General features: G+C 45.1%; 4 protein-coding genes across 4 annotated transcripts; 1 reads left to right on the top strand and 3 right to left on the bottom strand.

The window, feature by feature from the left end:
- Nucleotides 1-36,349: 36,349 nt before the first annotated feature.
- Nucleotides 36,350-85,647, bottom strand: LOC119173888 (uncharacterized). The gene is made up of 18 exons (XM_075894495.1): nucleotides 85,213-85,647; nucleotides 84,352-84,559; nucleotides 82,699-82,810; nucleotides 76,706-76,856; nucleotides 74,771-74,863; nucleotides 74,136-74,294; nucleotides 71,922-71,993; nucleotides 68,673-68,741; nucleotides 67,409-67,688; nucleotides 47,112-47,284; nucleotides 45,710-45,917; nucleotides 44,602-44,713; nucleotides 43,337-43,487; nucleotides 42,206-42,295; nucleotides 41,619-41,771; nucleotides 37,405-37,476; nucleotides 37,139-37,207; nucleotides 36,350-36,595 (listed from the first exon to the last, which is right to left on the bottom strand). The coding sequence occupies exons 1-18, from the start codon at nucleotides 85,315-85,317 to the stop codon at nucleotides 36,350-36,352; spliced, it is 2,523 nt and encodes an 840-aa protein (XP_075750610.1). The 5' UTR covers nucleotides 85,318-85,647.
- On the bottom strand, nucleotides 49,616-65,887 carry LOC119173889 (lipase member K-like). The gene is made up of 9 exons (XM_075895324.1): nucleotides 65,605-65,887; nucleotides 64,629-64,836; nucleotides 63,254-63,365; nucleotides 59,137-59,287; nucleotides 57,831-57,923; nucleotides 55,504-55,662; nucleotides 52,678-52,749; nucleotides 51,320-51,388; nucleotides 49,616-49,878 (listed from the first exon to the last, which is right to left on the bottom strand). The coding sequence occupies exons 1-9, from the start codon at nucleotides 65,728-65,730 to the stop codon at nucleotides 49,633-49,635; spliced, it is 1,236 nt and encodes a 411-aa protein (XP_075751439.1). The 5' UTR covers nucleotides 65,731-65,887; the 3' UTR covers nucleotides 49,616-49,632.
- A 3,342-nt stretch (nucleotides 85,648-88,989) lies between the features above and the next one.
- Nucleotides 88,990-98,414, bottom strand: LOC119173891 (palmitoyltransferase ZDHHC20-B). Its single transcript, XM_037424674.2, has 3 exons — nucleotides 98,170-98,414; nucleotides 95,724-95,963; nucleotides 88,990-89,603 (listed from the first exon to the last, which is right to left on the bottom strand). The coding sequence occupies exons 1-3, from the start codon at nucleotides 98,412-98,414 to the stop codon at nucleotides 89,057-89,059; spliced, it is 1,032 nt and encodes a 343-aa protein (XP_037280571.2). The 3' UTR covers nucleotides 88,990-89,056.
- LOC119173892 (palmitoyltransferase ZDHHC15) lies at nucleotides 95,711-109,661 on the top strand. The gene is made up of 5 exons (XM_037424675.2): nucleotides 95,711-95,956; nucleotides 100,209-100,482; nucleotides 101,469-101,695; nucleotides 102,280-102,640; nucleotides 109,052-109,661. Exons 1-5 carry the CDS (start codon nucleotides 95,934-95,936, stop codon nucleotides 109,511-109,513), a joined length of 1,347 nt encoding a protein of 448 aa, XP_037280572.2. The 5' UTR covers nucleotides 95,711-95,933; the 3' UTR covers nucleotides 109,514-109,661.
- The last annotated feature ends 34,518 nt before the right edge of the window (nucleotides 109,662-144,179 follow it).

The following is a 144,179-nucleotide window of genomic DNA, read 5'->3' as shown; positions in this document are numbered from 1 at the left end:
CTGAGACAAAGCTGCAGGCCGCCCGCGTGGCTGCTGTCCGAAGCTTATTTCTCGACTCGCCTCGTATGTCTCCGCGCCGTGGGCGGTGGGGGAGCGAGAGCCCGTTTCGAGGAACCCACGCCGAGGACGCATAGTGTGGAGCGACACAGCTCGCACAACTCCTCTGCCGCGCATCATAGCATCTGTGCGAGAAGGTGGCCTTCGTGGGGGAACAGAGCAACACCTTTGTCACCACAGTTGTCACGCTGGTGCACTTGAGTGCAGCATGGCCGTGGCGTGCACCATCGCAATAGCTGAGAGGAACACGGAGTTCTCGGTGGAGCTTTTTAAATGCGTGATGGTCTTGTCCGTATGGGAGGACTTATAACTAAGGGCAAAAACTGGGAGCCTCTCGAGGCGATCAAGAAAAATCTGCAATGAGGAAGCTCCATACGTGCTGTTACTTATCCAAGTGATCCGGAAGAGGATGGGTGTGCTTGCTGTTTCAGTTTCCGGAATCGTGCAATTAACCAGGATAATCAGCTGTTCGAGGCAGGTTCACACTGGCCCTCATGCGAAGTAGTTAATATAGCAAACACGCAAACGAGAAAGTAGATAAAGATGAAAGATTGCATATTTAAGGTGCAAATATGCAATATTACCTATTTAAAGCAATACTGAGCAGCGCATTTTATGCCACATCGTTCAATAAGTAGGGTGTCAAAAAATTATCATGGTTTCCGCGTGTCATCAGACTTGAACAATCACGGACCTGCCGTGAAACGCCCAGCTTCACTGCCACAAAAATGTGCTCGTGCATACTAAAGCACTATCTATCTATCTATCTATCTATCTATCTATCTATCTATCTATCTATCTATCTATCTATCTATCTATCTATCTATCTATCTATCTATCTATCTATCTATCTATCTATCTATCTATCTATCTATCTATCTATCTATCTATCTATCTATCTATCTAAATAATGGACTGGTGGTCTAGTTACTCGTTACGTGCCCTTCCTATTCTCTATTTAGAGCTCAGTCTATATATTTGTATAAAGTTAGGATTAATCTCAACCTCATGAAGATGCTGTGTAGCCACACACATGTTCCAGAATCCCAAATTCCTTTCCTAACAAACTTTTTCTTTATGCTTCCGTACATGACTTAGTTGTCTGTTTCCTTCCCTTTGCGTCTCTCATAATCATATTGTGGTTTTAGGACGTTAAACCCTACATATCAATCAACTCTTGATTGATATATGGGGTTTAACGTCCCAAAACCACCACATGATTATGAGAGACGCCGTAGGGGAGGGCTCCGGAAATTTCGACCACCTGGCGTCCTTTAACGGGCACATATCAATCATTCAATCCTTCTCTGTTGTTTATCATCATTTTTTATCTCAACAAAATTCTGTGCAATCGGAAGAAAAAATTTACAGCGGTTAGACTCAGCTATGACAGGATATACGTAGCGTCAGCTACGGACGGACGGGTGGACATAGAGACACACCAACAGACGGATGAGCACGTGAATAGTCACGCGGACGGATGGATGGACGAAGAGACAGATGGTAGGATAGATGGACGGACGGATGGACGGTTGGACTAACGAGCACGCTCGCTCAAGTAAAGCACCAGCCCACTAGTGACACGTCACTTCCAGGAGCTTCCGTGCCTTCTTCGCTCTCCAGCAGTGAGCCGTGTGACGTCAGCGCTCCTCGAGCATGCGTAGCACGGCTCTTGATAAGCCACGCGAAACTGCTCAACCTCGGTCAGTGTAGCTTTCGCTACAAAAACAACCAGAATGCGGCATGGAAGGTGGAAAGGAAGCGACGGCGACGAACCACTGGTGGTGAGCCTTTTCGTCAACGTTAAACATCGCCTTTGAACATAAGGTTTTCTACACAGCTGCCTAGTCCGAATGTGTGATGCGCTGCATCGAAGTTTTAGGCACACCAGCGGCATCAACTCTGAATAAGGGGGACTCCACACACAGTGCCGGCGCGTCGAAAGTGGGCACATTCCGTCAGCAAGAGCCTTGAAGACCACGGCAGCGCCGGCGTTCTTTATTTTTCGAGGCGACGTCGAAAAGACGGGAGATAGAGAGAGAGGGAGCGTGGCTCCACGCATGTTTTTTGCTGCACTGTCGAGGCCGAGATCACCGCATGCAAAAAAGGATGCGGCCGCTTTGTTAGCCTTGGCTTCTCTGTCAGCGCTCGAGCCCCGCTATTTCGGTTGACAGCGTCCTCCGCCACGCAAAGGGACGCAAGGACTCCCCCGCGTTGCATAGCGGTATCACCAGCGACGGGCGCGCGCTTTCGAGCACGTACGCATTGTGTAGAGTCGGTGCCTTGTTAGTTAACTCCAAAAGTGCGACGACCTGGAACAATGAGCGCAGAATGAAGAGAGTCAGAGGCCGTGGTTACCTGCGCATTGCTGTCCACTGAGCCAGGAACTTGGTGCCGTATTCTCTATACAGGGTTGCGATACGTTAGCTGCGGCTAATGCAAAAGCGGGGTAAAGCCAGGTCAGGTGATATGTTGAGACCAATGTATAAATCGCTAAGGTGCAGTGGTGTAGCCAGATTTTTTTTTTCGATGGTGGTATGGATGGGACAGGGTTTTAACGATACTTTATGTATGTCCATGCGCACTTTTGTATGTGGGCCTGTATATGCACGCGTGCAAAACTGAAATTTCTTAACGCCACCTCCCCTGCCCGGTTAGACCAGAGCCAGGTCCGAAGCCAGGGGGAGGGGGCTAGCTAAAGCTAAAAATAATAAACATAGGTGTTTTTCAAGCACTTCAACAAGTGCCCTTCCCCCCAGCCCCCTCAGAAAAAAATATTTTGACTACGGACCTGGTATGAGCATCGAGTGACAACTTTTCTTTCTTTTTCTTCTTTTGTGTGCCACTGAAATCGTCATCAGCCCAGCGGTTCATTCTGAAACACGGCCACAACCACGCCCTCTGCTTAACGGAGAGCCAGAAGCAAACAACAGCCTCAGAAGTACTGCTCGCCGCCGCTACACAGGCTCTCTGTTCTTCCGCCTTGATTAAGTTGTGCTTTTCCAGCACTCCGCGGGGGGCCTGTCTGCACTATCAATCCCTTGTGTAGCTAAACTGCTACACAGTTGCAGAGAGAGCTTCGACAACGTCGGCATCTCCCACAAGGACTACGAAGGCATGCAAACAAGGACATAAAGACAAGTACGGCTGCATTTTTCATTGCTTCGCTCATTCGAGCTTGTCAAAGAGAAAGGGCGTAACAAACGACCTTTCGGCGCGAACTATAACACCTACACACACACGCCCACTTCGCCTCTCTCACTTTCGCTTGAGGTTATCTATGATCGAGGAAAACAGAGATCAGCCGGCGTAGTTGAAGGAGGAACGCGCAGTCAGCTGGAACGGCCGCACCAATCACAGCGAGCGCCAGCGCTTATAGACATGGCGTTCCTGGCAAACCTCGTTACATCGAAACAGCCGTTCGCAGGCGATGACCATCTGTAGAAGCGCGCAGCGAGTCTTTTTCGAAGTCGATTGGCCACCGTATACGCCATTCATCACCTGACGAAGCTTCGATACGTGGAACCACACGTGGGCGCGCGCTAAATGGCCGTTGTCCTTTTTTGCTTCACTACCGCTGCGGAAGTTCAACGCCACGCATGCATTAGGGACGGCCATACGCTTACAGTAAACACGAAGTTAAGTCGGCTTCCGTAGTAAAGATTCTCACGTACCTTACAATTTCGTATTTGCGGTAGGTTGTTCGGATTAAGTTGTTTCTGTTAGGGTGACCAGTAGAAAGGCTCTTGATTCAGTAAACAATTGTATCGGGCCAGTTTGATTCAGGTTCGCTACCTTACAGTGGCAAACAAAATCACGAAAAACACTAAAAAAAACATGAACGGTTCCCCTACATTGGGATCAGTATAACACGAAAGTAAAACATGTCTTCACAGAGGTAGTTGAGCGTTTATTGTGCATTGCTTCAGCAACACTAACAAATTGCCAAGCCGCATTAAGAATGGCAAGCAACTCGGGACTTGCAGCGCACACCTCAAGCAGAAACAACGCATGAAATTACCATACACAGGATCACTGTGGACTAACAACTGTCACATCTCACCACTTCAAGCACGCTGTTCAAACAGAAGGAAAGGCGCACGAAACGAGCGCACAAGTATACAAAAGACAAGCGTGAAGAACTGTCAGCATTCTTCCTGCGTCGTGTGTCAGCAGCGCGCACCTGTCATCAACGCGCCCGCGGCAGCGAGTGAAGTGACCTTCTTCCTTTCCCGATTTACGAGTCTTATAAGCGCGCGTGCCAGAGAGACCCCGCTCCGTGGAGGCGGTGCTTCGTGGAGGCGATGACCTTTATAACGCGCCCAACGCGAGCCCGTCATGCCATCTCACCACTGATAATAAAAACGCGTGAAAGTTTCGAAGCTCTGAGGACCGCCGGACGGTGTATGGTGTACGTATAATATATGACTTACGGTTAATGCTCTTGCTACAGATCCAGAGGTTGCTGTTCCAATTTCGTGCAACAGATGTTTGCCTCGTCGTTTTAGATGCGGAGCATCTAATACTCGAGGCTTGTAGTGCGGCGCCGTCCGCAAGCTTCCTCCTCCTTCTTCCACCATCTGTGCATCCCTTCCTCCTCTACACACCGCGCGCACTTTACTCCTCCACCATCTGTGCATCCTTCCTCCTCTACACACCGCGTGCGCTTCTCCTCTTCACGAACATTCGCTAGCTGTATAATGTAGCGCGCATGCGCCGTCACGCTTCGAGAACATCGGCAGCTGACGCGCGCGCATGCGCCGTCGCGCTTCGAGAACATCGGCAGCTGACGCGCGTGCATGCGCCGTTGCGCTTCTCCCCCTTTTCGAACATTCGACAGCTGACAGTGCATGCGCCGTCGCGCTGTATATATACTCAAGGTCGGCGCTCGCTCGCTCAGTTGCCGCTCGTCGGTTGGTTTGTACGGCGCGTCGACGTCCAAGGTCGCGGTGAAATGAATTCCAACGAATCCACAAACACAATGATCGACGTCCCTTCGACCAGCGCCGCCCTTTCGCATACGTGTGTACGTGTTCACTCATTTAACACCCCCTCCTACAACCACGTTAACCGATTTAGCCATCGACCCAAGTAAGTCGCAATTTAACACCCCATTTCACAACCACGTTAACCAATTTAGCCATCGACCCAAGTAAGTCGCACTTTAACACCCCGTTAACCAATTATATGCTCCGCATCCTCCTCAGTGTTCCCCCGAAGGAAGCTGCGGGCATTTTTTTTTTCTTCTTCGCGCTCTGTTTTTACGTATTTTATAACGTCATATCCGTGACGAAAATGCGTCAGCGAAACATGGTGGACTTCGGCATATGACGCTTTCGTGTTAAAATAAAAAAAAACGAATACGGAAACACTCGAAGGGCGAGATAGACACCTCGAATAGAAATGTTCAAGTAATTTATTGAAGAGGCTTCTAAAACCAGGCTTGTACATTTGTTCTCCATACGGCTGTAACATAGTCCTTCGCTATCTCTTTAAGGTAGGCAGTTTCGCAGAATTCGACTGTCACCGGCTAACGGCCCGAATATTCTTTAGTGGCCCGGAAGCACCTCCAAATAAGCACCCCGAACTGTCAATGTGAACAAGATACACATAAGGCGTTTGCGTTTTCTTTATACTACTTTTTAAGCGTATCTCATGAATTTATTTCTTTTACAGTCCGGGAAGTGCAATTAGATCTGAACGCTTCTTGTTCTGGTAAGCAATGAAATCCCGCCTTCAGTTCCTGTGCGCGCGGGTGGGCGCACACACAAACTCACGCACACACGCGCAACACACACGCGTGGCTAGATAGATAGATAGATAGATAGATAGATAGATAGATAGATAGATAGATAGATAGATAGATAGATAGATAGATAGATAGATAGATAGATAGATAGATAGATAGATAGATAGATAGATAGATTTTTCACGCTTTTAAATATCACCTGTACAAGCTGCAATTTCCCTCATTCACTTCAATCCAAGAAATTGAGTTGTTTCCAGAGCTGTAATGAAGCGATGCAGTTCAAATTGACGGCCGCAAAAAAATATGGTCGTCTACGGCTGCGTTTCCACACGCAAATGACCATTAGTCATTACTTGTCGAATCACCTACACAAAAGCGCAGTAGACCAATCCCCCCTCCTACCGCCACCCTCCTACCGCCACCCCAATACACCCCGCCTTGTCGCCTTCATCTTTTTTTTTACGGGGCCACCGCTTCGCACTCCCTTCCGGTCTACTTATTTTCCCTTCTGTGTGTTTGACTTCTTCGAGATCATTTGTTTGTGTCAGCGAAGCGCGATTGAGAAGTTTAGGAAAACGGGAAGCCGCTATGAAGTCTACTAAACTTGCAGAAGAACTGTCTTTTGAGCAAGAGAAATTGCTCCGCCGTGACAGTCAATGCCAGCTCACCACAGAAGAGCTGGAGCTTTTTCATAACGAAGCGGAAGATTTATGGTTCAGGTATCAACTTCCTCAACAACTTCCGTTCTTTGAGAGGCGAAGCGGAAAGTGTTCCAGCGAAATAAACAGCTGCCCATATACTTTCAAGACAAGACGATGGTAATAGCGCGAGAACACAACGACGATGAAAAGACAAGAAGGACGTCGTTCTCTTCTCGTGCTATAACTATCTTCCTGTCATACCAACTAGCCCAAACTGCCACACTTTGAAGACAAGTTGCGTTTTGCTGCGAACTGTTAGATAGATGAAATTTTCCACTTTACGGGTGGTAACCCATTGATACGAATTTCGCAATAGTGGAGAAGATGGCAAGATGTTCCGAATTGGCGCCAAACACTTCATCATCATCATCATCATCATCATCATCATCATCATCATCATCATCATCATCATCATCATCATCATCATCATCTTCATCAGTCTTAGCACGTTCACTGCAGGACAAAGGCTTCTCTTAAGTTCAGCCAGTCAACTCGGTCCTGTGCTTCATGCTGCCATTTTACACCCAGCAAACTTCTTAATCTCATCTGCCCACCTATAGCTTTTTGTCTTTCCATAACCCACTTGCCTTCTCTGGAAATCCCGTCAATTACCCTTAATTACCAGTGGTTATCCTACCTACGCGCTACACGTCCGACCAATGCCCATTTCCTCTTCTTTATTTCAACTGTGAAACCCCGGTTTGTTTCCTGATCCCCTCTGCTGTCTTCTTGTCTCTTAAGGTTACACCTATCATTTTTCTTTCCATCCCTCGATGTGTCGTCCTCAATTTAAGATGAACACTCTTTGTAAGTCTCCAGGTTTCTGCTCCATGACCAAGAACCGGCAATATGCAGATGTTATATACCTTCCTCTTGAGGGACGTATAGTGGCAATCTACCTGTCATAATGTGAGAGTGCTTGCCAGATGTGCTCCACCCCATTCTTGTTCTTCTAGTTACTTCAATCTCGTGGTTTGACTTCGCGGTTATTACCTGTCACAAATAGACATAGTTTTTTAAAACTTCAAATGCAATATTACCTATCTCGAAGCTCTGTTCTCTTCCACAGCCACCCGGAGGCTGGAGCCCACTGCTGCGGCATCTTGCATGTTTCACTGCTAAAGTTTATTGCATTAAGCGTCATAACAATCAGGGAGACTTCGTGTAAGTTATGCGAAGCTTTGCGTATGCGCAATCACCTCGGGCTGCCGTTAAATGCGCATGCGCCACACGCGAACGCCTTTCATTTAGCACGTATCTAAGCAGCCCAGAATTAGAAAACCCTCTACTATCGCAATCATCTTTTTACGTACTCCACTACTTTGTACTCGCTGTGGCCATAGGTTAGGTTAGGTTAGGTTAGGTTAGGTTAGGTTAGGTTAGGTTAGGTTAGGTTAGGCCCTTCATACCCCGTGCAAGGTTGCAAAACGAGAAGTGGGAAGATAATATGGTCAACTGTCAAGGCTTCTCATCTCGTTTCTGAGTGCTCTGCAAATCTTTACATTTCTCTAAAAAAAAAAGCTGATGTAGCTTGGAACTGTTTAATTAACTAGTGAATCTTTATTTGTACACCAGCCTTCTCCCACACTTCTTTTCTTCTATATGGGAGACAGCCACGCGTCACCCATACAGAAGTTCGGTAAAGTTTATTGTGATTCCCCGTGAAACTTTCATGCCCCTTAGCACAACTTTCTCTTTTCTTTTTCTGAGCGATTACGCTGCGAAAAATGGAAAGATCGTAACTGCGAATTAAAGGCGAGCCGTAGCTCTCGCCGTCCGTCGGCTTATCGGGAAGCCATCGAGCAGCGTCGCGGAAGGGAAAACCCGACGGGCAGTTTTCGCAGTCAGTCCGCGCCTCGTGAGGCCGAACAAGTACCATCGTCTTGTTCGTTTCCTCCTGCCTCTTGTTCTTACCCCGCTCTACTTAACTGCAGCTGCGGGAAGAGTTGAGACAATGAAACGAAATAAAGAAAAAGAAAAGTTGCTGCAATTGAGCAGCCCCAATGTTCAAGTTTGCAAGAGAGAAGCGAGAGCAGAGGGAAAAAAACTGCTGGGATCAAAGCGGCAGGTGCATTTCACAAACGCTCCATACTTGCTGCCTCTTCCCTCTCCATCAATTGCCAGTTGTGCGGCCGCTGGATATTTTTTTTTCTTTTATTCAGCAGCCGTACCAGTTGCAACAACTAATTGAACCGCAGCAGTGGCTGCATGCTTAGAGCGACCGCTTCCTATGCGGAAGGTGCCGGGTTCGATTCCCACTGCCAACCGGGAAACCCCTGGTTTTTCCCAATAGATAGAGGATTGCACCGACTTGGCGCTCGGTTGTGTCGTGGTGCTCATCGCGAAAGGTAGCCCCACAAAGTTCTGCGAAGGCCCCTGAGCGTTCCTTAACCCAACACAGCCTTGGTGAAATAGTTGAGCATCCGCCGCGGCGGTGGGAGGCAGAGAAGTGTTGCCGTCAAGTACCTACTGGGTGAAATAGGTACAAGCGCACTTCCGGCCTGGTTTTCGGTAGAACGAAGTTGTAGTCGCTTGGTAGGGCACCTACCTCGTGAGGAAATGGTGGCATGGGACCACCACACCTAAAATTAAGGTGATCGTTTTTTTTCTTTTTTTTTCTGCAGCAAGGTGTCCCAGAAGATCCCTGCATTGACTGCCACTTCCCATGCAAGGCTATAGCGAGTTCATGAGTGCGCCGCCATGCGATTAGCACTTAAGGCCTTCTTCGCGAGCGTCTTCATAGCGCACTGCAGCGTGGTATTATGCGACAGTCCAAACGATCGTTAATTCAGCGTGCTCTGATTGGCTGTATCTCGGACAGCCAGCGGACCAGCGCCAATCACGACCGCTGATTCAAATCTCTAACCAATCAGCGCACGCTGAAACGACACGTTACTTACCACGCTCTAATAGAATGATTCCAGTGATGAGCATTGCCTAACCGTGAAAATACGTTAACAGTAGCGAAGAGAAAGCATGATACACTGTGGTTCCCAAAAGACAACCAGAAACTTGGTAACTGTTGTTCAAATCCCATCGTTGTCGTGAGCCCTACCTACTCACTTTCAGCATTATCATCAGCCTTATTTGTATTCACGTTTACGTGCGCGTCTACTCGCACGTATTCGAATGCGCTATCGTTCTTACAACACTTCGTTATTTATCTATAAGAGGCGTGAGTTACGTAGGGCGATGCCTTAGATAAACTCTGCCAACTCTTCTAAGGAAGTTGTTGATTAATATAACTTACTGTGTCAACCCTTCAAAGAATAATGTCCTTACTCGTTTGGAATCACTCATAACTCGTATTACAATGTACTATATCAAAAGGAGCCAGGCATAGCACATATCACGTGAGATATTGGTGTTAAAGAGGATTGACACCATGGTCCAAAAAAAACTAAGTCTAGGCTAACGGACTCGTGAGACGACTTACTCGGACTCACTCAGACTCAGATCAAGCCGTGAGTCTGAGTCTGAGTGAGTTCAGGTGAGTAATGTTTTAGTGAGTTTGTGTCCGAATGAGTCCGGCTGAAGAAAATATTTCTGAAAGTGAGTCAGTCTTGCTTAGGAAGCTTTTTGTGAGTCTGAGTCCGAGTGAGTCCAAACCACAAATATTTTTTGGGTGAGCCTGAGTGAGTTTCGTTTTTTTTTTTTGTCGTGGTCTTAAGCTCGCGTGAAGAAAATGTCGTAGCCCTTTCGCATTGTTATTCCTTAGCTCTAGTGAGGCTACTGTGTAATGTTAGCAGACTAAGCATGGCACGGGCACGTGCCCCCCTTCCCCTTATATAGCTAGAAGTGCTTATGGTCCGTACACTACTCTTCGTTAATCACGGTTATGGGCCAGTCACCAGCTGTATGACGTCAATGTGTGGGCGCCGATAGCTCCGAGGAGAGTGAGGATGGACCTCCGTTTGAGAATATAGGACGCCCGAGAAAAAGACAACTTGGCGCTCTGCTTGTGAGCTTTCCATTCCGCGCAAGACTGCAAGATTTAGCTGAGCTGCCCATAGCAGTGCCTGCTTACCGCCCGGACTTGTTTTTTCACCGATCCCGATTGGTGGTGCATGACGCCTTTAAGAAACACTCTGCAAGTGAAGTCAACACTGAGCCACAACAGGTGGCTCGCAGATTCAAACCGAGCGAAGATTATTGTAGGACATGTATGTAAACATGCTCTAACTGACTTAAAATATCTGCTGAACGAGAGCCAAAGGAAATAGCACTTCACCCTGTTCACCTTTAACTCTGCCTAAAGCTAAACGGTTAGCAACTAATCTTTGTTTGATCTTGGGTATTTGGTATTTTGAGACAACACTCGTATGTTATCGAAAAGTGCTTGCTCTGTTCTTTCTCCTTCCTGCACTCGCTCTGTATTCCCTTTCTCTGTAACATATATTTCTGAATTCGCTTTTCGCATAGTGACAATACTAGAAGAACACGTCTTTACGAATACAAAAAACGCATTCTTGCGCATAAAGTCGAAGCGGAACGAAGACTACAGATTTTATTTATATAAATGAAGGTCATCAGAGTAAAAATGCAAGTTGTTTTGCCCTTCCACGTTTTCTATAAAAAGAACGGCGGGGCATTCTTTAAACGCATTCGCTATACTCCAACTGTGGACCAATTTATAGGGCACCGTATGCTGCATTTCAATCTCACCTGTACAGGCAATGCTTTCACACAATTGTAACATGCAAGGGCATGCATTTAGGCTGCACAGTTCATGATTTTCATCTTGGAAAAAGCGCACAGAAGACGGGTCGAGTAAAGGGCTCAAACCATTGCGCAGGTTACCGAATGTGTTGTATTCTTTCAGTCAGCACATATACGCTCCCCACCAGCTCAACGAACTGTGGTTGATTGAGATAGTGGCGATTGATAAGCGTATATGTGTTGGCTGAAAGATTAAGACACATCTGGTTGTTAATCAGCTCAGCGGTTTGTGCACTATTCTGCAGCCTGTTTAGCCTCCCTGTCTTTCCTTTTATTTTCTCGTTCTCTTTTCTACACCGCTGTCGCAATGATTCACTACTATAATTGAGATAGTGGTGGAGTATATATATATTCTGATGCAAGAACAAAACGTATTTGGTCACAGTTGGCCCCGTAGCTTGTGCCATTTCGTCATCCTTCGTTCTTGCGCTGTTTTCCTAGTGCATGGTAGGGCGTCTTACCCTGCGCCATGGCAGTTCTTGTTCTAGAACAGCTAAAGAAAGTGGGTGCGCCTTCAGGTTCTTTTTTTTCTTACGTACTTCTTCTCTCACAGCATTCCGCGGAGACAGCGAGTGATGAGGTTGGGAGAACGCGTTGCGTCAAACCGCCTGGAGCCTGATGCAAGAAAACGTTGGCTTTTCGCAATTAGTTGCTCCGAGCTCACTCGCAACTTCTGCTCGCACATCTCTTTTCGACCGGCTGACGTAAATGGAGTCCCGGCCGCGTCCGCCGACGAGTCGGCTGTCGGGTAGAGCGAGCTTCAATTGCCGCCGATGGCCATTCTGTACATGCACAGGTGGTAAAATGCCGGACTAACGCAAGATCTGTTGCGACACGCTTGTAAAAGCGGGCAGAGGAAATGGAGGTTGCTTTTCGACAAACCTGCTTCTATAATGTGTTGTTGCCCAAGATGTTAGTGTCTTGATAGTTAAGCTACTGGTACAATAACACCTACAGCCACACCAGTCTTGCATAAACATGCACTGTTTCGTTCATGAGTGGACGAAGCCATAGGCGTGAGTGCAGAGAGTCGAAGGGGGGGGGGGGGGGTCGTTTTTTCTTCAAATCATGAAAAGGGGTGCCACTTCAGCCCAATATTTTTACTAAGAGGCACTATTGCGCATTGTCATGGTGCACAAAGAGCCCTGACGTTGTATTCCAAGAATGGTTTCCGTCCCATATTAATGCCGGTAAAGCCGGTGACCGAAGGCAGGTCGTTGTAAGCAGCATGTCCCTTCTTCACTTTCACATCTGCGTCCATTGGGAAGCGTGTTTTTTGATGAATTCGTCCAATGGGGTAAGAGGGGGGGGGGGGGGAGGTTTACGGTGAAATCTCCTGCCTCCAGTGTGGAGCCTATGGATGAAGCAACGGCGTCCATGGCTCCAGATGAAGTGTTGCACTGGCAGCTCATTCTTCTCTCCATATATAGAGCGAATTTCAGGTGGACTTGAGGTCTATACAAACACAAAAGCTCTAGTTGGGGGGAATTCATCATGAAAGAAGGTAAGGTGAGGAAATGATGACACGCCGATTGTTCTTCTGTTTTTAGAACAGCGCTAGGACGGGACACCAAATAGCAGCCACAAATGTCCCATCCTAGTGCTCTTTTTGAATATCGGTAGGAACAAACAAGCCGGTGTCAATACATTTGTTATCTTCCCTTGTGTTCGCACGTTTTACTTTCTTTCACCATGAGCCTAGCCTGCTTGGTCATCTCATTGAGGGTAATGTGAGTGAGTTAGTGAGTGAGTGAGTGTATTATTACTCGAGCGGCGAACGAGTCCTGCTCAACTCCGCTCTAAGGGCTTCTCACCGCGTCGCACAAAGCAACGTCCCCACCCCTTTTTCTACGTCATTCGTTATCGCGAGGTAACCGTCAAGGGGCACGTAACATGCAGAAAACGTGCCGTGTGGAGGAAACGCCTACGATGGCCAAACTTGTGCCCGCTCAGCGATGCCGTTGTGTCGCACGTGCAGAGCTGATAACTTTGTCTCTGCTATCAGCGCGCCCCGAGTGGAGCATGGAAACTAGATCGTAGCTGGGGCGAACTCTTTGTGTGCACTTTTTCCCGATCTCGGTGTGTGGAGATAAGAAGCGACCTGGTAACGTCGCTAAAGCGTGGCTTCCAGGAAAGACCGCCTCATGTCAAAGCACTGAAACTTCTGATGGCTGATGATACACAATTAAGAATAAAAAAAGTCACGTTTCGCGCACACCGCATATCACTACCAGGGTTGGCTAAAGTTAGTTCGCAGGTCGAGAGCGAAGTCAATAAGAAAAAGCAATCAAATAGTGTAATCATTTCATCTCACGTGGAGAAACCACAATACAAGTATAAGGAACGCCGTGGCGGGAAATTCCGCATTAGATTTTGACTAATGAAGATCTATAATGACTCTTTAAGTATACGGTCTCCTCTAAAGCTGACCGTTTTCGCATTTCACGCTTGTAAAAATTCAGCGATAGCTTTCTATCTCCAACGCACCGTTCAGACAGACTTGGTTCTACAGAACGATCCTTCTGTTTTATAACTGTATATACTTACGAACCTTCAGGCAACATGCCCTGGCTAGTCAATCAATTTTTTTCTCTTAAAGAATGCCTATCGTCCAATACACTTAGAAGCTGTGCAACAACACATTCGTGTATTTATCACGCCTTTGTGAGTTTTTTTTTTTCACGTCTCTCACAAAGCAGCTTTACGAGACTACGTTCTCACGTGAATTGTTTACCCACATTTATTTAATCTTAGACGAATAACACACCAAGAGAGAGAGAGAGAGAACTCTTTATTGAAAAGCAGATAATTTAGGCGGCATATATAAATCGCTGACTTGCTACTCCACGTGGGGAAGGGGATTGAGGATTGAAAGTACGAATAGGGAGAGAGAGAAAAAAGACAAAATGTAAAGATAGAAGATGCAATAAAAAAGGAAAAGGCCACGTCTCACCATGGAATAAGGACCCGCGTTAATAGTTTTTCCGTGGTGTCAAGCTAAAGCTAAAGTTTGTCTAGCTGACCGATGCTGTCCAAGCACGCGAAGAAAAGTTTCAGAGCACGCCTCTGTAAAGTGGGGCAGGCTATAACACACCGAAACTTTTTAGTGACACCGTTCGCATGTTAATTATTTTTTCTCTCCTCAATAAAATGTGTTTACTAACGCGCTCTGTCTACGTTATCCCCCTCCCCCCCCCCCCCCCCCCAAAAAAAATCATCACTCACGACAACACAATCCCAGATTGCTTATTCAGCAGGATATCACTTGTTTGTTTATTTAGTTATTTTGCTATACGTACCGTTCAAGTGGATGTCACTGAAGCGGTACGCTGGGCCGGTATTCTCATGCGGTGACTTTCTACGATATTTTCATTTGCGCGAAATTTCCCGTGAACACAGCACAGCACCAGATGTTTGGCATTCACATACCAAGGCCGACGGTTATGATTCACCGTCTTGTCACAGTTGGCAAAGTGCCCGACCTACGTGGGAAGTAGGCGATGCATGAGTCTGACACTATCCTCGAGAAAGGGAAGGCATACAGTGAATACTCTGGGGCTCTTTCTATCAACGGTTCATATAGTGGACATTGAATGATTTGAATCCGTCATTTACTGACGCAAGAGCGATTTCAGCAAATCATGCGAGGGCAGGCGGAATTTGGTCGCTGCCCGAATTTTATGAGATAGCAAGGCTATGAATTTGTCGAACTCGGCTGTGATGTCAAAATATTTTTAAATGTGGCATTTTGAATCAAAGAGAGAGGCTGTAGCCACCCTGTGAGCATATCTGAGCCGACAGTACCGTGATTTGGACGAAGTAGTGGTTGTTAATAGTATTATTGGAGGCTTAACGTCCCGCAACCACCATATGACTATGAGAGATGTCGTATAGTGGAGGGCTCCGGTAATTTCGACCACCTGGGGTTCTTTAACCTGCACCCAAATCTGAGCACACGGGCCTACAGAATTTTCACCTCCATCGGAAGTGCAGCAGCCACAGCCGGGATTCCATACCGTGACCTCTGGGTCAGCATCCGAGTGCCTTAGCCAATAGATCATCGTGGCGGGGTAAAAGTGGTTGTTGTTACGAACGCAGCATCGGCCATCGCAAGCTAGATGACCAAGGTCCACTAAGCCAAGTGGGGCCAACGTAGGGACCTGGAAAACATAAAACACACATAGAAAGCCCGTGTACACCAAGTTGGCGAACAAGATTGCGACAGTTCATCAACAATCAGCAAGCGACGTCGTCTTTCTCTTTCATGCAGCAAGGCTGTGCCGGCTGTTGTGTGTCAATATTGTTGATTTAGGGGTAAACATTGCCATACAGTGCGGTGCACTGTCAGACAGAACAGCGACTTCATTAAAGAAGACTTCATTTTTTAACCCCAATCAGTGAAAATCATCTGGTTTGTACTATCAGAATGACTCTTACACATTCAGTGTTTGGCCTCACATCCTTGCTCCATATATGAACGGTAATTGATGACAAAAACAAAACAAGGCATTTACTTTAACAGTAGTCAGGACAGAACCGTATACATATAGCAGATTTTAAAGTACACTGTTTATGGCATTCGGAAGACAGTGACCTTATACGCATAGTAAGGCTACTTTACAAGGCAGTGGAGTAGCCAGAGGGTCGGGTTGGGAAGCCCCCTCCCCAACGAACTTTTTTTTTATGTTTTGAATTGCTAGATACACGAACACATACAAACACACGTGCGAACATGCATAAGGACAGTAATAGCAACGTTAAAAGCTTTCTATGCCGCCGCAAAACGGAAACAAACCTTTTGTTCGAAGTTAGCTCAGTGTTTCGTCATGTGTCTCCCTCCCTGAGCCCTCATTCATTGCTGCACTATCACAAAGAGATAATGATACACCAAAAGTCTCACATACCCTTACCGATTACGTAAGGGGAGCCGGACTAACTTCCTTTTTCGCACGCCTGACCCACGAGAAAGATATTTAGATACACCCCTGCAGTAAGGCACTATTATCGTGTGCTCATTGTATGAGTGTATCGCCTTTAGCGCACTTCTCTGCGGACGTCCGCGTAGGAACTGGAGCTTTCAATCGGTGCCGGCAAAGACAAGGCTTCCGGTCGTCGACGTGCCCCGCCGTACACATCTGACGCGCATGGACCTTGAAGGCAAGCCGAAACGCTCGACGCCGTCGGAGGATCGAGTGCCTCGATTTTTTTTTCCATTTCCGAGAACACGAGAGCATGCCGACGACACTGTGTAAGGCAACGCTGGAAAAGTACCGCGCGACCGTGGTAGTACAGAGAGTGGCGGCAGCAGCATGGCTGCCGATTGCAGTCCGCTGCCGTCATGCAGCTGCTAATGATCCAGCCCGAACGTGCGTCTTGCCCCACAAGTGCTGGCAGCGATGCGCTACGCGTACAACTATACTCGGCGACAACATTTTCTAGACGGCACAGGGGGAACTACAGAACCGAAACGCATGTCTTTGGACTGCGCCCAAATTTGATATTTTGAGTTTACCGATAGTTTGGACGTTTTGCCTTGCTGGAATAAATGCTGCTTTATTTATTACGATACTCGGACACGGATGGTTGTGTCATCGTACGTAAAATACAGTTCCTGTTAGATTTGCGAGATTACCTTTCTTTTCTGTCCATTTCTTAGCCGGCACCACCTTTTAAGCCCACCCATTTTCAGAACATGGCGTCCATGACGTAGTGGCCAACGGTTATAGAACCCGTTCTATTTATACGTTGATAGTAGGTCAGTTTGCGGCCGCGAACGCACTCTTTAGTTCTCCCGGAAAATTATACTCGTGATATGGCACTAAATGCACGCCAACCCAACCAAATTTTCCTCCCACTGACAATCTCGTGCACATACTTTCTGGACACGTGAACTATTGGAGTGAGCGAAACCAAAATCAGCCTCAAGCTGCCGTACTACTTGCGTAACAAGCCCCGTCGTGGTGTTCTAGTGGCTGAGGTACTCGGCTGCTGACCCGCACGTCACGGAATCGAATCCAGGCTGCAGCGGCTGCATTTCCGATGAAGGCGTGAATGTTGTAGGCCCGTGTGCTCAGATTCGTGTGCACGTTAAAGAACACCAGGTGGTCGAAACTTCCGGAGCCCTCCACTACGGCGTTTCTCATAATCATATGGTGGTTTTCGGCCGTTAAACCCCCAAAATCAATCGATCAATCAATCAATCGATCGATCAATCAATCAATCAATCAATCAATAAATCAATCAATCAATTACTTGGGTAACAACGCGAATGTATGGAAGCCCTGTCACTGTTGCCTCCGCTGCAATGTCAATTGATAAGTTGTCGCCGAATATACCCAGAGCTGCCAGACGCGGCCAATCAAACGAGCAATTATCCCTCAATAATCCTAAATTAAGCGGCGTGACTCTTACGAAGAGACTCAAAACATTCGGAAGTTCAAGTTTTCTTAGTCTTGAAACCATGTTTTAAAATAATAATCGAAAAGCAGCTCAAACACATTATAAAACTGATGAAATGTGAACGAGCGTAAATATTTACTTTCTAACAGTCTACAAGATCACATATTTTATCACTGCAGCTACAGAGCATCTTCTAAAACGCGCTATCAGCGAACTGAAGTAACTACAATGAAATAGAAACGCGTGCAAGCCCCCAAAACACAGCAAGCGACTGGATGATAAAGGAAGACACGATCCGCCTAATATAGGCAGAACTGGCCAAAACACCACCGTGAAGGCGCTTAAATTACGAAGTGATGTGAAGTGCCCGACACTTTGAAATTCCCAGAAGCGATATAAAGAGCCCGAAACTGAAGTACCCGGATGTGCCCGGCTAAGATTTGAAGCGCCCGGAAATTTTAGCATAGAACAAGGATGGAGGATTAGGTTACAAGTTTCGAATGGCCCGAACCAAATAAGTGGGTTTATTGGAAGGCTCTTCGGAATTAACTCGTTTCTTTGTTCAGAGGGGGTGATAGTGGAGACTTCGAGGCGCTGCCTTTCACGTTGTTCACGGGTGGTGTGAAAAGAAAGGACGAAAGCGTGCCTTTTCTGGTTGCGAAAGCGTTGACAGTGTTGCGATTTTCTTTAGTTGCGTGAAACTTCTGAGCTGGGAGATAATTATCGGAAGGCGATTCCAAAACTTTTAGCTTTAGGATTGGATTAGTCCGTATTGTTAGTGTAGCTGTTACAGTCCTCGGCTGCCGACCCAAAGGGTGTCTGTGTCTGCACACTGCACGTGAAATGACATCAAACCTTAGTTGGATCCAAGTCAACGTCAGTATGTGTGTTATACCCTCGTCCGTTCATGTTTTGCCCGCGCTGTCACAATTTTTTATGAGATATTCCTGGTGATAAACGCTTTTTTTTTGCGCAGTATAGATAACTTTTCTCACAACTCTAAATGTTCTCCCTCCTTGCTCCGAAATCGTTAATCTACCTCTTTCCCTTCCATTTCTCTTAGCTGCTCTTCTAGCGTCGGTGCTCCTTGCGCATGCGCGCGGAAATCCGGGACAATGGCTGCAGCAACAAGGACAAGAGCATTGAAGACTATGACGGTGATAGCAAAGTAAAAAAAAATGGCTAACTTTGTACCGCGCAGTATTGTGCGTTAATAAGGGTTCACTAATGAGCCAGCAATGCATTCTATATACACGTTACCTTCTTTTCCGGGACCAAAAAACAATACCCGAAGAAAGATCTTCCACGTGTACAACACCAGCTTTGCATTATGTGCAGGTCAGCATAGCGGGATGAAGACGAATTTGGCGTAGAGTTACTCGATGCCGAAGCGTCGTGGCGGTCAGATTATGCAGTGCTGATGATTAAAGTGACTTTGAATGCACTCGGTATATTAGCGTGGTTGTAACACGAAGAAAACGCGCAAATAGCATGATCGAGTAGATCAGTACTTGTAAAAAACAGGTTGTAATAGCCAAAAGGACATGAACCTACAGGTAACAACCGATGAATAAAACGGCGCGTCATTGCGGAGCGCACATCTCTGAGCGTCCCACTTCGTATATGTAATAAACATATAGTTCCACACTATAGTTCTACGCCTGATTCAAGCGTAGTGTTTCATTTCTACCGATAACGCCTGACCCTTTGCGCAGAATGCCACGGTTCTGACCTACAAAGTGCCCTAACTCGACTGTGCTCACGGAGCGTCATCGCTTGTAGACTTGGCTATCATTCATGTCAAGACCGTATTACTTATCTCAGTGCATTGATCATCAACACACAGTTAGAAGTTGTGCATGTAAGACCACATGTTTTTCTTTCTTTTTTTTCAAAATCATTCATATCTCATTCATCACGCGTGATTGCCGTGCCCTTCCGGCTGATTTTGTTACCATTATTAGCGAGAACTTTCGTAAAGCATTACACAATATTGTACAGAAGCAAGCGCTTGTATATGAACCAATGTCATGTGACCTATTTGATGGCAGAATATTAATGCTGCGTCTGTCAATCTCATCATTCCGTCTTATTTGAACCTGCAGTTTTTGTTCCATCACTGTATTTCGCATACCCATCTAAGACTGCATAAGCAAAAATTCACGCATTTTATCATTATTTGTGTCCTCGTTGTAAGCGATATTTGTCATACTCAGCCAATAATGTATGATTAGCGAACTTGGTACTATTTGTGAAGTATGTTATCTTTGGTATTTATTGCTGTTGTCTGTTTGTTTCTCCTGTAACCCACTTCCCCCTGTAATGTCGAAAGGCCCTGAGGTTAAATAAATAAATAAATAAATAAATAAATAAATAAATAAATAAATAAATAAATAAATAAATAAATAAATAAATAAATAAATAAATAAATAAGGGTGCACGTTAAAGAACCCCAGGTGGTCAAAATTTCCGGAGCCCTCTACTACGGCGTCTCTCATAATCATATGGTGGTTTTGGGACGTTAAACCCCACAAATCAATCAAATAAATAAATGAATGAATAAATAAATAAATAAATAAATAAATAAATAAATGCAGTACGGTGCTGCCTTTCTTTCCTGATGCGGTTTTTTTTTGTGTGTGCTCGCCTAACTTTACTTTGTGTGCTTGGCGTCTGGTTCTCTCTTTTTTTCTCATTTTGCTTTTTCGATAGTAAGTTTATTTTTGTAATTGTTGGTTTGCTGGCTTGTCTATGTAGTGTATGTCTGCTATTGTTTACTAGTTGATCTGGTTTACTTGTTTCCTTGTTAGAGTTTTTATTTCTTTGTTCTTATGAATGTTTCGTTCTTGCTGTGGAATTATGTAACGAAGCATGTTTTTATCAGACGTGAAGACGCAGTATATATGTCACTTGCATGAGCTAACGTTACAAATCAATGCGATGTCGATCCACTTGGCTAACGCGACATCCTTCGTTCTTGCTTTCTCCGAATTGGGCAGTGCATCCGTCAAAATCATTGACCCTCGAAACCATTACCCTTCTCACTGTAGATATTACATGTAGCGTTCACCACATCTATGAGCTGTTCGAGAACATTTTCCGTAACAGCAACGTTTTCGAGAGGAACTTACACATCGTAAGAATAAAAAGAGAGCAGACGGCGGCGGTCAGGTCCCCGCCGCGTTACGAGTGGCTAAAATGTGACGCCATAACTTTCGTGGCGAGGTCGCCTATACAGCCGCGGGACGACCGACTGGATCATTAGCAGGTACTGGACGCGCGCGTTTAATGAGCGAGGCCGAGCGAGGGGTTAAGAGGTCGTACATTCGCCCTCTTGCACCCCTCACCGCTTCCCCCTTTTTTTTCTTCCGCTAACAGACTACTTTTCACTCTTTTTATTTCTTTTTTTCTGATACATTTTCCTTTTACTGCGCACAGGTCCTTCCAACCAGCATACACCTTGAACTCGTTCTTTTCTATGGGCGCACTGCGCCAGTTTGCACTTGTTTACCTCTCTTTCGGTACATGTTTCTTTCGTTTGTTTTCGGCAAGAGCATCGCGCAACAATTTTTCACACTCCTTATTTCATTGCACAGCCTAGAAGTTTTGGTCCTTTATTAGTGGTCTTTTATGAGTTCCAGAAAGTCTTGACATCCGTGCACGTAGCGCTCTTCTTTCGAAAGTGGTGCACAAAACTAAGGATTAGCACTACGGGAAAGTAGACGCAGAACACTATATGCTCGCTTCGCCGCGGAAATGATTGAGCGTGCGACACAGACAGTGCTTCTAATTGGCTCCGTAGTTTTAAGGCGGAATCCTTACCGAAACATCGTCAAGAGCGAAATTTCGGCGGCGTTGTCAGCGTACCGCGTTGGCGGCGTCTTGCGTTTTGCGTCATCGGTGACGAGTGATCCAAATAATCATCCTCACTAAATCACCTTCACTATAGGACGTCATGACGACGTCAGTAAGAGCAGATATTACGACGTCATCATAAAGTTACGTGACGTAACGTCGCATGAGGATGTCATAACCTCCCGTCGCAGCTTGGTCAAATATGGTCTGATCACGGAGGCATTGCAACAACAACAAAAAAAAAAACTAGGTGACGTATCTTCAATCGTCGAAGCAGTGCAAGAACATAATTTGGTGCAGAATGCTTTCAATAGGTGGCGGGGCAGCATCAATACATCGGCTGAGAAGAAAGATACGTTTTTTTTTTTTTTGCCATGCAGTCATCTTGATTGAATGCTTAAGGGACCCTGCGACTTTTATTTTGGGCGCAATAGAACGCTGGTAACCACGCGTGTGCCTTCGAAAGCGGGACAGCACGACAACGGTGGTGCCAACAGTGGTGCTCATTTGGAAATCACAAAATAGAATGATTTGTCCTTACTCTGAAATACCAATACTTAATGTATTCATGACCTGAGCGTACACATGTGTCGCATAATGCAGAGTACGAGTAACAGAACTTCATTGGAGTGGCTACTCACAGAGGTAAGATTGTAGCGCAGCGCCCGGCTGGGTTTCCCGCCACGGTGGTCTAGTGGCTAAGTCACTCGGCTGCTCACCTGCAGGTCGCGGGATCGAATCCCGGCTGCGGTGGCTGCATTTCCGATGGAGGCAGAAATGTTGTAGGCCCGTGTGCTCAGATTTGGGTGCACGTTAAAGAGCCCCAGGTGGTCTAAATTTTTGTAGCTCTCCCCTACGGCGTTTATCATAATCAGATCGTGGTTTTGGGGCTAAACCCCACAAATCAATGAATAAGCGCCCGGCTAGGTCACGTGAGTGCATGAGAAGGTCATCCAGGGCACGTTAATGCTTGTTTTCATGTCTTAATGACCAAACTTCCAATCGTCGACACATGCGGGCGGGTGACGTGATGATCGGAAACGTCAGTTATGACGTCACAGCATCGCTGTACAGTCTGAAATAAATAGAATGGTTATACCTGGAGTTACGTTAGCATCGCTTTTATGCCAGTGTCAGCGGTCACACTGGGTGGCCTGTAAACGACGCACCATGCCCATACGTTGTTTGCATAATCTTGCCAGCACTGCCCTACTGCCAGAAACAGAGTTGACCGCGACGTGACCCTTTACGAACGACGTCGTGCGTGACGTTTCTGCTCAGGTCACGTGACTCTCCCGCATGTGATGGTGACCGGAAGTCTCACTACTGCTCTCTTCAGTATATGGAAGTGCCCCTCGTGTACAAGCGTGTCCTTTAATTGTATTTTATTGTAGATCGCCAGCGAGTTTAGCATTAGCTATAGTTCTGGAACGCTTATAAGGCTCGACACCCACTATTATATCAAAGATGCTAGTAGGTTTGCATCAAATTAGCCAAGCAGGACCCTGTGCAAAGCTACTCAATAATGCACATTAGCGAAATTTCACTGAAAAAAAATGATATGAAATTTATTGAAAACAGACACGTGAGCTATGGTGACTATTGTTTAATTAGAGGTTTACAATCCATACTAATATACTTCGTTTCTCTCTTGTTATTTGATAAGTTGTGCGAACTAGTTATCACTCAAACTGTATATCCAGCCAAAGAGTAGAGCCGGTGTCATTACACAATGTAAACATCATTGAGAGGCACAGAGAGGCTTTGTTTACAGAAAAGGTACATGTTTGCCGACACAAGCTAGCACGCTATAAGCATTATGGACGAATATACGTATGATAACTCCACAGTTTCGCTAGCCGAGGCCCTCACTGAGTACCCCGCAAGAAATGCGCACACTGTACGAACACCTTCATCTCCATAGTTGATCTGGGCAACACAGCACGTCTTCATTACCCCGAAGGAGATCTCACCGAACAGCGCAAGCTCATCAGATGGAAGAAAGCGTTGATTACGCAGAAGCGTATTCGGTGCTGTGCAATCAACACTTCGTTCAAATGTTGTTCAGGGGTCTCGGCATCTAGGCATGCATGAGTGAATTGTACGCACGCGATGGTGGTGTAAAAGACCCCCCTCGTGGCCCTTCGCTTCCCCTTCAAGGTGATTACCCAGCGCTGCTATGGCAGAGTAGACGCTGCAGCTCTCCGCGGACCGCCGTAAAAACCGTCGTCGGATCGCGTCACCACACCCTGCATGCATACGTAATGAAGCGCTTCTAGAGAATGCTGCTGGGGCCACGGGTGCATAGGAGAGCGACACCAAGTCTAAGCAACGTCGCGTCTCGCCCGTCGTGTCAAAAGAGGCCAAACTCGGTTCTGAACATCCTCTTACCCTCGATTCTCGAGAAGCCACTTGTATACGCTGCGGTGGGTGTACTCTAATTTAATATCGCTCGTCCTCGTCCCCCAGCCGTTCGTCCCGTTATGAACTCGTAGCTCGATATTGCGGTCGGTGCACACGGACGTGAGCATTCATCGACGTCGTCTGCTGGCGACGTCCTTTTGACGGACTATACTTATGAATGGGTTTCGGTGCTAAATCAGCAATGGTATACAATAGGCCTATATGCATCATTAAAGTGCCGAGGCAATATGGACCTCAACCTCTCCACAGAAAAACAGTTAGAACAGAACAGAACAGAGGAATGAATTTAGAGAAAATAAAGGCGGAGATGGAGTGCATAAGACAGGCATTATACCAGATTCTTGTTACCAGGCATTATTTTACCACGATAGTGCTTTCGAAAAAAAGAAGAAAAGAACAACGGAATTTTATGTGTATACAATTATTCATATCACAGACTTCACCGTTCTGGCCATTTTGTAAAAAAAATCCTTGCCGGTGATGCGTTTTGCTTGTTATTTACGTACTTACCTACCGTAACGTTCAAGCGCCTGCAGGCTGGGTGGCGAACAAAGCGAAGCGACTTCCAAGTATATGTTCACCTTTTCTTTTAGTACTCACGTATACTTGCCTTCACGTACACTCGCGAAGTATAAACACGTTTAATATTCTTCTCTCGTGGTTGAGAAAAATATGTTTTCTTTTTATTATCAGGTTCCACAGACACGGAAGAACGGCAAACACACTAAAAGGTTGTATATACACGGCTGGATGGAAAAACAGATACGCCCCGAGCGCTTGTTCGTGCCGCATTTTCGAGGTCGTGTACGTTTGGCGCTGTGATACCCCTACTATAGGCCCGCTGATCGATAGAAGAGGCTAGGCGCCAAATTTTCGCCGGCGCTTCTTTGTAACTTCGCTGGTCTGTTGTTTTGAAACCGGGAATACGACGCAGTAGCCGTTCGTAATCATGCGATTCACATTGCTCTATTCGGAACTGCTCTGCGGTGTCTAATCGAACCACTTAAAGCGTATTAATTGTTATATTTTTACGTACAGCAGTTGAAACAGGCGCTAATCACGAGGCCTTTTTATGAACATTTTGATTGAGTTCCATGTCTTTTAGATAAGTAATGAACAAAATAAAAAAACACCCACAAAAACGAATTTTGGCTGGTATCTTTGTCATATGAAAAATGACGAGCGCATTAACGTACAGCCGCCCCTCCCCCTCTAAAAAAAAAATAAACTTCTGTGTTGGCGCCTGTCTCTTAATGCGCATACCGTTTTCGACGTGTCGCATTGTGAGGCCTTATGGTTCCGCATTTTTATCTTGTATTTTAACAGCAGGGCTGCTTAAGTTTCTGCTATGGTACTTGGCGACGGCACAAAATCATTACGGTCACAAACCGCCCCAACGACCTCTTTGTCGTCTCGTTCATCTCCCACTTCGCTCCCTGGAACCTGCGCGCCGATTTGTCCGGTGGGCCATGAGTTAACTACGATACGACAAATAGCGAGTACAGTGAAAAAGAGAGAGAAAGATAGGAAGAAAGAGAACAATCGCATGTTTCAGAGCGCAGTTGTTCATTCATTATCTCAGCAAACCTTCAAGGGTAGTTTCGATGGCGAAATAATGACTAACGTAGAATTGCGCGATGAAATCGTAAATGCTGGCATTTAGGGTGATAGTTGAACGGTGCCGAGTGCTTTTTCGTTTCTTAATTGCACTTTTCATAGCAGGAGGGGTTACTATTGCGAGAAACATCTTTAAATGACGTCTATTCCTTTTAATAACACTATGATCTGATCACTTAGCTATGTTTTGCTTCTCAGTGGTTTTGTAGCGTAGGTGATAACCGTTTTACAATGGACGAAAAATGTAATCACACTCATGCGTTCGGAATTCTGTACACGTTAAAGAACCTCAGCGGAAGTCGAAACTTCCGTGTGATCATCCGTTACGCTATGTCTTCCATTTAGATCGTGGTTTTGCCGCCTACAAAGCTGGTAGTTTATTATTTATATGTAGTTGTCCCGAAATCACAGAAGGGTTCATTTCTCAGCGCTAATTATAATCACAGTCGAATGGCGTATGTGCACAGCCGTTTATTGCTTACGTAAATGCGTATGTTATTACGTATTTTTAGCTGAATTATTACAGCTGTCTCTGTAGAAGTGTAGGTTGTGCTTTTTTTACTCTGCTGTTGTAAATTATTGCATTTTTCCATCAATTCCAAACTTCATATAGAATACCAGACGACTTAAGCTTATAAAAAATATTCAAATTTCTTGAATATTGACGAACGCACTTTAAGACTGTTTGAGAATATTGACACACCTCTAATCAACAGCGTTTTCATAAATGACAACAGTGAATATGAATTGGTCAATAACCTTATATATTATTAGACTGGCAAATGTGTGTACTTAGTTATATTTGGTTGATAGGTGAAAAGAGTAGACCGAACTGATTTCGTGTATGGTTGAAAGTTCAGAACATCGTGCAATGCACATATTAATACATATTAATCGATTGCCAACCTACTCGCTCCAGCTTTGATTGTGTTCTTGTGATCACTTTCCTTTAGAAACGTGACATCGCCAATGACAAAAAAATGAAGGAAAAAAAAATGTTGCAGTGACACACGTAATCGTTATGTGAAAATAAGGCTCGGCATACCCGCATTTCGCTGTCCACCACGATATTCTTTTGTCAACGAATACATTTTCTGTCTCTTTGAACCTGGCTTCACCGCGTGCCTCGTGGCGCACAGCTGTTGCCAGGCGTAGTCAGACTGCGTGAATCATGGTGCCCGTAGCGCCGACTAGTTTCGAAATGAATAACCCGCTCGAGTTGTTGCATTGCCTCTGAGACAAGTAATTTTTTTGTCTCGGAGGCAACGCTTATTGTCTTTGGCAGTAGTTTTGTTAGGATTATTCGCGATATTTTTATAAATCCAAATATAAACAGTTGCTAAAAGCGAAGTGAATTACACTGATATTCTTCACCCAGTATGTGTGCCGCTTTTCTGCGAAGCAATATGCGCCGATCGGTTCCATGGGAGCTTAAAAAAAAGGCACTTTTTATTTAAAGCTTCCCTGAGCAAACACTTCTGCAATTGTTTAGTATTTCTTATGTTCATACAACTTTAGATTTGTGTGAAATGTAGATTATTAAGTAATTCAGAAGAGTTGGCTTGTATTACTTTTTCGTGCTCATCCATAATGGGCGTCAATAGTGATAAGCGTGACGAACCTTGGATTATGAATGTAATGAATTGCATCCAGTCAGCAGTTTGAAATAAGAATGCATACATATGTGCAATAAACACGTGATTGCACGTGTGTTCTGGTTCAAACGTGTTTTGTAGTACAGCGCCTGTGCTAGGTTTCATTATAAACTCCCTGTAATTTACTCTCTCTTTCTTTTTCCCATTTCTTGAACTTACCCACCAGTGCGTTATTTAAAAATATAGCCTGAAAACTGATATAATTATGATATTGACCAGCATTGTGTCTAATGTTGGCCACTACAGCGTCATTGTGCAATTAAAATAAAGAAGTGCGTAGTTTTGGGACGTTAGCGTAATGCACTCATCAGTGCACCCATCATCAGCCCCATATATCAATCATCAATACACACACACACACACAAATATATATATATATATATATATATATATATATATATATATATATATATATATATATATATATATATATATATATATATATATATATATATATATTAATGAGATATAACAGACAGTAATGCCAAGGAATGTACAGGGGAAGGTATTAGAACCAATGGAATGTAAATAAGAAGAAAGAAGAAAGAAAGGTGGACCTTTCTTTCTTCTTTCTTCTTATTTACATTCCATTGGTTCTAATACCTTCCCCTGTACATTCCTTGGCATTACTGTCTGTTATATCTCATTAATATTGTGTTAAAACACGGAAAAACGAGCCACACTAGAAAGCACATATGAGTTCGACCCACTTCAGTGTTCGGCGGCTTCTGTACAATTACCCCGGGGTCGAAGAGGGAGCCGCCTGGCGACCTAACAGCTTGTCACTACGAGCGGGTCATAGTAAGCCTTCAGACGCTCCACGTTGACTATGTCGCGCCCGCGGCGGCGCATGTCCGAAGATTGTTCAATTGGCTCGATAAGATAGTTGACCGGAGATGTGCGCTCGATCACACGGTAGGGACCTTCATATTTCGGGAGTAGTTTGGAAGAAAGGCCAGCTACAGAGGTCGGGATTGAGAGCCATACAAGGGAACCAGGAAGGAAGGTGGGCTCAGAAGTGGCGGAGCCATCACGAATACTCTTCTGCCGCTCTTGCTCATGCGTCGTAAAAGTCTTGGCAAGCTCGCGACACTCTTCAGCAAGCCTGGCGGTCTCGGAAATAGGTGTACACTCAGATGGATCCGGCGTGTACGGGAGTATCGTGTCGATGGTGTGTGACGGGTGCCTTCCGTACAGCAAAAAGAAAGGTGAAAAACCAGTCGTGCTCTGAGGGGCGGTGTTGTAGGCGTAAGTGACGAAGGGCAGTATGGTATCCCAATTCGTGTGGTTGGCGGCGACGTACATCGACAGCATGTCGCCGAGGGTGCGGTTAAAGCGTTCGGTCAGACCATTCGTCTGCGGGTGGTAAGCAGTAGTTTTGCGATGGACAGAATGGCACTCAGTGAGAATGGCATCGACGACTTCTGACAAGAAGACACGGCCTCGATCACTGAGAAGCTCCTGGGGTGGACCGTGGCGCAATATAAATCGATGTAGTAGGAAGGACGCAACATCACGCGCAGTAGCCGCAGGGAGAGCGGCGGTTTCGGCGTATCGCGTTAAATGATCTATGGCGACGATGGCCCAGCGGTTGCCAGTGGACGTCAGAGGAAGTGGTCCGTACAAATCGATACCTATGCGCCCAAACGGACGGTCAGGGCAAGGTAGCGGTTGCAGACCGGCTGGTGACATGTGTGCGGACGGTTTGCGGCGTTGGCAAGCGAGACAGGAGCGAACGAACTGCTGGACGTAGCGGTACATCCCGCGCCAGAAGTAGCGTTGTCTAATGCGATGGTAGGTTTTGAATACCCCAGAGTGCGCGCACTGTGGATCAGAATGGAAGGATTCACATATCTCCGACCGCAGACTGCGGGGTATCACGAGTAGCCACTGCCGGCCATCGGCGTCGTAATTGCGTCGGTGTAGGAGGCCGTCACGAATGGCGAAATGGTGAGCTCGACGACGCAAGGCACGCGTGGATGGCGTTGCGGACGGATCAGAGAGCAAGTCGATCAGTTGGGCGATCCAATTATCCTTTCGCTGTTCGGTAGCGATGATGTCAACATCAATTGCAGAAACAACAACCGAGGATACTGAGCAGAGCACGTTAGCTTCAGGCAGAGGGGAGCGCGAGAGGGCGTCGGCGTCAGCATGCTGGCGTCCGTTGCGGTAGAGGACGCGGATGTCGTAGTCTTGTAAGCGAAGAGCCCAACGGGCGAGGCGGCCTGAGGGATCCTTCAATGATGACAGCCAGCATAGTGCATGATGGTCAGTGACGACATCGAATGGGCGACCATACAAATAAGGTCGAAACTTTGTAAGAGCCCAGACGATTGCTAGGCACTCTTTTTCCGTGACGGTGTAGTTTGTCTCGGCTCTTGTGAGCGTACGGCTTGCATATGCCACAACATAATCAGGGAACCCGGGTTTGCGCTGCGCCAGGACAGCGCCGAGGCCTACACCACTGGCGTCCGTGTGCACTTCTGTTGGGGCCGTAGGGTCATAGTGGCAGAGAATGGGAGGAGACGTCAACAAGTGGCGGAGCTTCAAGAACGCGTTGTCGCACTCTGACGACCACGAATTGAGGGGCCCGTTACTTCCGAGGAGCTTCGTCAGCGGTGATATAATCGTGGCGAAGTTTCGTATAAAGCGTCGGAAGTATGAGCACAGGCCCACGAAACTACGCAGTTCTTTGACGGACGCAGGTTTTGGGAATTCGGCCACGGCCCGAAGCTTGGCTGGGTCAGGAAGAATGCCATCCTTGGACACGACGTACCCTAGGATGGTGAGTTGGCGTGCTGCAAAGCGGCACTTCTTCAGATTTAGTTGCAAGCCGGCATTGCTCACACGTGCGAAAACTTCTTTTAGACGTTGGAGATGGGTGGAGAAATCTGGAGCGAAGACAACAACGTCATCGAGGTAACACAAGCACGTGTGCCATTTCAAGTTGCGCAGTACGGTGTCCATCATGCGCTCAAATGTCGCAGGTGCATTACACAGACCAAACGGCATGACGTTGAATTCGTACAAGCCGTCGGGTGTGATGAAGGCAGTCTTCGGTCAAGCGTCATCAGCCAGGGGTACTTGCCAGTACCCCGAGCGCAGATCGAGAGAAGAAAAAAATTGGGCTCCGTGAAGGCTGTCACTTGCGTCGTCGATGCGCGGCAGTGGGTAGACATCCTTGCGAGTGATCTTATTGAGCCGTCTGTAGTCCACACAGAACCGCACAGAACCATCTTTCTTCGCAACAAGAACAACAGGAGACGCCCATGGACTGTCCGAGGGCCGAATCACGTCGCGTCGGAGCATATCGTCAACCTGCTCGTTAATTTGCCGGCGTTCAGCAGGCGACACGCGGTATGGACGTTGCCGTAATGGTGGATGGGCACCAGTGTCAATACGATGCGTAACAGTGGACGCGCGACCGAGAGAACTTCGCCCGACATCGAAAGAAGAACGGTATTCTTGCAACAGGTCTAGAAGCTGGGAACGCTGCACTGACGTAAGGTTGTCATCAATGAATGGGCCAAATACATCAGGAGATGATGGGTCAGAAGTAGAAACAGCACTGATGGTACGTGAATCGGGACAACGCGAGTCTTCGGGTACGTCCAGGACTTGTGCGTCGTCGACTGCTTCCACTCTGCCGAGACATTCCCCTTGAACCAAGGTAACAGTGTACGGGGATGGGTTGGTCACAAAAATAGCGGCGTTGCCTTGGGTGATTTGCACGGTCGCGAAAGGTACTAGCAACCCTTTCCTCCTGGAAGCACGGTAGGATGGCGAAACAAGTGCAATTGTGTCGGAGAGACCGGTGCAGTAGACCGATACGCCCATCGTCGAGCTTGGAGGCACTATAGTATCGTCTTTCACAAGAATCTTGTTCAGTGTCGAGGGACCGTCTTCTGGCGTCAAATGCGAGAAGGGCGAGAGTTCAATTTCGGCGGCGGCACAATGAATGACGGCGTCGTTGCGGGAGAGAAAATCCCATCCCAAGATGACGTCATGAGAGCATGCAGGAATGATGATGAATTGGGCGACATACAGAACGTCCTGAACGACAACGCGAGCTGTGCAGCCTGCTGTAGGATTAATACGATGTGAGCTAGCGGTACGAAGGGACAGTCCAGAAATCGGCGTCGTCACTTTTCGAAGCAAGCGGCAAAGGTTTTCGCTCATAACTGATACCGCAGCTCCAGTGTCAATAAGAGCAGATGCATGAACACCGTCCACAAGCACGTCAATGACATTAGATGGGCGGCTCTGAGGGCTTTCACAATGCGATAGCGTCGCAGTCCTTGCCTCTGGGACTGCGACGACTAGTTTTCCCGCTCATGAGCAGAAGAACTTGGCCGCATGGGGGACAGAGACCGACGTCGTGGAGACGGCGACCTTCGAGCAGACGGACCTGGGCGAGACGACAGTGGCACAGACGGCAGTTCCTCGTTATACGAACGGCTAAGGTGGCCAGCAACAGGAGAAGTGGGAGCCGGCTGTAGTCGAGAGCAATAACGGGCTACGTGACCGGCGTAACCGCAAGCAAAGCAGATGGGCCGGTTGTCGGGTGTGCGCCATCGGTTTGCCGGGGTGGGTCTCGCCCGGAACGGTGTCTGGAAAGGCTGCATGGTGGGCTGAAAATGAGGCTGAGTGGTTGCGCCAACATATGCAGCCGGCATACCCGCTGCAAAGGACGGAGGTCGTGCGGCAGCTTCGGCGTAAGTCACTGGTGCAGGCGCTAGAACGACTGGAGGCGGCCTTGCGACCACTTGGGCGTAACTTGGGGGTGCAGGGGCCGGAAGTTGTTGTGGGTGGTACGCAGGCATGACCTCCGCTATTTCCTGCTCAATCGCTCGGCGGATGGGTGGAAGAATGGTAGGGGCCGATTGTTGAGCAGCCGGTGGGTGGGCAAAGGGCAGGAGAGAGAACTGCCGCGCGATTTCCTCACGTATGAAGGACTTGAGATCTGCCAGCAGTGCCACCTGATCACAGCTCGCTTCCAAGCCTGCAAGCCCTGCGTCTCGTGATGTGGAGCGACGGGTCATCGAACGCTGCCGGCGGAGCTCCTCGTAGCTCTGGCACAGCGTGATGACCTCAGCTACTGTGCCTGGGTTTTTGGCAAGCAGCATCGTGAAGGCATCATCGTCAATGCCCTTCATGACGTTCCGGATCTTGTCTGATTCGGACATGCTGTCGTTCGACTTCTTGCACAAGTCCAGGACATCTTCAATGTAACTGGTGAATGACTCACCGGCCTGCTGAGCGCGTTCGCGTAAGCGCTGCTCGGCTTGCAGCTTGCGAACGGCAGGGCGGCCAAAAACGTTGGTGATAGCAGTCTTGAAACCGGACCAGGTTGCAAACTCGGACGCGTGGTTGGTGTACCACAAACTTGCAACGCCCGCAAGGTAGAACACCAAGTTTGTCAACTTGCCGTCCTCGTCCCATTTGTTGGGGACGCTCACGTGCTCGTAAATGGCGAGCCAGTCCTCCACGTCAGTGCCATCGGCGCCCGTGAAGATGGGTGGATCGCGGATCCTGGGGACACCGGGACATGGGGGTGGCATGGGAGGAGGCGTTTGCTGAGAGGCGTCGTGGGACATGGTAGATTGCAGCGTACGTGAGCGTAGTTCCAAGGGCATCGAAGGGGATCGTAGCACTCTCCACCAATTTGTTATGGCGTTTATTAGCCGGCACACAGCGAGTCTACACAATGGCGACAGTAACGGCCAAAACACGGGGTCTCCGCGCGAGCGGCGTTCTCTTTGGGCAGACCCACTAGAAAGCACATATGAGTTCGACCCACTTCAGTGTTCGGCGGCTTCTGTACAATATATATATATATATATATATATATATATATATATATATATATATATATATATATATATATATATATATATATATATATATATATGCGTGCGTGTGTGAGATCTAACAGGCAATAATGCCAAGGGATGTATAGGGGAAATTATTAGAACGAATGTAATGTAAATAAAAAGAAAGAAACGTGGGTGAAAATGGCCTATATATATATATATATATATATATATATATATATATATATATATATATATATATATATATATATATATATATATATATGCAGTCTATCATTGTGCGCGGGTTTGTATGCTTGCTGCATAAATACACACGTGCAAAATTTAAAATTTTTATGAGAATGGAGGAATGTTGATCTCCCCTCACTTAGGTCTACAGCGATGCGGTCTTATTGGAAGAGTATCTGTACATTTTTTCAATGTGTCGAGTAGATTTTGAATATTCCTTGCTTCTCCGAAAACAGGTGCTTGCTGCGCCATCTGTTAGAAAGACATAAAGGCCGAGTGCGAGAAAGAAGGGCACGTTCTTCACGCAGGATGGCGCGAAGTCCGCTCATCGATATAAATCTCAGGGGCGTTGGCCCAGAGTAATAGAAGCTTTCCGGTAGATGGCCTCACCGCACTAGCGTGTTCATATATTGGTATTCCTGTGGCCCTCATGAGCGCGCTTTTGAAATGTATGATTCATTGTGAGAAAGCGTAACAGCATCCCGTCAAACCGGTACGGTGGCTTACAAGGCTGCAAACCATCTAAGTGACTTTTCCTGCAATTTAATTTTACACGTAGTAGAATGGTATATTCAGCTTAAATCGAATGACATTTATACTATAAACGAGCTTTATTACGCGAAATATGACCATCAGTGTCAATGACGAATTATGCGAACGATCACTATATGATGAAGCTGTTGTGTGCTGCCTTCATGCTATGCATTTGTGAAGTGATTGTGACGTCATTGCGCTTGTCAGAAGATGTGGCGTGACGTGCCGTGATGGCATGACATCGACGCTTCATGCGCAAAAAAGAAACTGTAGAGTAAAAGTTGCAAAACAATCTTGACAGCTGCCTTCCTGTAATTTTAGTGTTCTATTCATTGCGTTTCCTATCTCTTATCGCTGCATGTTTCCAATCCGCTGCCACATTTTTTAAACAAGATAGCCAGTGTAACTTGATGGCCTAATATGTATATTGCCCCGCCGAGGTGGTCTAAAGGCTAAGGTACTCGGCCGCTGACCCGCAGGTCGTGGGATCGAATCCTGGCTGTGGCGGCTGCATTTTCGATGGAGGCGAAACTGTTGTATACCCATGTGCTCAGATTTGGGTGCACGTTAAAGAACTCCAGCAGGTCGAAATTTCCGGAGACCTCCACTACGGCGTCACTCACCATCATATGGTGGTTTTGGGACATTAAACCTCACACATGATATTACTATTATGTATATTTTCAGTTTCCAATAAACATCAATTATAAATCCAGCGCGATTTGTTTGTTCTTAGCTGAGCAGGGAAGTGTCTGGTGGTGTGCTTGGATTTCTTTGAAGGGACGCTACATAAAAAAAGAAATTTTTCGAGTATTAGAAAAATGCGACTTCCCAGTTACGAAAACACCCCTTAGAGCGAGAAAACAGGCTGAAAAGGAAATGCCGGCGAATATGCTACCCTGAGAGTCCCGCACCGTGACGTCATAGGCTTTGATGGCATCTGCTGGGTTCTACGTAGTTTTTAATCAGTAAAAATAAAGTACATCGTTATATTTAGCTGTAATAGACCTAACGTACGAAGTGTAGGAAAATTTAATCGAACCTGCGCCACGAAAACACGAAAATCACATTTTCAAATCCATGACGTCGCGTGCAGCGATCTCACCGCGAAACTTGAAAAAAAAAACAAATAAAAACTTCACCCTTGATTTTCTTCGGTAATAATTAACTTATCATAGGGAAACTTGGGAAACATTTCAGTGCTCGGAGCACAGTTTATCAGCCTAAGCCAGGCTATTGCTTTACACTAGTGTCACTTTAAGTTTTCTTACACCGGTGTGGATCTTGTGCATCGCGTTGACGCTTGTAGTTTATTGATAAGGATACCTGTTACTGGCTTTCGCTCTTGTTCATGACCCTCAAACTTTTATAGTAAAACCCACTGAAATCAATACCCAAGCGCCACGAATATTTCGTTGGCATAACCGCTAATTGCTACACACGAAAAAAAAAAAACGCTAATTAGTGGACGGCAGGCTTTTGCGAGAAATCCAAAGCGTTGGGTGTGTTATTCAACAAACGTCAGTGGTAAGCATGACAAAGATGCTGATTTTTCGGACACTTCTGTAAATTTGGTCACTTTCGTAGAACCATCACAGGCCCTATTCAGCCATATAATGACAACGCCTGAAGTGTGGGACGTTAAAGCTTTACCAAGTGTCGAGTTTTCATTCAAGTCACATGTCCGAAAGTGCTTTAACAGGTGCCGTTACCACAACCACGCAATAGCAGATATCAAAAATTAGCTTTGCCACAATGCCACCAAGCTGTGCAATAAAGCATATTGTAAATCCGAAGGAGCGCTGCGTGGACGTTGGGGTTGTGGGCGGACGTTCCGCAGCTTGAATTTTTTTGTTTTCTCTCTTTTTGTCGATATCGCACACCCTTACCTTTCGGCGCGAACATCCAACAGCCAGAATGCATTCTTATAGCGGATAATGCGGCATGCGAGCTTTGCTGCAAGTGGGTTATTTCACCATATGTATACAAACGTGGAAGTCGCAGTAGCTTCGCATCGTTGTGACGGATATAGTAAAAACCGGTATCGTATTAGCAGGTTTGAATGTTTACGTGTTACGGTTTGTATGAAGCAGCGAAACTACAAAACGAAAAACAAAAATAAATGTGTCAGCGTTGTCCTTGTCCACTGTAGTCGGTTACAACTTGTGAATAAATCCAATCACTATCCCAACCACATATATTTGCCGAAATGTTATATTCTATTACTTTGTTCAATTTTGTGACGTAAAGTACTTTTAGCACGTTTCCTGTAATTTGTTTTTGCACACATATTAATCGTGTCACTAATTGTGCGTTGAAAGCTTGAAGGTCCTTGCTGATTTCATTATCGCCAAGCCAAAGACCATATTTTAGATAGGAACAACGGACATTTAGTACTCGATATGCAGGCTATTATCTTTGGCATAAAAAATACTTATGGTTAGAAAGAAAACTGCCTTTTGCGCCTCTCTTGCGTAGGAGATTGACAAGCGCGCAGCGTTTCTGTGTATGGGGTTTGTATTTAGCTTAGGTGGTGTACTTCTACGTAGTTAGTATTTTTGGGAATGGTACGTTCTTTTATTTCTTGCTGTACTTTGACATCATCTCCAGCACTTTCCGGTAAAGATGGTCTTTCGCTTTGATGCTCCATTCAAAGTCCAAGTGCGTAAAGCCTTTCACGGGCACCTTGTAGTTGAGGACCACGTTTGGTAGTATCTTTGCGAGGTCCTCCACATCCTTAGGTGTTGACAGCACGTCGCCGTCACTCCAGTACAGTACCACCGGTGCTTTGACATTGGCCAAGTTGTAGGCCGGAGGCCTTGGCTGTTGGTATGAACGCATTGAGGTAAGGTCTAATGTAGATAGTGGGCAAAAAGTGCCGTTAAAGACATCGTTTCTACGCTTGCTTTAGAAGCATGAGTGAATTACAAACTTTATTAAGACAAGACAAAACACAAAAAGAGCGAGCCCAAGCAAACCTCCTGTAATAGACATCCAATATCACGCAAAACATGCCTTGTTTCATTCTTCCAACAACAATGACAATGACGACGATACAGACCGCTCACGAGTGATCTGAACTCTAATGCCGTTATGATCTTCACATTGTTTATAGCTATCAAGTTGTAATCCTGCACATGCCACGCAGGAGTGATTGAAAGTTTTAATTTGTGAATCAAGAGGCAGCAGATGTAAGGTCAAGAGTGACCATTCCTGTCACAAGTGAAATAAACTTTGTGATAAACGTTGTTCTTAAAGCGCTCGTTAAAAGTCAATTCCGTTATTAGTTTCTGCGTTCTTGAAAAAGTGGCACCCAGAAGAGTAGAAAATCGGAGTGATTCTTTAAAGCCATAAAAGTATACATACTGTTCCGTAGGTGGCAACATTTTTAGTGGGCCCCCAGTCATATTTTTGGAAACGGTTAGACTTGACTAGCTGCGATAATAAGAGCAACAAGATAAGATACGTTTGTTATTGACGATTCTGTTTATTATTGAATCTGTGAGATCTACATTTCTGTAATTCAGCCTCACTTACAAATCCTCTCTCTGCATTCCTATAAACAAAAACAAGTAGGAAAGGCATGCGTTCATTTACGCAGCTCAGTTAATTGCGCCGACAAGGGTGCTTACCTGAGAGAAATGTGCAATATTCCGCACTGAAGTCCCTGAAGGATAATTAGCAAAGAAGACTGGAAGCCTAGTCTGCGCCCAAGAAAAGGAAAAATAAATTTAGTGAGAATAGAAAGCAAGAAATTTTCCTAAACTGTTTCTACGCAAAATATTTGTTCTTTGCACGACACACGCGTTACTTTTTTAAATGTGTACTAAAACGAACCTTTTTAGTTGACTTGCTCTTGCGTTTGATCAAAGATTAAGTCCTAATGATCCCAATAGGTGTACATTCAATGTATGACATGGTAAGCATGAGTATACTCTGAAACATTGGGCAGATTCCACTCCACATACCGATACGATACAAGCTTCTCGTCTCACGCTTGCGAAAAATATTGAGACGTTTCTACGACCGCTCCGCACCATGACTCTATCGGCGACACACAAGTGGCTATTTTGAATGTTTTGGTACTTGACGTCAGCACAACTAGCAAGACTATTGCGGGAAGTCAGCAGAATTAGTACTGTAGCCTGATGTCAGGCTTGTGGCAATGTCCATTAGTACATCATGGTGGAAACTGACAATAATGCCAAAAAATTTAGGGACTCTTAAGCTTCGCCTTTAAGAGTTGACCGCAATAGCGAAATCTGGTCCCTAGTGCACCCTTGAACAGCTAAATGCGTACTTATTAATATGCTTTGTTACATACATACACACAAACGCACACAAACACGCAGACAGTAGATTGGACCAGCGCGATTGGACCAGACAGTAGATTGGACCAGCCAAATCGGCTCGTTTTCTTCGTGACACCTGTCAAACAAAATGCGTTAAAGGGGCCCTGAAACACTTTTTAAAGTAGCCATGAAGTGAATTCACTAGAAGAGCTTATTTGCTCATGAATTAAACGCCGAAAAATTTTAAGAATCCGTCCAGTGCAGGTGGAGTTACAAAGGTTTGTCGCATGCTGCAATCGCATTATCTCTTCTCTTGTCCCGACAAAAGCGCTCGAAGCTAAGCAGAAAGGCGTGGCAGGCCAAAAAAAAAAAAAAAGCTACCGCGCCTCGTGACGTTCAGAACTTTTTTTCTTCGAACGCGCGGCTTTTCAGGTGTGACTACTTGTCTAATACTACTACTACTTGTCCACGCACACGCGTGGACCAGTAACGGCCTCTCGCGGCTATGTCGGTAACTTGATTTATTGGTCACAAATGCACAGACAATTTTTCGCTCGCAACCAACAAAGCCGACGCTAGCGGCGGGTTTTCTGCGACACGAGCTCTCTAACGCTATCGATGTAATAAGATACCTTATCCCCACTGACTGAGCTTTAAACTTGGTCCGAGCTGTTGGTGTAAACACAATATTTGTCTTTGTAGGTACACGCGCAAATACAAAAAGCGCACACGCACGCACATGCGTGCGAACAGACGACGATTATTATATGTGTAAAGGGACATTAAAGTCAAATAATTTGTAATAATGAAAGCTTAATGTATGACACTGTTTAAAACGACAATATTATCAATAGCCTAGCCCTACTTACAAAAAATTAAGATAAATGCAAGTGAACACCTGCGCCACAAGTAGGAGATTCGCAAAGTGATCCGGATGACATCAAAGTTACAACCTGCAATTAATCACTAGTAATTGAAGTAGCGACACTAAATAAAAACCTTTTGTGCATGAAGGGACGTAACAAAATGCTGCTTGTTCGTTTCTCTTTGATTCGTGTAAGAAAGAACCGCTGGGAGTTACCATGGGGAGTGGCGCGAGTGGTTCTAAAATTCAATTTTTGCCTGGTTTAACTGGACAGCTCGTATATCTAGGGGAGTCAAGCACGCCTGCCATCTCGGACGCCATTGCATGCAATTTTTCAAGGGTCATTGTTGCTGCTGTGGCTCCCGCTACTTTGACTCTGCTGTTACTAGTGTCGGCGGCGGCGCAGTAACGCCGGGTAACGTTGTGCACGGCAACAGTTACGTGAGATGGCCACTTTTAGGCGGGGGATTTGAAGTGTGCTGACAGGATGCGGACCACGGAAATGTTATTTCATTTCAAAATAAGCACTTCCTTTGCACTAAAGTAGTACTACGAGGTATCCGAACAGCTATTTCTGCAATCAACATCGGCCTAATACTTGCCTCTAGTCTCCCTTTGAAAATAATATCGGATGTTAAGGGCTGCGTAGATGCATTGCTGAGTAATGGGGCCGGTATTGCTGTAAAGTAGAGATCTTATTGCACACCTCCCTGCGTTTCTAGTTATACCGGGCCATTCGTTTGAGAACCGCGCGCTCCTTTTGGATTCGAGGACAGATTGACAAGACAGCGTGAGGATTACTGTAGTTGGCGCACTTCAGAGTAGTCGCCATACAGGTGTCTTCGGCATGAGGTTCAGCCCAACAAGGACACAGTCGTGAGTTGGGGCATACGCCCTTGACGTGTTCTAGCCTGATGCAGTGATGATGCTTGTGAATGCGCTGGTGCCTGATGCTTTTGAATGAATGGTCAAACTGGATGTCGGAAATCTCCAACTTTAACGTGGAACGGTATGCAATCTCCCTTGAATATCAATTCTACGCAGCACGTATTTCCAAGGCGCCGCACTTGCGTAATGACAGTGCCTTCGTACGCAGGCTTGATGAGGGTAGGCAAGTCAATGTTAGGAATGGCAATGTCGATGTCATAAATCATACCGGCAATTGATTTATCATCTATCCGGATAAAGTGGCACATTTAATGTCGCCTAGCTCAGTCATTTGCTGCAGCTGTCCTAGCGCACTGACATCGTGCACGTCTATGGCGAGAAGATTCTTCCTTGGGTTTACTCTTACTTTCTTAATTTGATCTGGCACCACACATTCCAGAGCAACGGAGAGGGCTTGCCTGTTCAGAAGTCGTAGGTTGCTTGAAGGACATTCCGACATGATGATGACGTGCGGCCAGCGCGCAGGCCTTGACTGTACAGTCGCTGTACTTGCAGGAGCTGATGCTGATGTATTGGTAGTCCTTTGCTTCACTCTCTCACTCGGACAGGTATGAAGCTGTCATTGGATGTGTCATCTTGTGATATAGAATATAGATCGGTGTCTTCAGTGTCACTGGGAAGCCAGCTCGATTCCTTGTAGTTGACGGATGTGAGAAACTCTGACCAGGCGGGCCTCTGGCATGTTCCGTGGCCATCGCCGCGAGACGGGGAGGCAAGGCACCTCGAAAAATCGATGGTTTCACTAAGCAATTTAGAGCGCAGAAACAAGCGTTCTTTCAAAGAAACACTTATTCTTCCCTATAATACAGTAGCGGTCAGGTCTGCTGAAGGAATAAAAATCACTGCATTTCAAGCTGCTTGAACATTATTATGGGGGAAGCTTTCGGAGGTGATTATTGTGATTGAAGTTAAGATAGTACTGAGATTGATTGTGACGTCACATGACATACAACGAGACGATTCAATATAACAAAGAAAATAGCAAATTAGAAGACGTTTTCAGTTTTGTGTCCATACCTGGACGTAACGAAGTGGAGAGCGCAGTGGTAGCTTGTCTGAACTATAACTTTGACTTTGTCTCATGACAAGAAGAGCTCTAATTAAGACTTTTATAGTGAGCTCCTTCCAGGAACAACGCTCGGCTGCAAAAGTTGTCACAGAGTGCTCTGTATTTTAAACAAGCGAAAAGGAAATAAATAAACGAAAGAACAGGGATGTTAGCCAGTTCCTAGACTGGCTGGCTACTCTGTGTATTTTAAACAAAGCTCATAGGAGATGTAGGAAGCCATTCATGGCTGTCGGTAGCTAAGAATGCGGTGTAGGCTTATAAAAATATCCCTCGGTACTTTAGACGCACGCAGGTTGTGAATCATTTTCACTGGTATAGCGCACCACGACAAGGACACGATAATGTCACGTCAAGAATACAGCACATCCCGTGCACGTGTCATCACCGATAGCGACGATCTACACTATCCCGTCAAAGTGAAGATTCCGTCAAAGTGACGTGACATTATCCAGGTTTTATCGCTCTACTGTTGTATAAACAGCGTGTGTGATCGCAAATAAAACATTAGTTGCAAGTTAGCGCTGTGTGTGTGTGCATCTCTCCTTTGTGTGTGTCCTTGTCGTGGTCCGCTATACCAGTGAAAATGATGAATCTCAACCAACTAGCCCGGCAACATGCCTTAGCAGGTTGTAAAAGTGTAATCTGCCTTTAAGTGCAACCAGACAGACCTACCTTGTTCCATTCCACGGGAAACCCTCCATTAATGGCATAAAAGCCAACTTTACAGACAGGCAGAATTTTAATGCACGTTAGCTCTCTTAGTCCGCTCAAGACGGAGCCTTTGTCCTCTTCAAGTGACCCTTTCCAGATAAGCTGAAAAATATCCTGAAAAAGAAAATAACAAAAAAACAGAAAGCTCAACGTATACTGCTTCATTGGTGAGTGGGGGAGGGGCGGTGATTTAGGATTTCCGTCAATATTAGTTTGAACATTTGCAAGCGGTATCTCTTATCAAGTGTAATTAAGAACTCGCAATGATAGCCCAGTAGGACCTGGAAGGGAGAATGCAATATTCAGCTACTCAATCGAAATTGATGAATGCTATGACTTCACGCAATATTTAAAGCTACAGCATCAGGAAAACTCTGGCTTACGTGCGCAGCCCGAGGGAGTCTTGGTGATTGCTCGTTTAGTGAAACTAGCAACGTTATTGAGTCTATTTTCTTTCGAGCGCATACAGGATGGCAAGCCTTCAACTTCCCTCTAAATCTCCAACCTTGGCTTGACAAACTTGTTGAAATAGAAGTAAGCATTCTCACCAACAAAGAAGCCACCGGCACTAAATGACGCAGGGCCGCTGTCATGTGTCCCATAAAGGCTACCGGCGCGAAGGCGTTGAACAGTCGAATCTGTGAGAACAAATTGAGAATCGATATATACTGACAGCACCTTATCGGCCTGAAAATACGCTGACATATATTTGCTTAACTATATCGCAAAAGCAATTTTGCCGCGGGTCATCACCCCAAGTGCCTTTTTTTTTTGCACTTGTCCTTTTGATAGTTCGTGATAGCGTGAATTCATGAAAATCAGGTATTTTGAAGTTCGCGTGAAGTATAAAATGGTGAAGTGAATGAAAGTGGGAGAGAGTGAATAGAAGAGGTAAAAAAAAGTATAAAGAGTGTACCACTAAGGCACTCTTTGGTTCACAGGAAAAATAAAGCCGACGTGAAAGTTCGATTTGGTCTTTATGCCACATTTTCTAAATCTTGTCAAGCAAACAAGCAGCCCCGCCATGGTGGTCCAGTGGCTAAGTCACTCATCTGCTGACCCACAAGTAGCGGTATCGAATCCCGGCTGCGGCGGCTGCATTTCCGATGGAGGCGGAAATACAGAAAGCCCGTGTGTTGATTTGGGTGCACGGTGAAGAACCCCGGGTGGTCTAAATTAGCGGAGCCCTCCGCTACGGCGTCTCACAAATTTATATTATAGTTTGAGATGTTAAACGTTATATATGAGTCAATAAATCAATCCAAGATGAGCAAACAGTACGTTTAAAGTACACCATTGAGTGTAATTAACAGCTATGCGCGTTAGAGTATTTCTTAGCATCAATATAGATTTCAGCGCGAATAGACAACACACAAAAATGGAGGACGATTACAGAAGTGCTCATCTAGTTGTTTTCCTTTCCTGTGTGCTCTCCGTTCGCGCTCAAATCAATACCGGAATGAGTTAACGTGCCCTGCAAAGCATTTCATTAAGTTTTTCTACTTCAGTAGCCTTTCACTCCTTTTGTTCATTTCGACTTCGTTTCACTCGACGGTATCCAAAAGCCTTAACCGAGAAAAATGTTCGGAAATGGGCTTTTGCTCACTTAATTTTTAGTGTGACCTCACTCGTCATTTTGAAAACAAGGTGATGTAGCTGTTGTCTAGTCAGATGCTTACCTTCTTATTGTATTCAGGTTTGGATGCAAGCAGACCGAACATGATCGCTGTTCCTTGAGAATACCCTACGTAGAGCAAGGACTGTTGCTGGGTAATTTTCAGCACGGCGTCTATTTGATCTGGCAGGTCATAGCTTATCATTTCATCTAAGCTTCAGAAAAAAAAAATGTAGGATGTTAGAACACAAGATTTAAGCGTTTTATGGCAGACACGCAGACAATTATGTTTCAGTTTAACTTTGAGTTTATTCAACCACAGAAGAAGTAAATAAAGAGCACACTGTGTACGTGATTTGTGGAAATTAGCAAGAGCTGAATGTCATGCCTGCACATATGCACAAAAAAATTAAATGATAAAATAAAAAAAAATACAAAAATAAAGAAACATTGACTGGATCGTCTTTCCTGCTATTTCATGCTATCCGTTACCTTGTATCTCTGCACTGCATCGTGCAACATCTCATGCATTGTTTATGAATGTTGCAGTCATTGTAGTGTAACACTACGCCGCGAGAAAAAAAAATATTATTAAACTTCACCGAAACTGAACTGAACATACTGATATGGTGCTGAACAGCGGATTTTTGGAAAAAGAAAATTGGGAAACTTCGCGATCGTTTGACAATTATGTGGCGTTGCCTGTTCTCGGAAGATGCGGGAACAAAAATGAAAATAGAAGTGCCTTGGAATTAGATTTCGCTAATGATGGGAGCTCAACGAAATTGCAGCTGCTGCGACAATGAGTAACCCATTGTCAGCATCATGCCGAGCTGGTATTTATAGTAGACAAACAGCTTGTACAGTCTAGCACAAACTAACGTGCTTTCCCACGAAATTTTATCCTTTTTCTCGCAATACTGTTAAGCTTTTTTCTTTGGTTACCAGCGTCGTGCTTTTTTTTTGCACAAAGCCCAGTGCTTGAATTCTTCTTGACTGCTGCAGTCGTAATCAAATTTCTTAAAGTTCAAGAAAGGCTCTCGGGGCGAAATATTCAAGAGCACTTCACTTAGGTGACTCTAAGGGGTGTACTTCTATAATTTTCTCGTTATATTTTGTTCTACTGAGTGAGCTCTACAGTAAATTGTCACTGAGAAACATGACAATTGCAAAAAAAGAAGTTTAAATTATAAACGAAGCGTGCAGATAATAAAGTGAAATTAAGGAACTAGCGATTCTCCCCATTATATGTGATCAGTGCGAAAAGAAACTAAAAAAAAAGCCGCAAACCAACAAGCATACTTTGCGAGGCCAAGTAAATTATCCTACCTGAAGTTCCAAAAAGCACTGCTGTCTTTGTGAAGCCGGAGATGGCTGGAGTACCTTGAACCTCTTACGTTTGCTAACCAGACATCGTAACCTTTGTCCGCTAAGATGAATCCTATGTACCAAGTTCAAAGAGAAAAACTGGATCACACGTGCACGTCTCCTTTCTTATTACGTTTAGATATCTCGCTGCCATTGCCTGCATCGCTTTATATTCTGAACACGCTTTATGAAAACGCGGTAATCATTTATGAGACAAGTGGGCATATTTCCAGAAGATACGGAGAAAGATAAGGTCTACTTACTTATCAGGCAAGACAAGCGTTCAATGGTACCTACAAAAGCACAGGAACTTCAACCTAGCATTTACATTTCTTCACTCGTAGTACTTTTGTCTTAATAAATACTCTCTTTTTTTTCCTTTACGAGTTGTCCTCTTAATTGTTTAGAGCTTATGGGGCTCACCGGCTGACCTCAAGGTCACACACAGTATCGGCCTCGAGAACATACCGTGGCGCCTTAATGTGATGACGTCACTCATAGGATGCCGGGTTGTGTTGTCTGCTATAGAACACCGCATCAACGCTTTTACTGTGCACACCGTGCGTGGTTCCCTTTGTTTCGAATTTCTGTGCTTGAAGAAGCGGCAAGACCTAATAATACGGGCAAGCAAACTACGAATTGGTGCCCCCTGTGGCACTTTCGTGTTTAATTTGCATCGTAAAATCGCGACCAAAAACCGGTGAAGCCATGGGCGACGATGCAAGTGGTATCGCGAAAGCAAAGCTGCCGTGTTCCACAACTACACATCCTATCTGTGACGTCAAAACGATCGCGGCGCTGGCCTCTCTAGTGGAGGCGCTCACAGCCAAATAAATACCGGTCGCAGAACCCGCGTGCTTGAATTTAGCCACACTCTAAAGATCCTCAAGAGTTTTAAAGTTTTAGAGCCCTTTGCTGCGGTGTCTCTCGCAATTATATCGTGAACCTAGGACGTAAATTTTTTTCACACCAAATAATCGCCAATAAATGCTTCGAAAGCACATTCCGCCATAAATTTTGCAGTGAATTGAAAAAGTATTCGCGATAAAGGCACTGGCCATCTACTTACCAAGGCTCTGATCAGGCTTATTGAGAACGTAGTCCGCGCCACTACCTTCCAGACCACTCATCAACATCACGACTTGCTTTCGCTGATGGTGTCCGTTGTTTCGTTTGCTGCGTCCTGCGGGCATCCTTTGCATCATGATGACGTAGGAATCCCGAGTAGTGACATTGTGTTCTTCCACGGGGTATCCGAAGCCTGTTATCAGTTGCGACTGAAAATTTCACGACGTTATGTCAATAAATTAGCTTTTGTTTTCTTCAGTTAACGTAACTTTCCTTAGATTTTATGAATCAACTGATGATGAATCGAAGGAAGGTTAGGGGACATAATTGTAGGTTTTAACTATAGAGTATCTATTGTGACATTAAAAGAAAACATTTTTGTTCATGAAAAATAATCTTGAAGCTGGTAGTGACTGAATTTACAATTTTGGGATGATGCACGTAGTGACTCTAATCTTTCTTAGCTTCATTGTTGTTGGTTTCATTATTTTGGTCTAACAAAAAAAAAGAGTGCTTGATCAATTTCGTTACCCAGTGACATTTTATTTTTTGCGATGCCTATTGGATTTTTGAAAAGTTAGTACATAGCCTGCGTCCCATTTCACGCCGACGATATCAGCAATTGGCACCGAAGTAACGTGCTTTATGCACTTGGAGAGATTGATTGTTTCGGGGACGTGGACAGTGTCGCGCTTCACATCAATTTATTCACTACTGCATGACTTGAAATGTTTGCGCGCTTAAGCAATATATCGAACCTTCATGAATAACCAGAGAATTACTTTATTCGAAGCGTCGTCTTGCAAGGCTACAGTGTGCAGGTCGTGATGACACTGACGCGAAAAAATCGGGTAAAAAGTACAAGTGCAGCGAAAGCTTTTCACTTGCAGTTTGCTAACCATGAGTGGTCAAGAACGACTCTCGTAAGTCTCAGTTACATTTGGCCGAGTCATCCATATAGCTACATACTTTTCTTATGTTAAAAACTTCGTTATACAGCCGCGAGAGTTGGGCAATGCATTTATGACTGACTTAAGTCCGTTTTGCGTTAAATGAATACGACCTGCTTCGCACACTTCATATAGCGACTAACTTGTTTCTATTTATGACGTCTCACTCAAGCTGGCGTGACAGATTTGAATTGTCATCTATCGACTCGCCAAGCAAATTTTGATGGGAATCAAATTTTTTTCGACATCAGACGGGCAGGCATTAGAGGCTTACAGGTTCCCGATTTGAGCAAAAAGGCAGCCTAAACAAGTCTGCAAAATAAAAAAAACACACACATCGTAGTGCAGTGCCCGCGATGTCCTTCCTTTAGCCATGACGACCATTTAGCCCTATTTTCCCGGTCAAGTGTTCAAGGTGTTCAGCCATTGAGAGCAAGCTTTTGAAGCGCTTACCGTATTTTTCTTGGCATCTGGATCAGTGGAAAGAAATGTCGCGCTGACCTTCGATATTGAAACAAAATACAGTATTGCTAGGAACACCGGCCATGTTCCTTTCATTTCAATGTGTGCGTTAGATGTAGCTAAGGCTGCTCTTTTCAGCCTGTTATACTGAACTACTCGTAGCGCTGAAACCAGACGTCTCAAATGGATGCTTCCAATGAAAACAGCCGAACTGATAATATTCCCCGCATCAAGTTCATTTTGAGTTTTGTGTTTTGCAGCAAACTTATGTATGAGCTAGAAGTAAAGCACACGTTTACTATTTCACTTCATTTCGCATAATAAATTATGCGTACAGCGCACGCTGCGAAAGCATTATCAATATAATTTTCATTTTTTTTCGAAATTCAACCTAGACTTATAAAAAAAAAGAAAGCCTCGAATGAAATGGCGCTCGTGTTCATACCTCTCGTTGCAATTGTCCTGCTTGACAGCACACATTTTATGTTCAGAATGCATGGCCCGCGCGAAAGCTTCTCGAAAACATGACATCGTTAGGCTTCTATTGAGATGAACTAGCCGGCGTAAACCTGGAATTCATACGAAAAACAACCCTAAATATTCGGTGTTTGTATCGATTCATTTCAGCGGTTCTTTCCGGACTACTTCATTTTAAACATTGTGTTTTTTCTCGCACTCTCGAGTCATTTCCCAGGAGTATTTACGGGGCTTCAAATAATATGTTTGCGGTTTCAATAAGATTGTATGTTACAGACGCTCGTGGCATCACAGGAGGTGCCAATGCATTGATTACGGTCTAGCTTCGTGGAGAGTAAGTTTACAATCACTACCGGAAATTTTATGTATGAAGAAAACAGCATACAAACTTTCGGGCTTCGTAAATGGGGCTGAGATATGAGGGTAAGGGACGCGTTTAGGTTAAACTAAGACAATGCGAACATTGCACTCACACCTGAATGAGTGAGACTCTTTTTGGACGTGAAGCCAACTAAAAGCCATGTGGTTAACCTCTGTCAAGCACGAGTATGCTGCCTGTGGTGCAGCCAAGGAAGATTTAAAAAATTCCTTGAGTGGAAATGATTGCGAAAAAGTGAAGCCGTTCCTCTGGCGAGATGGCGGCTGTGGTGGCCATCTTACCAGGGGCACGATAAAGTATCACCGTTCAGTGATTGAAAATGAAGCGTTTCCCTCGCACGGCCAACGAGTTTAATGTGGGAACTTTTCCGGGTCACATGGTGCTCCAAGTGCGTCTTACAGTTACTAGTTTTCCTTAGTGAGCCTCTAATTGGAGACAAATTTTAAGATTCAGTCATCTATACTCGTTTCTGTGTGTTATTTTATCGGGAACAACTATCTTTTAATATAGAACTAACGTAGCATATACATAACATACTAAAGCCATTTGATGTTCAAGTGGGCACTATCAAAAAAGAGCATGTTTCCGCCATCTTGGTAGTGGAAAAAGGTGGCTTCACTTCTGCTGGCAACGCATGGCGGGAGCTTCCACTCCAGCAATTTTTCTTTAATCCTCTTTAGGTGCAGCGCACGTCGCGATGACGTTCTGTCGGCAACTTTTGTCAGAGACATTCTTGATACTGTAAACTACCGGGTCGCTTATTCACTTGCCGTAGTTTGCTCAAGAGCGGAAGCCATCCTCTTCCTTTTCTTTCGAGTCAATGTCTTAAACCTCGAGCGCCCATATCCGAAAGCTTTATTCAAATAACGTCGTTTCGCAATGCCCCTGGTATCGGAGGCGTTCTACGCTTTCTGTTCTTTACCTTGTTTTGCCCGGCCTCCGGGATTGGCCCTCTTTTGAGCGAACAATGATTTCCTGCAAGTATGCCACCATATGACGTTGCAAAATTTCCCGATCAGTGTCGTCATTGTGACGTCATATGGGGACATACCATTGTCATAAATTTTTGCAATACTCGTGCTTATGTGCGTCCGCTGCAGGACTCCACTGCGGGACTGTGGTCAGTTCTCGCGTTTCATGAAATATCTAAGGGCTTTGTCTTAATAGATGCAGGATTAAAGAGTAGAATTATTGTTCATGGCTATTGGCTTCCCTCAAACGCGTAAACACTACACGTGTGGAGGCTGTCAGGCAGCACGATAAGATGCGGGTATTACAAAAGTGTTTGCTGTTGAAAAAGTTGACACATGATGTGGAGAATGAAAATGCCATTAAATACAATGAGTGTGCACGCACGCGTGAGAAAGTTAACGTGCAGCTTATCCGAGGAGCTTATAAGAAAGGAATAATTTAGTCCTAGAAATGCAGTCCATTGGCTTTGGTTCTATAGGCGGTTCTTTGTAACTACATTAGGTGTAGACGCTGTACTAACAGAAGTCTCGGAGAACTTTGGTTCCTCTGACATATTCTTGTCGTCGCTTCGCAAGCCTTATCCGGTAAGCGTCCCGACAGGAACAGTACGATATGCCGGGTGACTGTTTACTGGTTTCATAAAAAAAAATAGAGAAACACGTCAAAGTAAAAAGGTAGAGACGTTTATTCAAGAGTATATAGTTTGATCATGTTCACGATTGTTTTGTAAAGATGTTGCCATGCCGTGATACTCCAGCCGAAATCCAGATGCGTGAAGCCGGGCACTGGTACTTTATAAACAAAGACGACGTTAGGCAGGCTTTTAATCAGACGCGCTATGTCACGTGGAGTCGTGAGCCGGTCCCCGTCACCCCAGTAGATAGCCACCGGGGCTGTTACTTTTCTCATATCGTACAATGGTGGACGTTTCTGGAATGAAAGGCATGCTTACGTGAAAGAACGAATTGTAATGATCACTCCAGCATTTTATTTTCTTGACAGCGGACTACTAGACCTCGTTTTTTAGGCGCAGTGGTAGCAAACTTTAAGCAGCTATTTTGTTTTTTGAATACTGTAGTTGTGTTTATTGAGTCCACATGCAGCACACAAAACACTTCGGTCACAAAAATGATTTCTTATTCATCGTTTATCTAAAGAAGTAACGTATCTCAGGACCGAATAAAGGTCTGTATGTCTGTCTGTCTTGTCTTGTCTTGTCTTGTCTTGTCTTGTCTGTCTGTCTCTCTGTCTGTCTGTCTTGTCTTGTCTTGTCTTGTCTTGTCTGTGTTATTCACTCGTTGCGTTAGTTATTGATATGCTCACTGCAATATACTACAGCACATTTTATAACTGAATGTTCTGGCACTACAAACCAATAACTGTTATATGGGGTGTCGCACTGATAGTGTAGTGTTTTTTCTTTGCTACTTAAGCGAAACTTGTCAATATAGTGCCGTACTGTCAAAAATAATGGGCTAAAATAACCTGGGAAACTTGGAAGTCTGATTTCTGAATGATTTCTTCTGTACCAAGCAAAAGAAAGAAGTTTACTACATATTCCTAACCTTGGCTGCCTTTTATCATCACTCTAGTTTCGTTCGATAAGTACTACAAAAGGAGGCACGAAGTGTCTTGTCACACGCACTGCTTGTACATTTGAAGAAAGCGATACGCCAGAGTTATACATAGGTTCGACTTATATATTTAGTTGAAAACCACATTGTTATCGACCAACAGCTATTTGGGCAGCAGATTTTGTTTCCAAAAACAATGGAAGTATACGTACAGTAAAAAAGTGGAGGTATACATTATAGTGGTCACGATGACTTTTACCACATATTGATACTCATTTACACTGTTTGAGCAGTTAAACGCAAAATAAATATGAAAAACGAGTGCATGTACTCAGCTGGTTTAAGTTTGCTATTGTGGTTTTTTTTTGCTGATTGTTCATTTCTGAGTCCCGTTCAGTATTATTCCTTTATTTCTGTTTTCGCTGCAGAACTATTTGATACGGAGTAGCCGAGGAAACATGGACCTCAACCTCCCAACAGCAAAACAGTTGGAAAAGAACCGAACAGCATATGAGAAAAAACTGTCTTTACAACGTCCAACCGTTATTTTACTCTATTTCTACTTTCTCTCATTTCTGACTTCATCGCAACTGTTCTCATCGGGAAAATGTTTAATGAGGCTATTTATTAACTTACTAAGCCGCCCGTTAGATTGCTCCCACTTATTGTATTCTTCAACTTAGGTCAAATTACCGTGATTATACTGAAGGCTCAATCCTATAAAGAACGGTAGAACTTAGCTAAGCAGAGGGAGTGACATTTACGAATGGGGAACACTGCCACAAAAGTGTACGTACCTGTCCATATATGCGTTTGTTCTTAAGTGGCCCCCAGTCAAATTTTCTGAATTCGTTCGCCATTGTCACCTGATAATTATAAAGAAAAGACAAAGTAAAATAAGAGGCCTGGTCAACTGTTTCCATATCTTCTCGACCAACTCTACCTCTTCGTTTACTATTATGTCACTTGCTGTCATTATCTTACGTAGAAAACCAACAACAAACGTCAGGTTTATGATAACTGGAAAGATTGGGACTCTATATTATTACAACAGAACAAAGTCGGTCAAACAATTTAAAGTGTGCAGCATGGCATCTCCAAATCGAACATCTAGTTTAAAGGAACTATTCAAGAGACCATTTTTCGTCGGCAGTCACCTGGAAAAGTAATAAATAAAAAAGTGCACATATCGAGTTAGTACACGTGGTTCTTAGAAACGTACCCTTTTGCTGGAATTGAGCTAACGGGAAAATAGCCTTTCACGATTAATGACAATAACTACTCCGTGAATCAGTGCTCCCAAATGATCCAGTGATAATAGAAGTGATTTTTGCAACTTGGAAACATTGCAGTAAAATGACACTTGCTTGCTCAGTAGTCACAGCAAACAATATTTAGCCATCTCTTATATGCGTTAAATTAAAGCATGAAAATGCGGCATAATACCATACCTACTCTCCCTTTATTATATGCTCAGCGCAATACGAAGACCTCTCCAACTGATCTACAATTTGGCCTTTCTGTGGGACCTTATTTTATCTTATGCCTGCCAGTTTGTTAACTTCATAATTTTTTCCAACCTGGGGTGGATATCCCGAACTATGCGGTCCATTCTATCTGTTTAATTCAGTATCGGCTATATATCTTACACATTACGTGACCTGTCAGCGATTTTTTGTTTTATTATTATGTACCTAACGTGAAAGCGTACGGCTGCGAGGTAAAAAACTAGCGTGATCAATTGGACCCTACTAAACTTTCTCCATCCATGCATCGATTCATCTTTGCACCCATCCAGCGGCTTTCCCAGTTCGTTTTGCGGCTGACTCTGCTGTCTTGCTATGTCCTGATAAAATGCCTATATTTTTTGTTCCATAACGTTGCCGTCACGTGCTCCTTGTTAACTAAGAGCGGGGGTGCACAATTAGCCGAGGGGGAGGGGAGCACTGCGACGGACTTTCGCCCCCTCTCCTGATGTGGAGCTCTGCGCACATTTACGATTTAGGCTTAGAGCAGCCTCCAGATTTCTGAGATCTTTCGCCTTTCCATTTGAGACGAGACTGACAACACTCGATATTTACGTGTTTGGTCGGTATCATGCAAAAGTACGAGAAAATATTTTAATTTAGTTGTTCTCGAGATAAATAGAGCCTACCTGAGCCAAGTGAAGCACGTTGCGCACGGACGTTCCTGCAGGGTCGTTCGCCAAGTACACCGGTAGCCTCGTCTGCCAAGAATTTAGGAGGATTAATGTGAGCTCGTTACGCCACCTATTTTGCTTCTTTTTTTCAAACATTGTGTGACGTACTACATTTCGCACACATCATACGCACGCACACGTTTTATGTTTTGGGCTCAAGCTAAACACTCGCAAGTTCTTTAACGGCCATGCTCCTTTCCAATGGTAAGTGTTGGTGATAAATGAATAACACTAATACAAAAACTAATATAGAAGTATATACCTATGAATATACATGGTATGTACACACTGTACATCTTTATTGCTGTATGATTTAGCAATTTGTACTTGTATAAAAGAACATTTTTTTTAATTATTTTACTTATTTACCTATTAATAGTTCATAACTTCATCAATAATATTTGCTTGGCGAGTTCCTTCTTATCTTTGTAAGTGCATTGTTGCGGGACGTTAACCTCGCAGCTCTTTTTTTTTTCATTTTGTTGTTAGTCCGGGTTAGTAAGGTAAGCTTTTGGCAGGAGAAATACCTTTCCAAAGAGAAGCAATCGGCATTATTCTTTATAGCATGTTATATCAATGCACTTTTTTTCGGAAGGTTATGTAAGCTGTTCACTATACAGACAAACGTGACCGCATAAGAGCAGAGGTATGACAAAAATAGTTATAGTGAAAGGAAAGACATTAGGGAGTTTTAGAATAGCGCATTGTGAGCCCTTGCGGTGCGGTCGCTGCCCCTGCGCATGCGTCGTGACGCGAGTCGGCGTTCGCGTTCACGGACCGCACGCAAGAAATCCGAGATTGCGTGCGGTAATGGCGGCCTGCATGTGGCCCGCAAGCGCTGGTTTCGAGGCTACGGTGTCGCTGCAATCGTGCGTTGCGGTTCGCAGCAGGGCAAACGCTATTCTAAATCTCATATGGCCCCCGCTACGCCCGCGATGCCCGCAGCTCTTGCAAACGGTATTCTGAAGCTCCCTATTCACTTTCACAATGCACACTTATCGAATATTTGACGTTTGCGCTGATCAACGCAAGGAAATTCAATAGATACACTCGATCAGTTGTACGAACACAACAATTGCTTCAAAATCCAACACAATCACATTTTATAACAAATTCGGTTGCATGTATGCTCTTTAAGCTTTCTTTATCCTAAACCAGTTGTTTACAATTGCGCAACGACGCCAACAGCAACATGAATATCAGCAGCACTGGAAGCGGTAAGCTGATATAAAGTGCTGCTGCTGGCGAGGATCGTCGTCCTGTACTCTGCGACATAAGCCGATAACACCTCACTGCAACTGATGTTAACCCGACCTGACAGCTGTATCGTAGGAGTACATATATATGTAACGTTTATAAAAATTAGTAAGCCAGCACTACAACCACAATTGGCATTTCATGAACATTAGGGTCTATTTGAAAGGCAGTTCCGAGAACTGGCATGGCTCTGTTGTAGAATAATTGATTTCCATGCCGAATGCTAGAGTTTGATTCCTGCTGGGATACTGACATTCATTTTTTGAATTCGTCCGGTCAGCGCTGCCTTTGTCACGTTTTTCTGAATGCTTAAGCGTTTAAATTACCCATGCGTCTTCTTGCCGTTCCAGGTTATAGATATGAACTGGCGAACACCTGTGGCACATACCCGCACCCGGTTATGAGCCACTGCTGTGAGAGGACCGAGACGTAGGTAGATAGATGATAGGTACGTAAATAGATACACAGATATTGATGCTCAAAGTTGCTACAGTACGCAAAGAAACGCTTCACATTTAATACATACAACGAGTGCGTTATTCTGTCCTGGCACTTCTCGTTTTTTCGGCGCAATTAATGATCAGTGGTCTGTTCACGTGGCGTTATGAAAAAATAAACCGTTGTGCCATGTCTCGCATGAATTGCGCGTGATGAACTGATCTCAACACGTTTTGTGTGTTTTCGACTGCGGAAACGGAGATAACATTGCGTCGCCGATAAGCTGGAGATCTGGATAGGCTGTGTGATTTGTGCGGAAATTGTGCACGTGTTTGATGAAGAAATAAGAGACAAGGAGATAGCGCCAGAAAGAAGGGTAGTCAAAGCGTGAAAAAACCATTTACACGTACTCATTCTTCCAAATCGTTTAGGAGCCATTTTAGGTAAACTTGTAATGAAAAAAAAACACAAATTTTTGAAGCTACACTTTCTCGATATCTCTTAAAATAATATTCCTCATTCCTCCTCTTTCTTCCGCTTACTAAGGAGTAACTGCTAAATCATGTGAATAACAAATACAGTCAAATCAATGGGTCAAATAAATCACTAAAGTAAAAAAACAGGTACACTTCTGATAAGCTCTTTAACTACAGCAACCTTGAGCCCTGATCTGTGCTTTGGATTCTTCTCTTGTTCTTCAGGCTTTTCTTCGAACTTTAGATCGCTCACTTACCTAAAGTTCAACGTTGACTGTTTGGAAAGTTTCGAAGTAGATATTGGATATACATCTATGACATTAATGAATTGGGATGTCATTAGTAACACTTAAAAACAACATACCGGCTACAAGTGCAGTAGCACGCCTGGCTGAACAGGAAATGCGTGATCTTGATGATGGTTTAAATTATCGCAACTCAGACTTTCAGTATCCTAGATTCGTCACTCCGCTTCAACTCTTAATATTCCTGCTATAGCTTCGTTCACCTCAGGTCTAGGCTTCCTATTTCCTGGCGGGAATAAATTCTATACTCATCTCGTTCCTTCCCCACTGAAACGCAATGTTCCTCGGTGATTCGGTTGCTATACCGTGTTCATGTCGATGGGATATCCTCCGTTCATAAGGATGAAGCTCGCATTGCAGAGTCCGCGTGGTCGAACGCTTCTGCAGGACAATAGTTTCACTTTGTTGAGAAGCTGCTCGTTCCTTCCCGTCAATGTTCCTCCGAAGAGCAAGTCCACAATTTTCTTTGAAGAAAAGACAGGCATTTTCTTACACAGGTTACATACCATTAGAAAAGCACGCACAGCTGACTTACAAAGAGAATCTGAATTAGGCGATGATCTTAGCATATTAATGTAGTTTACGCGACAATCGTGGGTAACGTAAAAAAGAGTTCATTGCCAGTAGTTTGCCTTCTGTGCCAAGGCAAGGAAGGCGATGTGCGATGCGTTTTGATACAAGATTACCAAAAAAAAAACTGTATAAAGAGGTGTATACACGACACATTTAACGAATATGGTACAAAACAGCATTGTAAAAGCTCACAGGGTGGCGTATGTATTCCGTTAGGACGATTCGAAGGTCACAGCCGTCTTTTTTTCCCCTCTCAGCTGATGCAACGATGCTGCTCCGCAACCCTTCAAAAGCTGTTTGCACGCAACGTGACTTCAGTATCGGAGGCCCCTCAACTAGTTGTGCATTGCCTCCGTGATCAGACAACGTTCGACCAAGTTGAAGTGCGATTTTGATAACATCTTAATGATGTCATCAGGACGTTCCAAATTATGGCAAATGTGAAGTCATGGTCGCGTCATCACGTGATGATATTTATTCATCACGCGTTCCCGACGAAATAGTTTCCTCAAGTCAACTATAGAGTGAACTTCTAGCGTTGCGATCGCTCGTATACAGATTTACCTGTAAGGTGATGACGCGCGCTGGTGAAGTGACGCATCTACATGCCTTATTCCTCCACTGCTTGCGCAGATATCGGCGCACTCTCTACGAGGGGGGAAACGCTTGAAGCGTGTGCCACATTCCTGTAACTCCGTTCCTGCTAGAAGGATTCTTAAAAGGTTCTTACAGTCTATAGGCACCCGACAGTGGACCAGAGGGCGTGACGGAGCTTTTCAGGCGGCCTCAGCATTTTTGGTACTGACTGCCAGGGTTACCAAGAAAATGAAACTCTCGCGGAACACATTGACATGCTTAAGTGTCACTGCCCTATCAGGGGCGAATCTTATAAAGTCATGGGTCTGTCCATGAACGTCGTTTTGTGACCGGTTCTTATTGATGGATTGATATGTGGGGTTTAGCGTCCTAAAACCACCTTATGGTTATGAGGCACGTCGTAGTGGGGGACTCCGGAAATTTTGACTACCTGGTGTTCTTTAACATGCCCCCAAACCTCAGCACACAGGCTTACATCTTTTCTTGCCTTCATAGAAAATGCAGCCACCGAAGCCGGGATTTGATTCCGTGACCTATGGTTCAACAGCCGAGTACCTTAGCAACTAAACCTGGTGGGGCTGTGACCGGTTCGTAACCACCTAGTTGTATGACTCTCAGCAGGTGGTGCTAGTATGTGACAGACAGACAGACAAACAGACAGACAGACAGACAGACAGACAGACAGACAGACAGACAGACAGACAGACAGACAGACAGACAGACAGAAAGACAGACAGACAGACAGACAGACAGACAGACAGACAGACAGACAGACAGACAGACAGACAGACAGACAGGCAGGCAGACAGGCAGGCAGGCAGGTGGGTGGGCGGACGGACGGACGGACGGACGGACAGGAGGATGGACGGACGGAATAATAGACGCTTTGCTCCACTCATCATCATTTATTCCATAGATATGCTGTTAATTTTCTGTAGCTTGAGAGCCCGATGAGTGGCCCTTTAAATATTGAACATTCGTACTAAACCCATTTGAAAAATATTGCTTTGGCTGGGGCAAGGACGTCTGTGGGTGGAACTTACACAATTATTTTTATGTTGAAATTCACTATAGTGTGTTCTTTGCGCAGGCATTATCTGCTTTTCTGCATGAATTGTGTCCAGGGGCCAACATTGGGGTGCATGCCAAGAGCTTATTTTAAAGAATGACTGAATTCACAAAAACACTCGGTATTTGCGAAGAACATTGACAGCTTCATAATGGACTTGAGGGTGAAAAGTAGTAGAACCAAACGGTGGGAGAATAGGAACTCATTTATTGTCGGGAAGCGCGAAAATTGGAAACAGAAAAACAAGGAACTGGACAAGCGCTTGTCCAGTTTTTTTCTTTTGTGTTTTCATATGGTGCGCTACCCAATCATGATTAAGGGTGAATGCTTTGGAGATTTGCACCTGGAGCTGCCAGTAATCTTAATTTGTACAAAATCTTATATTACACTTACCAGCAAAGGATTCGACATCTTAATCAAAGCACGGACCGGTGCTGTCATGTGACCCATGAAAACCGCTGGTGCCAAAGCGTGCAGAAGTTTGACCTTTCAGTTTGGGCGCCAGCAAAAAGAAAAAAAAAAGATGAAATCAGGCTTATATGAGAATTAGGCTCGTAGGAAATACGCTGCTGACTCTACACTCTATGTTTATTGAATAAATTGTGCAACGTTTAAGGAGATTTGCTGCCGGTCCCTCCATACTGCTCTTCTGTCGTTTCTTAACAGATAAATTGTTAAAGCTCGAGGCAAACCATTCCTTCATTCGCAAAATACTCTTCACGCCATCGGCCAGCAACAGCCAAGCCACAGCTACGTACCGCCTATGTTTAACCTCGCCTAGCCGCGCATGCGCTGAGGAGCAACCACAGCTAAGCCATACGTACCGACGAAGATAGTCCACGCAGCCGCCGTGCTAAGTTTTCGCGGCGTGGCGCGAGCCAACTACGAGCGATGAAAGGCCTGCTCGCCACAGCCAAGTAAGCATGTCAGTTTCTGGCATTGAAGTTCGGAGAATCTTGCTAGGTTCACGACAGGCTGTGGTTCGACTCTATACAGTATACGCCAAGGAAAGACCTATAAAAGGTCACGTTAAGCATTTAAGATAGACAGATCATCTTCGCTGTTTATTATATGCCTTACTAGGGCAGTGCACACTTCTTTTTTTTTTCAGGTGACAAAATTAACCCACAATAATGAGAAGTTCCACAGATTTAAAAAAGTACGAATGCTTATTCGGAAATGTACAAGTCCAAGAATCTGTTTCATCGTGGTTCTTTTTCCTGAGACAAAAAAATTATGAATAGGTCGACAGGAACCCAATACTTATACCATCATGAGCAGGAAGTAAGATTCATCGCTAGACTGATGTGTTTCCGAAAGATTATTAGGCTGTGTGTCGAGAGCTGAGCATGATCTGCATTGAAAATTCCACCGACATGCTTCACCTTTTTACATTACGATGGTAATTTTCTCGCCAGCTCTACTTTCTTTTAACTAGGGAAAATTGGAAGCCACCGGTGAGTGGCCAGAAAATTTCACTTTCTTTTTGATTTTGTTTTAAGCAGGTGTAAGTGTAGTTAAATTCCAGGTGAATTCTATTACCTAAAGCTGTACAAAGAGAGAACGCCGGCTTATTGTGAGCCTAGATTGCAGATTCACGTGCAAACTATAATTTCTTAAGTTCAATTATAGCGCATTTTTTTACCATAACAGCTGTAAAAGTGTGAAATACATTTTCAGTGAATAAAACAGTCATTACCTTTTTGTTGTAATCGGGCCTGTCGGCAAGAAAACCGAACATGATCCCACCTCCCTGTGACCATCCAACAAAATGCAGGGCAGCTTCCCCGGTATGGTACAGTATACTGTCTATTTGCGCCGGTAGATCGTACCGTATCATTTCGTCGAGGCTGAAGAAAAGTTTGAATAGGGTAAATTACGGACACAGACAGTAAGTAGCAATACCTGTAGTGAAATTTCATGCAGAACAAGATATATACCGCAGAGCAGGCACGAATGATGGCGGAAAACGCCGAAAGTGTATGCACTCGGTTTAGGTAAATTTCATTCCGAATAATGCCTTCGCCATAGACGCATTCAAATGAAGACAGTTTTGCAGGCTTGGAAAGCGAATAGTGGCAGATTAATATATTTATGTGGTTCGGGCTGTGTGGCCAAAATACGTCGGTGAAAACTTCGAGGTTATCAAGGTGGTTACCCGTCCTACGCGTGCGTGTCATGCCCCCTAATATGTGAGAGTGGTAAGGTCAACATGGTGATTGGGATAATTGTTCGTTAAAGGCATGCATCTCTATCGAACTTACTTGGGCAGAAGGACTTGTTTAAAGGTGAAACAACACAGTTATCAAACTTTAGAGTTTATTGTACAAAGGTTGCGTCCGGACCTAGGTTATTTTGTACTTAGATGACATAAGGGGGCTGTGAAATCAAGGACAAGGGAAAAATTGAGGTGGATATGTACTAGCGCGACCGAGCCGGAATAATTTGCGAATCGGCGTGGCCTTTCTTATTTTTTTACTTTTCTCGTTTTTTCTTCGACTCTACCTTTCGTTTTGTCCCTTTCTCTCACTTTCTGCCTTCTTTTTTTTCTTTTTAGGGGCGAAGCTCTTTATAGCGGCAACCGTTCCTCCCTCGTAGCCGTTGTAGTATGTGAACAAGTATGACATTTTGTCCTCCAAGATGGTGCCGGTGAGAGACTTCTGTGCGTTGTTGAACAATAAAAAATAGTGATCAATGTACATGCCAATGACTGCTAATGGGGAATGAGAGACAGGAGCATTCTGCTTTTAGTTAACGCGCACTCTTGATCCCCATTAGCAGCAATTGACATGTACATTGAGCACTATCTGACAAGAAAGGGTTGCTACGTTATACTCGCTGGGCGTAACCTCCTTGGTTTAAGAAAGGTTTAGCGAGCGTTGGGCCGCAGTGCCATGAGTACGGTGAACTAGTATATACCATGAAGTCGAGGTGGTCAAAGGTGGGAAGTAGACCCGAAGCGCAAGCCGTAAGAAAGTGTGCGTGTGCCACCTCTCGTTTAGTCCTTGGAATGTCCGCTGGATGGCGGTGCTTCTATAAGGGGAATATATGATGAAAAGATGCGATATGGTGGTACTTGGAGTGTTGAATAGATGGACAAACGGACACACAGACAGATGCATGGATGGACGCATGAACGGACGCAGGGGCGGATGCATGGACGAACGCAGGGACGGACGAACGAACAGACGCATGCACGTATGGGCGAATGGACGCATGGACGGTCACACAGACGGACGCATGGACGGACGGAAGCAAGAACGAATGGATGGACGAATGCTTCGCCCCACTCTCCATCATTCACTCCGTGGATATGCTGCCATTTGTTGTCTTCACTTTTTTCTCACTTTTCTTATCTTTCTTTCGCTTCCTTCTGTTTCTTTCTTCCTCTAACTCTGTTTAACTTTCACTCTTTGATTCTGTCTTTATCTTTTTTGTCTTTTTCTGTGCTGCCATCTGTTTCGTCCAGCTCTTTCTTTCTTTCTTTCTTTCTTTCTTTCTTTCTTTCTTTCTTTCTTTCTTTCTTTCTTTCTTTCTTTCTTTCTTTCTTTCTTTCTTTCTTTCTCTCTTTATTTCTTTCTTTCTTTCTCTCTTTCTTTCTTTCTTTCTTTCTTTTTTTCTTTCTTTCTTTCTTTGTATACTCGTTCAGTTGGCCATCAGAGTTATTGCATTCCACCAAGGAGAAATTGACGCACGTGTTCTGAGTGTGAAGCACAGTATGAAAAGAGAGCTCGTGCCGGTTCATAGCGATTATTATTTTTGTTAGCGACTAATGGATATCTTCCAAGCATAATTTCCGTCTTTCCATCCTGCAGCACAAAAATAACGTTTTTCCATTCCATTCCATTTTTGTTTTCTTTTACAGCGAAAGCTGTTATGAGATCAGAACCCAGGTCACGTGAAATTGTCCGTCGCCTCCAGTGTCTGTAACCACATCGCGCGAAATTAGAAAAAAAAAACTAGCACCAATATAGAGTGCGGCTCAAACCCAGGTCCGTTGGGGGCCAGCCCAGCATTCTACCACTGAGCTGCACCGGTTTTGTTTCTTTATTTCCGGCTAAACTTCACACACGGGGTGCTAAGATAAATATATTACAATACACAACGAACAATACAAAAAATATAAAAATAACTAAGGCCGCCAAGCAATACTATAACACATCACGTCCTAGAATTCCTTCATGGTCAGTAGGGCTTCCTCCTTTTCTTACCATAAAGGTACACATTCTTCTGTTTTTACTACTTCGAGAAATTTTGAGATATTTTCTTTAAAATACTCTCTGGCTGGTCTCCTGTCAGGCTCGCAGTAAAATCCAGTCATTCTAGAGCACCATATACTGTGCAAGGCAGGCATCATAATAAAATCGAAAGGTAACCCACCCTCATTCTCTATTGACAAATACCTGGTTCCGTGAGGGTCTAACTGTAACTTTATTTAATTGTCTTTTTTTAAACGTCCCAAAAGTAAACTCCTTCCCAACAGTGCAGAAAAACATGGTCAATAGTTTCCGGTTTCTTTCAAATTAGACAGTGAGATCCCCAAGGCATATAAAACCTATGCTTCTCTAGGAAGTTTCTTACAGGAAGTGTTCTGGTGTGTAACTTAAAAAACAACGTTTTTGCACTTGGAGCTGCCGGCATTTTTTAACTCGTTTAAGTAGATTCTGACCCTTGCCTGATATATGTAGTGCTCTGTAGATTGGGATGGGAAGCATAGTGTCACATAAATTTTTGTACAGTTTTTGTCTTTCCAACAGACCACAGGTAGTCAGTTGAAAAACGAACACACAAAAACCGTACGCTGGCCACAACTTCCTTCATGTATCCATGCACAGCCTCTGTGGTAACATGAGTGCTCACAACAAACTCGGGCAACAGTACACTTAGTCTTGTTTGACACACTGTTAGTAGGACAGGATCTCTTATCTCTCAGAAAAAGAAAAACCTCTTTACCAACTGTTTGATAAACAGTTGTCCTAGCCCATAGCCTCCACACTTTACACGTCTAAACAAATTCGTGTGACTGCTGCACCTTTCCCTGTTCCACCCCTACGCAAATATTGCAAACACCTGATGTAAATTTTGCACATTGACCCGGGAACAGAACAGCACTTGCTTCACACCAAGCTACATCGGTGCTTGTGACTTGTAAAACTTGCCTTAGGCAGACAATGTCAGGAAAGCAATCACGTTAATACGACTTATAAAGCGTTTTAAAGCAGCGAAAGAACAACCAGTCGTCGCACATTGCGAATAGCGTAACGAGAGGGCCGTGCAATGCTCCAACCAGTCACAAAAGCCTGTTCTTGTTTCCCTATTAACAGTGGCGCATACCCACTTCAGCCACAATTCCTCATCGTTGACAGCCACTGCGTGAACAATTGACCCGAAATTCCCTGCAAGTGTTCAGCGGATATCACCCTTCTCGGAAGAATGGCGAAAAATAGAAACAGCGAATGCCGGCCTATACTACCCAAATAAATTTATTAATAATGACCTAGTGGGTGTCAAGCAGATGTGCTTCCAGTAGTTACCCAATGCGTGTTTAGAAAGGCTCTGAAAGGCCACTCTTCTAGCTTTCGCTGTGACCGTGCTGCGCCTTCTGCGCAGGCCTGGCGTTCTTTTTTTCTCTATCTCTCTTTCTATATCTCACGCCCATCAGAGTGATTACATTCTACGACGCTCTAATCGGTGCGCGTGTTCTGAGAGCAAAGCAGAAGGCGAAGAAAGCACGTGACGGCTCATGACGACGACAGTTTTTTTCCCCGACTGACGAAGGCCCTTCTTTTAAAGGACAGGTTCGTGTGCTTACTTACCAGAAGTTCCAGAAGTCTCTTTGTTTCCTTTCTAGGAAGAGATGACGGGAATACTTGGTACCTCTTACGTTTCCGATCCACACGTCGAAACCGTTGTCAGCTAGGATGAAACCTGAATACAACGGACAAAGAAATGACTACCTTTAGAGTCAACATGTTCAAGTTCAATAACAATATGTGCGTGAGAATGAACATTGCCGCGCATGTTGCATTCTGTCAAGAAACCTGCACACGAGCGAATGGGTCACATGAATAAAATTGTCTCTCTTTGAAATATAATGAACATTACTTTCGGATTGAACTAGGTACAATATAATACTTTTATACGTGCAAACTTTTAAAAATTCAGTCTCTTGGGAGCTTGATGTACGTAAAAAATTCTAAGTTGGTACCAGGTTGGTATTTACTGCGTACTGTGTATGGTTCATGAAAATTAACCTGTGATAACGCCTCGGCGCACTTCAGGAACTTGAAAGGCAAGTGTTTTTCAAGGTGACAGTCTAAGACTCGCAAATTTTTGCAAACAGAACTGTCTTTAGCAGGTTCCATCATCAATTCTACAAATCATAATTTACTTAATTTACTTAATTTTACTAATTATTAGTGAGTCAACCTAATTTTATTCATTCAGTATTTCAACGAAAATGACAAGAAATTAACATATCTTCACTAGGCAACCTTCAGCAGGCGAATATTCTTTTAGTGAAGGTTCACGCTTTCGATGACTTTTTATACCTTTTACGGCTGCAGGAGCCGTGAACTACACGCCGCAGTAGTTTAGTGGTTGTGGTGCTCGAAAGCTGATCCCAAGGTTGCGGGATGTAATCACGGCAGCCACATTTAGATAGAGGGGATATGCCAGAAATCCGTTTACTTAGCTTTATGAGGCCGTTAAGGAACTCCTGGTGTCGAAATTTCTGGAATACAATCACATCGTGGCTACGGGCATAAAACCACGATAATTATTAATGGCATCCGTATACTGCAGTACCAGGGCGGATAGCGACGTTTTGGAATGCCGTGTCCGTTTGAATGCGAAGCCTCGTTTTGTGTGAGTATTTTCGCCAGATGACAATAGTAAACAGAGATTCATCTCAAGAACTGTGTTGCTGAAAAAGTTTTACACCGTCAGTTAGGCAGATTGTGACAGTCTGCGGCACTCATTTATTACTGTTTTTGCCCAGGTGGTCAAAATTTCCGGAGCCCTCCACTACGGCGTCTCTCATAATCAGATAGTGGTTTTGGGACGTGAAACGCCACACATCTATCTATGACTGCTTTCCATCGTCAGATGCTGCTTCATAATGCGTAGCTAGAACAGCTGATGCTGCACAGCGTAATAACGTAATGTTATCACGTACCCATCGACCCTTACCGAGACTCTGGTGCGGCAGGTTCACAACATAGTCTGCACTGCAGCCCTCCAATCCGCTCATCAAAAACACGACTGGCTTTCGTTTTCTGATTCCACCTGCAGTGGCTCCTCGTCCAGCCGGTATTCTCTGCACCGTGATGATGTACCAGTCTTCCGTCATGATATCATACTCTTCGACAGGGTACCCCTGACTAGCTATTAGCTGTGCCTGTAAAATATAGAAATACGGAAGCATGTTCTAATGCAGCTTTGTTATAACTTCATACTTGAAAAAGATAAAGTAGTAAAAATAGAATTTTCATTTCAACCATAGTTAGAGCACGAGTATTTTGACCTTCTGCGCAACCAGTTTACACTGTTCTTTTCCTCCGGTGCCAGCACTGTCGAGCCAAGTGGTGACAGAAATGAAAGAAGGAGGGTTAGAGCTAGATGAATAATCAGCTAGGCAGCAGGACAATGCAGTGAGAAATATATGCATGTGTAGAAAAAATTTAGTAGTAGCATATGCGAAGCAACATACAACTTAAATACGCAATGCTTACATGCGGAGCAGTTACTTTACAAACAACAAATTCGTGACAGAATTGTAAACTAAACATGAATCAGACGAACTAGACAAAGATATAGTCGATGGTTCTCCAATTAATCAGCCAGTTATGGTCCGGTATGCCCATCAAGGTAAGTTCGCACGGCCGTTTTAAAAAGCTCATTGGATAATGTCTTCATAAATTCAATGCTGAAATTGAGTACGATCTTTATTTAAATTTAAGTTTTGCTCCAGATCATCACCATGATAACAAATCGTCGCACGTCCGTATGATAATGAAGTGGCACTTGTGACACATGACAGGCATTAGGAATGGAAAAAGTGGGTTGCGGTTGGCCACAAACTACCCAACACACAGCACGCATATCTAATTTTTTATGGAACATGCAAGCTTTTTAAAATTTTAGAAAGAAGTATGCGCTTACTTACTGTGCTCTTGAAGGCATCTTTATCAACTGCGCCCTCAGTGTATCTGATCATGGCTATACACAGAAAAATTAGGCTCTGAATGAATAGTTTTTTCATGCCTAGGGTATTGGGGTTTGTGAAAAGCATACTGCTGTTAGCACTGTGAAATTATTGAAAAATGGTTAATATAACAACATAAGGGTATTGAACGCGATGAACTCTATTCAGTAGTACTCGTAGAATAGATAAATTAATCAGAACAGTGAGAAAAGCCGGGTAGAAAAACTAGGCACCGAGTTGTAACTTCTATGTATATTCATAAAGCTCACAATACCCAGATGCTCCGGCGAAAGACACCGAACAATGTCAGTACTGCTTCTGTTTTGCTTGCTTAAGCAATATATCATTGTTCATTGTTCAGGATAATGACAAACACACTTGTCTCCATTGTGCTCTACTACAGCCAGGATCTTTTCCGAAATAGTTACATGCTGCACACAACGACTACGCTCTACCCTTGTGTCTTATGTTCTGCGCATGTCATCTATCTATTTCAGTGTTGCTGCAAACTTGTAATTCAACTCTAAGAGATAAATTAGTTTTTTTCATTATGAATTCTCCTTTGAGCCTGGCCATTAGAAAGTGCGGCACCGTTAAATGGCCAGTTTTTAGCATTGACCATGAGAAAGCGATGCACAATAACATGAGCTTTAGTGTTATATAGAAGTGTGTTTTTCCGCGCGATGATGCACCGAACTATAGTGTCCGACATTCACAGTACTGTACACAAGTGCTTTATTCTCAGACATCATCGAAATGTAAGACTTAATTCCCTTGTTCGCCCTTCCGCATAGTTAGAGCCGTCCAGCAATCTCATAATGTTGAGCATTCGTTCTAAAAAAAAAAAAACTGTCTCTTCTGCAGGGTCTCGATTCACTTGTGTGAGCTCACCTGATTATATTGAAACCACGCCATGAAGTTTTACAAGGAATACTGTTACGAGAAAGATCCACTAGACTGAGTAAGTAACGATGTATTTTCAATTGGTTGAGCGAGCAGCGCTGCTGATGCGATCAACTCGCGCCAGTCTATCGTCTTTGTCGCCCTCCCCTTGGTCTGTTATGGCGCGATTCCACAGGCATGAAGAGTTACCCCCGTTGTCGAAAGCACCGTCACGGAGCTTTAAAGATCGTTTACATAAGCGTTGTAGGGTTGGAGTCGTGTGACGTGAACAACATGACTGGAAGGAGTGGATGACGATGGACAAATCGGGCCAATCTCGTAGGTAACAGGTGACTCTTCACGAAGCACCCAGTGAGGCCCCGTTTGACGATACAATGTTGTCGAGATAAATTATGAATCTACAATGGCACGTACGTCACTGGCAAGCCCGTTGAAGAGATTTAATTTTATTTTATAGGGCTACACACTGTGACCAACTTGGGGCTCAAATTTAACTTGGGAGTCCTTTTATTGCGAATGTGAAATATATCACACAGTAACACAGCTTTGGCCAAATGGCTATTGTTGTGGCTTTTTTCTGGGGGGGGGGGGGGGCTCTTTTAGACCACGGCCTGAAAATGCACACTTTTATTCATGTCGAATAGGTCCAGTAGCTCAGTGATGTCTAAAAAAGAAACGAAAATAGAAAGCTTTGCTCAGAGTTTATAGCAGCTAGACCGATTATTTAGACATTACAGAATGCAGTTTCTCCCCATACCTCTTAAACTCAGCGTAAATAATACAAAACTGCAGCCCCTGAAAAATAAATTAATACATTTGCTAAGCATGATGAAAGTATTTGATGCTCTTCATTTATTTTAACCATTTGACAGTTCGGCTGCAGAAAGCACAGCCAGTGCAGAACTAGTGTACTTCATCATCATTTCAAAAATCTTTTTGTAGAGGTGTTTGTAGGCGGTGATACTCCATACGACGTCAAAGTGTGTGAAGCCGTGCATGGGCACTTTGTAGTTGAGGACAACGTTAGGCAGTCTTTTTGCGAGGAGAGCTACGTCGCGAGGTGTGACAAACACGTCTCCGTCGCCCCAGTAGATGGCTACTGGCGCTGTGACTTTTTTCAAGTTGTACCTGGGTGGTAGTAGCTGTAACAGAAAAAACACCCCAAGTGAAAGCGCCAATTAAGACTGCATTATGGCCTACGCAAAAAATCAATAAAAAAAGTTAGAGTCGGCGTCATAGTTGACAAGAGTATGAAGTTGGGCATATTGGTAATGCATAACTGATCCCGTAGCGCGAAAAATTGACACAGGACAAGGAAAGCCACCAAGACGAATGCCGTGCTTCAAATGCCTTTTCCTGTCCTGCGTCGAATTTTCGCGCTTCATGATCAGTCATTGTGAACTTGATAGAGAACGCTTGCAATCATGGAGCCAGTTGTCGCACTGACAAGGGACGATGACTCAGCTGTGTAATTGCGGTGTGATCACCATATGAGGGCTCGCAAGGCAGTCGTGTGGTGTTCACTAAACAGATTCGCGTGACCCTCTCCAGTTTGAGAGATGATCTTTCCGCTTCAGTTTTCATTAACAAAAAAGAAGGCCTATACCTATAGAATTGTTCGTTGAAGTAAATGCAATTAAACCTAATCTGGAAGTACTATTAGTAAGGTTGGCCCACAAAGTGATGTTATGTCAGCGGAAGCGTGACTTATTAAGTCAAGCTGCTGATTGCTAGCTGCTCATATTCTGTATATGCGGAGGTATAAAGCGTGGCAGGTCTATCGGTGTTCACATGCACAGTACAGCAGAAAATATGACATGCATGACAAGGAAATAGTGCAGTGCTCTCACGGAGAATGATAGATTGCACTTTTGTTGAAGTAATTTGGCAGCTAGTGTAAATATTTGTGTTGAAAGGCCAAAACATGCTCATTTTGTCACTACCATCGAAATACGTTGTCCGATTAATGTACCTCAGACATTTGTAGGGCTAAACACAGGTGAAAGAAAATGCTCTTGACGCACTAGAGTGTGTTTGGCCTGAATGCCATTAGTGCTGAAATAAATTGTAGTTTTATTAAAGCCAGTATTTTTGTTTAACAAAAACTCTTTCATGGAAATACGTACCTTTTTGTACACTTGCCAGTTCTTTTTTGCTCCCCAGTCAAACTTTTGAAACCTTTTTGTCTTCGTCAGCTGCAACAAATTATGAAATGAAAGCGGGAACTCGTATACAAATGACAGCTGCAGTAGAGTGTTCTTCAAGTCAGCTTAAACTCACAGCGGTTCCTTGCTGTTGTTTACTCAGTTCTTAGTTTTGAGTAATTGTGCGCCGAAGACACGTTTTCGTAATCTATAGGCCTAGACAATAAGCTGAATATGCTACACTTTTACCGTTTGCATGAAACTTAAAAAAAAAAGACATGGTAACATAAAGCCAGCCCCTGTCTCCGCCGCGTGAGTGATTTCGTCTAAGAAAGTACACTGCTCAGCCTCCTAGATTAGCGAAACTTTTCATTTTCTACGCATGCCCCTAGCGGCTTCTTTGTAGAAAGAGCATGACCAACATTTAAATCAATGCTTATGAGCGCACATGTGCGGTCAAACTATAGGCACTCACCAAAGTATAGGTATTGTGATAAGGAAGAGGAGGAGGAATAAATGAGGAAGGATAGGGAGGTTAGCCAGTTCTCAGACCAGCTGGCTACCCTGTGATATTGTGATAAGAAATCATTGCACCATAAGGAGGTGGAGGCGTAGTACGTTTCGAAGCATATTGTCAGTGCACTGACAACACGATAGTATTTCGAGGAACACTCGCATTGCTGTGCGAGAAAAACTCCTTGACCTTCTTTTTGGTGGCATTTCATGTTATGAAGCGAAAGCTTCACATGCTTCATCAAGCACGAAATGTGACCATCAGGGGCGGCGTCAGTGTCCTCAAGACGGGGCAATGGCAGAAATCATCATGCTAGCACGTCGTCATAGCGTAGTAGGTCGCAAACACCAATGGAGACAGTCCGCGTTGCCACTGCACCGAGTCTGCTTTCCGCGCGAGTCGAGCTTGAGCTACAAAACCGCGGAGGAGCAAAGCTTATAGGGAAGACCATTTCAGCTCGGCTATAGCGTGAAACGTGGGGAGGGTTGAAGGATACAGTGCACTTCTAGTTGACGCGCACGCGGTGGTTCTTTATTGTTCAACTACGCAGAACAGAAATCCCCCACCGGCACTTCACTGCAAGGCAGAGATCCACTGCCTTTATGCAGTCCGTTGTCCGCTCTCTGTCACCATGGTTCGAGCGCTGAGATGGTGGCGACAAAAAAGTGGTCTCTTGCGCTAAAGCAAATCGACCATCACGACACCACCAGGCAGCAGCACATGACGAATGAAAGACGCCGGCGCTCTGGGACTCAAAGTGCGTGGCCCCTAATATGACATCACTGGGACGTCACATACGTGACACTGCACGATGTCGCTATCACACGAGCTCGTCGCTTGGTCCAATGTGGGCTGATCTTGGAGGTGGTGCTGCGAAACCACGTGAGATGGAGAAAGCAGCCGTGCCTTCGATCCTGGAAGCAGCGCTAAACCCCGTTAGCCGCGCAAAGCTGTTGGCATGTCCGCCCGTCCGTCCATCCGTCCGTCTGCCCATCCATCCATCCATCCATCCATCCATCCATCCATCCATCCATCCATCCATCCATCCATCCATCCATCAATCCATCCATCCATCCATCCATCCATCCATCCATCCATCCATCCATCCATCCATCCATCCATCCACCTGTCCGTTCGTCCATCCGTGCATCCATCAATCCATTCATTCATCCGTCCGTCCATCCGTCCGTCCATCCGTCCGTCCATCCACCTGTCCGTTCGTCCATCCGTGCATCCATCAATCCATTCATTCATCCGTCCGTCCATCCGTCCGTCCATCCGTCCGTCCATCCGCCCGTCCATCCGTCCCTCCGTCGATCCCTCTGTCTGTCTGTCTGTCTGTCTGTCTGTCTGTCTGTCTGTCTGTCTGTCTGTCTGTCTGTCTGTCTGTCTGTCTGTCTGTCTGTCTGTCTGTCTGTCGCTCCATCTAGCCATCTATCGGCTTACGTCTGGGTGTTATCGTGATCGTGATCACCCCTTAACTTGGCGTGAACGAAACATAATAAGATGGTTTGACGAATATGACGTGCTAAGACATGAACAATGTCACAATCGCGTGGCGTACATCACCGAATACTTTCCGCCAGACCTGTGGCACATACCCACGGGTATGTGCCACAGGTGATTGACAGTTTTATTTATTTATTTATTTATTTATTTATTTATTTATTTATTTATTTATTTATCTATTTATTTATTTATTTATTTATTTATTCAATACTGCCAGCCACCCTTTGGCAGCCAGGGCAGGAATGGTACAGTGCAGAGTTTGAATACAAAGTTTACACGCGACCAGTAACACGGTCCGCTGTACACAGGGAAGCAATAATGCAGTAAGCTTTCAGATTGTCACGACACACACACACAAGCGCGCGCAATCAATAGCACGACCCACGATTCGCAAAGCAGTACTAATTCTCGTTACAGATAGCTACGTGAATATACAATAAAACCAATTTTATGTTTACCCAGGAACGATGAGAACAGACACCTGCAATGTTAACACGTGAACCTTATAAAAATACTGACATTGGCAGCGTTGTCCCGAGAAATGCAAATAATAAATATGAGAGTTAAAACAGAAACCAAACACCAGCATTCTGCGCGGCAATGAATTATTCAACCACAGAGCCACGCCAGGTCTTCAAGCTATTCACATGAACCCTAATGTTCGTCAAACGTCAATTGTGGTTGCAGTGCTGGCTATTCAATTTCGTAAACTTTACATATGTACTCCTATGATACAGCCGTTTCGTCAAATTAACGTCAATTTTGGTTAGATGTCATGCGCTGAAATTGACTTATGTTGCTAGGTCTACCATTCTCGCGAGCACCAGTGCTTCATATCAGCTTATCGCTTCGGTGTTGCTAATACTCATGTTCCTGCTGGAATGGTTGCGCAAATGCAAACAACGTGTCAAATAAACATTCGCAACTCTTCAACATATCTCTGTGCGTGCAACATTTATACAGGTATTCAGCGTCATTTCATGACGGGTCGCTCAATAAAAAATTACAGCGCGTTCACCTTCCTTCCGCATGCTTCGCGCAATGTCGATTACGAATGTACACGGGATCTGTCAATTTCTTGTTCTTTGTTTGCTGTTTTCACATTTGCACCGGGGAAATCGGTATTTTTCTCCCACGCACGTCTCTATAAATTATGTAGGTTATCAAGACGAAAAAGCTCGTGCGCGGGCTCACAAGCAAGCGCATACCTGAGCGTAGTGGAGCAGATTTCGCATAGATGTTCCAGATGGTGTGTTGCCCATATACACAGGTAGCCTCGTCTGTGGAGAAACCAAAGAGCAGGTTGTGAAGGTCATATTGCGAAGGTTGCTATTCCGGGTCAGTTCATATTTAGCTGTATTCATGAAGTAGACTGTTACTTCCGCATACTGAAAGCTGGTTCTTCAATATTATGGTTTGCTTGGGTGCTGGGTCTCATCAAGTGACGTTAAATTGATGAAACGTGACCAGAGATGTAGAAATTTTATACTATGCTCCTAGCACATGGTGGAATTGACGTAATACCTAAGTTTCATGTATCCCCGAAATTTTGGGACACATTTCTGTTCGGCTGATGGTTTGACTGAAGCGGTACACGAAACAATGTCCCTCTTTCTTTTCAATACGGTAAAATACGGGCTAGATGGTTCGACATCATGCTTCGGGGAGCGCGGATATGGTTAAGAGAAGAACACAGGATAGAAAGGACCTTCAACGACAGCGTTCTATCAGTTTCGAGGATGCTCAAGGACAGAAAGAAGGGCGTCCTTTCTACGTTCTTCTCTTAATCGAACCAAACTTCACGAAGCGAGATTCCTCTTTTTTTTTGCTCCCTCTTTTTGGTTGACTTGTGAATGCCATGTTCGAAATTATATTGGGTGTCTGTCGTGTTCCAACTCATCACCTAAAAACTTTCATCAAGTCAGCCAGATTTCTGTCAAACGCGTTTATAGTTCGTGAACTGAATGTACAGATGCGTCCAGACATTTAGTAACCATCGTTTGAGCGTGTTCTGTTAGGGCTTAATAAATATTAAAAGACTCGCAAATGTAAAGAAATGGGAATATGGAGGTGTGACATGGTCTTGAACTGCGAGTATAAAGTAACTTTTTTTTGTCAGAAATTTGTGAAGCGTCATTGATGGAAACATAGTTTTTAAGTCAAGGGGAGATTTCTTTTTATTTGGCTTGCTAGCCTATGAAAGACACAAATATAATATTTTCAAGAGAGCAACTCCCGCTTCGAGTTTCAGCGTCTAGAGCGACTGAGCAGTGTTTGAAATGTGACGCACTAAATTCATTAGCACCCGTGTGTAGGTGTTGCATATTGCGCGTTGAGTTTTCATTCTCTGCCGGTATTCACGTATTCTCTTTCTGAGAATATACATCCAGAATGTGTGTGTGCGTAATCACACAGATTGGCATATCTCCCTACCAAAAGGAACCGTTTTATAAATTGTGTACTCAATAAAATATAAGTGTTACAAGTACAAAACAGTTCTCTACACATTTATAATACGCTGAGCACTCCTTGTGTTGACTTCCTCGACGGTTGTTCCAAGTGAGACATCTTCAGTAATTTAAAGCGGCAGGCTACAGGCGAGTTAGCAGAATCTTTTGTGGAGTGGGCGGGGATAATTTTCAATTAACAACTTAGTCCTCATCACGCTGTCCACGTGGGAAAATCTCCGCTGATAATAAACTAGGTTGACGCACAACAAGGGAAGCGTATCGTGTGTGAACTGATAACGGATTGGGTTTCACTGACTTCGCCTTCGCTTGCATTTTTATTTGCCAAACTTGCCCCAGCAAGTTCAGCATTCATTAACTTTCTAAATCCTAATAATAGTAGTATTGATAAAAATAGCAGTGATGGTAATATCGCTACTTGCCTACAAATACAGCTTTATTACAACCCTCCTCAAATGCAGCCTTCTTTGTGTGGATCTGAGCAAACGTAAAATAAGTAATTAAACAATAACCGAAAAACCTGAAACTGATTCTATGAATTATACATACGAACTAATGCGTTCAGTTATCGTTTGTGGATTTCGGGAATAATGCTGCCACTGTACCATATGCTAGTTCTAATGGCAAGCAAATAACTGATGCATTAAAAATGGCCGAAGAACGAGAAATTTCAATACCAAATGAAATTGTATCTGCCTAAAACTAGGAAAACATGGGCTATTATGAGTGAAGAAAAATTAGATGGAAATGAAAGTTTTTTTATTCTTCCCCTTCAAAGCATCCCCGTGGGAAACTTGTTTGCACACTCCGTAGAAAAATCAGGAGGCTAAATAACAACTATTTTATGTAGGTAGAAATGTCTGCCCACTTGTAGTTGAGTACACACTAGTTAGTGCTGAAAAGATAACGTGGAGAATATACTTTCAAAACTTGGCTGATAAGTTGTAAGGTTACCATGTTTATGTCGATGGGGTACCCTCTATTGACGAAAATAAAAGCCGCCGTGCAGGAAATGCTTGGTATAACTGGATTGCACGCGAGCTGCTTCATTGTATCGATAAATGGAAGATGTTTTCCCAGCAATGATCCCCCGAGTACGAATTGGCCGGCTTTCTGAAAGAAAAAAAAAAGCATGCGTATTTATAAATTGTTTGCATCTTACACCGTGGTATTTACTAAGCAATAACGGATAAGCCAAGCTTCCTGCTTGTCACAAGAACATTATTAGTCTATTAACTAATTCTTTTGAAAACCTGCTCATGTCTTGACACTTGTAAGCGAAGCAACCGTGAAAGGTGATGTCCTCCTCGGTGTCTTAAGACTGTGAATGGCGAGGAGCGACTGTAGCAAGGAACACTATTGTGTCACTCCTCACATAAAGGGACAATAAAAAACACGGACAATATAAATTTGACTAAGCTGCCAATGTTTTTGTGCTGCTCTATACCTTATAGATCGCCTATGCTCGAGAACCGTCGAAGACTTCAGACAGCGGATTAAACGAGAACATATAGGCCCCGCATATTGGAGAACAACCAATTCGTAGGAAAACACAAAAAGAAAAGCAATGCAATAAATGGGATACTTACGTAAATTTGTTTGGATATCGGCTCGAGACGCTTCATCGGTGACGTCATATGTCCCAGAAGTACAGCTGGTGCAATAGCGTGGAAAAGTTGAACCTGTTGCACACACACACACACAAAAAAAAATATCATGGCACTCGAGCGGCGAGAAGCCCGTGCGCTCAGATTTGGGTGTACGTTAAAGAACCCCAGGTGGTCGAAATTCCCGGAGCCCTCCACTACGGCGTCTCTCATAACCATATGGTGGTTTTGAGACGTTAAACCACACATATCAATCAATCAATCAATCAATCAATCAATCAATCAATCAATCAATCAATCAATCAATCAATCAATCAATCAATCAATCAATCAATCAATCAATCAATCAAACAATCGAGCGGCGAGAAGATGCAGTGATTCCCGTGCATTTATTTCGAAATGGAAAGACACACGAAAGTTAAAAGCACCGAACTATGGGTACCCTCTAACTTCTGTGTCATTCAGAGGAGGAGTTGCACCATTTGATCGTAAGGCCAAGCGCAAATCTTTCGTTGAGGAAGGAAGTGGCACAATCAGTCTGCAGTGTCATAGAATCGATGTAATGATTGAACAATTCACATCACAAAATCGTAACCTAGCTGACACTCTAACTCTAAATACTTTCATCAGATTCACTTGCGCATTTCGTATCTGTCTATATTCGTTTTCATCATTGTTTTCTTTACTCTGTTCTGAAACCATTTAGTCCCTCTTCCCATTCCTATAGAGAGCAGCATGCCAACGGTATATAGAAGCCGGCAAAATTTTGTTTTTTTAATATATAAAGAGTCTCTCTCTCTGATTCGGAAGTGATGGTGTTGTGGTTACGGCGCTCAGCTGCTGACGTGAAGGTCGTGGGTTCGATCCCGGCCGCGGCACTCGGGTTTCGATGAAAGCGAAATGTATAGAAGGCCCGTATACGTAGCAGTACCACGTGGGGAATACCACGCGACTGCCAATGTCTTCATTTTGGAAAATGGTCCTGCGCCTCAAGTTTCGGTCTGTGCTGATTGTGAGGGCGTGCACCTTTAACTGGAGAGCGCGAGCAATATGGCACCCTGCCAAGCTCATTTACATGTTAGCGTGCTAGAATAGCTAAATATTTAGCACGGCTGGTATGTTCACCGGTATATGGCGAGCGGTGGAGCAATGGGAAGTTAAACTAAAAATAAACTTTCCAAACGCCTACAATATTCGTTGCAGATGCAGTAGAGGTGACAGCTAAATTGTATACAACCAAATAGATGATGCCATAGTTCACGAAGAGAGTTAGAATTGAAACATTGAACATTGCAAGATTAGTAGTAAGCGCTCAGAAAATCGGCGAAAATTCAGACTGACGAACACGATGAACGCCCGGCGCATATCGAAGCAGGCCTCAATAGTTTACACTGTAAAATTGACCTGCTAGGTGCGCCGGAGAGCATACAGTCCAGTAAATCTGAAAGGTCTTAGCAAAATAGCATATTGGGGTGGCACGCATATAGGGTGTGAGCTCGACACTTTAGTTTCGTATTCTGTTTAATTTTGTTTTTTTTCCTCTTTCGCTATCTTTTATTTTCTCTCTCTTTATTTTTGCAAAATCTCTCTTCTATCATCTTTTATACTCCTTACCCTCTTCCCCAGCACAAGGTAGCCAGCTGGTCTAAGAACTAACTTCCCTGTACTTCCGCTTATTTCCTCTCCTCCTCGTCCTCGGTTCGTCCCGTGTGTACTATAGCTGCTGAACGTCGAATGTCTCCTTGATAACTAAAAGTGAGAAGCTTTACTTGGCAGGGAATGGCAATCTGGGTTTGGAGTTAAGGTTTTGTGAATAAACATAATATATCAACAAGACTACGTTGAATCCATTCTTAACACCGATTGATAGTTTTGGTGAAGCGCGTCGTAATTATGACATATTGTAGTCATTCTCACCTTCTTGTTGTATTCGGGTCTCTCAGCAAGCAAGGCAAACAAAATGGCACATCCCTGGGACCACCCTACGTACTGCAGTGAGGACTGCTGCGTCGTCTTCAAGACCCAGTCCAGTTGGGCAGGTAAGTCGTACGCGGCCATTTCGTCAATGCTGAAACATCGACGGGTAAAAATCTTGCCAAGATGGTGCTCGACAAAAATGTGTAACACTTTATCCGAATTTCGTTCACAACATTAAAAGAGGGAGAGGGAGATTTTATTAAAAGGCAGAGAGATCGACCTGAGCTAGTTCGCTCCAGCTTGCTACTCTACACAGGGGATAAGGGAAGGGGGAAAGAAAGAGGAATGAACGATGACGATGGGGACAGGAAGAGATGGCGCATATGCAGAGCCACAGCCACGTCTGTGTAGAGCGTGCGAGCAGACGGTTTTTGCTGTGTGGGGCGAAACCTTGGGTCAGTTTCTTGAGAACCGTTTAACCGTCTCGTTGCGGTCGCTTCCTTCATCGGGACGGCTTTAGGCTCTCCCATAGTAGAGTACCAAGTACTCTAAATCGTTACCCACTTTTTCTAACCCCCCCCCCCCCAGTTTCTGACTCGGAAGTGGTCTCAGGAACATGCGTGGCCTAGTTGTCAGGCTGACCAAATCAGAGCCTCATACTGCCTCCAGGTTTCGCCCCAGAGAGTGAAAACTGGCTGCTCGCGTGCTCTACACAAACGTAGCCGCGGTTGTACAGTAGCCCCGTAGCATAGCATTCACAACAGAAAGTGATGACGTAAGCATACGAAAACAAATGCAGAAAGGACAACATCGAAATTGTATTTCTTGGCAAACATCGCGGCTTTCTCGATGTATTTATGTAAGTGCGTAATTTAACATTTTACATTTTAAAGATTTATGCACGGTGTAACTGAAGTAATGGCGTTGCAGCGTGGGAAAAGCATCCGTGTTCAAGACATAAAAAAAATAATAGGTGAACCTTGAATGTCACAGTACATCTCTCACTGACTCACTCGAGTATAACACCAGATTTTGTGAGAATATACTTAAGTCACTGACAGCTGCGTGCTTTAGGATTTACTTGTGAACAATAACGGCCTGTGCGGTATAGTAACGCAATATGTCAAGGAACCAAAACACAATGTATAACAATAGTGGCTAAAGGCTGGTGATTAACATACATATCAGGAAATCTGCAGGCAGATATGACATCAGGAGACACCAGACCGCCTCTGCTGAAGATTTCATCAAGTGCCTTTTCCCGCAGTGTCCCTAAAATAGGCTGATCAATTAGAGAATAAATAATAGTAAAAATTCATTATTTTTGCAGCTACTATTGCGATTGCTATTAGACACACACGTGCCTATTTTTGCACCAACCGGGTTCTATGACAGAAGGTATGAAATAATCCTAACAGGAGAGCCACATAAATAAAATTCAGTCGAGTTTAATGTTAAAATAATATTATATGTTATGCAGTGAAGAGGAATGCCCACTACGGCAGCGGCATCGACACGTTGGCGCGAAGCGTGAGCTAAGGCTGCCTGGTTGCTGCTGCGACGCTGCCCGTATACTCGGCCTGCTCTTGCTGCTTCTGTACCGACGCTGCTGCCACCTTTGACCTTACATTTACATTATATTTTGGTGGAGAGTGCTGCGACCTTCCCCAGTCCTAGAACTGCGTAGCCGAAAGCTGCCGTCCGTCATGCCTGACGACGCTGTCTTCACACCCTCACCGGCTTCGCCACGCAGGGGCTGTCCCGGTGCCCAGCTCTTGCGAGAACCCGACATGGCATAAACTGGTGAGACATTCACTAGCTACATCGAGGACATACTCGACCTCTGCCGGCGTTTCGACCCGACGATGACGGAATCGAACAAGGTGTGACATATCATGAAAGGCATTTCCGACGACACCTTTCAAATGCTGCTCTCGAAGAACCCTGTCACTGCCTCTGAGCTCATCGAGTTGTGTCAGACTTTCGACGAGCTCCGATGACAGCGTCTTCTCACGCGACGCCCTGACGTCGCGGATGACACACTCTCAAGCCTAACCACCACCTCTTACCTTGAGTCCATGCTATTGCAGATCAAGGAGTTTCTTCGTGCTGAAGTCGCTCGTGAGCTATTGCTGCTATCTACAGTCGGCCAACCACAGTCACCTCTTCCAGCAAACATTCGCCAGACCATCCAGGAGCAAGTTTGTGTGGCTCTGCCATCTGCCCGTGACACTTCACCGTTGACGATCCCTGTTGCCTATACTGAGGTAAATGCACCTCTAAGCTACGCTGAAGTGGCTGCTCGACCACCTCTTCAGACTTTTACGTCATTGCCATCAGCCGTGTCACCGCGATCTACTCCTCGGTTCACTCAGCCAAGGTCACTCTAGAGTAGTGGACAATGGCGTACACTCGACAATAGGCCAATATGCTTTGCCTGTGGTCTACCTGGCCACTTAGCGTGATACTGCCGTCGACGCGTCCTTGTATACTACCAGAGCTTCGAACCTGCCCCTTATGTGCCACCGCGCCCGTCGTTCACAGGCTCTCAGCCCCTTGACCAGATGTCATCGTACGCCGACCACCGCCCTCCTGTTAACCGCCGCTCGCCATCACCTCGACGCCACTCGCCAACACCGATGCGTCGTCGTCCTTCATCGCCGGAGCGGGAAAACTGATTGCCGCAGTTCCATAGGCAGGAACTGCGTCGCCCGCGGAAAGAACAAGGCCTCTCTCTTCCCCAACGAATGTTCTCGACGTATATGTGGACGGCGTCGCCGCACTCGCTCTTGTCGACTCTTGTGCCGCAGTTTCAGTGATCAGTGCCAGACTCTGCCGCTTGCTCAAAAAAGTTATGGCGCCAAAAGCAAGTATATCACTTCGTACAGCCAGCGCAGAGCACGTCACGCCAGCAGCTGCTTGTTCTGCTGTTGTGAATGGGGGTCTACCCGGTCTCTTGTGGTAGCGTGGTGTAACCAGGTGGAGGAAACAAACGCTGACAAGAAGAGGATACGAAAAACAAACAGGTTTATGGCACTATTTACACATATTTACAGCAAAAAATGGTCAAGGGTTTTCCAAGCCACGAGCGTGGTGGTTGAACCTTACATAGCTCAGAGCCAGCATACTCCCCTCGGCCGCACGTCCGCTGTGTGTCACCACATCAATACGGGTACCCATTCGCCATTGCTTCAAAGACCCTAACGCGTGTCCGCAGCCGAGCGCCAGGTTATCGATGACCAAGTTGCTGACATGCTCAAGCGTGGCGTCATCCAGCCTTCGAATAGCCCTTGGGCATCTCCAGTCGTTCTCGTTAAGAAGAAGGACGGGTCAATTCACTTCTGTGTTGACTACCATCGTCTTAACAAAATAACTCGAAAGGACGTCTATCCCTTACCGAGAATCGACGATGCTCTTGACTGCCTCTAAGGTGCGGAGTACTTCTCTTCTATTGACCTACGGAGTGGCTACTAGCAAGTCCCTCTGGCACCTGAAGATCAGCCTAAGACGGCCTTTGTCATACCTGATGGCCTTTACGAATTCTGTGTCATGCCTTTTGGTCTTTGCAACGTGCCCTCAACATTCGAGCGAATGATGGACAATCTTTTGCGTGGCTTGAAGTGGAAAACATGCCTGTGCTATTTGGATGACGTAGTTATATATTCACCAGATTTTCCAACGCAACTCCGCAGGCTAGATGAAGTACTGCAGTGCCTAACTGACGCCGGCCTTCAGCTCAACCTGAAGAAATGCCGATTCGGCGCAAATCAGCTCACCATCCTCGGCCATGTTGTCTCTAAAGACGGTATTCTTCCTGACACCGCCAAGCTTCGGGCAGTTGCAGAGTTCCCTAAACCTGCGTCTCTGAAGGATCTGCGCAGCTTTCTATTTCCGCCGCTTTATTCGGAATTTTGCGATGATAGCCGCCCCCTTGACTGAAGTTCTGCGCAGTGACTCGAAAAGTTACGCTTGGTCACCCGCCTGTGACGATGCTTTCGAAAAGTTGCGCCGCCTGTTGACCTCGCCGCCAATTTTGCGTCACTTTGACCCGACTGCTCCGACTGAGGTACACACCGATGCCAGCGGTGTTGGACTCGGCGCCGTGCTCGCGCCGCGCAAATCGGGATTCGAGGAGTACGTAGTCGCATACGCAAGCCATACCCTCACCAAAGCGGAGAAGAACTATTCTGTGACAGAGAAGGAGTTTACGGCAATTATATGGGCTCTAGGTGAATTTAGACTGTACCTATATGGTCACCCCTTCGACGTAGCCACCGATCACCAAGCGCTTCGCTGGTTATCCTCATTGAAAGACCCCTCCAGCCGTTTAGCTCGCTAGGCTTTGCGGTTGCAAGAGTTCGACATGCGTGTTGTCTACAGGTCTGGCCGACGTCACATTGATGCCGACGCCCTATCACGTTCACCTGTGTCCTCCTATAGCTCTGCATGTCTATCTGCCGTTTACGAAATGGTTGCGTTCCCAGAAAACTCCGACATGGCGTCTGAGCAACGTAAGCATGACTGGATCAGCACTCTTCTGCGATTCCTTTCAGACCCGTCGACTTCTCCATCCTCTCAAATGTTGCGCCGTCAAGCGACTCTTTTTGAGGTCCGCGATGGCCTCCTTTATCATAGGAATTACAAGTTCTACGGCCGAAAGTGGTTAATCGTCATACCTCGACATCTTCGTGCTGCAATATGTTCAGCTTTCCACACTGACCCTCAGTGCGCATATGCAGGCGTCTTCAAAACACACGCTCGGCTTTTCTCCCGGTTTTATTGGCGAGGCATGTACACCTTTGTGCGCAAATACATTCAGTCATGCCCTCAGTGCCAACGACGCAAAGCTCTCCCTCATCACGCCTGTGGTCCGATCCAGCCAATCCCTTGCCCAGCCAGGCCTTTCGACCGCGTTGGAATTGATCTGTATGAGCCTCTACCATTCACGGCTTCCGGAAACCGTTGTATCGTTGTCGCTGTCGACTACTTGACGCAATACGCGGAAACAGCCGCTTTGCCTGCTGCCACAGCACACGACGTATCATCTTTTCTCCTGCGGAACTTCATTCTCCAGCACGGCGCACCACATTAACTTCTCAGCGACACAGAACGTCTATTCCTCTCTGAATTCGTCAACGCACTGCTTGCCGAATGCCGTATCACTCACCGGACTACCACCGCCTGCCATCCGCAGACGAATGAATTGACGGAAAGATTCAACCGTACCCTAGGGGACATGCTATCTAAGTATGTTGCCTCAGAACACTCCGATTAAGACCTCATTCTGCCTTTTGGGACGTACGCATACAACACTGCTCCACAGGCGACTACGGGCTCTTCGCCATTCTTCCTGTTATATGGTCGAGACCCTTCCACCACACTAGATACTATTCTACCCTACCACACCGATTCCTCTGAGTCTACGCCTATCTCGGAAGCTGCCCGCCGCGCCGAAGAACGCCGTAAGCTCGCCCTTTCGTTTACAACCACCGACCAACGGAGACAAAAATCTCGACGTGACGATAACCAGCCGTACCCTTATTTTGTTCTGGACACTCTTGTGTGTCTTTGGGTTCCCGCTGTCCCTACAGGCCTTTCCTCGAAGCTTGTTTCAAAATACCAAGTACCCTACCGCATTGTCTCACAGACTTCACCTGTTAACTACATCGTCGAACCCGTTACGCCATCCACAGACCAGCGCTTTTGGGGCCGTGAAACCGTTCACGTATAGCGGTTGGATCCTTATTACAATCCGCTCGTACTCTGTTTTCCGTGAGTCGCCAGGATGGCTTCTTTTCCGATGGGGACGAAATGTAGTGAAGAGGAATGCCCACTAGTGCAGCGACATCGACACGTTGGCGCGAGGTGCGAGCTAAGGCTGCCTGGTTGCTGCTGCGACGCTGCCCGTATACTCGGCCTGCTCTTGCTGCTTCTGTACCGACGCTGCTACCGTCTTTGACCTTGCATTTACATTATAGGTAATATAGAATTACCTGAAATCCCAAAAGGCTTCGTTTTTTTTGCTCAGCCATTTGTGACTAGAATATTGGGTGCCCCTAACGTTGCCCAGCCACACGTCGAAGCCGTGGTCAGCTAAAATAAAACCTGCAGAAAGACAGTTGTAAATATTAGTTTTAATTAGCTTGCTAAAATTTTTACAAGATACGCCTTTGTGGTGAGTTTAAACATAACGTGAAAATATTTGTTACGCTAACACCATGAACTGAATGAGCCATCAGAACCAAATATTTTTAAATTGTTCAGTTTTGTCGCGAATGCTTAATTAAAGTGGTCATAAAAGTTTGAATCTCTTTCTTCTAGATACTTAGTATTGCACCACGCTCACAGGATACCTTATGCTTCAGTTCACCGAAGATGTCTCAGCGGGTGAAAGTCACACGGTGCAATAGTTTACCGTGTACATTATATCACGTCTTCACCGCATTTTGGATTTTAACATGAAAGTGGTCATGCCGGTGTCCATCACGGCATAACTAATGAAGGTTAAGGGATTGAGTTCACTTTTGAGAACCTGGGATCGTTGCGCCACTTGGCGGAGCGGATCTCAAACACGCGTTTCATTCTACGCTGCCTCCGAGACCCGTGAAGGCCTGCAGACTACGAAATAAGGTTTACTCAATGACTACACTACACCAAACAAGTGCCTAAGTGTACGAGTGGCATCACCAGGTAGTGAAGTGAAAGTTTAGGGTGACCTAAAGATTTATTTATTTATATTTATTAACAGCAAATCTCTAAGCTTAAGGTGTCCGCAAAAATCTTTAGCATCGTTGCTTGTCAGCCGCGCCCACTGAAGTAGACAGTCCGTACAGCAGCCGCTCCGAATTTCCCATCAAGGCGCAAGCCGAGTACGAGAAAATAAATGCCCCCGCTTCTGCCTGCGGTGCCACAGCCAGCTTTGCACATTAGCCCTGGCAATGGAGTGTTTTTGGTTTTGCATGGTTTGCAGGTGACAGGCTGTGGTTCGACTTTACTTCCAAGGAAGGACCTAGCATCAGCCAGGAAGACCAGGTTAGGCTTCCAAGATGAACCGGTTTTGCTGTTTCTGAAGCATCACGCGGGCAGTGCAAACTTATACATTTATTTATTATTCATTTTGTGTTTATTACCACCATACAGGGGCACGTGGAGCGAGTGTTTGTTGAACATATTTTTTGTCGAACAGGTACAATGAATTCAAACAAAAATGTAAAAAAATTAGTGCTTGTACGCAGATGAGCGGCAGAATCACTTTGGCAGTGAGTGCACTGTCAGAGGAAGTTTTGTTTGGCATAACTAACTGGCATAACATAAGTTTTGTTTGGCATAATTTGACATAACGGGAATCCTATAATCACCAGTGTCGAAATTTCAAAATCATTAGCACAGACTTCGTAACTTAGTCGGGAAGCATACTTTAGCACATGTTTGTTTTACGCAGGCATAACGTATACCTTATTTGCTCGCGAGATGATTGAAAAGGAGGTAAAGCTTTCTCACTGGACATTTACCTCTGTGTAAAAGCACAGATAGCTGAATTTACAAGTCATGACTATTAAAAACGACATGTGATAAAACAGACGCGCATTAGGAGCACTCATCCGAATTTTCGAGCAGTAACTCACAGGCCCTGTAGAAACGCTTACCGAGGCTTTGATGCGGCAGGTTCACCACGAAATCCGCGCTACTGCATTCAAGACCGGTCATCAAAAAGGCCACTGGCTTTCCGCCTTTTGGCCATTGTCGGGTGCCTTTCCGTCCACCTGGTATCCTTTGCATGGTGATGTTGTAGTGGTCCTTCGTCATTACGGCGTACTGAACCACGGGATAGCCCTTGCTTGCTATAAGCTCTGCCTGAAAGAGATAAGACAACGTATCTCAGTATCAACAGTAAACAGATGTGCGGTGCCCTACAATACACGTTAGTATTCTTGTATTTTTCTTCCGACGTGCGTCACGAGGATGATGGGATTACATTGCACTATACGTTACATACAATAACAGTGTATTAGGCAGATCTTTCTCGCGATTCTATTTCTCAAGGTGGACTACTTGAAGAGACTGCATACTATTGGTGTAAGTGAGTGATAAACGCAGTGAATCAATTCGTGAAAGCCTACTAAGTAAACTTGTACGTACTTGCTGACATGTGCATATATTGACTCTTGTCAGTGGTGATATGTCACCTCGTACTTGTACAGGTTTAGGGTACCCTGAACCCGCCGTGGCGGTCTATTGGTTGCGATGCTAGGCTGCTCACCTGATAGTTGTGGGATCGAATCTCAGCCCCCAGCGGCAGTACTTCGACGGATGCGATGTGCTAAATGCTCGTGGACTTATAATTAGGTGCACGTTAAAGAACACCATGTGGCCTAAATTTTTGAAGATCTATGCTACAACGTGTATTATAATCATGCTGTGGTTTTTAGACGTCAGAACCTCACAATTACAACTAGTAAGCTTAAATTATCAACATCAGTAAGGCAGGATCTGGAAGACACACATACCGTGCTCCTCTTGGCGTCCTCCTCAGACAAAGCAATCGAACTTCCCGTTAGCGTAATGACGGCTAAATACAACACGAAAAGCTTCGAATTGTTTTCGTTAAACATAATGAAATATTTTAAAATAGGTCAACAGCAGTAAATATTAGTTTTTAAGTGGGCACGTGGAACTAGGGGAACTACCATACTTCAAGGAATAAGATTTTCAAGAGAAGGCACGTTAATTAAACTTCGACGATAACGAACTTTTCACGTGAACATGCCAATCAACGGATATCGGCAAAATGCGTCGAACAGCTTCACGAGCTGTGCATGTAATGCCTGAGAGACCACTACGTATAAGCGTGCCTGCGTTTGCGGTTTCGTTAAGTGCAGCTACACATTCTGACGCGTTTCCATAGTGCTCGCAAAACTCCGAAGAAACCTGCGCGTATTGTTCCGCAACCTAACGCAAAAAAACCTCAGAAACAATCGCCATGCACACGACTCGATGACCGAAAGCTCGTTCATGGTGACGTAGGTCATTCACATGTCACTTTCTGGTGATGTACGAGTGCCCCACTTGTGTGTCTGCGAGTCAACAAATGTGTTGTTTTTACGTCACATATTTGTTTTTCATGTCTTTGTGGAGACCCATATATAGAACAGCTCGGCAAGGACGTTGCAGAAGACCAATATAGTGCACAACATGGTATGCTGTTCTAGTGTTGTGCGATGTTTAGTAGTGTCGCATGATCAAGTTCTGTTCTGCAGAACTACATACGCTTCAAGGCAGCTCGCTCGAATTTAGGCATATTCATTTCTAGAGTAAACAAAACAAAACTGGCGAAGCGTCTTCTATGCTGCGAAAGCTTAAATTAGCGCAATCGAACAATGCTGAAGCTTAATCCGGTTTCTTTTTGGTTGGTTCTAGGCTTTAGCTATGTGGTGCAGCATCTAGGTTGCTCCAAAGTGGTTGCAAAGCTTTAGCTATAGGTGATACTACGTTGTTTCGGAATTGGTTCTCAGTGCAGGAGGAGCTCGTGTTAAATCGCAGACAGTCACACACACGACACGTATGTCCGAACTCTAAAAAGGACAGAAACTCGCGCTGAAAACATACGTTTGCCCCTCTCATAGATCTGCGGGCACGACCTCGCTGGCGGAGGGCTTCCGTCGCTTCGGGGCGTTTTCGCGGCCGCCATTGCCTTTTCCATTCCCTAGACGTACTCAGGGTCTTAGGCTCATCACCGGTGCCTCGCAGCCGTTTCTTGGACTAAATGTGGTCCTCGTTTTTAGTTGACCAGTGGTCAGTAGTGGTATTTAACCAATTTAGGTGGCACACACCCGTTTTTAAACAGGTCGCAATAATTATAGGCTAGCTTAGACAGCTTCGCTAATTAGTGATCGTGGATATCAAGCAACATAGCCGAAAGAAGAACGTATGAGCAGATAGAAGTATCCATGCCCTGAATGCAGTGGCGAAATAGCAAACTCGCGCCACTGTGTAGAAAATGTATTTGTGAACCAATCATTATTTTATTAAGATTGTGTAGAATAAATGTTTGCTGCATGAGAAAGATGAATCTTGTTGAGTGCTTCTAAACTTCACCAATTCAAAAAAAAAAAAAAAAGGAAAGTGCCCTTTGTGTTGGATGCATAAGTCGGCGCACTTCAGTCGGCTCATTCGGAATTACTCAGCCTTGAAGGGACCCTAAAGAACAAAACGCTTTTTTCGCGTATTAGTTCAGTACAATTTCACAATACTGAAAACATCGCTCTTACCGTGACACGACGCATGGTAAGCGAGAAAATGCGCGAAAAGAAACTGCGGGTGGCGATGCCATCTTGAGATTCGCGCACTAAGCACTGTGACGTCATCCATAGTTGAATATGTATACAGGGTCCTACTTAGCTTCCAATTAACAAAATTGAGGTAAACTGTAATCTGTGGGTGCCATAGACTCAGCATACGAAGTCTCAGAAAATTTCATCGAGCCAATGTCACGTAAATACTGAAAATACATCGTTGAATCTCTTACGTCACGCGCGGAATCTACGGCGCGAAATTCAAAAATGAAATTTCAACCTTGATTTTCTCCGCTAATAATGAGCTTATGAATGTGACACTTACGACCTTAGAGTTCTCGTAGTGCTGTTTATCAATCTAAAACAACTTTTTGTCTCTCTTTAGTGTCCTTTTAAATCAAGCTGTGAGCCTAATTGAGTCCACCCGAGTTATGTTTTGGTGAGTTTGAGCCTGAGTAACCCAGATGAGAGGAATTCTAGCGACTCTTGGTTCAAGTGAGTGTAGTTGAGGAAACCATTGGTTCGAGGGAGTATAGTTGAGGAAAAATTAGGTGTGTCTGACTCCGAGTGAGCTTCAAGCGGCAGATATATTTCTTAAGAAAGCCCGAGCGAGCTCAAGCTCCTTCTTGCCCATCTATGGTCACGCTTACTCATCTTAACGATTAGCACCACTCGCATGTGCTCTCAACTATATATAGCAGCCAATTTTACACACATGGCTGCTCATTCATATTTTAACGCATTTGTATTTTTACGCCAGCTCATCATTTATTGATCTGAGGTGTGTTACGGAAAGAGGTGCGTCGACCTCCCCACCATATCCCACGGTCTTTCCGCTAAACGTTCATAATAAAGCATCTCGTTCACTCGTGTCTCTCTCTAAATATGCCCTTACTAAACTGCAACAACTGACAACTTGTGTTTCAAAGTACAATATCAAAAGACCATACGTAACACACTTATTGTGTGAGATATTGGCGTTATAGCGCATTGGAACCATGATCGAGAAAGCAAAGTGTACTCTGATGCACTCATGAGTCTGTTAATTTAGACTCGAATCGAGCCTGAAGTCTGTGTGCAGTCCGCCTGAGTATTATAGTAAAAGCTCGTTAATTCAAATTTCACGGTACTGGCAAAAAGGTCAGAATTAACTGTACTTCCAGTTATCGAGACTATCGAGAGAACAATAGGGAAGTTTATATCACACTAACGCCTTTGTATTTCCTTGATGAATACGCAAATGCAAAAGGAGGGTGTAAAAGCCGCAATGATCGTCATTCGCGAATTCGTTCATAATGCAACCACGCCTCGAGTGCCCCCTTTATTATGTCTAGAAGTGCTGGAAACCTGTTTCTTATTGCGGACTGCCTCCAAAAACAACACCACGTGCTCGGGCCGTAACCGCATCACCGAAAAAATGGTAGGCGCAATATGTCCGAGTGGTTGACGTGCTTCGTTTAAAATTGAAATCGGAACGAGCTTGTTGCAGCCAATGAAGCGTTTGCTCGCCAACCACGTGATTTTGGTACGGTGGGGGGCGGTGACCTATAGCCTTTTTAAAGACCTGCGTTGTCATTTTTTCTTGCGTTATAGTTCTCATTTCCGTCTCTCGCCGTCTAACATTGGCCGTGCTTCATGCTTGGCACGTTCCGACGATCGTCCGAATCAACCCGGATGCGGCCACGTGTGACACAATTAACAACAATTCTGTGTCATAAAGATTACGTCGCTCACCAGGATCAAAGAAACACGTAGGAGTTATCAGATTTCAAGTTAGGGGTGGTCGAATTAACAAGACTTCATTGTACTTTAGTGAAATTGAACCCTAATGAGTCTAGCTGAGCAATATTGTCCCGGGTGTTAGTCCGAATGAGCTCTAAGCGCAAAATATCTTAAGTGAGCCTAAGTGATCTCTGTATACAATTTTACTAACCTATGGCAACGATTTTTTTATTCTCATACTTCGAAGGTTGTCATATTGAAGGTAGCGATTATACACACTGTCTTTTGAAATATACGTCCAATTCCAGACGTCCGGGTAGCAGTTCACAACGCGTCACTACAGGATCCCAGCCACACTGGCGATTGACCGAATATCGACGGTCGATCCAGTCGAGTAGGTCGCTTCTACCGAGCGTTCGTGCTGCAACGTGCCGGGAAGGGGATGTAGCTTCGTGGGGAACCGAACTCCATCACCCACGCTGGTGAACACCGGAAGCATCCACAGCCACATGCGCTTACCAAACACCTGTACAAAGTTTTGACGGTAGCCAACGTCGAACGAGTCGTCGGGCTCCCGAAAAATAACCGCACGCATCTGTTCCAGTGTGGTCTCATTTCTGAACACCATGCACGCGTGGTGCCACAGGAAGGCGCCGAGTACGAGCACTACCGAGGTCCCGACGACCGCTAGGAAAGTAAGCTGAAAGGTGGTCGACGTCATGTGCGCCTTCAGCCACATATCGATCACGTGTTTTCCCATGGTGGAGACGCCGAAGATTGACAAGACTACCGCATAGAACAGCGTGAGCAGGAAGAACTTGTAGGTGTTAAAGCAGACGCAGTTGTTGAACCAAGGACAGTGGTGGTCCATCTTCGGGATGCACCTGTGGAGATAAGCATAGAAACTTAAGACTTGAAACTCTTGTTCTTATGACACATATAACAGTATGTGCCATCATTTCAGAGGTAGTTGAGCTGACAAGAGTAGTATTGGTGATGGTCATTACCGAACTTCTATTTAGCCTTCAGTTCAAGAAATTCGCCTTAAGTGGGTGGTGCTATCAAATTTCGAGGCTATAACAAACCTGTTGTGACCTTCCTCTGCATGCAAGGACTCTCCACATGAACAGTCGGGCACAGCAAACGTATAGCATTTATTTTAATCTACTCTCAGGTGTATATACCCAAATGCTCGTTCCCCCGATGAAAACTTATCGCTAGCGCATCCAGCACTGACTAGCGCGTCCAACAAGGCCAGCGAAAGTTGTAGTGACGTAACGCCAGATTTGTAGTGATGCGACTGAGCGACCTCCGGACCTCGGCCACCTCAGCCACGTACGCACCGGCAAGGTATCGGTTGCTACACCGCTCGCGGCTGCAGCAGCTATATAGCATGGTAACTGTCGACGCATTTCCTTAGCTGTGCTTGCATGGCACACGCGTGCGTGAGCATACGATACTCAGCACAACGTGCGCCACAGCCTTGCGTAGCCACGCGACCAAGCAACCTACACTGCTACGTCACTGTTCGACTAGGTGCCCTGAAACCCAAACCGAAAGTTGTCCACATGAATAAAGCAGTATAAGTCATTCAGCGGGAATACGTGAATCTTGGTGCGTGTATCATGCTTGCTGGAGGTAAAAGAACACCTTACAGTAAAGAACACGCAAGTCACAAATTTTCTGGCACCACTCCTTCAAGGCAAGTCTACGAAAATTGTTGAATGGCATCAAGCACAAACGCACTGTCCAGTGTATTGAAACGTACTGCAGCAATTAAATGAGCGGACGGATATTTGTTTCGTAAAACACGCCAATATTCAATGAGTGACGCACACTGTAAGTGTACTTTATAAGGTTCCTTTCAGCTGTGGCCACTTCAACGTTGGACCGAGTGGCGTTGCAATAACCAGAGAATATTGAAAAACAAGAGATTGTTAACCAGAGGCTCATCTTCTAGTCAGTCTTTACACTGTCAATGTTGTAAGTGCATGACAATGTTCAGTGAATTCGCAGAATTTTGTACATTTATGAATGAAGAAACGTGCCTGATGATTGAGGCATGGCTTATTGATAACAATGGTAGCGCATGCGTAAGCGAAACGTCGTTTCACATGCACAAAGATCTAATCAAAGACTTTGACAGTTATCTTCCACGCTGACCCCCACGTGTACCCGATTCGTAGGCTCGCATAGTGCATGGGCATATAAGTTGCCGAGCCTCCTTTCTTTTTCGTCGTCGCCTGCACCTTCAGTTCTTAGTAGGCATTTGTGGTGTCCTGAGTGACTTTATTCTTGGGTTCGTATTTGCACGCCCTGCCTTTTCAGATTGAAAACGTACCGACTAAGTAAGCTCGATGTTATTCTAAGCTTTATTTCTAGTGTTATGAGCCGCTTTCTACGTTCGCTTACTTATCCGAAAAACCCTGATCCTATGGCTTCTTTAATTGCTCTTAGGTTGCTTCGTGCTAGAAAATTTTCTTGGTTTTATGAGAATAGTGTCTGGCCGGCTAAATTTCAACTTTTGTGCGGCCTTTTGCGACCATCCACGGGACATGCCAGGAGAACTTTGCGCTATATTGTTTGAGCCTAGTAAGATTTGTTGCGCCTAATATTGTTGCGCCTATATTGTTTGCGCCTAGTAAGATTTTATCAGGAATGTCTCAAAGTTCGTTGCTTTGCTGCACGTGACGGTCACCGCCAGAAGCAGCTGTACGCCTACTGCACGAGGGTAGCTAACCAGCATACGGAATTCCTATGGAGGGCAAAACTTCTAGATTTTCAAGCATGTACGAGGAACATTTTCTACTGTTTCTCCACAAAATAACCTGCTAGTCCTCGGATGAGCTGTCCTAGTTGATAGTGCAAGCACTAGCTTTAGGCCCAAGACATTGTTTTAGACCTAACCTCAGAATAATACACGTATCAAGTTTGCCGCGCACTTATACTAGACTAGTTCCCAAAAATGCGACCTTGTTTGCACGCCTTTTCAAATGGAATACGTATAACTTGCTCAGTTCTGTTATTTTAGGCATATAACTTTTCATTGAAAGCATGCACGTATCCTCGTTCATTTCGCCGCTGTGCTCCACTAAAGCCGTTTATCGATTGGCGTCGATGCTCACTCGTTCAGATTTTAAAACTGAGTGATTGTGCGAACGTTCACTTAATATGTGGGCTTTCGAATGAGCTAACAGCAATATGGGATGCTTTCTGCCTGCCGCTTCTGCGTTGGAAAATGAAATTTGCTGGACACTCTCGCTAATTCATTGATATGTGGGATTTAACGTCCCAAAACCCCCATATGATTATGAGAGACGCCGTAGTGGAGGGCTCCGGAAATTTCGACCACCTGGGGTACTTTAACGTGCACCCAAATCTGAGCACACGGGCCTACAACATTTCCGCCTCCATCGGAAATGCAGCCGCCGCCGGGATTCGAACCCGCGACCTGCGGGTCAGCAGCCGAGTACCTTAGCCACTAGACCACCGCGGCGGGGCAGGGTACTCTCGCTGTTGGTGTGCTTGGGAACAAAAGTGCTGCGTGTCACCGATTTGGCGTTAAGGCCACCGGTTGCCTGTGCTAACCTTTCTTTTTCAGTTGCGACAGTACCTTCGTATCCGTCTACGCATGTGAAGAGACGCTCAAAGAAGACATGCCTGATCCCTCTCTTTAGGAATCAGTATGACACGAAAGTAAAACGTGTCCTTGCAGTGCTATAGTTGAGCACTCATTTTGCATTGTTTAGCCAAAAGAGCAAAAAAAATGCTACAGCAACAAACTTCAATGTCATGCGAAGAACTACAAACAACTCGAAACTTGCAGCGCGCACCTCAAGCAGACAGCACGCACGAAATGAGCCTACACAGGATGAGCGCGGACAAACAATTGTCACAGCTCGACACTCGAAGCACGCTGCTGAAACAGAGAGACATGAAGTGAACGCATATTTATTGACAAGACGGGTGGGGATACCCGTCACCATAGAGTTTCTTAATATACACTACAGGGAACTCTGGCGCTAGTGTCTATGGGAGCTGCAACACACGGCGCTTCAGCGAGCATGGCAATGATGGGTAGTACACACATTTCTCTAATATTCGTACTTCTGGCTTGCTTTTGGCTCCAAGTGTGTTCGTGTGGCTTGGAGCTGTTTTTTCATGAAAACACAAATTAGCAAATGTTCACCGTTTGCGCTTCACAACCTTATTCGTTTAGGCTTACCATTTTGAATCAAGTCACTAAGTTCAAAAGGGTTTGTTCTTTATTTCAAAACAAAACCGTAACCAGCAATAAACGAAGCCGCAAGTACGATTCGCCGCCCGTAAGTACGAAGACTAGGCAAATGTGTGTACTACCCATCATTACCATGGTCGTTGAACGATCGCAGCGCCAGAGTGCCATCTAGTTAATCTTGGGAAACTCTATGCCCGTCACAACACGTATACTTCTTCGTGTTTGAGTAGTTTGCTCCTTTCGGAACTGCAACTTCAAAGCAAACTTGCGCTGGAAGCCCAAGGAGTAGAAAACGCCCGAATCCCGAGGTAAGCGTTCGTGCGACAGAGCCATCACGTTAGCCAACATCTACACGCCCTTTGACTATGCCATGAGAAGGCACGCACGCAAAGCAACACGCGCGTTGGCGCGGCATGACGACCAGTGCAGCGCGCGCGCCCAACGTGTGCCCGTTGGGCCATCTACCAACTGGTAACGGAAACGCGCTGAAATTGCTGAGCTTTGAGGACCACCAGCGGTGCATTGTGTATATATATGGCTTGCCGTTAGGTGGTCGGATAAAGTTCGTTTTGTGGCGGCTTAGTAATTAGCGTCGCGCGCTGAGAAGCGCGAGGTCACTGTATCGACGTCCTGTTGCAGAATATTTTAACGCAATAGCGTTAAAGAGCTCGTGTCGCAGAAAACCCACCGCCGGACTCGGCCCCGTTGGTTGTGAGCGAAAAATCATCTGTGCGTCTGTGACCAGAAATAAAGCTACCGAGATAGCCGCGGGAGGTCGCTAGACGCGCATTCGAAAAAAAAAAGTGCTCAAGGTCACGAGGCATGGTAGTTTTTTTGCCCTGCCACCCCTCCCTACTTAGCTTCGAGCGCTTTCGTCGGGAGGAGAGCAGAGATAATGCGATTGCAGCATGCGACAAACCTTTGTAACTCCACTTGCGCTGGACAGATTCTTAAAATTTTTGCGGTGTTGAATTCGTAAGACAATAGGCTGTTCTAGTGAATTCATTCCATGGTTACATGAAAACGTGTTTCAGAGCCATTTTAACGCATTTTGTTCGACAGGTGTCACGACAAAAATAAGACCATTCGGTGATAATAGCACGCGCTGGTCCAATCTACTGAGTGCGTGTTTGTGTGCGTGCGTGTGTAACAAAACGTAGAAATAAGTATGCACTTAGTGGTTGAAGGGTGCACTAGGGGCCAGATTTCGATATCGCGTTCAACTCTTAAAGGCGAAGCTTAAGGGTTCTTCCATTTTTCTTCTCGTTTTATCTTTGCAGTCTGCAAGAGTATTTTTTCAACATCATATTCATGACAGAAATGCATCAGCGGAGCCATGTGTACCCTGGCACAAAACACTTTCGTGTTAAAACAAACACGCATTCACGCGACAACGTCAGTGTCTTCCTTAAAATGCCTTTGACTGTCCTCTAAAGGGCCCTTAAACCACTCCGAGTTCAAAGACATGACAGAGTGGTTTCTTCTTGCCTTCAATACCCCTACTACTGGATCTATTTCCTTCTGAACGTATGTTTCTTCAGTAAGCACATAGAAAATGCCGGCATTATGCGGTGAGCTTATCAGAATTACACGCCCTTCGGCTGCATGGTGTTATCTCCATTCGCACAGTTCTAAACGCACAAAACGAAGCGAAATCAGTTGATCACGCGCAATACTCGTGGGTGACAAATCACAACAGGCGTGCGACTGCACGGAGAAGTAGGGTAGAAGACAATTCACAACCACTAAGCACCATATGTGAAGCAATCCAGAGCTTATTGCCCGACTATGGGACGTAAACATTCTCTCGTCGCGAGTTGTGCCAAAAAAAGATGGGGAAGCTCTAGTAGATCATAACGCACTCGTTCTTAGTATTTTCGAAAATTATTCAGGCGCGTGTTAAAATGGCCCTGGAACACTTTCCCAAGTATTCATCGAATGGGTGCAATAAGGAAGTGTATACGAACAAAGTTGCAGTGATGCACCGCACACCTCAACCTCTCTTCTTTCCTTCTTTCATACTAGTTAGCGCGTTGGAAGCTATGCGAGGAGGGGGAGGGGGGGTTGATAAGGGCAAGACGCCTTAGTGGGCGCGCGGAATCGCCTTGATAACTTTTTTCCTCTTCGAACACACGGCTTAAGTTCAGCCGGATGCCCCGCCGTGGTGGTCTAGTGGCTAAGGTACTCGGCTGCTGACTCGCAGGTCGCGGGATCGAATCCCTGCCGCGGCGGCTGCATTTCCGATGGAGGTGGAAATGTTGTAGGCCCGTGTGCTCAGATTTGGGTGCACGTTAAATAACCCAAGGGGATCGAAATTTCGAGAACCCTCCACTACGGCGTCTCTCATAATCATATGGTGGTTTTGGGACGTTAAACCCCACATATCAATCAATCAATCAATGAATCAATCAATCAATCAATCATTACATTCAGCGGGATCACGCGCGCGTCCACGTAGGCATTTCACAGCACCCCGCTGAGGCTCAGGTTAATTATGCATCTCGCGATGCTCAAATTGGCCAATGGCCGTGAACTCGGGCTTATGGCGTGCTCATTTGAACATATGGCGCCATTTGTTGGGAGCAGTGAAAGCAACTTTCAGTTCACTTGGAGAAATAATTGTAATTTCCAGGTCATGCGCTGCGGTATAATTTTCGTCACGTGTTCTAAGAAGCCTCCACTGCCAACCGGCAGCTTTTTCGGACCATGTTCATGAAGTGTTTCAGGGCCCCTTGCTTGTTCTTACGCATGCGTGTGGCTGTACTACCTTCGACAGATGGAGCAGTGGTGGCAGCGGTCGGGCTTGATGAGGCAACAGTCTTCGCAGAATCGCACGCATCCATCGGTGCCGAGGGTGAGCACGCCGCGCTCGCTGGCCATCCCGTCGAGCAGCCTTCGGCGAGTTCGCTCGTTCTGACAGTTCTCCAACGCCTGCTGCTCGCCTGTGGTCAGCCGGTAGAGTGGCGGTACGGGTGCAATGGACGCCGCCGTCGTCTGCACGTAAGACCTGTGCATTTTGAACGCTTTGAAGAGGTAGGGCGAAAAGAGCCATTCCGGACATTGTCGCATTAGGTGAAGCGTTTTGTACTGAGTATGCGAAGCCGGAAGCCCCATATGCCTCACTAAACACTAAAGGTGACAGTTAACGGCGGAGTCAACTCGAGTCATGCAGAAGATCAAATGATAACGTCATCCCGCGACATCGCCATGACGTCGTAGAAAGCCAAGATTTGCGGCGTCATCATGGCATAATTGTAACGTCAAAATATGACGCTGTCACATGACATCATTGCTAGATTATAAGCGGACCAGTCCCAAAGTCCGCTATGCGTAGAAAGGTTGTAATGTCCCCGATTCCAGAAGTAGTGCGATATAATAGGCCCAGAAAGATCTCGAGGGAGAGGTGATTACAGTATTTACTGAGAAAAAAAGAAAAAGTAGATAGCTGTCGGGTTATGTTGCTTTTGGCATTCATAAAAGAACTTGAGAGTTTTCAGAGCAAGCTTGCTTTTAGCATTTTGGTTGTTAAAATACCTAAAATATGATCGTATTACGTGGACTCATTGGATTTTCTTGCGTGTGAATAAAAAGAAAGTTCTGCTGGCTCTGTTCACCGCTGTGTTATGCTACCTTCATTGTTCTGAACGTCACAACTATTCGCAAAAAAGGTACAAAGAGTCAATTATATGCACGAATTACACCAGTTGTACTTATTGAGCAATGCTTTCCTTAAAATATGGCGTCATGACACCGAGCCATCTGAAGCCAAACTTTCTCAAAATCGAGAAACTACCGACAATTCTCACGCTTGTGTAATGACCACACTCGCCTCTCTAGCACGTTCACTTCGTGAGCCAACAACTGCACGTTTTCGCTGCATTTGAAAGTACAGAATATGACTTACACGAACGCCAGCTTCAACAGCGTTCAAGATAGTGCTGCAAGTTAAAGGGATATAAACGGAACTCACCCCCGTGTTCTAGAACTTCCCTTCACTCAACGCTTCACCTTCATTTGACAAAGCCGATGGAATCGCCATCTCTTGGCATAGAAAGTAACTGCATATTACTAATAGTCTGCTGCGATTCTTAAGGAGAGCGGCATCACTTTCAGCCAAGTGGTGGCGCAGTGCTCAACTTTGTTAAATGAAAGGCGAAAGTCGAGTGCAGGAGTGTTTGTGAAAACGGGGGTGGAATTCGTTGCTCAGCGTCTTCCATTCCTATCGGGTGGTGGCGTTAGTTACTTCAATAAATCGCAGCGTAATTATTGACAGCCCTCATCTTATTACTTGTTTCAAAGTGGGTGCTATTTGTGAAACGCAGAACTGCGCCAGACGGCGCAAGCTCAGCTTTAGTGGCATTCACGTAATTGAGAATTATTGTTTGTCATTTGTATCAACATCATATTTGTCTTCGGAATGCTATCAAATTAATGCTGCTTGAAAGTTTAACATGCTTTCATGCTTGCGTGGTCTCACGTCTGCTGCTAGAGGTGGCGGGGTCGCATGCGTGAGCTCATAATTTAGAATGACCGACCTTCACCCTTTACCCGAGAAACCACCCACCTTCACCTTTTACCCGAGTAACCACCAACCTTCACCTTACTCGGGACCTTCGCCTTTTACCCGAGTAACCACATTTCGTGGTTACTCGGGTAAAAGATGAATGTTCATCATTCTAATGAATATATATATGAATGTCTACATAAATTTCTATAAGAAATCAATATGAATGTCTATAGGACCTATACACATTCAGTTGATCATGATGAAACAACCGTCAATACGGAACAGTCATACCAACATTCCCAACTGGCAGTCATCCTAGGTGCTTAACTGCTGACCCAAGGGTCGCGAGTTCTATGCCGGTTGTGGCAGTCGCATTTCGATAGGGGCTGAATGGTAAAGGCCCATGCACTGTGCAATGTCATTGCACGGTAACGAACACCAGATTGTCAAAATTTCCGGTGCTTTCCACTATGGCGTCTCTCACATTACCAAATGGTGGTTTTGGAGCGTAGAACACCATATACTATTATTATTATTATTATTACAATACGTTTAAAAGACTACAAATAAGGCTCAATTGACTTTGGTTGGCGTGATTCTCTGTTGATTTTCACTAGAGTTGTCTGATAAAAAAATGAGCCTTTATCCTTTTCTCGTTCAAGGCTTAACGGTGCACTTCTATCGGCAATCAAGAAAGGATATTTACCAGAGGCAGAGAAATAGCAGCAGATGAAATCCACCTCCGAAAATGGTGGCCTTCAGGGCGCTGTCGTGGATCATAGATGCACAGAACAGCATAACGTAGGCGTAGTAGGCCCACGCGAAGAGCCCGCAGACAAGCACCACGGGAAGCCAGTTGAGCAGATACGACTTGCAGCTACGAGAACGTCTCAACCCGCGGCGCCGGCCCGGTCGCGTAGCCCAAAGCGATCGGCCAAAGACCGCAAGCATGTAGATTTTTCTTCTCCTTCTTCTTCAGTCCGAAGCTGCTCTAGAGAGAATCTTATTTTACCGGAACACATGCAGAACCGAAAAGGCATTAAGATCATCATAGTGTCGTCACAATCTCATTAAGGGCACGTCTACAAGCTTCATTCAAAAGGAGTAGGAGATGAATGCTAAAATTTCGCGTAACACTGAATTTGCGAATGTTCTTCGCGTTTTATCTGTAAATTTGTTTTGCCTATGTTCTGCAATGTTTTTCCTCTAATTACTTGCACACTATAGTGTCTTGAGTTGAATTTGGTAGTTAAAAATCTTAAGAAGTACTTAAGACAAAATTCTCATGATTTCTTATGCATTTGCCTAACACGAATGTATGTTGTTGTTGGTGGTGGTAATGTTGTCTTATTAACTGTGGCGCACACCCACTGTGAGGATTGGCAAATGTTTTAGGGGTTGTTTAAAATATTATGAAATTTTGCAGTAAGGAAGGTTTTAGAAAAGAAATCTCATAGATTACATAAAAAGGTATGGTGCTCAATCTAATGTATACAACTATATATATAAAAAGCTTTTTGATTTTTTTAGGAATAGATAATAAAAGAAAGCAATATCATGTTTTTGTTATACGTATATAACGATGTAGACACAATAGAATAAAAATACTGATTAGTTAATCAATCGATTGGTTTAATTATAGTACTCCTTTACAGCAACCAATATCTTCGCATTGGAAAACGAATGAACGTAGGGCGGGCAATATCCCTCTCTTCCTAGCAGATTCTGTTGGCCTTTTCCGAAAGATTTCAGCACCATATGTGGTTTTGCACTGCTTCAGAAATCGGAGAAATCGGAAGCATTCTGCATCTCAAATGGTTCTGCAAATGCCTCCGTGACCTTTGACCAAGGAATAATGTCTTATAATGACAGTATCACTGACGTCACGTGATGCCATATTATGACAACATCACCAATTTTCGTGACCTGTGACGCCACTCTGGTTTATATTACGTGATTGTATGAGGGCAATATTCGCATCACCATGTTTACGCCAAAGGTATATTTTCGCGTTTGATGAGGCATGCAAGACTTTCGCGTTCGTAACAGATGTAAAACCGCCCATTGGAGAACTTCTTTGGCCGACGCTCCAGAAACGTGCGCACGGGGCATGAGACACCCACTGTATTCACTTTAGGAGGGGGCCACGAAAACGTGCCCTATACCGAAAACGTGCCCTACTAGGGGGGCGGGCGCTTAGGGGAAACTCTGTGCAGGCTCTATGCACCTTTTCACAGGAAGGAAAAAAAAACACCGCCATGCTAAGCTGCGCGTGGGAGTACAAAAGCTAAGGGTGCAGTGTTGTCAGTGCATTCTTGAGGGGTCACGCCAATTTGCGCAGCCCAAGCAGGACAATGGTGGCGCCCAGGGAATCATTTTTGAAAAGGTGACTCTATAGTGGGTCAGATGGTTGGTTGGTTAGTTGTTCTTTCGAGACATGGCGCAATCCTCTACGGGGGATCGGCGATGAAACCAGGGGCACTTTAGGTTAGAGATAAACTTGTTTTACAAACCGCACTTATTAAAGAATGGATAGTTTCAAAATAAGCACATTAGTCAATGCAATAATTAAAAATAACAGAAAACAACGAAAAAGGAGACAAAACTCAACAAGCAATTAAGGCTGAAATTAAAGTGAATTTACGCTCAAGCTCAACATTCTATTCGTTTTATTTCTCTCGGAAAATCACGTGCGGCTTCGAAAAAATGTTCCTGGGGCTAAAGCCTGTTTCTGTCGTTCCGAAGGAAAGGACCACCGGAAGGGATGAATTCCTTTGAAACAAGAACGAGGCAGTGGAAGAAGACGATGACGATGCCCGCAGTGGTCGGCTACATGCGTCGTCGTAGTTCACTGTCGGGCTGGCTACCGGTCCTCCTAGTCCTGGCTGGATTCTGCTGGGCCTACTACGCCTACGTGCACGTCTTCTGCCCGGTCCTGGTAGCGGACCGCGCGGAACGTGTCTCACTGTCGGCATTCTTCCACCTGATCCTCCTCCTCGCCCTTTGGTCCTTTCTAAGGGTACGCCACGGCTTTGACAATTTTTGCGGAAATGAGATTGACTCGCGACGCCAGCAACCTTAGAGGAAGGCAGTCCAAGTTAACTTTCGCTGTTTTACGATTCAAAGTTTAATATTATTATGTGATATTTAGTCGCGAAAAACTGCGGAATAGCTTTCCGAAACGTTCCTCTCAACTCACGCGTACACATTCTGGCAAATAATTGCTGCTTTAGCCCACAAGATGCATAAAGTTTGATGAGTGGGAACAATATGGTCGTACGCCCATTCGTAGAAATAAGGTACAGTGTTCGGGTATGTAAACGCGAAAATTGAAAGCCCAATAATACATGGGCTTTTGTTTCCAGCGTCTACTGTTCTTAACACATCGGCGTAATTTCGACGCGCACACTTACGTTCAAGAAAACATTACTCAGGAGCAATAACAATTGCTAATATCAGTCATTATACTAAAGAAAGAATGTTATGCGCACAGAAATCCAGACGGATTTCTTGCAACTAAATCTTCCTATGGTGATGGTCCTCATCAGAAGTCCAAACACGGAGCTAACGTCTTTCTCAAGTGGTCTTTCCAACAACTAACTGAGCTCATTTTGCCACAAAGGTACGCGCCGCTGCTTTGAAACACCAAACTGGAACAAGTGTTTTGTCATCTAGAAAGTGGTTGCTATGGCAAAATAACGCAATAGACGCGACAGTGAAACGCACTGAACACAGCCCACAGTTGTGTCCCTTATGCTTTGCTGTCATATTTCACGCTGCTCTGCCATAATGTTGATCAACCAGTAGCCCCCCTATGGAACCCTTGGAAGCTCTCGTTCGGAAAAATCATTATCAATAATTTTCCTTGCAGCTTTGTTCAACAAATGGAGGGATGACAATTATTCCGCTTCCCGTATACTTCCTTCATAACCTGATACCAGCTTTCTCTCCCCCACGTGAGATCCAAACATTCTCATTCATTGGAACAATGTGTTTACTGTGCAGGCGGTCACTGCGTCCATCCCACCCGTACCATCGCTATACTACGTGAACGCAGCGAATCGGAGGATGATAGCGGACTGCAAGACGTACGAGGAGCGAAGAGAGATACTGGAGGCATTGGGATCCAGCAGAGGCATTCTGACGCGCGCGGCCGATGGAAGCGTACGCTACTGCGAACAGTGTGGACTCATCAAACCCGATCGTTGCCACCACTGCTCCTGTTGCCGGAGGTACGTGCCACGCATCCGTCACGATTTCGTTCTCTTGAGGCACAATATAGATGGTCTTTTATGGGCCAAACGTTAGGCCTCACTGCATTTCCTTAACTGACGTAAACATGAACTCTAATGTCGATACAGGTCGTGTAAATAACGCATGCCAAGACATGTAATATCTAAATAAGGTCAAGCTACATAGTTTTTGCGCAGGAGTTTTTGTCACAGTCTGGAGATTGTTGCTTGTTTAGAAATAAACTTTGAAATGGCAGTACATAAAGCTGTATTAAATACAAAAAAATTTGGTCGGCCCGTAGGCGCCTGAAACATGAATTTGGAAGCTCTGTGCTCGGCGCCTTCAAATTGAACATGTATGGGCTTGTGATCCACTTTGAATTCATTCTTTACTAATAATTTTGCAGATAATTGGACATATCAGCACGTCATTTTTATACTGTCACCACTATTCTTCGATGAAAGCCTCTTGGCGCCGTTCTCCCCCCAATCTCCAGCCTCCTTATTTTTTGCTATTTTTATGGCCCATACACTATACTAACTGCATCGCGTGGCATTAAGCAAGCGTCACTGCCGGATCGCAGATGCATCTTGAAGATGGATCACCACTGTCCATGGCTCAACAACTGCGTGGCCTTTGGAACGTACAAGTTTTTCCTGCTCACGCTGTTCTACGTGGTGATACTGGCCTCGTACACCTTCGTGACTGTCTCTTCGTACGCCTTGGACACGGCGACAGCGATGGGACTTTCAACGGGCGTCATGGTACACACCGGGTTTCTAGTGTTGGCCGGCACCGCACTCATGGTTCTTATCGGCGGCTTCTTCGGCGTTCATGTGCGCATCTTGTGCCGCAACGAGACGACACTGGAAGCGTTGCGCCCGTTCGTATTCGTCGAAGCGCCTGACTCGTTCGACCTCGGCATTCGCATCAACATTATCGAGGTATATATTGTTGTGGTGTCAGGGTTACGTTATAAATGGGGTGAATTTTCTAACCTGACAGTCATATACGTAACGAAACAGCAAGAGTTCATTCACAAGTGACCTGATGAGCCATTTTCCCTGGGTCCAGAGCCACTTTTCTCGCTTGGTATTGTAACGGGGAGTATTTAAGAACTTAACAACGGTTGGGCTAACACTGCACAGTGTGCAAGGATGTAGGACAACAAGGCAGTCCAGACACGGCCCCACAACAACATCGTCGTCTTCATTCCTTCTGCGTCATTTCTGCACCCGTGTCTGAGGTACCTTTCTATACCCGTGACATTACCCCGGGCGGCAAAGCACCGTGCGGGTGCCTGCAGTTGTTAGACGGACGGGTCACTGTGATAGGGCTTCAGGCGAGAAACATGCACAATGTCACTTCTGGATGTAACAGTGAAGTTCGTAGTAGGAGAAATTTCATAGGTGACAGGTGTGACTTGGCGCAAAACTCTGTAAGGCACAACGTATTGCGATAAAGGTTTCTCGCACAGGCCGACACGACGGGATGGCAGCCGCAGTTGCATGAGAGAGCCCGGAGAAAATTCGACATCCATATGTCAACTGTCGTAGAGCGACTTTTGTGCTCTCTGGGACGATGAGAACCTGGCGCGGGCTACTGTACGTGCGATCAGAGCACGGGAGATGGCATCTTGTGCGTACGAAGTGGTGGACGGAAGGTCATGCGCGAGCAGGGTAACGAAAGGTAGTAAGGGATCACGGCCAAAGAAAAGATAAAATGGTGAGTAGCCGGCAGTTTCATTACTCGAACGGTTGTAGGGGAATGTCACGAACGGAAGGGCAGTGTCACAATCGGTGTGGTCGTCAGAAACATGCATAGCAAGCATGTCCGTCAGTGTGCGGTCGAGGCGTTTGGTAAGTCTGTTAGTCTGAGAATGGTAAGAAGACGTAGAGTTGTGCCGCGTAGAACAAGATCTAAGGAGGTCTTCAACCACACGATACAGGAAGCAGCGGCCACCGTCAGTGAGTAGGTGAGAAGGAGCACCATGCCGAAGGATGATGTCATAGAGTAGGAAATCTGCGACGTCCGTTGCGCAGCTGGTCGGTAGCGCTCGAGTAATTGCATACCGAGTGGCATAATCCGTAGCTACTGCTATCCATTTGTTTCCGTTGCCGATGTTGGGAAGGGACCTAACAAATCCAAACACACACAATGAAACGGCTCGGCTGGGACATCAATAGGTTGAAGGTGACAGGCAGGGAGAGACGTAGGCTACTTCCGACGCTGGCACAGGTCACACGCTGCAATGTAGCGGCGGACAGTACGATAACGGCCCTTCCAGAATACCCGTCGGCGGACGCGGTCATAGATTCTGGAGAGACCTAAATTCCCGGCAGTTGGGGCGTTGTGAAGTTCTTGCAAGATGTCCTTGTGCAGATGACGTGGGATTACGAGCAAACGTTCCGCGCCATCGAGCTGAAAATTGCGTTGGTACAAAACGTTGTCTTGAAGAAAAAATAGGCTCAGTGAAGGATATTTATGACCGGGTTGAAAACGGTCAATCATCAATAGCAGCGATGGATCTCGGCGTTGTACGTCGGCTATTTGCAGAAAATCTGTTATGGCTAAGATGTTGGCATCAGATTCCAACTCAGAGGAATTGGGTGGATCAACAGGGTGTAGAGATAAGCAGTCTGCATCGCTGTGAAGCTTGCCAGACTTGTACACTACAGACAACGTGTACTCCTGCAATCGCAATGCACATCGCCTGAGTCTTCCGGTAGGATGCTTCAGGGTTGACAGCCAGCAGAGCGCATGGTGGTCTGTGATGACTGGGAACGTTCGTCCATATAGGTACGGACGAAATTTTGCGATAGCCCAGATGAGAGCCAGGCACTCTCGCTCAGTAGTTGAATAGTTCCTTTCCGACTGAGAAAGTAGGCGGTTAGCGTACGCTATGACACGGTTTGTGCCGTTCTGCATTTGTGCGAGTATTGTCCCTATGCCATGGCCACTTGCGTCGGTGCTAAGCTCTGTTCGAGCGGCTGGGTCAAAATGAGCCAACACAGGTGGTGATGTGAGCGCAGAAATCAACGATGCAAAGGAATGTCCTTCGTCTTCACGCCAGGAAAAAGCCACGTTCTTTTTGAGGAGATCCGTGAGGGGCTGAGCAATTGTCGCGAAGTTGCTGACAAAACGGCGTAAATATGAACAGAGTCCCAAAAAGCTGCGGACTTCTTGCGTGGAATGTGTGACTGGAACCTCACGCACAGCGCGGAATTCATCAGGGTCGGGTCGTACACGAGTAGCGTCAACAAGGTGGCCAAGTAGCTTTATCTGACGGCACCCAAAGGTGCACTTAGACGTGTTAAGCTGGAGGTCAGCACAGTGAAAAACGTCAAGAATGGCCGACATACGTGGAAGATGGCTTTCAAAGGTTGGCGAGAAAACGATGACATCGTCTAGATAGCACAGGCACGTCGACCATTTAAAACCACGAAGGACCGAGTCCTTCATGCGTTCCAAAGTTGCTGGCACATTGCACAACCCGAAAGGCATGACTTTAAATTGATGAAGCCCGTCGGGTGTTATGAATGCCGTCTTCTTGCGGTCGCGGTCATCGACTGAAATTTGCCAATATCCAGATTCTAGGTCCAGGAAGACAAATACTTGGCACAATGAAGACAGTCAAGCGCATCATCAGTTCGATGTAGAGGATAGACATCCTTCTTGGTTATACGATTGAGATGGCGATAGTCAACTCAGAACCACCAGGTGTTGTCCTTCTTTTCAACAAGCACAACACGTAATGCCCAAGGACTGGTTGAAGGCTCCATGACATCTTGGTCGAGCATTTTCTCTATCTCCTTCTGGATTATTTGGCGCTTTGAATGAGACACACAGTAAGGACGCTTATGAAGGGGACTGGCGCCGCTAGTGTCAATTCGATGGGCTACGACGCCCGTGCGGCCCAAGGAACGGTCGTCGATATCAAAAATGTCAAAAGTGAGAAAATAGAAGACCACGGAGCGCTTCAACTTGGGACGCTGACAGGTCGTTTGATATCATTTGGTCTAGGAAAGCTCTATTCTGTGCAGCTGCAACAGGTTCGGCTATGGTCTTGATGTCAGGAGGGAGAGATGAAATTGTGCATTGCTCGAGAGTGGAGAGTTCTGCTAAGGCAATACCTTGAGAAATGACCTGGGTGGTCACGGAGAAGTTGAAGACAGGGAGAAGCGTCATGCGGCCGCTAATCCTCACTATATATGAGGAAGCATGAAGTTCCGGGAAAGGGTCAGGTCAATGAGTGGAGCTGCCAAATAGTCGCCATCAGGAACAGGTGGGAATGGCAACATTGAAAGGTACACTTTGGCCTGAGGCGGTAATCATAGACACTCCACTGACCGTAGCCGTGTGCGAGCTGCAGGAGGGACATCAAAGTACAAAGGCAACTCTACCTGTAAAGTGCCGGCTGAACAATCGATGAGGGCTGAATGCGCGGTCAAGAAGTCAATGCCGAGAATCACGTCATGTGGGCAAGCGTCTAGAACAGCGAAGAGGGCTGGGCTGAAGTGTGAAGGCCGGCAACAGTGACGCGAGCAGTGGACGTACCGAGAACTGATGTTCGGCTGCCGTCGGCTGCTCGCACAGTCGAAGACATGGCAGGGGTAAGAACTTTTTCAGGCGGAATGGAAGACGTGAACCCATAATGGATATGAGGGCACCAGTGTCTATTAGAGCTGTAACGGTCAGGCCATCGATAAGAACACCAAGTAAATTTCGTCTGGAATCAGTGGTCGGTAGAGGTTTTTCAGTCCGAGTTGTGAATGCAGCGCCACCTCCAGGAGCTGCATCTGTTCGTTTCCCGAGAACTGCTCAGAATACGCCGGTCACATGGAGCGATGGCTTTGATAGGAGCGTGGCTGGCGACTCTGAGGTGACGGTGAGTGGCTGGACCGGGTTCTCTGGGCACCGACATCGGTGTAGGATGTTTCGGAGCGTAGCGTAGACCGGCTAGGTGGAAGGTCCTGAAGGTGGTCATTGGCAAAACGAGGTGGCGAATACTGCCCACGATCCTGTTTGTGGTCGTCTAGAAAACGTTGCCGGAAAGACCATCTGTTGCGGCAGTGGCGGGAAATGTGGCCAATGCGATGGCAAGAGAAGCACATCGGTCGATCATCTGTATGCGCCACTCAAATGGATTTCGGTAGCGTGATGAGAACCGTGGGACCGACGCGACAGCAGCAACAAGTGGGGCCACGTGGTAGTGAGCGTTAGGATTTATGGGCTGCGGTGTGTGGCTGAACTTTTGGGGAACTAAGACGCCCACGTTGGCAAACGTTTGTCGCACAACAGTATGAATAACAGATATTGGGGCCAAGTTGTCAGACACAGGAGGTTGATACGTGGAAGGAGCCATGGCTTCCAGCTCCTGGCGGACAATTCTTGTGATGTTTGGAGGATTCACGAATGAACGTGGTGCCACAGGATCCTCGCGGGAAGAAGTCGCAGCGGTGTTCGGCAGTCGGGAAAAACGTTGAGTGATTATCCTGCTTTTGGTTTGTTCGAACCGCCGACATTCACTGACAATTGAGGAAATGGTGGTGCAGTTCTTGCATATCAGAATGTAGAAGGCATCGTCGGCTATGCCCTTCACATTACTGACCTTGTCTAGCTTGGTAATGTCTTCGTCGGCCTTCCGACACAAGACGAGCACGTCTTGGATATAGGTGACGTACGACTCAGTTGAAGATTGAACTCGTGACGCGAGTTCCTGCCTGGCTGCCATTTGTCGAGCAACTGACCGGCTGAACAAGTCACGGAGCTTCTGCTTGCACACGTCCCAACAACTCGTCAGGTCTTCCTCGTGCGTCTCGTACCAGGCGCGTGCAGTACCTCGCGGGTAAAAAATTATGTTGGCCAGCATAAGCTTCTCATCTTACCTGTATTGCTTACTGACGTGCTCGTATAAGGCGAGCCACTCGTCAACGTCAGTTGTGTCGGTGCCGCAAAATGTACCTGGATCGAGTAGATGGGAAGGGCTCACAGGTGACGGAGCAGGCGTAGACTGAACGGACGGCACACTGCCTTCAGGCATCGTGCCTGGACGAAGCTGACGTCTGATACGGAGATCCAGAGTCGGAATGTTATTCACCACCTCCAACAAAAATATGTAACGGAAAGTGTTTAATTGGTTAAGGCTAGTTGGGCTAAAACTGCACACAGTGTGCGAGGATGCAGGACAACAGGACAGTCCAGACATGGCCCCACAACAACATCGTCGTCTTAATTCCTTCTGCGTCATTTCTGCACCCGTGCCTGAGGTACCTTTCTGTACCCGTGACAGTATCATCGTTGAAACACTTAAATTTGCTCCTCCTTCCTGATAGGAGCCAATCACATGCAAGTCACCACCCACCAAGACGCCAGCCGACAACCTGTTAGTGTCGTAGATGATATGTTGCACTTGTTCATGTATCTATCAGTCCATGACAATTACATCGGGTCATGCCATGTGAACGAGAGACAGAACCAGTTCCTTCACCTTTTTCTTGTAGGACAGTAAATGGTTTATGGAGATCTGGTCCATACACATGAGCCCGGACAACACCATAGCCTCTCAAGCAACCCACAGTTGCTCAATGTGAAGTCAGCGCCTGCCTTGGCGTCACCCCACTGTTCCTCCGACCGTCACCCTTCACCCTCCTCTCCCCTTTGTTGGTGCTCCTGGTTGCGGAAGGCCTGTTTTTGCGAAAGAACTGTCAGAGCATCCCGAGTCATGTAGAAATTCTCCACCAGCTAACCCCTATCGGCGAAGTGTCGCAGTGGCAGCCATGTGCTAAGAAGCGTCACTGGTCGTCAATCTTCACACAGGATAGTAGCTCCTCGAAAGTTTTCTCTCAGCATGCGCCTGCAGCCGACAAGTAACGGGCGTCAAGTAATCGAAAAATAGACTAAGGACAATTTCACAATATTAGAACTTCATATTAGTCCTAACCGAGGACTAGTTCTCTCTGCTTTACTCTTTCTCGAAGCTTACGAACACGTACCCGGAATCTTCTAACGTTTTGAACTTCGATTAGCTGGAATTAACCTAACTTAGGCCCTCTACATCCTTAGAAAGGGAGTCGTATGGCTTTTTTTTCTTCTGTGGGTCTTTACCAAAGAGGATTTCGGAAAGTGTCATATCTTTTGGTGCTCACTTGGCACGTCTATGACTGTTACCTATAAGGGATACGAAAACTTTCTTAGGACATCGCTTAACTCCTGCAGCAGAGTCATGGGACCCAAAGTGAAGTCTAAGCATTTAGTCAGTCACATACGGGGCAGGTACAGATTTCGCAGATAAGCAAAGTCATGTCTTTTTTCTTAAAGTGATTTGACATTGTTTTGCATTCCATGGTTTTCAGGTTTTCGGCTCCAACGTCTACCTATGGCCTTTCCCCGTGCACAGCACCCCAGGGGATGGCGTGTGCTTCGCCACGAAGCTCCATCCAGACCCGCAAACAGCTATCCTGCCGCCAATGCGGCAACGCGCGCGGCAGGTGACACTCAGTCTCTCCGGCCGAGACCTTCCTGTCGTTTCACCACCCGTGGAGACTGCCTTTGGGGATCTCACACCCTCGCCTGCCACCGCCGCTCGTCACACCTCGACCACGACTAGTCACGGGGAACCTGGAATGGTGACCACCCGAACGGAGGGGGACGCGTACGACACTGCCGTGGAGACCAAAGGACTTTCACCATCGTCGACGTTGGAGCCGTACCGGCCCGGGTTGACGGTGTCAGGCGTGAGCGGTGGTGGTACCGCGGTTGTGCCGGTAACGCGGGCCTCTGGACTGATATCGACCGTTGGCATGCGTTTGCCGTAGCAGCGCTTAGCGGCGACGCCCGGTCGAGGGTCGTCCGTAGTCGTCTCTCGGCCGGCGCTCCAAGACGTCCTTTGTGTCCGTCCAAGCACGCTAGGATGTATATAAAGTTCAATGTATTACCATAATAAACCTGTCACCAGATAAGGCACGTTGGTACTGTTCCTACATCTGCCGAGAGTTTGCGTTCATTCATTGCATTTTAAAAGCGTTGTCGAACACGTCAAAGCGCCAAGAGGTTACCGCTTGGAAATGCTGAGTTTTTTGAGAACGACGCATCAAAGAGTAGTTTTGCGCCTTATGTTAGTTAGTATTACTATTCCGACTTTTATTAATGATTGGGTGATTTACATCTGTGTAATTTGGTGCAGACTTCCACATGCCTAAAGATGTACATGTAATAAAGGAAGAGCAGTCCTTTCACTACATAACGCCAGCTTCATCTACCGAGCTGGATGAAAGAGTAATACAAAAACTAAAATTGGGGGCCCTCATGCTTCAACTTTAAGAGTTGAGCACGATAGCGATATCCTATATCTAGTGCGTATTTTAATCACTCAGTGCAAATCATTTATTGTGCATAAGGGGGCAGATTCAACTACTCAACATTGGTCAACTAAAATTCCGAGAAATGAAAACGTGCCCCAAAAAATGCAGACAAGACACAAGCCACGGCAAAATAATGTACGCTTATTGAATCATAAACTGCAGAGGTGCATGAGCAGAACTCGGATGGAACTGTCTGTACCTTTCTGCACTTTTGGCTGAATTTCTGGTCTTCTCTGTGCTGCATGCTCCACAGCTTCACTTGTCATCAATATTCACAGATGAGAATAGCCATCGCATTTTCATCCATAGCATTTTTAGTTCTCGTACAACGCCACTTTTTCACTGACGAGCAACGCCGTCACAGGTGAAACCGACACAACACGGACGCCCTGCACCGGAACTCCTGCGACATTCTATAAAACTTCATCCTATTAAAATAATGCAAACCGCTGGCACGAAGCAAAGCTGGCATAATTTCACACTCAACGTCGTTCATAAGAGAAGTGACCAACCATAAAGCAAGCCATTTTTCAAACATAGGCGTGAATGCTACACAAAATATGCTTACGTAACAGCTGTAAGTGAAGAAAAGTCTGACCATATTTCATCAATATCAAATTTTGAATCTAGTGCTCTTTACGTACTAAACTTTTTTTCAAAAAAGTTCTGAAAGGTCGAAGGCGAACCATGCAAATAAAGCACATATTATTGTATTATAGCGCGCAAAGGTATTATTTTACTGGTGGACGTTGTATTACGTCTGACGTAACTGAAATAGACCGTAATGAGTCCAGGCTCGTTGCTTGAATGAAACCACTGAGAGCCACTGAGTGGCTTTTGTCATCGACTGCTGAGTAGCGGTACACAAAAGGCATTGAAATGTCAACGGAAGGCAATGGAGTGAAACAAAGCGGGCCCCATCGGAAGCGCACTGGATTTCCGTTCCAGTAATCAGAAGAGTGGGTACTTTGTGTGCGCGAGTGCGTCGGGGAAAAGCCCTTATCGTATAAGGCTTTCATTCATTCCATTACTGGCTTGGCTGGAAGATAGTGTTTCTCTGCTAGCAATAGGGCTAATTAGGCAGATCAATTTCAGCGTTGTTGTAATCAGTTTTAATGGGGTGCTTTAAGAGGCTGCATTTCCTTTATTTCTCGCTTTACTTTTCTCCTTTTACTGTTTTTGTCGTGGTTGAAAGGTGCGTTTTAGTTACGCAGGTTTGAGGCCAAACGTTTTTGTGTGCGGGTTATTTTGTTGTTTTTTTTTGTTTTTGGGTCACTCACTTTGAGCGTGGTCGCATAAGCATTCACACAAAAAGAAAAAAAAAGGGGGGGGGCGGGATGTGGACCCCCCTTCCCAACTTACTCATTTCAAGGGGGCGCCAAGTCTCCTTTATGCTTTTGTTGGACCCCTGCAGAAGTTTAGGTTCGTGACGTCAATGGCGGTAAAGGGACACCGATGGTGCATTAAAAAAAAAGTATTTTCATGTAACCCCCCAAAGCCACGGAATTAAGGCAGGTCATCGTAAGAAGTGCGTAATCGTTGAATTGGCAACTGTACAGTAAAATTCTTTACAGCCAAAAGGGTGTAAAAAGGTGCTTTTTATGTAAAAACACTCTTTGCCACACCCTTAACACTTCTGCAACCATGGTTGCAGAAGAAAATGCGGCTATTACTGGAGTAAAGCGCAGGTGTCCCCTTGTGTGTGGATTGAAGTTTAGAGTAGCTGAATTATTTTCGAGGGTATTCCAATCGAAAGAAGTCTCGACAGTTGCTTAAAAGACGCTCGGCTCTTCGTGACATTATTGTCTCTCAGTTATCATTGACATTTTGTCCAACGAATAAAAACGACACCGTAAATATACACTTTCTATCGCTCGAAATAAGTGTCGTTCATAATTGCTTTTACATGTTCAGGCTTGTTTCGAAAGTATAGTTTCCAAGCCTAATCTTGAAATTATCTTCCCCCCTCATAAAAAATGCTGGTCTTATATACGTTTTTTCTACAAAGTAGCAATTTATGAGAGCCTGGTTTTCTGTTATGCAGTGTGCTTTTTTGTGTGTGCATTTGCTAAAAGGGTACCTGACAGTGTCAACTTGACGGCTGTCGTGTCATGCTTTTTAAAACATGCTCTTAAATAATGGAGTGACGTTCTCTCCATTTAGGGAGGAACGGCGATGTCCCCATATTCGTCTTTATATAGAGAAACGTTGCTCCCTTTGCCACGAAGAAACATGTTCCTCCCTATGAAAACAACATGGATGCCCTTAGGCGAAGCGAGTAGGCTTAGCAAATGCAACGATTCTCGACTGATAAGGAGTACACGGCACTGAAAGTTACAATAAACGGTCCCGCTGAGGTTGATATCGAACGAAATGATTATAAAAACAAGCAGACGAACCTGTGGCGATGAAAACATCGCGAAAGAGAACGACGGAGCAAGCAGGTTTCGTTCAGTCATCGAGGCGACGTTCACTCCGAAAGACACGGATACTGCGGAGTCCTCACCTGAAGAGTGCATGCTAGGCTTGCTGTATTTATTTCTCGCAGATTCACTTAGTGTAGCGAGGTTATTCATGCGTTTACGGGGCCGCAGGTCACGAGATGTGCCTCCAGGCCGAAGACTTGATCGCAGCGAAACCATTCCGACTCAGTAGTGCAGCTTTGATACATAGATGTTCACCGTTATATAAGTAGCTGGAGGTGTGAGAGCGTCATAGCCGTGAAGTAGGTGGTAGTAAGGGACTGTGGTGGTAGCTTGCGCCATCTGGAGAAACTGAACGATGCTAAAAAAAAGGTCGCCTGCGGCGACGTATGTTGTTATACCCACCATCACTGCTACCTTGCGGATAGTTCACGCCTCAGCACATTGAGGATTACTCACTGACACCGGACGCATATATGTGCCGATGCAAGGCATACAGCTACACATGCACACAAGGACACTTACTACACATAGTACGCATACAGGGTGAATTCAATGAACAAGAGCACAATCAACCATTAACAACAGTGGCACACACTTCGACGTGTTTACTCACGCCATACTACGAAAGCGCACAAGCTTATATAGCGATGAATTTCGACTGACCCTAGTGGCACAAGTTACAAGTAGGTTTTCTTACACTTTTTTATGTTTTGTGGCAATACCACAACATGCGCACACGTAAATATATTGTTTCTGATGCTTAGACAAACGAAAGTTTATGAACGGTTACACAATAATGAACGGTATAACTACTAGAGCTTATCTGGTTTTCACGAAAGCGAATACCCCCAAGCCACGCATAGAATGCCCACGGCAATCCGAACGCTGCGCCATCTCTCGACCACTGCCACATTTATATTTTTTCTTGAAGCCTCCGAGAATGCAAACGCTTGCCGCGCGCTAGCCATTTCGGAGGTCACGTCTTTTTGTATTCTTCTACTTGTTACTCGGAGAGGGTGCTGCATGCAGACCAGACTTAGTCTCCGTCGTGGTAGGTGTTCTGTGGTCACGTCGACCTCGTTTAGTTGTTTCGTCGACCTCGTTTAGTTGTTAACGTTTGCTTATATCTTTTTACGTGCTTACCACAAGTGTGACCATTAGCCATGGATACAGTACACCACTAGCCCTTCAATGACAATGTTTTTGATGCGGTAACGACCGTCCTAGCAGTGTATACGTACGTTACAACGCTGGTCTTGCGAGAGAAATAAGCGATGACCTCGCATCCGACGGTATTTTTTTGTGAGCTATGGCAGTGGCTGTTGGCGTCGCGGCAGCGCTATTACTTGAGTGGAGGAACTATCGCTGCAGTGCGCAAATTTACTATAACATTATAGCTTGTTGCGCCTACATACTTTTCTGCTTGAGATGCCTCTCGCGATTCGCCTCGCGTGTCAACTTGCAATCATAGTGTGTGCCACAATTTTGTTGTTAGCGCTGTGGCTGTGGTGGTTATTACTCTAGATTTGGAATACTCTTTTCACAAAGGTGAGTGGGTGTTAGTACTTACCTGCTATGCACAGCTGTTACTAGAAGTGCATGAAGTGCATTTTGTGTAGACAGAGGAGAATCATGGGCGAGAAAGGCATACTGCACGCGTGCATATCTCCGTCTTACCTCTCAGTGCTGGCATGGGCAATTTAAAACGCATGCGATTGAGAATTTGGTTTAACTGACAGAAGTCATTGGTTTGCTTTTCACAAAAGTGTAGTTATGATGATGTTTAAAACGTTTCTGATGGTTGTAACCTAGTCTGGTGAATAAACGCTCGGTGAAACTTCGCAGCCTGTTTCCAATTGTGCTTTCACCTGCCGTGGTAGCATAGCCTTATTGGGTGTCGTGTGACTATGCTGGAGGACGCAGGTTCGACTTCCGGCCACGGCAGCCGTATTCGAATGGGGGTAAACTGCAAAGAACATCCATATGGCGGTAGTGGCAGGTATAACTCTATCAATTGTATATGATTGTGCTTTCAAGCATGGACTGTAGAGTGGTATCAGGTTTCCTAGAATGTTGAAAAATTAAGTGTGATGCTTTTTTATGCGCCTCATTGAATTCATGAGTGCTGTTGGTGGCGTGCGAAACTAAAAATGCGTGGGCTTACCAAGTATGTCGACACCGAAAAAAAATCATTATTTTTGTACACTCTAAGGCAATCGATAAAGCAAGACTGCTTGGTAAGCAGAGCTCCTTGTATTCGTGACAAATCGGTAGTATGAAACAACACGAGACACACGTGGAAGTGTGCGGAGCATCGTGCGAGTGCCTGGTGATAAAAAAAGAGAGGCTTTTACTCTACACAAATAAAACAAAAAAACGTCACTCCTGCATTGCTTACATCAATCTTAGGTAAAAGCAATCACTCGCGACTGGCCGCGGCTGGCTAGGCTTGGCGTGCGCATGCGCGCGTGCAAGACCCCCGTGATTGAAGAGAAACTTGAATGCTGAAGGAGGAACGTTGCTCCTATGGTCCTTGCCGCGAGAGGGCGCGATGGGTAAAGCGTCCGAAAGGGAGGAAGTCGCTGCGCCGAGGGAGGAACGGAGCCCGTTTCTCCATTCTCACTCCCTTTCTTTTTTAGAGTGTGGTTCAATTCTGGTATACGACAGTGGCAATTCGGTCTATAGGAACGAAATGCATCCACCCCTCAGTTTATGTTCAGGTGCGTTACAAGCAAAGGCAGGTGACAGTTCCTTTCGCGTGCTGATTTTTACTGATAATTAATCAGTCATGCAGACGTAATTGCGCCTTCAATTGACATCGTTGAGTCTGTCATCAAGCTCATTACGTTGTGAAAAACACGAAGCATAAGTATTTAAAGGGACACTTGAGGGAAAAACAATTTATCGCGCATCAATATAGTACGATTTCCCAACCCCAAAAACGCCCCTTTTAGCGCGACGCGACGCTTGGTAAGCTCGAAAACGCACGAAAACAAAATGTGAGTGGAGACACGACCTTCAGATTCCCGCATTAGAAATCAAGACGTCATTAATTCCAAAGGCATCTACTGGGTCTTGCGTAGCTTCTAATCCTTTAGAAGGAAGTATATTTTCATCTACGCGTGCCATAGACGTAGCATACGAAGTTTTCGCGAAATTTCATCGAGGCAATGTCGCGAAAATATAAAAAATACATATTGCGATTTCGAACGTCACGTGCGGACATTTCGGCGCGAAATAAAAAAAAGTTGAAACTTCAACCTTGATTTTATCCGCTAATAATGAACTTATGAAAGCAAAACTATGTATACTTAGAACAGGTAATAACCGCTGAGCCTAACCATGAGATTGAAGCAACTAGAAGAATAAGAATGGGGTGGAGGACATTTGGCAAGCACTCTCAAATTATGACAGGTAGATTGCCACTATCCGTCAAAAAGGAGGTATATAACAGCTGTATCTTGCCGGTACTTAGCTACGGGGCAGAAACCTGCAGACTTACAAAGAGGCTTCAGCTTAAATTGAGGACGACGCAGCGAGCAATGGAAAGAAAAATGGTAGGTGTAACCTTAAGAGACAAGAAGAGAGCAGAGTGGATTAGGGAACAAACGGGGGTTAAGGATATCGTAGTTGAAATCAAGAAGAGGAAAGGGACATGGGCCGGGCATGTAGCGCGTAGACAGGATAACCGCTGACCATTGAGGGTAACTAAATGAATTCCCAGGGAAGGCAAGCGGGTTAGGGGGAGACAGAAGGTTAGGTGGGCAGATGAGATTAAGAAGTTTGCGGGTATAAATTGGCAGCAACAAGCACAGGACCGGATTAACTGACGGAACATGGGAGACGCCTTTGTCCTGCAGTGGACGTAGTCAGGCTGATGATGATGATGATGATGATGATTATGACAGCAAGACGCATGTTCTTGGTGTTCTTGGAGAGGGGTTATCAATCTAAACGAAGTCATTGTTTCCCTTTAGTGTTTCTTAAGGCGTAACTTCTGATTCATTGCGTCATCATATTGCCAGCTTTATCGCGTCTGCTCAAATAAGTTGTCTGCGAGTATGTTGAGTAAATGAAAAATATTTCATCGGCAAGCCGCTTGAAATAATTTAAAGTTTTTTTGTGTATGTGTTCATTTTTCGTAGCTGCCTATCAGTGATGCGTGAGTAAATCAATCGCAGTCTCTCAGCCGAGCACTTGGAGCCAAAAAAAAAAAAAGTGAACAAGTCACACAAAATACACGCTCTTGCATCCGCCTCAAATTTTTACGGGTTTTGTTTGCGCAACGTTTTGCAAATCGTGAGGAACCGTCGAAACGAAAAGCGCAAATGCAAGTGGCGATATATCACAGTTCCACAGAATGGCAGCAGTTCAGAAGAAGATTTAAACTGGAAGAGATGCCAGATTCCCGAACACGGGGGTCTCTTTGAAGTTCACTTTCCGACAAGTAAACTTGTCTTCTTCAGGGCTGATGTTTTCACCTCCAGCAAGTTGCAGCTTCGAAGATGACAAGTCTATACTCGTCGAAATGTCGACTCCACAAACCGCGTGTTCACAAATTTTTCATCTTTGCTACAAAATATTCATCACTTTGGCGTTTCCACTTCCCCAGCAGACCCATTTCACTATTTGTTTCAATTCACTGCGCCCGAGAAAAGAGCGTCGAGTGACGAGTAACGCGGGAACACTCGCCCCGAATCCTACGACGCGTTCCATCGCTCATAACAATCCGTCGCTTTATTTCGCACCAGTCATCAGTCACGCGCGCGCGCCCACCGAGCAGAGGCAGATGCGGTGCCGACGCTGGAGGCACGTCGCCAGAGACCGCGAAAAATGATGGCGCTCAGGAATCGAAGACGCAAGGCAATGGCTTGCTGTCGATGTGTGGTGAGCCGCTCGGGCATATCGCGGATCCAGCAGTGGCGCAAAATATAACAACGTGAGTACTCGGAGCCATACATCAAACTTCGCACGCAGAATCCCCTGTATGTAAGCGTCGACATGGTCAATTCCAGCCAAGAAAAAGCAAATTAGCGCCTCCAAATCTTGACACTATTCTACCTCGTTGTTACGGCCAGTGTGCATGATCTCTCAATCACTACCCTGCAGTTTATTTGCCACTTCCCACTCCACTTTTTTTCTTTTTATGCACGATTACTTGTTTCATCGATTGTACAGTTCTGCCAAACGACACCCAAAACACTTCGAGAATTTCGCTTCCAAACCGAGTCATAATGGTGGCACGAGCCATTCGTCGGTTTACACGGACACACCCGCAGATTTCAAGCAAAAGTATTATATGCCTCATCAAACACAAAAACTGACCGGTATGGCATCGGTGATGCGCGAACCGAAGCGATGCGAAAAAAAAATAACTATATGAAACGCCACAGATTGCTGCAAGTTGTGAAAATATCATGGCGTCATAGTGGTGTCTGGGGCAAAATCAGAGGGTTCACTGCACCAGACTCTAATAGCCTTATCTGTCATCAAACGCGGCTAGTTGCAATGAACAGTATATAAAAAATATCACGGACTTAACAGTGAGAGCTTGAGAAAAACTGCAACAATAAAGAAAACCGCACATTTTTGTGCTTGCTAGAAATCCTACGAGCAGTAAGCAGAGTTACAGTTAAATAACTTTCACCGCAAAATGTGAAAGCGCTTTCTCACACTTTCATGCGCACAGGCAGAAAAGTATACCAGACGAAACTGCAGGCGAGCGCCATCCTTATCGTTTCTATGCGCATGCGCCGCATTTACAAATCTCGCTGCCAGTCAACGCCTCACGACCCATTGGCCACGAGCTCGCGTGTTCTCTCTAGCAGTGAACCGTACTGTACATACGTTACGACTACGTGAGGCTTAATTCTTCCAGCGAGTTTTGGCTCAAACTTGCGCTACTGCTGATACGCGCACGGTATTGGTCGCTGGACTGTCGGAGCTCGTTTCATCGACCGCATGCTTGGCATCCGCCTGAAACAAGCTGCTTTCTGAGCTCTTCCATGGCTCCATCGTGCTATATAAGAGGGATCCCAGGCCATGCGCGGGCGCGACAAATCGAGCGAGCTGCTCTGAGCAATGCCTGTTTCTTCTTAGAAGCAACGTTGTTTCGTCTGCCCCGCGTCTTTTTCCTTCTTTCTGCTTACGTTTTGCTTCGCTTGCCCTTCGTTTGTCAACGAGCCGTGAAGGTTCCCTTTATTGGATCTGGCCCCGATGCAGGAAACGAACCATGAACGGTCGGTATTACAGGGGAAACACCGACCGCAGGAGTCTCCCCTTGATTGAATAGCAGCTCCCTCGCAGCGAACGTTTACAAGAGGCGTTATACGGTGTCAGAAGCGCCCAGATTTCTGTTCCGTCAAAATGGGCCCTTCGCGCTTGTCTGCGGATGATAATTCCCCGGATATGGTGAACGAGTGAGTGTCTCAAAGAACAAAGAACGCAGTTATAGATTTCGTCGTTCTCGGCTGCTGACCCGCAGGTCGTGAGATTGAATCCCGGCTGTGATGGCTGCATTTCCGATGGAGGCGGAAATGTTGTAGGCCCGTGTACTCAGATTTGGGTGCACGTTAAAGAACCCCAGGTGGTCAAAATTTCCGGAGTTCTCCACTACGGCGTCTCTCATAATCAAATGGTGGTTTTGGGACGTTAAACCCCACAAATCAATCAAATCAATTAGATTTCGTCGTTAGTTGGTAGGGTCCCTGTTTGCGCTGCAAAACAGAAACGCCGGTTCTTTTGTTTCAGAAGCCTGACTGCCATGCTAGCCGAATTTCGCCTGATCACCGCTACCGTTTGATCATCCGAGCTAAGTGCAATAACTATTCTGTACTCAGATTTTGATAGATCTTAAAGAGTATCAAGCGCTCAAATATAATCTACAGTCGATTACAACACGAGATTGCATACAAGCTCCACGCTCCTTATCGCAACGCCCCCTAATTCATCTGCGCAAGAGGTACGTGCTTAGCGGTTTCTAGTGTCCTCATTAGTACTTTTGGGGGGCTAATGTAGGCACTACGCTTATTAAGAAATAAAGTTTCTTTTTTCTTCTTAAAAATGTTACTCATGTCATCGTATGGCTGAGTAGGGAAGTTGAAATATTCGCTAAAATTTGCCGGGAGTACGACCTTATCGCAGTATAGTTGCCTGATATGTTGATCGGAGCATTGGTGTGTGATATCGTCGTCAGTGAATGTGACTTGTCGTGTGATGGTGCAATGACGACTACATTCGATTTTACTCGTATACGTCTAGTTTTTGCGCATGCATGATGCTTGGTGCCTGCCCTTTTCTGCGTACGCGTGTCCGCACTTGTTTTGTGACACTTGCTGAACAGCGTTCAGAGGCTGCATGGTTTGCGCACACGAGTGGCGCATGTTTTGTGGGGCTTGTTGTTCCAATAAAATAAACAATGGGAAGGAAATCTGGGTTCTTTGCTGTCTTTTTTTAGCTTCCTCCCTTCGTGCTTGCGCAGCACGCTACCTATTGATTTGCAGGAAGTTCACGTTTTCAACCGAGAACTAGAGACACGAACATGTTGCTGAAAGTCGCTGATCCGAGAAATAAGCAAGAGGATGTCAACGCCACGTAAATGTGTAATTGCAGTTGGTTTGAGACGCCTATGCAAATTTTATCTCTGTGGTTCAGGCATGGCGGAGGGCGGACCCTGCATTTATTGTTATAATGTAATCTATTAAAAGCCTCCCGTTACTAAGTTGCTTCATAATCATAGCGGGGTTGGAGCACGCGTGTGAACATAAATAATTGCGAATGAAGTTTATTGATATTGATGGATATGTGAGGTTCAACGTCCCAAAACCACCATTTGATTATGAGAGACGCCGTAGTGGAGGGCTCCGGAAAATTTTGACCACCTGGGGTTTTTTAACGCGCGCGAATAAAGTTGTTGGTCTGAATTTCATTGAACGCAGGGAGAAGAGCCTGTGGTGCTGCATTCTTGAGTCTGTTAGTGAACAATGTGAGAAGTTTAGGCGGAGCAACTGCTTTTTGAACATGTTGAGTCAGCTTCACAGCAGGGCTCTGGCGCTCGAGTTTCGCGTGTGAAGTGGATTGAAAAGTATCGTCATTTTCAACCACCATACACACTTACTCAACGCCCAAGTGCTCTGTACAGATAGTCAACAAGAGAAGCTGAAACGGGTGACCTCAAAAAATGTATATATAATATTATAATATAATTTATTATAGTATAGTATAGTATAGTATAAAAAGTGTCTGAAAGAGGGAGGTAAGGAGGGTAAAAGGCTAGACAAGCCAGGGCCAACTAGCTGCCCACCAGCTCTGTTGAGACCCAGTTTTGTGTGACGTGGTTGAAGCCGCACTGATGTTTTTAACGTACAAAGTACAAAAGCAGGAGCCCGCAAATAATATGCGAGGACCGTTAGAATTTAAGAACAATGCGCGTTCGCAACGTTTTTAGTAGCTACATTTGTGCCTTTGCGGCTCCGACGAACAGCGATCAACTGCACGTGAAAACAAAAGCAGACTCACCAGCCGTAACTTAGGAACGAAAATAGGATTAATGGTCTAGCTGTCTCTGCATAGTATATACCAGTCCTGCATAAACCGCCTCAACTTTCGCAGCATAGTTGCGAGTAGCTGTGTTAGAGGGAACCTATTCAATACAACCAGGGCGGAACGAATAGGCAGGCTTTGAAGCGTCAATGAGGCTTCTTTAGTAGTGTGGCGAAAGCGTACACAAAGTTGAGGGCTGTGCAGAGACTTCATTGAGAGCCTTGTTGCGTGACGGCCTAATGGCGAACGGTGTCTTTTATGGTCGTCAACTTTGCCTTGTTCCACCTTCAGCCTGAGAATGGAAACACTCCCGCAACCTAGGCCATTGCCCGTTGACCTACTTGGCACAGCGCACCAATTGTGATGCTTGGAAACATTCACAGCTTCAAAGAAATGGAGGATGGCCCGTTCACTCTCACAGGTTTTTAAAGCTCTACGCTCTCTTCAAGTTCAGCTAATGCTTGAAGTTGTGTTGAATAGGAAGCAGGCTTATTAAAAGCCAAGCGGCTGCTTCTTTCTTTACAAATAAAATTTCTGTTACTTATTTGCTTTTTCCTTCTAGAAAATTTTATCCCGTCAGTCTTGATCGACCCGGAACTGCTTTTGCGAGACTTGCCTGTGCTAAAAGAGAAGGCGAAAAAGGAGCGGTTTGGCTGGTATCTTGCGAACACGTTCAGTTCAGGCCCATAGCGAGGAATTTCTCAAATTGTTATCTTGACCAGCTACCAATTTTTTCAAGCATGGGCTGGGTGATATCCACTCCCAAGGTAGCTATTGCAAAAGTGGTAATAACTTATTAGTTTTGGCGGCCATCAGACAGACAGAGCAACGGACGCTCAGCGCTGGTTCGAAATATTTGTTGCTCTGAAGTTTGGTACATAGCTGGTATAACCTATAAAAAGCAAAGTTTTGTTCAGATGGTCTACGTTTCTCATTAAAAGTTTTCTTGGAGCGAAATATGGTTTGCGTCTGATACAGCATGACAGCAACTCGAAAGGAAAAAGATATGCCTTCAATAGGGGAAGAGGGGAGATAAATAAAATGGGAAAGAGGTGAACGTTGCTCATTGGAGAGGCCGCCGTTGTTGTAGAACATGTCTTCGACTGCGTAATGTGCCATCATCCTAAATTTAGTTCACATGTACAATGAATGTCAAATGGACTGGGATATTGGAGCATTCTCGGTTATCCATGTAGACGCTGCTGAGACTCAGCGGCTGCCTTTGATCATGATGGTGTTCCCATTGGAGGGGTGATGTGCTTGCTATAAGCAGGAACTACGTGCTTCGACCAGCCGCATGCGGTCATGGGCACATGGATCTCGACTTGGATCAGCAGAAAGCTCATGGCTTTGTACATTTCTGTGTTCTGCGGGGTTAGCGTTTACAACAGGGATTTCGCGTGGCAACCAGGTGTTCCACCAGGAAGTTATGTCACTGCTTGAAACTTATTCCTAAAACAAGGTTAAAAGAGTGTCTTGTAGTCGATGGGGCCTCCTTAACGCGTGCAGTATTGCGTGACATAATCGTAGAATCGCGCCAGGCGTTATAACACTTGCAATGCACATTGAGTCCGTGGTTTGAGGCTGGTTGAAGTGTGCAGGCGCGCAGATGTTTGTGACACTTAATGGACGCGCACCGGGTACATACCAATCAGCAAAACGAATTGTGGCGTAGCGAGCACTTCGCGCCTCCGCTTGCTTCGGCCGCGTAGGATAGCTTGAAGGCCAATAATAAGAGCACAATTGTTATTTTCCTTAAGGCACGGTTGAAGGCGATGTACACGGGTGCCGAATATGCTATGACGTTCTACTCTTGAAGGATTGACAGCCCGGAAGTCGCTTCGTTCCCTGCTGACTCCCAGTTTCCCTGCGACCCCGTTTTCTTGAGCTATGCCAGGTCGCATGCTGAAAAAGCTAGCTTTGTTGCAGTCGTGGCATTCCCTGCTTCACATTCGTGCCCAAACAATGTTTATGTATCTATTTATTTATTTGTTTATCTATTTATTCAGTGGGTCTGGTATGTACACAAAAAAACGCCTACACGCAAGAGAAAGCCATTTTTTATGATTTACTTGTCGGATGTGACATGGCAAAATGTAATTCAGAAATTGCTTTCTCTTGCGTTTATATATATATATATATATATATATATATATATATATATATATATATATATATATATATATATATATATATATATATATATATATATATATATATATATATATATATATATATATATAATTGGAAAGCTGGCCTCGGTACTTCTAAGCACTCGAACTCTTGATCATATTTTGCGCGCCTTTTTATAGTTGTACGCACCTACTTCGTCATTCACTTAGGAGAAACACGGCGTTTATTAGATGAAGGCCCCGGGGTCCTCAAGCAATTTACACTTACATAAAGAGCACCAATTATCCATACTGTCCATCCTAGCAAGCCCGCAGCACACAGTACAAAAATGAAAATGTTAAGTAAATGTACATAGACGAATTCGCTCACAGATGCTTCTATATGACGGGTACATATGTAGCTAACTATATTTCGCTTCAATATGAAAACAGCAAAGGAAACGACAGAACCATGGGGCCAACCAGAAAAAAGGTATGCTTTGTCCGATAAAAAGAACGCGTCCTTGCTTCTGTCTGCAACGCCACTGTTGGGAATTATGGTAATTTCTAGTCACTGTTATGCTTATACACTTGCTGTTCGGAGCACCAGCTGGCTAATTGCATTATGGACCGAAAGCGCATCTTTTCTGGGCGCGGAGTGCGTACCACTTTGGCGTATGGAAACGCCGGCGGCAATGAATACATCTGATGCAGCTGCTTCATTGCATCCCTCAGGTGAGTTCGTTCAATAGTTGTTTATTTAGATAGTTTTTCCATCGGAAACGACCTCCAATTCCCCCGCAACTGCTCGAAGCCTCGTATGTGTTTGAGCCTAGATTTTTCACGTTATATAGGCAAATGAGCAAAAGTTCTGTGATATAAAACAGAAAGAGACTACGTTTGTTGTTTCATTGTACGCCTGAATCTGAATGTTTGTGAATCAAAAAGTTGATTTGATGTTATGGCTTATAGATACAGTTCCTGTTGAGCGTCCTGCACGCAATGTTTGAAGGAAGTCAAGGTCCGCAGACGGTATCACATGATGCCTTATTTCGATGTTGAAAGCATGTTATAAAATAGCCTTCGAACTGCGCTGTGGTACAAAAGGAGAGACTTTTCAGGTCGCTGGTAGCACAGACGGAATCACAATTCCATAGAGCGCCCAGTCGGCTGCTTCAGCTAGCGTTTTTTGTAGGAATATGCAACCACCGACGCCGTAATGATACTTATAGTATAGTCGTACTGCACGTAGAGTCTCTGTGCTCTAATTCGAATATTGTCACGGGGTCGTGATGTGGCCGAAGACAGGAGACTTCGTGTTGGGATTTAACTGTTTATTTGAGCGAACCTGTGCCCGGTAAAAGGAAAGTCCAATTACAGCAGCAGTCTCGCACAGATAGCAGTCTCGGACTGATAGCGGCGAACGGAGCGTCGGCCTTCGATCAACAACTAACAAGCGGCGAAGCGCGTCGGCATTTTATACTCTTGCCGTCGAATGTTCTAGCGTTATCGCTGGCGGTGGCGTAGGTTCCAGAACAATCTGTACCGTTCGCACAGTGGGCGTGATCTTATCGAAATGATCTACTACAGTCTGGAACCTTCTCGAAAACTGCAGGCGTGGTTTGCGCTGAGAATCGTGTGGTGTTTTGGGAGGATAACAAAAACTTGGGAAATGGAACGTGGCAATATGAACACAAACTTGTAACGGACATCTGACATTACGTAGCGGCTGCGGACAACAACAGCATCCACAGTCAATCACTGCACCACTTTAGAAAGTGTCGCTCTGTCTGTAATTTATTCACAAAGTAGCACAGAGAAACACATTGAGAACGAAAGAGCAACAGGGGACTAAGCGCTTACAATACAGTGATTGCACTTTATGCATATATATATATATATATATATATATATATATATATATATATATAATTATCATCGAAACTACCCTTTATGGTGGGCTGGTTGCTCTTGTTATAAAGCTATAACGTGATGTACTCAGCCTAACAAATGTATGTGCCAAGTCTCGCAAGGTGTATGGTCTGTCTAGGAAAAAATACCACAATTAACAAGTGCAATTATGAACACATTTGCTTTAGTCAAGCAAGGTCCTATTAGTTTGTAATGACGAACTATAAGTGCGTTCTTCCGAGCTAAAGACTTCCTTGATACGTTGGCTTCACCCCAACAAACGTCGCAAACCAGCCGGAAATGTTGGTGCCCTTATCACCCATGATAAGGCTCAACATTTGTCCGACATCACGCCCAGCAATCAACTATCGTCTCAGCTTTTTTCAGAGCTAAAGATTCCCAAGAGGCGCTGGCTTTCCCACCACAAACGTCGAGAACTAGCCGAAAATGTTGACGCCCTTATCACCCCTGATAAGGCTCAACTTTTTTCTGACGTCAAACTCTGCACTAAAGAATCATCTGTGCTGTTTTCAAAGGGCTGTGATGCATTCCACCTTCAAGGTGTTGGTGTGTAGCCTAGTAGGTAAGGTATTTGCCTGTTGAGCGAGAGAGGCCTGGTTCGAAACCCACCTCTGAGAAATAGAGATAATTTTTTATTTACCTTTTACTGTAATTTGCTATACGTCACAGAAATATTGACGGACGGGCAGTTTTTCATGAGTGCCAGCGTAGAAATGTTCGTCCTTTAACAAGTACTCGATTCTACCTCCCTCTTCTTTCTCTCTCTTACGTTATATATATATATATATATATATATATATATATATATATATATATATATATATATATATATATATATATATATATATATATATATGTATGTATATATATATTTAGGAGTGAAACTACCCTTTCTGGTGTGCTGGTTGCTCATTATATCAAATATGAAAATCACCAATCAATGCGAATGTACTCAGCATAATGAATGTATGTGCGAAGTCTCGTAAGGTGTATGGCCTCTCTAGAAAAAAAATAGCATACGCGAATTTAGTCACACCAAAAATTCACACCGTCTTTACCGTAATCACGTGTGAAATAATGGACACGGTTCCTGTAATCAAGCAACTTCCTATTGCATTGCAGTGATGAACAATACGTGCATTCTTCAGAGCCAAAGATTCCCCTGGTGTGTTGGCTTCATCACAATAAACGTCGCAAACCACCTGAAAAAGTTGTGGCCTTTATCACCCACGATAAGTCTCTACGTTTGTCTGACGTCAAAATTTGCAGCTGCGAGCATCTGTGCGGTCTTCCTAAATAAAAAAAAATCTCCTGAAGGGTTGGCTTCACCACAACAAATGTCGAAAACCACCAAAAAACAGTTGGGGTCCTTATCACTCCCGATAAGGCCCAACTTTTGTCTGACGTCACACCTCGCAGAACGGAGCATTTGTACGTTCTTTCAAGCTAAAGATTCCCCTGCTGAGTTGGCTTCACTGCAGAATGAGTTGTGAGAAGCCAACGCGTCAGGGGAGTTTGTTGCTTGGAAGACCACACAGACGCTCGGCGCCGCAAGATGTGATGTCAGACAAAAGTTGAGCCTTATCATGGGTGATAAGGGCCTCAACTTTTGGGGTAGTTTTTGACGTTTGTTGTGGTGAAGCCAACGCACCAGGGGAATCATTATGGTGTGTCACTGCAGGGCTAAACTAACTTTCTTAAATAAAGAAAATGTGCCCTTCAATACAATTAGCGTATGCGTTAAATACATTCAGTGATTATTAGGGTATAATAAAAGCCCCATATTCTGTTTTTATAAGCTGGACTATACACCTACCGTGTCTTGGCACATGCATGCTGGTTGCTCACGCTATAAACAGCACACCATGAAGGTAGTTTTGGTCGCTCATGCTATAAGAGTCAACTACGCAGCAAAACAATGAATCTTTTTTCAGTGTGCTCAGCATAATCAGTGTATACAAGAAGTCTCACTAGGTGTTTGGTCCAGCTAGCAAAACCATAATACGTGACTTCTGTTATAGTTTAATCACTGAGTGCGCTCAACACGATTAACGTATGCGTCAAAAAGCACAGTTCCTTTATTGAAGCAAGTTATTTCATCATTGCAGTGCGGGACCAACCTGAGTTCTTACAAGCTCAAGACTTCAGTGGTGCGTTGGCTTCACACAAACAATCGTAAAAAACCACCCAAAAAATTTTAAGCCCTTATCACCCATGCTAAGGCTCAACTTTTGCCAGACGTCACAGCTTGCAGCTACGAGCATCTATGCGGTCCTCCTATATAAAATTTCTCCTGAAGGGTCGGCTTCACAACAAGAAACGTCAAAAACGACCGAAAAAACTTGGGGCCCTTATCACACACGATAAGGCCCAACTTTTGTCTGACGTCACACCTGGCATAGACGGAGCATTTGCACGTTCTTTCAAGCTAAAGATTCCCCTGCTGCCTTGGCTTCTTCACTAAGTGTATTGTGAAGAAGCCAACGCATCAGAGGGATTTGGTGCTTGGAAGACAACACAGACGCTCGCCGCTGCAAGGTGTGACGTCAGACAAAAGTTGAGCCTTATCATGGGTGATAAGGGCCTTAACCTTTTGAGGTGTTTTTCGACGTTTTTTGTAGGGAAGTCAACGCATCAGGAGAATTTTTGTTTAGGAAGACCGCACAGATTCTCGGAGCTGCAAGTTTTGACGTCAGATTAATGTTGAGCCTTGTCATGGGTCACAAAAGCCTAAACTTTTTCGGGTGGTTTTTGACGTTTGTTGTGGTGAAGCCATCACACCAGGAGAATCTTTAGCTTGTTAAAGCACATAGACGGTCTGTCATTGCAAGGTGAAACTAACTTGCTTGATTAAAGGAAATGCGCCCTCCAACATAATTGACGTATACGTTAAATACATTCAATTATTAGGGTATATTAAGAGCCCCGTATTCTGTTTTTATAATCTGGACCATTCCCTCTGAGAATTGGCAGATGCATGCTGGTTGCTTTTGCTATAAACAGCACACCCTGAAGGTAGTGCTGGTTGCTCATGCTATAAAGGTCAACTACGCAACAAGACGTCGAATCTTTCTCTGGTTTATTCAGCGTAATCAATGTAAGCGAACAGTCTCACTTGGAGTTTGGTCTAAGTAAGAAAAAAATAATACATGACTCTTGAATATGCTTATCTCTGAAAGCCTTCAGCACTATTAACGTATGCGTCAATGAGGAAAGTTCCTTTAATTAATCAAGCTGGTTTATCCTTGCAATGACTGACCAGCCTGTGTTTTAACAATCGCAAGATTTTCCCGGTGTGTTGGCTTCACCACAACGAACGTCGAAAACCATGTAAAAAAAAGTAGAGGCCATGATCACCCAGAACAAGACTTCACTTTTGCCTGACGTCACCGCTTGCAGCGCCAAGCGTCTGTGTGGTCTTCCAAGCAACGGGTTCCCTTGATGCGTTGGCTTCTCCGCAATAAACCTCGTGGTCAAGGCAACGCAGCCGGCTTGACCACCAGAAATGTCGAAAGCTAGCCGCAAAAGTTGACGCCCTTATCATCCATGGTAACGCTCAATTTTTTTCTGACATCACACCCTTCGGTTAGGTGGACTTGTGCTGTTTTGCGTACTAAAGATTCTCCTGGGACGTTGACTTCACCACTACAAACGTCAAAAAAGTAGCCGAAAAAGTTGACGCCCTTAGCACCCATGATAAGACTCAACTTTTTGATGGCGTCACACCCTGCATTGAAGGACGATCAGGGATGTATTTTGAGCTACATATTTCCTTGATATATCGACATTACTGCAACAGGTGTCAAAAACCACTCGAAAAAGTTTAGGCCCTTATCACCCATGATAAGGACCAACTTTTGTCTGACGTCACAGTATTTGGTGATGAGGTTAATATAGGAATGCATCTCAAGAATATGATTTTATTGTAGCGACAGAGAAAAAAAATCACAGTATAGCTACAGGGTAATAGATGATGAGTGGGGCGAAGCGTCCATTTGTATGTCCGTCAGTTTGTCTGCCTATCCTTGCGTCTGTCTGTTTATCGAAACATCTCGAGCGATGTCAGCGCCATTTGAGAACACTTAGCGTACAAGGGGTGCCTATGACCGACAAGCCTCGGCTAAAGAGGCTTCGCCCCTGAATATAGTCAACGAGGCTCTGGGACTTGAACCGAGCCCCTCCTTCTATGAACCCGAGCACCTTAACCACGCAGCTAAGCACCAGCACTTCCTTGACCAGAAAGAAGTCTACCATAAATTTGCGTCGTACCAACGAAAAAAAAAAAACAGTAACCGCAGCCCTGAGAATCGAACATGAGTCATTCCACTCAGAAGGCGAGTTCCTTAACCATTGCGCTAAGTACCACAGTCGTTTCTTGATTGCGTGGAAATAACCTCATTCTTGACCCAGATTGCGTCTTAACGATATGAATGCATCACACGAACGAGAAAAAAAAACTCACGGAAGCACTGCTGTTCGAATGTAGCCCCTAATGCTCCGCAGCTGAGCGCCTTAACCATTGAGCTAAGCGCGAACGCTTCTTTCAGGCGAATGAATCTGAACCATCTGAATGCTTCGCACGGATAAAGAAAAAATACTATCACGCAGCACTGTAAATCGAACCTAACCCCTCATGATCTGAATTCGAGCGCCTTAAACTACCACTACCACTACCAGAAGGCAATGAACTATACAGATACGTCGTACCGTTCAGATGAAAAATCCATGCATCTCCACGAAGTAAAATATGACGAGTGGGCGAGGCCTCGGGGATCGTTCAGTCTAACCGTAAATCACCCGTGACACTGCCCACTCGCGCATTCAAATTAGTCCCACCACCGGAAGACAACGCTTCTGGCATTTAGCAAATAGACAGAGAGACAATGAACTTTATTAAGGTCCTGAGGGGCGACTAGGACAGTCCCCTTATATGGGAAGAACCACCACGGGCAGCTGCCACATCGGAATGGGCTGGTGCTGCCTGACCGCCGCGGGGTGGGGCCTCTGGACAAGCCGTAGCTGAGCGGCGAGGTCAAAGCTCTAGAGTGCCTCCTCCCAATCTACTTCTGTGGTGAGACGATCGGGTTGCCGTAACGAGGGGCACCGCCAGAGCATGTGTTCTGAAGGGCCGAAGGGATCTTCGCAACCTGGGCCATCGGGTGGTAGGAGTGCGGGTACCTGCTGACTCAGGCTAAGCTGAGGTAGCGAAGAAAAGTTTATTCAACCAGTATACACGCAAACACTAGACACCTACGCACTGAAAATTTCGAAATCACGCCAGTATAACTTAAACAAACGCTAGACGCAAGTTTACACAAACTTCAATAATACACTATGTGCTGCGATGAAACTGTAAAAAAGAAAACGTAAAAAACTTTCGAAGAACTGAAGAGAGAGGGAGAGAGAAAAAAACAGAAAATAAAAAAAAGTTTCAGGAGTGTCGAGCAGCATAGTAAGTCGAGGATGACTTGCTTTTTTTTCTTTAGGTCAGTTTGGCACTGCCAGAAGTTCTAGGCTTTAACCGCGTAATCCAAAAAAAAAATGAGTGTGCCAGCGTCTTGAAAAGTGATCAACACCATTTACATCTAGCTGGTCAACAAGCTACGCAAAAACAATTTGATAAGTTCGGTGTACAACAGACAATGCTGCTCACCGTTTTGCCCGACCAGCTTTTGCCTGGCATCTGCGTCTCCAGATGATGTACATTGCGACTAAAAGTAGCAATTGGGCAAACATACTGTTATACCGTTGCTATGATGATGTAGCCTTGACGCCAAAGGTGCGTCAAACAAGGTGCCATACACGTTCAGTAGCAACATCTTCAAATGACGCATGCTTAGTGGTGTCAGATTGTCCACAATTAGCCCGCTTATCTATTAGCCCCTCGTGGCTCTTTGTGAGGCGTTGACGTGTCTGCAGCGTGCCCCAACTTCTCAGCCAAATTCAAGAGCCAATTCAGGAACTTCGGTTCTTTTCCTGATCTTCCTTGTGTGTTAAGAAGAGATAGATAGATAGATAGATAGATAGATAGATAGATTGATTGATTGATTGATTGATTGATTGATTGATACGTGTGGTTTAACGTCCCAAGACCACCATATGATTATGAGAGACGCCGTAGTGGAGGGCTCCCGAAATTTAGACCATCGGGTATTCTTAAACGTGCACCCTGATCAGAGCACATGGGCGTACAGCATTTTCGCCTCCATCGAAAATGCAGCTGCCGCAGCCGGAATTCGATGCCGTGACCTGCGAATTAGAAGAAGTATTTAACGATTTAGAGTACTTGGTACTCTACTATGGGAGATCATAAAGCAGTGTCATGGGCTTCACACTTAATGAGGGCGCATCGACCACAGTTTCATGGTGACCACCTTGTTGGGTCTTAAAAGGGGAACTCCTGTACATTTTAGATCATAATGAGATTATGCCGTTTTCAAATAGTATTGGCAGTCCTGCAACGGCTAGGGTGATTCATTTTGCCCAGACACTCGTAAATATTTTAAGTTAAACAATGCCCCGCCACAGTGGTCCAGTGACTAAGGTACTCGGCTTCTGACCCGCAGACCACGGGATCAAATCCCGGCTGCGGTGGCTGCATTTTCGATGGAGGCGGTAATGTTGTTGACCCGATTTCTCAGATTTAAGTGCACGTTGAAGAATCCCAGGTGGTAGAAATTTCCGGAGTCCTCCACTACGTCGTCTGTCATAATCATACGGGGGCTATGCGACATTGAACCCCACATATCAATCAATCAATCATTAAATTAAGCAATGAACGATGAGTCATAACAGAAACTGAAACAGGGAGCTGCGCTGTCGTCTATGGTGGGTATCGGATGACGTCAAAAATTCGATAAACACCCCCACCACTGGCCAGGGTGTGAACGTACCTTACTTGCCTCTTCTGACACGCAAAAAACAAGCTCGCGATGTCATCCAACGCGGAATCGAGCTGTGCCAGCTCGCCTTTACTTACCAATGGCATGATTGCGGCTGCTATGTTAACGCGGAAGCATCGCCTTTTGATTTAGAGCTACCGCTGCGTGAAGGATGTGACATGCACCGAGCCTCATTGCTCAATATTCTGACGTCAACGATAACCAACACGCTGTATGCAGCTGACAAAACTGAACTGTGCTCGCGTCGCCGCCACCTCGTAGAAGAAAGCGTGCGCTGTATCCGTCTGCTGGGAAAGGCAGGGTTCTGAAAAGAAAAAAAGAATAGGCACTGACGTAAAATATCCAGGATAGCCCGCGTTTACAAGTGCGATTCCAAAATTGGCTGCCAATTTTCGAAATTGGTTTTCTAAAACCTGAATCACTTACGGTTGTACAGTTTGAACCAAATCACGATGGTACCGCAAAAACACACGTTAAAAGTTTGATTTAAATAGGTGAATATAAAAAAAATCACCGGAGTTCTCCTGATGGCTTCGCCCTTAAAAAACAAAAATAAAACAAAAACTTTCATCGCAACTCTCAAATGGGAACCTAGTTTTAGACACTCCGAATCGGGGCGCCATAACCATTGATGTATGCAGGAACGCTTCCAATGACATCTTTATTCTTTATTCATCAGATACCCCGCAGCACCCGAAGGCGTTATAGCAGGGGGCTATGCGACATTAAGCAGGGGGCTATGCGACATTCAGATGGCTGAGCCATCTCAGCCATCTGAATTCTTCTAAACCATATGGAGGCATTGTAAGCATTCGTATTGTTCTGACTCGCGATTGGGGTTATGGTATATATGGCCATATCACTTGCATTCACTTTATGAAAAATCACGGTGCGGTAGAAATACAGTGATGCGCAGATAGCGATCGTCTCGATACCACATCGGACCCAATCGCGATTAAAAGAAGCAATGTTTGAGCACGTGAAATAAGCGAGTTTTGTAATCTGTCTAGGTCCTGATCGGGGTCAGAAGTACCCGTGAAACAACTGTGATGAGGGTCAACTGCAATGAGTGTTCAAATGAGCCCAGTGTAGTAATGAATGGTTACATGGTTTCATAGATGACATGCGTAATCAACTCCGTTTTTATCAATCTTGGGTGCATTTCTGACTGAAATGGTGAGCCTGTTGCTATTAATATTGTATTTTCTGATGGTAGACAGTTTAAACCCATTTCAATGAAATTGAATGTGGTTGCATTTTCCGCCAAAATGGTAAGGCGGCATTTTTCTATGTCGCAATGTATGATCCTAATTAAATGAATTTGATACTGGGCGTGTTTCTGTCAAAACCGGTGTATCCTTTGGAAGTCTTTGTTGTATGTCCGGAAGCTTAACTTGCTATAATTAAAATTTATTGTGGGTGAACTTCTGACCCAGAAAGCCAGCCTGTAGCCTGGGGAAAATTGTGTATCTTCAGATTGGTTAAAGTTACATCCCATTTCGGTGATACTGTTTGGCACTTAAACTGTCTGGCTGTAAACCCCAGCATAAATATTAGGCGCTGCTTGCGGTTTAAACGGTGGTACATTATCTCACAACTGTGGCACCGGTTCCAGCATATAGTCAGCGATGGTGTGAATAGCTATGTGCCTCCCTCTTCCAAATCTGACATGATTGTGTTGTAAATGAAGAGCATGGATGATAGCATGGATGGTAAAGCTTTGTAGCATGGATGTTAAAGCTTGAATGAAATAATATTTCGAAAAGAAACACGTTACATAATAACGTACGCGCGATTCAAACGAAGCCCACAGCAGCGGTGAATGTTCTTTGCACGATGCGTTAACGCACTGTGCTGCGAAACTCGTCGTCAGAATGTATAATAGGCTTCATTTATTAATTGCATAAGTCGCGCTTTGACAACCAAGCCATCAAATTGTGTCTTTGTCCGTCCAGATGTCCGTCCATCCGTGTCGCCACAACGCAAGACGAAGCGTTCTTAATGAATAAAAAAAAAAGAATTCGTTAGCAGCGCTAGGCTTCGAACTTAAGATCGCATGCTCTTAAGCCAGCTGTTTTATCGACTAGAATACGCAAATCCGCTATTGCTTCACGCTGCGGCAGTAACACTGTAAGTGGCAGGCCAAGAATGTTTTATTGCAGTTAGCGCAGCAGTTTTAATGTAGCCCGCCTTTGAGAGAGCCTGTGCATTCGTTGTTGCAGTGAACGCACTTCGAATGACGCGTTATAGTCTTTTTTTCCTTCACAAGCTTAGTCCGACAGGCAGTCTTGTTTTGCGCGCATACAGAACGTTTGGAAAGTTCGGGGGGGGGGGTGGTCGGTGTCCTTGTTTCGCTGGGAGACTCTGATGTGCCCAGCGATAAGTATGTTGGCTCGATGACTTCTGCCAAAACTTGGTCATGCGTGGTCGGCTCATGTGACGGCACTTTCTGTACTGGAGGCCGCGTTGGGCAGGGCTTCTGTTGCAGCACTGTTCTAACTTGGCGTGGTCGCAGTAGGCCCACGTGCAACATCGACGCGCTAAATGCAAGCTGCAGAGAAACCGACTCTGGTACATGAACTAATCATGTCCTTTGAGTAAGTGCAAATAAAAGCCCGTTTCTTGTATCTGTTATAAAAAAGCAATCTTCCACCAAAAACCGTATTCCTAAGTATCGTCTTTTCATTTTCATTATTTATTCATACATAATGCGATATTATACAACGTATAGGCAGCATGTACCAAGCTGCCAATAAGTTGTATAGGCATAAAACAGAAAATGAAATAAAAAGTTATTGAGTTAATTCACGCACATGCTTTCAATAACAAGACGGAGAATCAAGCAACTTCATTTAAACAATTTTTGAATCAAACGAACAACTGCTTGTGACAAAAAAAAAAACGCAAACCATCACAGCCAGCGAGAAACTTCTTGTGACTGAAGGCGTGATTGAAGCTGGGAGAGTATATCCTATGTCGCAGTTTATTCGAATAGTACAACTCCGTTCAACTTCATTCACATTTCATTGCTGGGAGTACCGTAATCTTTGGTAGTTTGGTTATTCCTAAGTAAAGCTAACATTTTCCACCTACCCATCTCTGTTTCACGCGTGTTATCCTAGACGCTATTTTTTAACGTATGGACAAGTGTGTGATAGAAGTTTTACATTTAGAACCAGAGTAAAATACTCTAAGAAGTCCCAGTTAAAGCAGATAATAACGCCTGTCAAGTAATTAGTACTCTTTGAAGTCTTTGTATTTGGGTGCCAGTTTTTGTACGGCGGCTTTTTTCTCCATCCTCATTCCACAGTCACTCTGGCCCTTACTTTATCTTCAGGGGAAGTCAAAGTGCCCTGGAGTCATATCTGCAGATCGATGGGGCAGGAACAATAAGCTCATAGATCGAGCGGTGCCGGAATACCGCGCTGTGGCTCCGTATACTTCCTGATGAAGCAGAGAGCCTCTGGGCTTTAATTATCGAAGAATGCGGCTTATTTTCTTGAGCTGCTGGTTTCTACTCATTGGCCTTTTTGAGCAGAGGCAGGCATGTGCGGGACACAGTAATTCAGTTATCGAAATCAAACACCACCAAAGCGCGCGTGAGCCTCGACATCCACAAGCGCATGTAATAAAGCGAGCTAAGAGTGGCAGCGCTAAGACTTTATCTTTGTTTTTGCCTGCGACCATATAGGTTTGTCTTGTCTCACGTGTGAGACAAGACAGGCCTATAAGGTAGCAGGCAACACAGAGATGAAGCCTTAGCTGCCGCCATAACCCTACATCGTTTTTTTTATTTGTGGCCTCGTCTGCTTATTCAGTAAACGGGCGCACATTCATCAAATCAGAATCTGTGAGCAGCGTTATGGATGATTCACTCGTGCGACCACCTTGGGTTATAAGGTATTTCGTGTGCTAGAGCACTTCTACACCACATCATTCAGTTTCGCTCTTAAGTACATAATACTACCGGCACTAAATCCGGGACAAAGACGCACGTGGCATTACCCCTAGTGGTCGTCCTGTACGCATCTTTCTTCACACCTCTTTTAGAAAAATATTTTTCCTAGTAACATAAACGCACAAACAATCACACACAAACATGCATTCACACGCACGCACGTACACATGCATGCATGCATGCACAAACACAAAAAAAACAAGACGGGAAAGACAGGAGTGTATCTTGTTCATGAACGTGGACAATGAGTGCGCTTCTTGTCAACTCATTTGTGCTACCATAAGACGTGCTACCATAAGACGTGCCTCTTTGCGACCGGGATAAGCATACCTTGGAGACGCTAGGGCAAGTTTCCTACCCAATAGGTGACAACAAGTTAAGACAAGTTACGACAAGTTACGCTCAAATTAAAGGGTGATTAGGTGTTCAGGTAGTCTAACTTAATCTTCATATTGGTGCCTTGAATACTCTGGCTGCGATTTGCTTCGCGAAACCCGATGTTACGGTTCCCGTTAATTCGGGAGGCGATCGCTGGGCTAATTCCAAGGGCCGAAGTATCGGCCCCCCGAACCGCACCACGAAAGCGTGGACAATTTAGAAGTGGTCCTATTTGGCGCGCCAGCGGACGCCAGCTGTGGCCCAAGAACAAGTCAGAGCCGAGAGTTGATAAACAAAACAAAATTATATTCTCATTTATGGCACATCAAAACGATACACAAGTATGCACACTCGACAATAGTTGAATACAATATGTCACCAATCAAACAACGTACTACGCAGTACAATCAGCCACACTCGAAACAGCGGACAAAGACAACAATACGCACTACAATGCAGTCGCATGCATTGAACAACCAAGACACTTGAAGACTAAAGAGTTAGAAAACTTATTCAGTCCAAAGTTCTTGGAACAAAAGTCTGAACGATACTCTTCCGAGAATCACTCACTCAAAGTCCAGTGTTGTTGTTGTTCCACTGCCCCCGTAGTTTCTCTTCCAGGAAACCTCGCGTCTTCAATTGACCGCTCTCCAGGCTCCAAACTTCTTCGCCGGAAACACGTTGGCTTCACACACACAGCTGTTGCCACGCGTCTTCGCTCGATAGCGGTAGACACACACTCTTGCCTGTAGCTCGAGTCTTCACCCCTCAGGTGGAAATCCTCTTGTTCTCCTCCTTTGTCACTGAGGACAAAAGGCTTCGCCCACAAGGCGGAACACCCTACGCACTCTGGCATAAAATTCCTTCTCCTGCTTTGTCACTGAGGACAAAACCTTCGTCGACGACACGGCGGAACACCCTACGCACTCTGGCGCTAACTTCCTTCTTCTCCTGCTTTGTCACTGATGACAAAACCTTCACCAACAGACACGGCGAAATAACCGCACGCACACTGCAGATGGCGCTAACTTCTTCTCCTGATCTCCCATCTCTGCTGCTCGGTTAAATACCTTCCGCGCGAGATTCCAGAAAATTCTCATCATTTCGTCGGCGCGATGCGCAGCGAAGGCTGAAGGAAAGGGCGAGACTTACGAGGGCCGTCCGCGAAAGATGACGCAACCCTGCATCACCACGCCCCTTTCCATCGAGAAATTTCCAGGGCTTGCTCGGCCGCCGATGTGAGATGAGGAGGTTCGTCGGTGAACCTACGCTTCCGAGTGCGGAGAGGGACGCACGCCCGGGTAGTCTTTGGATGCTTGTTTTCTTTTTTATCGTTGACCTCGCGGCGTCACTCCGGCGCTTCATCGCGAGCATTTCGCGGCGCGCCATTTTGAGCGCTCGTTTTGTGACACCCGACATGTTGGGCCTATCACTAATTCTCCCTCTCTCTGTTTTTTATTTCGACTATCCCTCACTCACGAGCACATCGACTGAGCGATACAAAAATACGTATTCCTTTCTTTCATGTTTGAGAGGCTCTCTCAGTTCACCCAGACGTCGGGCTTTTCCGTGTTCACGAATGTTTCTTCACAGAGACAAAACGTAATTTGATTTTGAGCGAAGTGGCTGCAATCTAAGACAGCCGGTAATTACGCGGTAGTATCGTTAAAATGAAGTTTCGGTGGAACCTAACTCAAACCGGCTCATTTAGCAACCTTCCGTCGCTCAATTTGTAGGGACTGACGAATACCAAATGATGTTTGCGACCCTTGTGGGTAATTATCCACTGGTAATTATCCACGAGCTTTGTCGCGCACAGGACATGCTACGTCCCATGCCTCAGTACTACTGATGGTGAATACAAAAAGTGCGAAAACCTATGACACCGTGAAATGATTGTGTAGTTCGAAAGTTCCACTTATTCTCGCAGAGGGCATGTACCTCCACTTTTCCTTTTTTTTTTTCATAAAGCACTTTCCATCCAATCCTAATGTTGTGTACCACGCAAGGCTAACATGAAAATGAACTTGTATTACATTGTAATGTATTTTGCTGTACCATACTGCATTACCTATATTTACACTCTGCAATACAGTGCTCTGTTGTTCTCTGCTAAGCTATTGTTTTTTTTTAAAGCACAATGCCTGTGAATGGTGTATGAGCTCCATCCTGTATTCCTGTTTTAACCTACCATGCCATCTGACATTGTAAGAACAATCTCTTCTCAATTTTTGATAAGATAACAGGTTTTGTTGATGGATATGTCTCTACTCGAGTTCTGAGTATTGGTCTTCGGGTGCATATTATTCGGAGAAATATATGCGCTAATACGATATACAAGAGATGCCTTAATTAATACCGAATATATAGGCACTTGATTGTAGGCCAAACATGTCAGTATAGCTTTATGGGATCTCCAAAAAAGGTGGTTCGTAAGAACTTCTTTGGGGTAGTACGCTTCCAAAGCACATAAGCCGAATCGAAAATTTTCTCAAAAAAGAAAACACTCAGAAAACAGCAAACGAAGATTTAATCATACCTTACTGGAATGAATACGATGAATTATGAAAACGAATATTTATCTCACGCAATCATAGTTTGTTTGTGGGGTGGTGAGCACTGATTCACTCGGCATCTATTACATGTAACTTAAACCCTGTAAATATCCTTAGTGTACATGCTCACAAACTACCAGATGACTAAAGCCTCCACAAAATTGGCTAGCAGGGTGAATCTGACGGTCTTAAATGAAGATTCTGTACACTGAGCTCGGGATATGAGCTGAAGAACTTCTCGCGAAGTTCACTGCTGATCATCAATTCACTTGATTAGCATCTATTGTAGGTCTGTCCTATGCAAACATTTAGGCATGAAGCTCGTAGTTTAGGTTTGCGTGGCCAGAATGGCCCCTACTTTGTGGGTACATGAAGCCTAATGTAAGCTGTTTACAGCTGATTTCTTGTCTTAAATAGATTACTCCACTTATAAAACCCATGGACTGGCTATGTGGACACTTTAAACGGTGCTGCAGGATTCCACAAAAGTTTCATTAAGCCATAATGCACTGTACTGCATCATCTGTGAAAGATGATTGCGAAATAGTTTTCTGAAATGTATACCTCTTTTGTTGCTAAGTTCCGAAGCCTACATTCCAGCATGATTTCACCACACTACTGACGTCAAGTTACGCAAGTTTTGGAAATGTATAGACATGCAAACTATATAAAATAAATTGCACCGATGTTTAACAACTTTCGCACAGCATCGCTTCTAACATCTTCATTCCCGCCTGCTCACAGATTACGAATCTCAAGAATAAATGTAGATAGTTTGATAATAATAAAATCAGAATGACTAAACATCCTACCTAGACAACAGCAAATAAAGTACTGTGCTTTCATAAAGAATTATTAACGTGAAAACGTCCATATGTATACCCACCCCTTCATGTCCACCCCCAAACGTTAGCATCAAGAGAAAAAATGGCGTTAATTGCAATCTGTATTGGAAAATGGTGGCATTATAAAATGGGCAGAAACAAAGTTCAATAAAGTGGTTGTCATAACTCACTAGCAGCAATAGTTTACAACCCTTACAGTCAGTAACAAATATGTCGTACAAATAAACACAAGCAAATCTGGACAATTGATTTTCTAAAATAAAAAATCAAGAACCTCCAGAACATCTAGCCATGAACTACTGACTAAAAGATTTCGTTTTTCTGTGTGTCGTAGCAGTAAGGATAAAATCAGTCATTAAGGGTTTTCTCTGTGTCCGAGAAAGCCTAAATAAGCACGGCCACCCATTCACCAATTATGAATGTTTGGGCTTTATGCGTTCTCTATTTCAATTCGAAAGAAGAAACGAGAATGCCTTAACATTGCTGCGACATGGTATGGACCACGGATGCCAAGAACTCCCACCTGTCAAGTAATACTGCAGAGGGATTGAGAAGCTGTAAGCGGTTAGACATATCTAGAATAGGAATAAAGTTGTTCGGATTAGACTGGACGAGAAATGTTGTATGTAGAGAAACACAATTTATACGACTCAAAAAGGGAAGGGCAAAGAGAAGCTGTGAGCTGTGAGCAAGATATTTTCTTAAAGCAGTAACGATAGACTTTAGTGACGATAAAGGCAAGCGAGACAGCAAAGAAAGGAGGAGGTGTCGAGGAAGCTCATCATTACAACCACAGCTACGCGCTTCTTTTATTTCAAACTGATTTCGGTGCGTTGGTGTCCCCCGGACGACATCCGGTGATTTCTTTAAAGTAACAGCTATAACGGAAATGACGGGTATCACTGAACGTTTCAACTTCTATCCAGAGCCACAAATGGTAACGAAGCGATGAACAAGAAGATGTGCAAAAAAAAAGTGAATTACGTTCCCAGGAAATCGTCTCGACAGACGGCAAATGGACAATCTGATAAACATGAGTAATATCCGGCTCTCAATAAAAAAAGGAACAAGGTGACTATGTCTGAGGAGATACTACAACGAAAATGATTATACAAAAAGAGCCATAAGTTGTAATGTACAGTGATTCGCAAGCTGGCTAATATTCTTTTGTCACGCTGTAAGGAATAGATGAAGCATTAAGATTTTGTCAGACATTTAGAACCCGCCTCATATACTAGACCATGGGGTTTCAATACGGAGCACGATTTCAAGAAAATGTATAAAGAAAAAAATGAGTCAAGGAGAAGGATATAGAGATAAGGTATGCTAGCACCACCAAAGGGTCCGACGACTTCATTTCAGTGCACATTCAGGAATCTAGAACAAGTGATATTTTACGGCGCTCGTTATCTCAGTGAAATACGACATGGCTCGGCCTTATCGACGTACATTTTGTTGGAAGCAAGAGAACTAGCAAGCTTCGTAGAGATTTCACTCGGGTGAAAGCTGAGGAGGCGTATCAGATGAACGCCTAGAAACTTGATGCACTGACTACAGCTAGACTTTCAGTCTTTGTGTAAAGCGTCCTAACAAATAAGCTCGTGATGACAAAACAGAAAAGGTATGCTGTTAGAAGTCATATCATAAGCATTTACGCTGTCGCAGATTAGTTGCCGACTGCAAAGCCATGTACTAATGTCGTCAGGGTAACCGGGACGGGATAGACGTCACATAAATAATGGCACTGCCGAACAATTTGCCACGTCACTAAGCATACATGAATAAACAATATTATTAGGCCTCGGAGTCTCTACAATAAAACTTAGAATTAAAAAAAATGTGCAGACATTTACATAGAGGGAATATCACTGCAAAAATATACGCATTCGGTTTTTTAAACCAATGTAACCACTTGACAGAAGTGAGTAAAGATTTATACTTTCTTCAAACACATTTCAAACAAAAGGTCGGCACATGCTGTTGCTATATCAGCCCCATAATAGGTTCAATTATAAAGAAATAAACTGGAGAACAAGATAAAAAAAACATCAGATCTTAAAGATGTTCTGTTAGCAACCCCACATGGTCTATGCTTCACTTAGATTAGAAGAAGGCCAGCCTCTCTACTTTTCTGTAAATAATTTCTCTCTCTCTCTCTCTCTAGATTAAAAGAATTTTTTTCTTCCGATTGCTTTTTTTTCTAATATTTCTCTCGCTAACTGTCGAATTACTAAATTCACTGATGACTGCCGTGCTTTTAAAGAAAAAACGAATGCCCAAAATCAAGTAAGGAAAAACAGCAGAATGTTGCAGAACAAAATCAGCTTGAATACAGTTGTTCCGTTACAGCGGAAGTGAAATTCAGATACTCTAGCTTGGCTGAGAAGAGGATTTTATTCCTCATATTACGTTTCATGGTAAACATCTGTGCATAGGCTAACTTGAGCTTAGAGGAAACTTAACCTTAGAGGATCGCCTTCCAGAGAAAGTCGTAAGACGATTTTGTCTGGGAGGCGATGAAGCTCGTATTCCCAAGGACATTCCTAGGTCGAAATGATTAGGCAGATAAATCACTGTTTTAACTAAAACTGGGAAGGACGTTGAGCTAAGAGACACGCGTCCAAAGAAAAAAGCGGCACGCCGTATGATCGATGATTTACAAGGGGTGTTCACTGAATTAACCAAGCTTTTTCACGTGTCCATATGGCCATATCCCATTTCCACGTGCCGAATGCATCTTCCACACAAATAAAGCATATTGTAAGCACAATATTCACCGCATTTGTCTGTGATCTTGTTCACCTGTATTTAATGATCATCACTGTGAGCATCTTGTTTGTTTGTTCGTCCGAGCAGTCAGTTAGGCGACTGTGCCAAATAAAGGTCGTCGAGACCAGAACGGTGCTACCATCTTGCAGAGTGGCGGAGGCTGCTTTCAATTCCCAGGTTCTCTCCGAGGTCGAGCTTTTTCTGGAGCTCTGTTTGGGTCGCCGCTCTCTCCACCCATCCGCTGTCATGGCCCAAGAAACGCTGCCCAGACCTTAATGTCGATTCCAATACACAGTACATGTCGATCCCAATATCTACGTTAACATAAAGTCTTTTAACGTACTGTTCAACATCACCGCACGTATTTCGTACACGTGCGAAAGTTGCATGTCAGCGTAGATTCATCTCGGTGTTTCGTTTGCATACTCTTTACACGATGCAATACCAACATGTCTATATCAGCACGTGCTTGTCATAATGTACTCGTTCGGAGCTGTTAGTAAATATAACCCACGGTAACAAGAACGTGTCCTTCCTAATCATCACTGAGGTTTCACAGCTTAAAAAACGGCAAGAAATAACAACATAATTAGGTATACGTTGTGCGCAGTAGGCGTTTTTAAATCACTTTATAACGAACCAGTACACGATTGATTGATTGATTTGTGGGGTTTAACGTCCCAAAACCACTATTTGATTATGAGAGACGCCGTAGTGGAGGGCTCCGGAAATTTCGACCACCTGGGGTTCTTTACGTGCTCCCAAATCTGAGTACACGGGCCCACAACATTTCCGCCTCCATCGGAAATGCAGCCGCCACCGCCGGGATTTGATCACGCGACCTGCGGGTGAGCAGCCGAGTACCTTAGCCACTAGACCACCGTGGCGGGGGCGAACCAGTACACGAACTACGGGCCGGAAAATGCGGTAATTTTGCTCTGTCACAGAGCACAATACTGAAGAGGGGGCGGTTGCTGAACGTTGCCCGCCATCAAGTGGATTGGGGCTGAAATAAAATGGCCTGGTCGGGGCGAATGCGAAACTTGCTGGCCCCCTAGAGGCCCGTATCTCGCTGTTCGCCATTCACGGCTTTCCCTGTCTTGAGGGTGTTTAATTTTTTTTTTCTTTTTGTGACCAGTGAGTGCCAGCCGACCATCCTTGGTAAGTTTCGATTCCGGTGAGTGTCTCACTCCCTCTCGTTCCCTCTTGGTTTTATGGCATAGAAGCGCCTTTGTGTTGAGTGTGGGATGTGCTTCCTCGAAGCATCTCTCGTGAGTGTTTATCGATTATTTTCGATTTTTTCTAATCTGAAGGATCTGCAGCAGCTGTTTCCTTTAAGGTGTTCAATTAAAACAAAACACATCTACAAACAAAATTACTAGAGGATAAACTTAGGAAGCAGATGCTTCACCTGAAATGAAAATTTTAAAAGGAAACGAGAGGGCACGGAAGCTTGGCTGAGTTTGATGGCATGTGGAACAAATGCTGGGGCGTCACGCTGCTGAGATCAAAGCCCCGTGTTCAACTGCCAACCCTGGAGACCGAAGTTCAATGGAGGCGAATTACGAAAGGAGCCCTGCACTTAGATTTAACAGAGGACAGCAGACCACCTATATGTTTCCGTACACCCCCCTACAGCGTGCCGCATGATTGAAACGTCGCAGTTTTGGCACGTAAAACCTGAAAACGCTACTTGCGAGTTC

The sequence above is a fragment of the Rhipicephalus microplus genome, chromosome 5 (genome assembly GCF_043290135.1).
Source record: "Rhipicephalus microplus isolate Deutch F79 chromosome 5, USDA_Rmic, whole genome shotgun sequence".
NCBI classification, from domain to species: Eukaryota; Metazoa; Arthropoda; class Arachnida; order Ixodida; family Ixodidae; genus Rhipicephalus; species Rhipicephalus microplus.
The sequence above is the reverse complement of the archived record's forward strand: the minus strand, read 5'-3'. Positions and strand labels throughout refer to the sequence as shown.

What these genes read in the sequence shown, in the direction of transcription:
- LOC119173889 (XM_075895324.1), bottom strand. Translation starts at nt 65,730, where the DNA reads ATGCTTTTCACAAACCCCAATACCCTAGGCATGAAAAAACTATTCATT. An exon ending in GGCCCGATTACAACAAAAAG is followed by an intron (nt 57,924 to 59,136) that starts GTAATGACTGTT and finishes CCAAACTGAAAG; the next exon opens with GTCAAACTTCTGCACGCTTT. An exon ending in ACAAACGCATATATGGACAG is followed by an intron (nt 49,879 to 51,319) that starts GTACGTACACTT and finishes CTTTCATTCCAG; the next exon opens with AAACGTCCACCATTGTACGA.
- LOC119173888 (XM_075894495.1), bottom strand. Translation starts at nt 85,317, where the DNA reads ATGTTTAACGAAAACAATTCGAAGCTTTTCGTGTTGTATTTAGCCGTC. An exon ending in CAGATGCCAAGAAAAATACG is followed by an intron (nt 45,918 to 47,111) that starts GTAAGCGCTTCA and finishes TGAAATTTTCAG; the next exon opens with TCGCAACTGATAACAGGCTT. An exon ending in ATATTGCACATTTCTCTCAG is followed by an intron (nt 37,208 to 37,404) that starts GTAAGCACCCTT and finishes TTATTATCGCAG; the next exon opens with CTAGTCAAGTCTAACCGTTT.
- LOC119173892 (XM_037424675.2), top strand. Translation starts at nt 95,934, where the DNA reads ATGGACGCCGCCGTCGTCTGCAC. An exon ending in CCCTTTGGTCCTTTCTAAGG is followed by an intron (nt 100,483 to 101,468) that starts GTACGCCACGGC and finishes TTTACTGTGCAG; the next exon opens with GCGGTCACTGCGTCCATCCC. An exon ending in CACTGCTCCTGTTGCCGGAG is followed by an intron (nt 101,696 to 102,279) that starts GTACGTGCCACG and finishes GCCGGATCGCAG; the next exon opens with ATGCATCTTGAAGATGGATC.
- LOC119173891 (XM_037424674.2), bottom strand. Translation starts at nt 98,414, where the DNA reads ATGCTTGCGGTCTTTGGCCGATCGCTTTGGGCTACGCGACCGGGCCGG. An exon ending in CTGCTATTTCTCTGCCTCTG is followed by an intron (nt 95,964 to 98,169) that starts GTAAATATCCTT and finishes CAAAATGCACAG; the next exon opens with GTCTTACGTGCAGACGACGG. An exon ending in CACTGCTCCATCTGTCGAAG is followed by an intron (nt 89,604 to 95,723) that starts GTAGTACAGCCA and finishes TTATCTCCACAG; the next exon opens with GTGCATCCCGAAGATGGACC.